Here is a 143,297-nt window from a genome sequence, read left to right on the forward strand (position 1 = left end):
AAGATCAGCCAATGACAATGGACCAATCAAGAATCGTTCATGGTAATGAGGATCCCCACCTACAGACGTGCGTTGTTGTGTCTGTATTACATGTGAAAGTTCTTTTTGATAGTGGGTATCATCTGGAAGTGTGAAAATCTTCCCAGCCATAACACATTCAATTTGTGCATTCTAAAAATTGGCCTCATTTAAACAATTTTACCGCAATTTATATTAATTTAAGATCTGCAGCATCTTGCATTTCCACTGAATTTTATGTACAATCTAACCATGTGGGCTTTTAAACTTTGAATGAAGACCATTGTCCAGTTGCCATTAAATTGCTCAAACTGAATCAATTTTTTCTTAATGCTAAACAAGTATATTTTCTTTTGCAGAAAAAAATTAACAACACCATGTGACAGGTCCACAGGTCCCCAGAATGTACCCAGCATGCAACACCTGCCTGATCTGTGGAAATATGTTTAATGAGACATACACAAATACGTGATACTTACCCAAACAAATACAGACAAATACAAAATACAGAAAACATCATTCTTATTTCATGTAATGTTGAAAGGTGGACAAGCTCAATTATAGTGTAAAACTCGGTGCAAAGACACGCGCATGCGCACACGTGACCGGGATGGCAGCACCACGCCACGCCCGACCACGCCCACCCCGGTCCGCAGCCGGGTTAACGTGGGGAGGGGCGGGGCCGCGGGGCCGCCATTGGATAATTACGCGTGACGCGGCCGGCGAGCGACTCCTAATAACAAGTTACGGGCGAGCGCCGCAAGTTCGGCGGCAGAGACGGGACCATGGTGCAGCGCGGCGCGGCCGAATCGGACTGGTGCAAAACCGCCACCGGCCACATCAAGCGGCCGATGAACGCCTTCATGGTGTGGTCGAAGATCGAGCGGCGCAAGATCATGGAGCAGGCGCCCGACATGCACAACGCGGAGATCTCCAAGCGCCTGGGCAAGCGCTGGAAGCTGCTGAAGGACGGCGAGAAGATCCCCTTCATCCGGGAGGCGGAGCGGCTGCGCCTCAAGCACATGGCCGACTACCCGGACTACAAGTACCGGCCCAAGAAGAAGCCGAAGCTGGACGGGCCGCCGCGGCCCACCACCGCCCCGTCCCCGGAGAAGAGCGCGGCCAGAGCCGCCAAGGCGCCCGGCAAGAAGGTGGCCAAGGCGAAGAGCAGCAGAGCCGCTCCGCCCCGAACCGCTCAGGAGTACCGGTACCAAACCGGGAGCCGGTCCGTAAAAAGGGAGCCGACCGACGACGAGGACGAAGACGACGACGACGACGACGACGAAGATGACTACGAGGACGAGGATGACGAGGATGAGGGCGACGAGGAGTTCGAGCGGCCGCTCAGCGTCGCCAAAGTCCCCGCCAGCCCCGAGCTGAGCTCCGCGCCGGAGCCCGAAGCCGCGAGTCTGTACGAGGAGTCGAGCAGGAGGAGCTCCGGCCCGGCGCGCCGCTTCTACAGCTTCAAGAACATCACCAAGCAGGGCGCCACCTGCCCGGCCCTCCCGGCCCCGGCGCCCGGCGAGGAGGACCTGCTGGTGGACTTCAGCCTGAACCTGGCGGCCGGCGGGCCCGCGCCGGAGCCCGGCAACCCGGGCAACGTGTGCCTGTCCTGGGTGGACAAGGACCTGGACTCGTTCAGCGAGGGCAGCGTGGGCTCGCACTTCGAGTTCCCGGATTACTGCACGCCGGAGCTGAGCGAGATGATCGCGGGGGACTGGCTGGAGGCGAACTTCTCCGACCTGGTCTTCACCTACTGACTCGGCTATGCACTAAACGAAACGGATTTTTCCTTTTTTCCTGCTTTGCTCCGATTCTGAACTCCCGTAAGAACACTTTTTGATACATAACCAACATACCTCATCTTTTTTTAAAGAAAAAAAAAAGGAAACTATTTTTCCAAGCATATTTTTGTACCATTAATTTAAACGAAATGTTCTTAAGGTGCAGTAGTTTTTTTTTTTTCCTTCAGGCACTTCATTGTTTTCATTATGTTTAAGCATGCAGGGATGGATAATATTAATAATGGCCCACCGCCGTCGTTTTAAACTAGACAGATGTACAGTTGTAGCTGTTACTGGATTGTGGGAATCTAGATCTCGTTGCTGGTGCTAGAGTTGATGTATGATGTGTAATATAGTTGTGCACCACCAGCAGTTTATGTATATTGGTGTGAATGGATCCCAGATTGGAGACGTGGACATGGATTTTTTTTTTAATGATTATTATTACTGTTATTGTGTGGCACGATTTTTTTTCTTTCATTGTTTTTGTGCAATATACAGTTTATGGACCATCTGCCTTCTACCAAATGGTTACCTGTTGTGATGCTGAAGTTTGTCTTGACCAAAAAAAAAAAAAAACTTAAAAAAGGTAATAAATCAGCTGGAACTGATCCTGTGGGTTGTGTGTGGTGGTGTGATGTTTGGTGAAATGTATTCATTTAATATTTTCCCTCCTGCACGTCATGCTGGACGCGGGCCCAGACACATCCCTCTTTCAAGCAGATGGACCTGCATTAATGTATTATTTATAATAATAATAATATCTTTAGTGGTGGTAGGCGTGACTCTGAATAAGTTGGTTTGGAGCTCCACCCAGCAGGGACCAGTCTACTTGCTGAGAGCTCAGACAAGTTTAGAACTAAAACCCTCTTGAAAGCCACTTTAATCTCGCAGCACAGGTCTGGCCTCCCTTGGTTTGTCTTGAAATGTTAAATGTGTATGAGGTCTAAGCAGCCCTTGTGCTCCTCTTCTGTACCCCTCTTTTCTTATCCAATATTTGAAGAACTTTTGGGGTGAGTTGGTGCTAATTGAGTGTAATTCAGTCTTGGCTCAGTTGCACCGGCCTACTTTTTCTGACTATTACTGCACATGATTAACTTTCTTGCCTTCTCCCACGACAATTTGCGTGGCTTCCCAGCTGTCCTGAAAAAGTTCTTATGGGGGACACTTGGTGGAAGATTCCATATATTTTATTCTTACCATCCATGGAGTAGGTGTGTTATTGTGACGTGTGTGTGTGGCTTGCCAGTCTACATGCTAGTTTTAGTTCCTAATCTTCAGGAAGTGGAGATGGCTGCTCTAGTCGCAACGTACAAGTCTGAGCTACAGTTTTTGACCAAATGATCGCTGATCGCTTTGATCAGACTGTTTTGCTTTCAGAACATGAAGCTGCGTAATTTCTGCTAGTTGACCAGGCTGCTCCATCTGACTGCTGTGGTGTTCTCCAGGGTCCTTTCAGCTCAGGGCATACATTATTCCAACCAATTCCCATCATTCCGTCTGGAGCGCTAATCTTAAAGGTGGTAAAGGTGCCCGAGGTGTTCACCATGATGTGTCGGTTTATGGTTTTGAACATTTCTCTTTCTGCTAATAAAGTTTGTCTATGCTGGAAACAAAAAGAGCTAGATTTGGTCCTTCCTTTGGCTCCTTCATCAAGTGGAGCTATTGACAGGAGGTGGGGTTTCTTCATAGGGTTCTAATAATGGCCAGTCAGTTTGATTAAATAACGTCCGATAAAGAAGTGGCACTAGTTTATAGGATGAAATGGGCTGGCACATTTAAAAAAAAATAAATAAATAAAAAATATGGATTTAATCATATCGGTCTTCCTCGGAGGCCTCCTGTGTGCACACAGTGGGCTGGAGATTTGGGATTTGTCCTCTCAGCTGGAGGCAGACCACCTCAGGAGATAAAAACAAATCCAGTTCACAGACAGGCGGCTTTAGCGCGGATTTTTACCGCCACTACTCTGTAGTGGGAACCAGTACACGACCCTACCGACACCTGGTTCTCACCTCTGTTTCACGTTGAGGTGTTTCAGGCTACAGAGACTGTATAGAGATTATAGAGACTGCACTGGATGCACACGCATGGATATAAAAAGGGTCACAAAGGTAATAATTGTGTCCTGCATTCATGTAGATGTTACTTTGACACAGCAGGATAATGAAGTGATTGTTGTTGTGAAACACTGCAGCACAGCATACTGTGACAACGTGTCCTCTGCTTTTAACCCTCATCCTTAGTGAGCAGCCATGACAGGCATCTGGGGAGCGGTGTGTGGGTACGGTGCTTTGCTTAGTGGCACTTCAGTAGCTCAGGAGTCGAAACAGCAACCTTCCAATTAAGGGTCCGCTACCTTACCCGTTAAGCCACCACTGGCAGAAATGGAATGTTTGAGGTATTGATTTGGTCTCCAAGTCATTCATGGACTCATGATCCATGATCCATCACACAACTTTCAGAACTCGCAGGATATTCTTCTGACAGCTTCATATCAGATCCCACTTTCAGAGGTCTAGAGGAGTCCATGCTCCCTGTGATACAGACAGAAGTTGTACTGGTCGGGTACTGGTTCCCACCACAGAGAAATGGAGGTAAAAATCCGTGTTAAAGCCTGCCTGTGAGCTGGATTTGTTTTTATCTCCCGAGGGGGTCTGGTACGACTGATGTGTAGTTTGACAGGTCACAAACTATGAGTTTTCTGTTTTCGTACAGTAAATCAAAAACATAGGAGACACCGAGACACTGATTACATCTAAAATCTATTAATTCGTTTTAGGTCTTGCAAATACTCTACTGATTAACCCAAGGAATTAAGTAACATTGAAGAACTGGCTGGGTTGCCATGTTTAGTCCTGGCCTGATTTTGGCATGTCAAAGATTTAAACAGATTTCCTGGTGTCTCCCAGAGTTCACGTCCCAGTTGGGTGCGTCCTGGTACAGCATCCCTGCCCCCACCCCACCCCTTTGTAAAACAGAACAGTTTCCCCAGCATTACCAAGGATATACAGTATATCCTCAGCAAAAAAGACATTTCAGGGATATCTACATATCTGCTCCGAATGCTTATGCATTGCTGGCTGGAGCACTGTGACAGACATGTCACATCAGGTATGTCTTATTTATGGAGGTAAACAGTTACCAACACGAAACGACATGAAAATCAAAACCACAATATTTCAAAACTTTCACCTATAATCTGTAAAATTCTATTTATAAAATACAGACAACATACACACCCTTATTGAAGCACTTTTGACCAGGTATCTATCAGAATTGCACATCTTGACCTGCCAATACTGACCAACTGTTCCAAATCTGTCTGATTTTGAGGACGCATCTAGTCCACAACTCTCTTCACGTCGCCCAACTGGTTTTAATGTGTTGCATTTAAGTCTGGGACAGTCCTAACATGCCTAACGTCCGGATTCTGGACTATTTAACACATACAAAACCAGCAAAACAGATAATTAGATAAATCTTCAATGTTGGTGAACAACAAAATTAAAAAAGCAGTTGGCTCATTTGTGAGGCAAAATATTGCCCACTAAATATTGCCTACTACATAATGCTATAGATATGTCACATATTACAGTATAGATATTGTATGGAAAAATTATGAGGCAAATTTATTTTGATGCCATGTTAGCTTTTGAATAAAAGCTACTTTAGATTGTTCTGGTTTTCATTGCCCTGTGTCTGATGGTAAAAGCAGGTAATGATGGTAATTTGTGTGTAAGTCGTGTCTTTTTGCACCATCAAGAAGTATATTTGATCCCGGATGGGGAGGCTACAGCCAATAGTTCCTTCCGCTGACTTGACTACCCAGAGGAAGTTCAGCCGCTGTACACACCCTCGATGGAACAGTCATCTGATAAGAAAATAACTTAAATAAGAACTGAGTTTCTCAATTTTAATTCCCTACCAGCAAATTTGACCAATTCAAAACCAACCCATTTGGCAACACAGTGTGCATGTTTTCTTCCCTTGTAATTTGTTCACGCGCCCTCAGCAGACATCACACATGTGATCTCCTGTGTATATCACAGCCCATCAGCATCCTTCCAACAATCCGAAGATGTTGAGATGGACTGGTTGCTGTTGTCTTCAACTCTCTTCTTTACTCGTAGTTTTCACCTTTTTGCGTTTTTTGTTTGCTATATGTCCACATGAACTAAATGGCCATATTCCCGGGATCACTGGAATCACTCTGTGCTGCAATCTTTCATTCAACAGCTCCACTGTGGAGGTCGACCAGAGCACAAAGAAAACACCCACGCACTGCTCCCCGGTCCCCTGTCATGGCTGCCCACTGCTCACCATGGGTGATGGTTAAAAGCAGAGCACACATTTCATTGTGTTATCGTGTGCTGTGCTGCAGTGCTTCACAACCACTTCACTTCCACTTTCTCAATGCAGTATTAATTTCTACTGATATTATTTTGTGTCTTCGTAGTAGCCAATGTCAATTACATTCAGTTTACCACGTTCATGCACTGTAAATCAAAAAGCAAGATTCTACAGTATGAGTTTGTACAGAAGTCGGGCAGTGAAAGGAAGGAAGGAGCAGGAAAAAGGATGTGAGGTCAGACTAGCGGGGTCACCGGTCACAGAGCCCAAAATACAGATCAATGTGTCAACTCTGTGCTTCCTGCTGATCCCGCATGCTGATAGGACGCTGCAGCTCTGAGAAAAAGAACAAGCAGAGACCCCGGCTTCAGAAATTTGAACCCTGACTCTGTGCACAGAGCCAGACCATTAAGAACCATGCATTGTGGCTTGTACTGTGGTATTTTCACTCCTCAGGGTGGGACAGATGACACGAAAATCACCTTTTCCACCGTCCCTGCATAAAATAATGCTTGTGAGTTCAAGTAGAAAAAAAAATCCAGTTCAGTTAAGCTACAGTCTAATGAGAAAAAGTGGACCTGGGCTTTCTTCTTCTTTCTTATTCTTATGTTTATTCCTATAGCTAAGTGAGAGAAAGAAAATCACAGTTATGTAATCCATATAAAGTGACAATAATGCTAATATACAGTACAGAAACTAGAATATAAGACATGTTTTAATGCACAAAGATGCAAGACATTTTCGTTTGTGGATCATTCATAATCTAAAATTAGGTTATGAATGATCTTGGTGCATTACATAAAAAAAAAAAACGCTTGTTATCACGGCTCTGCCCTCTGCTGAGTCTTTGTCCCACAACTATATTGCCCTGTTTTGCTCTGTTTTCAGCTGCGTTTATCTGTACATAAGTTGCCCATGTGTGTCAAATAAGCGAAACATCTTCTTTTGCTCCAAACATGACACTGCTTGACTACATGGTTGGTTTGAACCTGCAACCTTGCTTTTATCAGTCCAGAGTCTAATGGGCTAATTCAGGCCTCTGTGAGTCCCCTGCTCCCTTCTGTCTGTGAGTCATTCTGGGCTCGGAGTATTGATCCTATCGACCGGGAGCTGGAGCGCCGCCTTCCTCAGGCTTCCTGGAATAAGATTTGAATTTTGACTTGTTCACCCAACTTCCCGCATAAAATGATGATCGCAGCAGGCAATTTTAGCGTTTGTGTACAACTGACCCACAATGCAACACTTTTTTTCCAAATGGCTAATCGGTATTTGTCTAATAACTAATTACAGAGTGGTATTTTGTGTGTTTTGTGTGCTTCTGGTCATATTTGAATCATTTTCAAACCTGGTCAGGACCAGGTTATTATGAATATGTCCTGATAGACAAAAAAAAAGTTGGAATTTAAAGAGGGTGAACTTTCTTTTTACCATAACTACTCTCAACTTAGATCAAATGAGTTCCGGAATATATATATAAAAAATGAAGACTATATTATTCGAGCAGCATCAGAAGGTAGCAGAAGAACAGTCACTGCGTCTGCATCCATGGAACCGGAATGAATACCATGCCGTCCTGGATCACTCTTCTATCATAATTAGCACAGACAGGCAAAAGCTCGCACAGACATCCTTGTTTTGGCACAGAGCTTGTGCAGCGCTGATTATAGTTTATGTGCAAACACACACACACAAAGGCCAGACGCAGAGCTTCTATGAAAGCAACACAGAGCGCCTTCTCAGATTCGAACGTCAAATGGGGCAAGAGAAGAGCACAGCAGCTGTGGGAACACAGACTCCATCTGCCAATAAAAGAGTCTTCAGATCCCCAAAACAACTGCTGTGTCTTTCCTTCTATTGTATTTAGGCCAAAAGCAAGGATTTCAAAAATCAGGTGCCAAGTGAGCGAGCTGGTGTCATCACACACTTCTTTCAAATAAGGTTTTTCTCATGAGGCAGACACTGTGTAGTGTGTAGACCAAGACTCAAAGAAGGACAAGGTGACCACTAGGCACCTTGGATTTGTACTCGGTTTCTATCATTGTAATCGGGTCGGCTTGGCTCCGTCAGCAAACACAATAGTACCTATACTTTTTGTCTATAGTACCTATACTTTTTGTATGATTTGCTGCTTGTAAGTTTGTATCGGTGATTGGTAAAAGGGTTTTGCATGTTGTCGATTAGTTTTATTAAATGCGCATTTTTGTAATGAAATGTTAATTTGATTTGCAAATCTTGGCCACAGTCGTCAGTTGATGCATTTTATGTTTTAAACATGCTCATTTCCTTCCCCTTTTTGTCTATCGCTCGTAGCGCACGCAAAGAAAGACAGGCTTTTAGAAAGCTGCACTTGTCGTGTTGGATCCTGTCGGGGATTGCAGCTCTACCCTGGATACTACTCAGACCCGACACTTCCACGGTAAAACATGCGCTGACTACACTAGGGATAATGGGGCTCTCAGGGGCCTTGGGTGCTTCCAGGGGTGCTAATGATCAAGTGGGTGAAGGAAAGATACCAAAATTTGAAACATGAAGCGGTCTCTCGGCTTTCAAACACGCAACAGTTGAGTAAACACGGCGCACTCTGACCTCCGACCCTCAACCCTTGCCCCGCCTGGCAGACATCACTTCTGACCCAAGACCAGGGATCAAGTTCTGACCCAGTCAAAGCTAATCTAATGACCGTGAAGGACAGCGAGAAGTGGAGACAGATGGAGAAAATAGATACGTTAATAGATAAAGAGGGAGCGAAAAAGAATTATCATTAAAACGGGAAAGTTCTAGCAGTGCTGATTTAGGCACAAATTTATTCTGAGGGCTTTTCAGCATTTATGAAGTCTGAGATCCTGTCATGATGCAACAGAAAGGATGGTGTGTTTGGTTACACTGTTCTGGTCTTGGCTGGAGCTGAGCTGACTATAAGCCAAATCCCAGTTGTCAGGGGTGGCTGATGGGTACAGATGGCTGCAGGTTTTGTCGAGAAGAACACGGAGCCACTGTCTTGGCTCCTATGGACTAGATCTGGTGTGTATCACTCATTTGTCTTTCGTCGAAGGCATTATTAAAAAAACACATTATTAAAAGAAAATGGTTCGAAAAAAGCATAGATTTGTCAATACAGTCCAGGATAGCGGAATAATAGAACTTCAGTCTGTTAAATTGACCTATTCACTGCTGCTTCTGGTATTTTATCTGTAAAGCTCCTCCTGGGCCAGAAGGACCAAATGGGTTCAACATGAGATTCCATGTCAGCAACCTGTTTCCCAGTGTTATAACTAATTTCCAGGGTGTTACAGTTCCATTACCCTTCACCATTTCATTCAAATCGACTCCAAAATCCTTTTGAACTTTGAGAAAATGTTATATCTATTGTGTGATCACCTGTTTTTATGAAGCATACTAAAACCAGTATTTTATGGAAATTCAAATACATTAAGATAAATCAAATACAGATGCTGAGCAAGACTGATGTATCTTGTAGCATGGCTTAAAAGTATGGTTGGGTAAAGAGCATACCCAGCAAGAACCAGAGGGCTACTGTTACTGATTGGTTAGAAACAGAACATCACTCAGGGATTACTCCAAGTTTCTGCATCTACCCAACTTCCTTAGCAGTGCCCTGGAAGTCCCAGCAGAGCCTGTTACATGTTTGCCCCTGTAGGCATCCTGATGCGTGCTCCTGAAATTGGGTCAGGGGATGGGTTGAATGCAGAGGACACATTTCATTGTGTGCACTGGGTGCTGTGCTGTGATGTGTCAAACCACTTTTTTATGTGTCCCCAGTGGCTCAGTTAATGTTAAACATACAGTAATGTCTAACCAATAAAATATCCGATTAACAATAAACTAACAGAAAAATGCATGCATGACAATTTATCACATTCTTGTCTAACTGATGTCTAATATATCCTGAAAGTTCAGAAAGTTTCCATGTTTTCATATTGCTCATGGAAATCAGAAAACCAGCTTCTTAGCTTACCGTACAGTCAACACATCATTGAGGTTGAAGGGATGAAGGTTTACCCTTTTAATTAAATAAGCCTGATTATTCAAACTATGATGCTGTTCTTGTGTGAACAACACCCTGCATGGTAGGGATGATTGGCAAGATCTGTAGATTTTTTATTTTATTTTATTAAGTCAGGTTTAAAAGACTAGGTATCACAATCCCTGCTCGGTCAGCACTTGAAGAATCCACACAAATCCACAGCCTCTTGATGGGGTGGGTCTCACATGTCCATCCTGTTATTTACACCGGTGACATATCATCAGTTGTGTAACCAGACTTCAGTGGGTGATTTGGCATTTCATCACAACACACCCCAGCCATGGCAGGCCCACTTTGTGATTTTGATGGCATCTACTGCAACAGATGTGGACGTGTTTTAAGTTAGCCAGGACATGTAAGTAAGGACATGCATTAACAGAAATGTTCATACGTATACATGGCAGTGGCTACACACCAACTACCTCTGGGAGGTCATTATCTGCACCTTGTGAACCACCCTGGAAATCCAAGTTCCTTAACTAATATGCAAAGCCTTACATACAGGGAGTGCAGAATTATTAGAATTATTATCAAAGCTGAATGTTTTTGGAAGTAGTTTTTAGTTTGTTTTTATTTTTAGCTATTTTAGGGGGATATCTGTGTGTGCAGGTGACTATTACTGTGCATAATTATTAGGCAACTTAACAAAAAACAAATATATACCCATTTCAATTATTTATTTTTACCAGTGAAACCAATATAACATCTCCACATTCACAAATATACATTTCTGATATTCAAAAACAAAACAAAAACAAATCAGCAACCAATATAGCCACCTTTCTTTGCAAGGACACTCAAAAGCCTGCCATCCATGGATTCTGTCAGTGTTTTGATCTGTTCACCATCAACATTGCGTGCAGCAGCAACCACAGCCTCCCAGACACTGTTCAGAGAGGTGTACTGTTTTCCCTCCTTGTAAATTTGATGATGGACCACAGGTTCTCAATGGGGTTCAGATCAGGTGAACAAGGAGGCCATATCATTAGTTTTTCTTCTTTTATACCCTTTCTTGCCAGCCACGCTGTGGAGTACTTGGACGCGTGTGATGGAGCATTGTCCTGCATGAAAATCATGTTTTTCTTGAAGGATGCAGACTTCTTCCTGTACCACTGCTTTAAGAAGGTGTCTTCCAGAAACTGGCAGTAGGACTGGGAGTTGAGCTTGACTCCATCCTCAACCCGAAAAGGCCCCACAAGCTCATCTTTGATGATACCAGCCCAAACCAGTACTCCACCTCCACCTTGCTGGCGTCTGAGTTGGACTGGAGCTCTGCCCTTTACCAATCCAGCCACGGGCCCATCCATCTGGCCCATCAAGACTCACTCTCTTTTCATCAGTCCATAAAACCTTAGAAAAATCAGTCTTGAGATATTTCTTGGCCCAGTCTTGACGTTTCAGCTTGTGTGTCTTGTTCAGTGGTGGTCGTCTTTCAGCCTTTCTTACCTTGGCCATGTCTCTGAGTATTGCACACCTTGTGCTTTTGGGCACTCCAGTGATGTTGCAGCTCTGAAATTTGGCCAAACTGGTGGCAAGTGGCATCTTGGCAGCTGCACGCTTGACTTTTCTCAGTTCATGGGCAGTTATTTTGCACCTTGGTTTTTCCACACGCTTCTTGCGACCCGGTTGACTATTTTGAATGAAACGCTTGATTGTTTGATGATCACGCTTCAGAAGCTTTGCAATTTTAAGAGTGCTGCATCCCTCTGCAAGATATCTCACTGTTTTTGACTTTTCTGAGCCTGTCAAGTCCTTCTTTTAACCCATTTTGCCAAAGGAAAGGAAGTTGCCTAATAATTATGCACACCTGATATAGGGTGTTGATGTCATTAGACCACACCCCTTCTCATTACAGAGATGCACATCACCTAATATGCTTAATTGGTAATAGGCTTTCGAGCCTATACAGCTTGGAGTAAGACAATATGCATGAAGAGGATGATGTGGACAAAATACTCATTTGCCTAATAATTCTGCACTCACTGTAGTGTCCTTCTCTGGAAATTCACATTTCAATTAGTAATATTTTTTCTTTGATAAAGTTATTTCAATGGGCAGAGTAATGGAAACCCAGTGTACATCACACTCTCCTCAGGGACTATCCTCTCCTTTCTGACCCCTGCAGTGCATCCAGTTCTCCATGGGTCAGGAAGGGTCACTTTGGGAGCCACCGTGAGCCAAACCCAACATTGCTGTGTGAGGAGTCAAGACCATCTGCTTGTTTTTCTCGAAACAACCTCCAAATAGTAACCATCGCCCCAGTGCCACACGCCATCTAAATAGTTTTCAGTTCTTCAGAAAAAAACTTTTCCCTGTTTAACATGATGGCCAGATATTTGCCGTGTGGTTGTGAAAACAGTGACAACGCTGCCAGTTTCTGTAGGCAATCAGCGACTGACAGACACTCCAGGGCACCTCAGGTAAGCCCGTGATTTAAAGCCTCATTTATTGAAGTCTTGAATGGGTGCAACATTGTCAGAGCCAATAAAATGTTGTCACGGCCTGATGAACATTTTGAAATTGTCTGAATATCTGTGCAAATTGCTCCTAAAACACGATTTGATCTGCGTCATAAAAATTAGTAGTCTTGTCACACATGCGTGAACACATACGCATGTGTGTCTTTATAAGGGTGTTGTTTCACACTTTCAGATGATTTCCTTGTAGTTCAAAACCCATTGCCCCAGGCTATTTATTCAGAATGGCCTAATGCAGCATTTCTGAAACTATGGACAGGATTTCTGCCAAAACTTGCTCAGTTCAGGTCTGATATCAGTGGCACTCGTTTCAGCATTCTAGAATGTTCAGTGTTCCTGCCCATGTCTCATTCACACACACACACACACACACACACACACACACGTTATGAGAGCTTTCAAGAAATCTTGCAGTGTTCGAAGCAAGTGAATCTGGAAATTTTCCATTGGAAGCGTCCATTAAATGATGCCAAATTACGGGATGAGTTAGAGCTAAATTAGTTAAAATATCACGACATTTCATGCATCCACTTTATTTTTAGCAATAGCAAAATTATGTTTGGGTTTACAGAATTCATTTGTTCTTGATATTTAGCTATTTCAATCCTGAGATGCTAGCGAATGAGCCCCCAGACGTAAGAAGCAGTGCTGCAGTTGGTGCCAGGTTGAATACAATACATATTTCACATGGTCTCAGAAGAAGAGCTCCTGAAGACCTGTGGGGTTGTTGATAGTGGACCTCTAGGTATCAGCCCACCATTTATTACAATATTATTATTAAGCTTTTACTTTTTTTTAAAGATTAAACTTTCATGTTATATTTCAGATATTTCATCTTTGGATGCTCTTATTAAAGAAGTTCTGTCTTTGGCTGTCTCTGTATCTCTCTCTCACACTTTTTCTCTCCACCAAATGGAGAGCCCATCTGTTCTCCAGTGCAGACAGAATGAAAGGAAAGAGAGACGGCTCTGTCATTAACAGTATCACAGCCGCTCCAGAAAGAAGAGACCCTCCCATATGTGCTGTTGGAGTCCAGAAGCAGAGAACGTCTCTGATCACATGCAGCTCTGTGCTTCCTGACAGATGTGAACGGAGGTTTGAGTCCGTATGGCTGCAACCGCCTTGCTGGGAAACGGTGAAGTTTGCCGTGGTAAAAAAGGGGCGAAAATGTTGCTAAGCACAAAGCGCAACAAAGCACACCCCACTTGGCACTTTTCATGTTTTGTTGCATCACAACCCGGAATTAAAATAGATTGTGAGATTGCACCATTTCATTTACAGAACATGCCTACAACTTTGAAGATGAACATTTTTGGTTTGTAAAGCAAACAACAAATAGGACAAAATAACAGAAAACGTCAGCTTGCATAACTGTTCACCACTCCTAAAGTCAGTACTTTTTACAGCCACCTTCAATTACAGCTGCAAGTCACTTTGGATCAATCTCCATAAGCTTGACACATTTTGCCAGTGGAATTTCTGCTGCTCCAGCTCCTTCTTGTTGGATGGCTTTCACTTGTGAACAGCAATCTTCAAGGTTGACCACAGAATCTGATCTGTACGCTGCTCAAGTGTTCCTTTAGCAGCGCGCCTCAGGTCATTGTCCTGCTGTAATGTGAACGTCCGTCCCAGCCTCAAATCACAGCCAGACTGACAGACTTTGCTTGTCCCTCATTTCCCTGTATTTAACACCATCCATCCTTCCCTAGACCAGTTTCTGAAAAACATCCTGATGCATGATGCTGACACCGCCATGTTTCACTGCAGCGATGGTATTTTTGGGGTGATGGGATGTGTTGGGTTTGCACCAGACAGCATTTTCCTTGGTTGCTGAAAAGTTCAATCTCACCAGAGCACCTTCCTCCATACATTTGGGGAGTGCCTTTTGGCTAAGCCCAGAAGACCCGGGTTCGAATCCCACTTACTACCATTGTGTCCCTGAGCAAGACACTTAACCCTAAAATTGCTCCAGGGAGACTGTCCCTGTAATACTGATTGTAAGTCGCTCTGGATAAGGGTGTCTGATAAATGCTGTAAATGTAAATGTAAATGTAAGTATGGCTTATTGTGGTCCTGTGGACTGATACTCCAGTATTTACTGTGCAACAGTTTTGATGGGCAGCCCTCAGGTTTGTTGTGGTACCATGTTCTTTCCATTTGAAGATGATGGATTTGATGGTGCTCTGAGGATCATTTGTGATTTTGATATTTTTTTAATAACCCAGCCTTGACTTGAACTCCTCAACAACTTTGTCCCTGACTCTTTTGGAAAGCTCCTTGGTCTTCATGGTGTGCGTCCTCCAACTTACTAGGGGCTTTCAGAAAAGATGTGTTTATACCAATCATGTGACACTTTAGATTGCACTTAATTACACAGATTGTACTTAATTTAACTAACTATGTGACTTTTAAAGATAATTGGTTGCACCCAAATGTTTTAAGGGCTTCATAGCAAAGGCAGCAACTTTGACCACTTCAACTTTTTTTGCGCAGATCCATCACATAAAGTCAGATTAAAGGAACATTTCAGTTTCGGGTTGGACTGTAAAAAAATAATAAATAATGCCAAGGGGGCATACTTTTGTATAACAGCGGAACACACTTTGTGACAATGTGAAATGCCAATGGAAATTGAATTTTCTTGGTTGCTTTGCTTTTTACCCTTCTGTGAGGCTAATAACAAAAATGCTTCGTTGTTTCAAGGAAGTAGAAAGCAAGGTCATGTGATTTCACGAGTCCACATTTGCAGACTAGCTCACTCATCATTTTTATAGTGTGCTTACAGTTCACTGTTGCTGACAGCTCCAACCACACCGTCAAATTTACTGCTGAAACCGCGATGGTGCATCTAGTCAGTGGGAACGACAACGGGGCATACACAGAGGAGACAGAGTGACTTGCCTCTTTAACATGCATTAAATGACTTAAAGAGAGCTGAACAATCAACTCTATAGAACACAAAGTTTACATAACAGAGAACATCACACCAGTTCACACCAGTTCCAGAAAGTGAGCCCAGCAGCATCTTTTCTTCTTGCAGAGCTTGTGGATATCCCACCTCCACACCTCCACCCCATCCTCACCACCTCTGTTCAGGGTGACAGCGCTGGCAATGCTATTCCTGATCCTGAATGAAGGAGGTCCACATTGCTTTTTACCAGCTGCAAATGCGGTCTGTACTCTGGCAAACATTCCTTTTTCCTGACACCCTTCTTCTTCGACTCCCCCAGGCCTCTTCCTGCCCTCTGTCATCAACAACTGGCACTTCACGCTACTCTTGCTACATTAAGAAAAGACAGAACACGGGCCCAACCAACTGATATATTTGGGAGGGGAGCACCTATGCATGCTTTTTCTGAGTGTAAAATCTAGACAGGCATCTAGAGGATATTGTTCTGGAGATGGTCCACCATGGACCACCATGTCATACTCCTGTGCCTTTAGCCTCAGACAGGACGTGCTGCAGGATAAAGGTCAGTTCCAATAATGACAGTGAGGAGGTCAAGGAATCTCAAGGCCAAGTCTGTGCCAGACCCTCCATTCAGGCTGAATGTCCCATCTGTGGGTTAAATTAGATTACTGGGTCATCTTTGCAGTGACTGATGCCCCATGTCAGTCTGAAAGCTACTTATTAAGACAAATAAAGGCAAAATGCAGAAATTAGAGATGGATTTTTTTAGCTTGTCTTGTCTTCTCTCAGTATTTGTAGTAATAAATATTTAAATTATTTTGCATGATGTATTACCCCTGAAATATTGGAGCAAATGAATATAAATGTTCTCTTGTGGAAATGCAGATGAAAGCAATACTGTATTTGTTACTGATGCAGCGAACAGCAAAACACAAGACAGGCCCCGTGGCTGCAGCAAACATGTTGTTTTCACAGCTGTGTATGGGCAGCGAGCTCGCCATGATTATTGTCATTAACGTTATTTGTTCTGGCCTTCTTTTAGAAACCAAGAAACATATGGTTCACTCACCGACCCATTCCATTCAGCCCAGGTGGTTGCACATAAGCCGCTGGCTTCGCAGTCACCTTTCCAGCGAAGACTGTGGTTCGGTGCTGCTTTCCGTGATAACTTGCGTTTTTAGTAAATGTAACATGCATCCCAATTTTAATATCAACACTGAGTGTGTTAACTAGTGTGTTAAAACATGTTGGATAAAAGTAGATAAAATCATCAAAACAATGATGACTGTCAGGGGTGGACGAAGTACACAAACTATGTACTTCAGTACTTTTGTACCCCAGTAAAATCCTCCATTTAAACTTCTACTTGAGTAAAAGTACAAAAGTATTTACCTTCAAATGTACTTAAGTATCAGAAGTAAAGGTAAAGTGATTTATTGTGGCTCTAATATGTCGTTTTAATTTACTGGTTAAATCAATTCATTTTAGGTCAATTTTTGACATTTGTTTTTGTGGAATGCTATTAATTACTCTGGACTGTTTTTCATCTACTACTGTATTCACAGTATAATTTTTTGGAGGTCATTATATCTTATATTGGCTTGAATCGTATAATATTAGCAAATGTATTAGATATATTTGGTCTATGCACTTGAAAAGACTGTAAATACGACCACCTACATCTATTTTTGACTTGTTAAATGTCAACTCAGGAATCTGGGCAATTGGTGCAGCAAAATGAAAAAAGATGTCATGATACAGTAAGATTTTAAGTACAGTAACAATTTACATTTACTTTGTCACTATCCACCACTGATGACTGTGCATGTGACATATTTATGGGCAGGTTTAAATCATCCGGAATGTGAGAGCTCTCAGTCATCAGGTTCCTCCCATTTTAAACATTTTATGACAGGAATAATTTCACACTGTTGGGAAAAAATAATATGCGTTCATCCTAACTATTCCAGGAGTCTCGTGACACTTTTCATCTTGTAGAACAACCCCTTGGCGTTTTGCTAAGAGACTGCATTTATCACTTTTGTCAGAAGAGAAGGTTAAATAATAAGATAGAGGTATGCTTATTTGTTTTAACCAATGAGATGCAAGAAGCTTTGAACACATCAGTTTATGCAGCAGACAGAGTGACTTCATGTCAAGGTTACTGTAATCACAAAGTTACTCTTGCTTACGCAAAACAACAGTCATCTGATGCACAGCATTTAGAAAAGAAATTGACTTATGGTAGAATAGTAGAAATAAATATGATCACAACACATAAAAATGGTAGTTTCTCTCCTTTAAGATACCGATAACTACCAATACAGGTTTTAGCTCCTCTTTAAATCCTGATGTCATTCAGAACTGGTGGTAAGGCATGGAGCTGTAGGTTCTTGTGGCAACATTTTAACTGCAGATCTTTTATAATGTCAGAGGCAAGAGGCAATAATTCATAGATATATTTACATTTACAGCATTTATCAGATGGCCTTATCCAGAGTGACATACAATCAATATTTACAGGGACAGTCCCCCTGGAGACACTCAGGGTTAAGTTTCTTGCTCAGGGACACAATGGTAGTCAATTGAACCTGGCACTTTTTTGGAATTTATAGGTAAGTGTCTAACCATCCAGGCTACTACCACCCAGATATAAAAAATATCACGAGGGCAAAGCATAATTTCTTAATTCAAAAGGAGTGTGGGCTTATAAATTGGAGAGAAACAATGCATACTTCCTGCATCGAATGTGGTCATTGTCATTTCTCCTCCACGTGTGCCATCCTGGCTGGATTACAGTGTTTGGAGTAAAAAGACCATGTTTGGCCTGTCTGGAGGAACTGGCATTATTACAATCTCTGTGAAAAACATGCTTGGAGAATGAAAGGAAACAGTGAGACATTTATCAGTTTCTTAAAAACAAAACGTTACTTTAATATACTACACCCCCACAGACATTCCTTCACCATTTTTAACACGGGAAGCTTATTCCTCACATGTGACTCAGTGTGAGTGGGTTTGACAGACAACTGTGGACAATTTACCATGAGATCAGTTTTGAAGAAGACACGTTTTCTGGTGGCTTTTCTGGTCACGGTTCGTTGTTACTGAAGTCTTCTGTATCAGGTTGCTAGGTAACAGGTTGCCGACGGAGATGGCAGGATGTGGTGTGCCTTCGGTAATTGAGCTTCAGGGTCTAGTTAAAAGCCCAGACATATAGGATTTTACCAAACCTGCAGCCCACAGCAGTGTGTGAGAATGTGTGCTGATTAATGTAATTTTCCCAGCCAGCCAATGAGACGAGCTCAAATAAACAGAGAGCTTGTAATCTTGTTTTTCACTGATCTTTTGAAGCGTTTCATCAGAAAAATGGCTCCGACAGCACACTCCATGCCAATTCAGCGGGTATCTATGAAGGCTATTCCTATAAAAAGTAAAAAAGTTAATGCAATACATGTAATAAAAGCTTTTTTAATTTTTCATTTTTAGTATATAAATGTATGTGTATCTTATTTCCCATATGCTAGAGATTGTAAGCATTGCCCTATAATTCTATACAGCCTCTCTATCTGCCAAATCACCATCGTCTCGGTTAAGAAAGGCCAGAGATCCTCTTGGTTTTTAGTCATGTATTCATGTATACAACCGAATATGTTGAAAAAATAACTGTGAAATACACTGGTCATATACTTGCCTAAGTTCTATATTTCAGAAAACTGAACATGATGAGTACCACCTCTGAAAGTATTTGGCTTTCCAAGTACCACCATTATGACCAATATTGTGGGTGTATTTAACTATGTTATACAGGAGGCATTTGTTAGGATTAACTGTCATCCACTGTCAATACTGCAGTAAACCCAGAGCCAAAGAGGACATTAACTGTACTGAACAGAGAATATTAAGAAGAGCCCAGACTGACAGCCATGGTTGTTCATAAGTGTACCAGATCTTGTATATGTTTAGAACTGACAGCCATGGTTGTTCATAAGTGTACCAGATGTGTAGAAGGCACAGTATTTATGAGGTACATCCTATTATTCCAGTATATTCAATTGAGATTATGTTGAGCCAGGCTCAGTTCTCACAGTACCACATGCCCCTATATTAAACCATTTGGAACCACACTGAAGTGATAAGATATTAATATACAATAGGATTATGGACAGATTACAACACAAATATGATGCATTATGTATTGTAAAAATAATTATTTATTTTATCTCAAGCCATAATGAAGTTTATTATCTAAATACTGAGATAATAAAGACCATTAATAATTTTTCATAATATCTTAATAAAATATAATGAATAAAAGGAGTAAATCTATTATGAAAAAACTCAATCAAAAAGAAGAACAGCAATCTGCTAGCATTAAATAACTATGTGCTTAGTCCATGCACTGCATGTGTGGTGTGAGATATATAGAGCTACTGGAGGTCTTTGCCATATTCCTCTGTTCCTGTTACCATGAAGGGGTGCAGGAGCTTCCTGTGGTGTACACTTTGACTCCTATATACACACCATGTCTGACACCTTTCCACCATTAGGTTGCATGTTCTATGTTTTCCAAGTTTTGAACTCTTGGTATGTAACAACCATGACGCACCAGGATCTGATGTCTCAGAAATGCCTGCTGACACAGTCATTTAACGTTCTGTTTTATGTGGGATGGAATTTTTTACTTATTTTATAAAATGCAGAGGCCAAAACACCAGTGGACAGTGAATTTATTTCAGTATACATCAAACAGCACACAGGGAATAAAAACGTATTCTATTCTCTACCACCCGGCCTATTTTACATCAGGTGATCAGTCCAAAAGGGCTTCTTTGTGGTTCCAGTGAAGCCTCCCGTGTCTCACAACGTTCTTCATCCCCAAAGGCCCACGATTTGATGAGTGCCAAAGATCCCCCCTAACATTCTTTACCTGTGATATACTAGTGATGGGTTTGACCGGTCCAATGTTTAGCCATCTTCAGCTCTTATCAGTGGTACACTGATGTTATATGGCAGACCTGGGGACCCCCACTGCATTTCAACCGTGTTCACATTTTACTTTATCATCATCTACCCTCAGCACCAACTCTTGGCTTTCATTTTTAAATCAGACAAAAGAGAATGAACTCGTTACTTCTTTGGGTTGCAATTTTTTTTTTCTCTTTCTTCTCAGTTCATTTAATAAAATGCGATCTTAACTTGTCATGGTCCTGACTTTTTGGGATCCTCCGGTTCCATGTTCTAGGAGTTTCTTGTTCAGTATGCGTCTCCCTCAGTGCCTGATTGTGTTCACTGTTTGTGTTCAGTATAAATGTCCCAGCTTGGTCATAGCGTGGCCACAGTGTACGGTTGTGAGCTCCATGTGCTTTTGTGGTGTAATAAATCCCCTGGTTTGTAAGTCCTTTTCACTGCCATGCACTGATCCCTGACAGAATGACTGGGCCACTAGTGGATGCTGGCGACTTGCGAAGCTCTCGCGGGCTTTTAATGCCGGTGATTGCCAGGTCCCCTTCCCAGACCAAGTACTGGTTTTGTTTTTAACTGTCCCTGGCATGTTCGTGCACGCTCTACAGGACGGTGGAGTTGCAGACGGCAGAATGATACGGCAAGACCTTGATGGCTCTTTAAGTCTACCATGGGGGCGAGGTGAATCGATGACAGGTTCATGTGGCAGGACTTCGATGGCACACAAACTCCGGACCGGAGTTTGCATTGTGTATATTTCTTCTCCTGATTACCGGATCATGTTCCCTGTTTCCATCCTGTCACTGTATGTACCTCTGTGTCCGTGTTGATGTGTTTTGCCATGCATTGTCTTAAATGCATGTAAATCCCCTGTCGTGTGAATGTGTCCTTCCATCTCGGCCATGTAGTCCGCGCCGTGGCATAATTATGTACTGTTATGTAGTAAACATCTGCCTCCACCTGCACCTACCACATTCATTTAGCAGACATTTCAATAAAAGAAGTAAAAACCGCATTCTAGCTTTATTTTTTCAAGCTGTGATTAAAACTGATCCAGTTCATAATTTGTTCTTCATCTATGAAAAGAAGCAGGAAGTAGACATTGCACCTAATCAGATTCGTTAGGTGATAGTTTAATTAATACAGTTAGAAATTATCGAGGAGAATTAAATTGAATTATCATCGTATTACTGCCAAATGAGACAAATAAGCAGCAGAATTCACCTGTTCAGACTTCAGGACACGTGAGTTCATTTTCAGCCCAGACTGCTGCCTGCCAATTAAATGCCGCCTGTTCATTCATGTTACCCATGAATCCACAGTTCAATTAGCTGCTTTAGGTTTTCTTCAGGAGGACCAATTTTAGATTGGACATGCAGAAAAATGACGGTCTAAATGTAGCTACATCCCAAAAAGAAAGAAAGGAACATGCGTCACAGATTCTGCTCAAACACCCAACCTGGAAATTTTCCCCTCAGGAAAGCAAAGACACTTCCAATCTGCAGCGTTTGCAGCCATGTCAGAAGGTGCAGCTGCAAATGTTGAAGAAGGTCAGGCAAAGGGAGAAAAGAAGGAGGAAGAAAGCAAATGGAGCAAGATTTTCCATTTTCTCCTGAAACATGGCATTCCGGAGATCCGGTCGCCCAGCAGAAAGTACTGCAAAAGCCATTCTGTGTGTGTGTGTGTCTTATACTCAGCATATACTCAGAGTATAATTCCATACTCTTCCCTCATTCACTGCATTTTCTGTAACAGAGGAATTTCAAAGCACCATGTGATGGCCGGAGCTGGCGGCATGAGTGCGAGGAGGCGCGTTTTCCACCAGCCCTGAGAAATGGCCCTGCCAAGCCCTGCAACAACAGACCTCAGCAGACCCTGCTGAGTTTTGCTTGTATCACTTTCCCTTTACTGCGCCTATTTGGGCTTCAAAAATATTTAGCATGTGGATATTAAAGCTGTGCATTACAGTGTGTTCTGAATAATTCTGTGTATATTGTGGTTCGAATATAAAATACACACTTTGTTCTGCTTGTTTGTTTTTAGTTAAAGGTGTTGTTAAGAGAGCTCCTAAAATATCGGTGCATTGTATTGCTGTATTATATTTTTAGGACTGCCAAAAGGAATGTGTTAATCACTGTGATTAATCTATAAATATTCAATGTGTTAATATTAATGAATGAATAACTTGTTTACATATGACCGCATACAGAGAAATGAACGCTGACGGAGTTTTGGTTACAACGGAGAAACGTGGCTGCCAAGGAGCTCAAACACAAGAACAACTGAATACTAAATACTTTCCCGATATATAAAATAATGGGTAAACGTATTTCTGGCTACTTAACTTAAAAATGAAAATCATTTTAAAGATTGATTTGTATTACACTAATTAAAATTCATTGTTTTAAGCTTCTGGTGTGAAACCAGCTTATTCAGAAATAAGCTGGTTGAGGGATTTAGTGGAGCCATATGGCCGTGATTTGGTATATATGAGCTGGGGTGAGCATTGCAGGCATTTATTTGTACTGTGGGTCTGGAGTTCGATGGCAAATGAAAGGAAATCACACAGAGCTGTTCTAGAACCATCTGTGTACACATGACATCATCTGTGGGCAGGCATCATGTGTCTGGGTCCGTGTGCAAGCAGAACTGTCTACTATCATCTATTTCTGCAAACCCAGCTTCCGGCTCATCAGTGGACTGACATTCAGGACTGAAACATTTGGACATGAGGAGCAATGAATATTGACGAATTCTATTCTTGTTCAGAGCTGTAATGAAGAGCTTTTTTCCTTATCTGTACTTTACATTTCTGTGAAGGTTTGTGAACTTTGTTCTGAAAAAACTTTTTTTGTTTCTGTAACATGTCCATTCGTATGAAAACCAGTCATCAAAGCAACAGAGATAGACTAGCCCTTTACTAAAGAAATTTTGAAGAAAGTCATACAGTGAGTACAGTCTCTTCCACAATCAAAAAACTTTCAAAGGTCCAGCAGACCCCAAGCCAACATAGCATCAGAAGACAAGTTTGTAAGAGTCACAGGACCACAGCTTCAAAATTTATAGTGGTAATAGTCTCAGCAAAGAGAAGAGCTGCAGGTTTGGCAGGTCGAGTTGCAGCAAGAAAGCTAGGATAAGACATCAGAATAACAGAAAGAGGGGCAAGCATCATGGCCTAGAGCCATTTTGCTGGATCCAGGGTCTGTGACTTGTACAGAGTGAGAAGCTTCCTGGGCTACCACAGCATTCTGCAGCCCTCTCGAATATGCATAGTTGCTCAGGGGTTCATCCTACAGCAAGATAATGACCCAAATCAAAAGTCCAAGCTATATCAGAACAACCTCATGGAAAAAGATGAGGGCGATAAGCTTGAAGAAACAGCCTCCAGACTTAAAGCCCATCAAGCTGGTTTGGGATGAACTGGAAGAATGAAATGAAAGTTTTTGACTCTGATGGGGTACACCAGCTCCTGAGTTGTCAATGTTATCATCCCGATTTTCTGATTTTGTGCAAATGGTGTATAAATACAGACTCATGGAATCTAGTCTGCCTTGAGTCATTAAATGTATGTATGTGTTTGCACCTTGTCCCTGAAGACCCTGGTTATTTAACACATAGACTCAATAAGGGTCACAATCTGACTTCCAGCTCTTCACCTGTGTCGCGAGACACTGTAAAACGTGTGGTATGGCGCACATGAGTAGGCTCCTTCTTCTAAGCTGCCAAACACCACCATTGTGCGCATTCATGTGAGCGTGTTGATGTGAAAGTGAAGTCATTGTCATTGTGAAACACATCACATAACAAAATGCATCCTCTGCTTTTAAGCCATCAGTGGGCAGCCATAAAAGGAGGTGTGTGGGGACCGTGCTTTGTTCAATGGCATGTTAGCGGCTCAAGATTTGAACCGGCAACCTCCTGATTACAGGTCCGTTTCCTTACCCACTAGGCCACCACTGCCCCTCTGCACTATAATGAAAGATCTCGAGGAACGAGAGGAGGTGGACAGGGAAATGGGATGAGGCTCACGTGGAGTTGAGATGAGAGCAGGAGTTGGGTAGGCAGTAAAATTGCTACAATGACCTATGCTACAATGAGTCCTAAGCACCTGACCAACGCTGATTAAATGGCAAAGTGCCACCCAGTTCCGTATTTGTGACAGTCATATTACCGGAGTCACGTGACATGACCCCCCCTTCAGGGTCAACCCTGGATGGTGATGAGCAATGGATCAAGGATGAACCTGCTAGTGATCCATGAACATCCTTCCAGGCCAAAGCCCACAAAATAGACAAGGTAGTGGATGCCGATGCCCCATCAAAAAGAGTCCAGGATCCGTTCCACGGTATAATCCATGCAGCTGGACCACATGTTGGAATAGCAATTTTGTGCTAGACAAGGCAGATGGCAGACCAGGTAAGGCGATGAGATGGATAGCCTTCGAAAACCGATTGACCACGGTCATGATGGTGTTTATGCCACCAGCGACAGGGAGTCCTAGCACAAGATAAAGTGCTATGTGAGTCCAGGGGTGCTGAGGAGTTGGAAATGGATGGAGAGGCCCGATGGCGAAGAGTTGGTGGGGTTGGCCCTACTGTACAAGCAGTAAGGTACAGTGGGTACGGAATGTATTCAGACCCCCTAAAATTTTTCACTATTTATTATATTGCAGCCAATTTCTAAAAAAATGTAAGTAATTTTTTTCCTCATTAATATACACACAGCACCCCATATTGACAGACAAACACAGAATTGTTGACATTTTTGCAGCTTTATTAACAAAATATCACATGGTCATAAGTATTCAGACCCTTTGCTGTGACACTCATATATTGAGTGTCATATCATCAGGTGCTGTCCATTTCTTCTGATCATCCTTGAGATGGTTCTACATCTTCATTTGAGTCTGGCTGTGTTTGATTATACTGATTGGACTTGATTAGGAAAGCCACACCCCTGTCTTGATAAGACCTTACAGATCACAATGCATGTCAGAGCAAATGAGAATCATGAGGTCAAAGGAATTACTTGAAGAGCTCAGAGACAGAATTGTGGCAAATCACAGATCTGGCCTAAGTAACAAAAAATTATGCTGCACTTAAGGTTACTAAATGCACAGTGGCCTCCAATAATCCTTAAATGGAAGATGTTTGGGACGACCAGAACCCTTCCTAGAGCTCGTAAGGGAGAAAGTAGTAGAACACCAACGGTCACTGCAGCCCTCCACCAGTCGAGGCTTATTGGTAGAGCGGCCAAACAGAAGCTTCTACTTGCATGGAGTTTGCTAAAAATCACCTGAAGGACTCAAATAAGATTCTCTGGTTTGATGAGATCATCACTTTTTGGCCTTAACTCTATGTGGTATGTGTGACAAAAACCAGGCATTGCTCATAACCTGTTCAAAATAGTCCCAACAGTGAAGCATGGTGGTGGCATCATCATGCTGTGGGGCTGTTTTGCAGCTTAAGGGACTGGACAACTGGTTGCAATCGAGGGAAAGATGAATATGGCCAAGTACAGGAATACCCTTGATCAAAACCTTCTCCAGAGAGCTCAGGACCTCAGATTGGGCTGAAGGTTTCAACAAGACAATGACCGTAAGCACACAGCTAAAATAATGATGGAGTGACTTCATGACTGTTCTTGAATGGCCCAGCCCTGACTCAGCTTCTCTGGAGAGACCTAAAAATTCGAACCTGCCAGAACTGGAGAGGATCTGCAAGAAGAAATGGTATATGATCCCCAAACTCGTTGCATTTTTCTTAAAAAAACTCATGGCTGTATTAGATCAAAAATGAGCTTCTACTAAACACTGAGCAAAGGGTCTGAATACTTAGAACCAGATGATATTTCAGTTTTTCTTTGTTAATAAATCTGCAAAAATGGCAACAATTCTGTGTTTGAGAATTGAGGTGTGTGTGTACATTAATGAGGAGAACAATTACATTGATTTTAATGATTTTAGAAAATGGCTGCAATATAACAAAGAGTAAAAAAATATAAGGCTACAATGACTGATCTTTGAGCACCTGCCCAATTCTGATTAAATGCCAAACGTCACCCAGTTTCACGCTTGTGACAGTTATGTTACCAGAGTCACATGACAGCACCCATCTAGCTCAACTCATAAAAAATAGCTTATGCTCGATCCTGACATCCATGCAAATTTTAATGTAATAGTTTGTACTTTATTACAACATATTCATGAAAGGAAAAAAATACATTAAATAGATGACTTTCACTTGCATGGACTGTTTATGTCAACTTATGGACATTGTCCAATAATAACCAGGTAACACATTCATATTAAATAAAAGATTATCTTGTTTCTAATAAACAGCATGTAAATTAATGGATTAGAATTTTAGCTGAAACAAAATTGCACCAAATGGGTACTATGGAAACATGAACCATAGATCCATCTGTAAGCATGACATAAGCTTCGAATAGCAGCTGACATCAGCTTTGGATACCAACTGTGTGTTTGTGTGACTGTGTGTCTATGCGTGTGTGTGTGTGTGTGTGTGTGTATGCTAATGAGCCAAATTCCCTCCTGCCAGAAAGAGTCCGGTATCGTATCTTCGAACCTGCTTTATTTTCAGCCAGCTGCTGTTGCTGGGAAAATAATGATGTCATTAAGGTGCATGGACTGGATTTTTTTCCTTTTCTGATGTATTGGTTAATAAAGTTCTGCAGCGAGAGATCCACGGTTCCTCTGTGTCAGGGGTTCCCCTGAGACAAACAGGAAGCAGATTGCAGGATTACTATGAGGCTGGAGAGGCACTGAACCTGCAGGCATCTGGCACAGGAAGAATCACAGCACATATGTCACCAGCATGACTCATTCATAAAATGCAGCATATGGGAGATGGGCCAGAGAAACACACAGTGGTGTCCATCAACAGAACCTCTCTCACGGACACACACACATTAACACACATTAACAGAGCCTGCATTAGACTAGCACTACATACAGTATATATTCTGTTAATTTGAATACAAATAGGTGCTGCAATATACTCAATATTATATATATATTCTCTATAATAATAATAATCTATTTATGCTGATATAAAAAATGAGGGCTCTTTTCCAGATTTGTGCAATGGTATTGTTTTGTCATGAACACTGTATTCTTGTGTCTCATAATAAAATGTTAAAAGTGCTTTCATAACACATGAATCACTCTGAAAGTTAAACAAATCTCAGAGTTTTTTTTTTTCATGCTAGTTGGTCCCCTAATAATGTATCTGAGGTCTCTTTCTAAATTCAGCTTTGGTGCAGAATTATAGCCACTTTGATTCAGTCCCACAATGAGATTTCTCCAGGACACACCATTTGGGTGTCTGTAGCTTTAAATGCTAATGAGGAGGAGAGAGGCGGGACAAGGCAGAGAGCAGCTTGTAGTTGAGGGGGTAACAGTGGAAATTACGTCATCAACTCCATTCACCCACCACAATGTTTGGCACAGACAGGAAGTAGTGTCAGCATTTTTCCAGAAAAAAAAATCCCGTTTGTGACGACATGAGGCGACAAATTTCAGATCCGACCATCTGAGCTGCCGCTCTCTGAACGGTGAAATAGAATGACCAAAGCACCCTTTACACCTATCGCCATTTCTAGCCACTGCAGGACCATAGACAGGCTAAGGGAACTCGTATTAATGTAAACAAATAATGTTAATACGTATTAATGTTAATACATCGGGCAGTGGTTGGCCTAGTCGGTAAGGAAACAGACATTTAACTCAATTAACAGAAATTCATTTTGTGAAGAATGCCAAAAATGACAAGTTGTAAAAAATGAGTCATGAGATAAAAAAAAAAGATTTTTCTGTTCTCATATGCATGCACACACACACAAATGCACACACAGAAGTATACCACATTTACATTTTACATTTACAGCATTTATCAGACGCCCTTATCCAGAGCGACTTACAATCAGTATTACAGGGACAGTCTCCCTGGAGCAATTTAGGGTTAAGTGTCTTGCTCAGGGACACAATGGTAGTAAGTGGGATTCGAACCCGGGTCTTCTGGTTTATAGGCGAGTGTGTTACCCACTAGGCTACTACCACCCATACAAAGTGTACAAACCTTGAACCAATGGATTAATAAGGCCAATACTCAGAGACAGAAGCACAAGAGCCTCAATATTTAATGCGCAAGGTGGCTAATGAGGCCATGTCAGGGCCGAAGACCCAGCCTTCTTCAAGTCTTTCACTCAGCGTTATGTAATGAAAGATATGTCCAGACGGGGAGTCACGGTATTTAAAAATTCATCAGCAGTCTGCGCTAAAGGCTGTGAGAGACTGTGACGCATTGATCTGGCTGTATTTGAACATCCCACTGCAGTGCTATATGTCTTGGGGTAATGCTGCCGAAAGTTTTGTTTTTTGCTTCAGCCAGTCCTGTATCAGGTAAGTAGGTATCTGTGACATTTTAATGATACATATATTTTGACATGATACTTGCTATTTATTTCAGAAATGTTGCAGTGAAATCTTTGAGATTTTTTTTTATTTGTTAGATGTCAGTTGTTGTACTTTTGCATTTTCAGACGCTGCTATCAGGGACGCTTTACAATGAATGGTTACAGGGACAGTACCCCCAGCAGACACTCAGGGTTAAGAGTCTTGCTCAGGGACACAACGGTAGTAAGTGATTTTGTGGTCATTTGGTTCCTTCTCTACAACATCAGGCGATTCCGCCCTTATTAGTGAACCCAGGCCACCCAACTACTTGTTCAGTCTTTAGTAATCTCAAGACTGGATTACTGTAACTCCCTTCTAGCTGGTCTACCACTGTGCACCATCCGATCTCTACAACTAATACAAAATGCAGCAGCACGACTGATCTTCAACCTTCCCAAATTCTCCCACACCGCCCCTCTGCTACGCTCCCTCCACTGGCTCCCAGTAGCTGCACACATCAGATTCAAAATACTGATGCTGGCCTACAAAGCCAAACATGGAGTAGCCCCATCCTACCTCACAGCCCTTATTACACCTCGCACTGCACCTCGTTTACTCCGAGCCTCCAGTACTGCTCGCCTGGTTCCTCCATCTCTGACCTCGAGGTCAGAACAGCTCAGTCACTGAGTATTTTTCAAATGACAGCTCAAGACCTTCCTCTTTAGAAAATATTTAGATTAAATTGTAACTTTCTTATTGTCTAACTTGTGTACAGAATCTACAACAGAGTGAATAAAAAGATTGTATTCATAGTTGGGGGTCCTAGTGAACCAGAATTGATATCTTCATCGATGGTAACTTGAAAGCACATCGTAAGTCGCTCTGGATAAGGGTGTCTGCCGAATGCCTTAAATGTAAATGTAAATCTGCAAGTGTGTCATAACTGTCACTTCACTTTCACTATTTTCACCAATGGGATACGACCAGATAGTTTTGTGCCATTGCAGATTGCTGAACAATCTGACAGAGGGAAAAATTCCTCTGGAAAAATGTCTGGTCAACTGGTCTGGGAAGGATTCAATGTATGAACAGCTTTTGCTTCATAGGTAGAACGATGATAATGATGATAGGAGACTGCTCAATCAGCACAACTCAGTTATAACCAGTAAATAATGTTCTTTGAATCTCGTCCTGCCCCAGTTCTCCCTGACACCTCGCACTGGGGCTGCAGATGGTGCTGCTCTGGTTTTTGAAGAACTGTCATTTGAAGAACTGGTTGTATGATAACAGCTTCACGCTTGTCCTGATCCTCAAATTACTTGAGTCCCTTGCAGCCACTGAAGGATCGATAGATGGGCCAATAAAAGAGAGAAAGAAAGAGAGTGTGCGTCTACACTCTTTTTAATCCTCTTGACTGACTTGACTGTTTTTTTGCCGTCTTTCACTCTGTCTCACACATACAGATTTAACAAATCAAACAGACGTACATACACACTAACTAGAGGGCAACTAGAGTAGTGAGACAGTAGACTAGAGTGGTCTCTATTCTACTACCTATTACAATTTTACCCATTATTATAAATAAGAATAGGTGCCTGTGGTGGTCAGTGATGTATAACCCACACAATAACAGAGAATACATTATATAAGTGTGAGACTTTGAATTTGGAATAAAAGGCAGACATGCTTTTTCCTCATCCGCCATGGGTGAGCATGGACAATCCAGAGAAACATGTGACAAAATATATTTTAAAATCCAAATTTTCCCATTGAAAATTAATAAAGTATCTATTTGTTTGTCTATTTATTTAATATCTCTCTTACTCTCGCATGCTCTCTCTCTCTCTCTGTGTCCTGGCCTATCCTGATATGTGCACATTTTTTATTTCTCTTAGAAATATACCTCGCATACAAGTATATTTTAACAAAGCATACCAATTCTGTGAGATCATTTTGGTCACAAATATGAACAGTCTGTTACATTCTGGTTGTGGATTTGATCTGGTTCTCAGACTGTGCGCCACACAGCACAGGCAGAAAATGCAAAAGGTTTATTTATCGTCCTCTGCTGTTCAAGTTTGCACATTGCAACTGCTGACATGATCAGTTCTCATGGACATGATCGTCCGCAGACGGGTGATCAGTTCTGCCTAACCACACATCCTCACAGAACCGGGTCATCAGTACCTCAACTCACAAATGCTCTCCCAGAACTTTAGACAAACATTAATTTACATTTACAGCATTTATCAGACGCCCTTATCCAGAGTGACTTACAATCAGTAGTTACAGGGACAGTCCCCTTGGAGCAACTTATGGTAGTAGGGTGGTAGTAGTCTAGTGGGTAACACACTCGCCTATGAACCAGAAGACCCAGGTTCAAATTCCACTTACTACCATTGTGCCCCTGAGCAAGACACTTAACCCTGAGTGTCTCCAGGAGGGGACTGTCCATGTAATTACAGATTGTAAGTCGCTCTGGATAAGGGTGTCTGATACTGTAAATGTAAATGTTATGGTTAAGTGTCTTGTTCAGGGACAACAGTCACTTTATACAGGCAGACTATCAGGAAAATTAATAACACAGGACAAACATGAAACTGAGTAGCCCCTTCAGGCCGGATCCTGACAAGGTCCTCTGCTGACAGAGAAGAACCTTCTAGAAGGAGGTTTGGAGGAAACCAGGCACCGTGCATCACCAGGCCAATACCATCCTTACATTACCTATAATCTCACAGTTAGAAAAGTCAATAAAGTGAATCTATAACACATCACAAACATCACCTGAAATCCTGGCTTTAAATAATTTGAAACTAGCTATTATGTAATTTATAAAAGTGATAATAATAAAGTGAAGTGATTGTCACATGTGATACACAGGAGTACAGCACACAATGCACACAGTGAAATTTGTCCTCTGCATTTAACCCATCACCCTGAGTGAGCAGTGGGCAGCCATGACAGGCGCCCGGGGAGCAGTGTGTGGGGACGGTGCTTTGCTCAGTGGAACCTCAGTGGCACCTTGGCGGATCGGGATTCGAACCGGCAACCCTCCGATAACGGGGCCGCTTCCTTAACCGCTAGGCCACCACTGCCCCATTATTATTCTGGCCCATTATTATTCTCTGTCACAGCTTGATTTCCAGGAGGTATGTACTCGATCTGAGAGCAGCCGGACTCTTGCGTATTGTAAGGTTGGTAGTAGCCTAGTGGGTAACACACTCGCCTATGAACCAGAAGACCCAGGTTCAAATCCCGCTTACTGCCATTGTGTCCCTGAGCAAGACAATTAACCCTAAGTTGTCCCTGTAAATACTGATTGTAAGTCGCTCTGGATAAGGGCATCTGATAAATGACATAAATGTAAATGTATACTCATGTTGAAATTTGATAGATCACCAAATGGGCGAATGAATGATCATACATTCGTTTTTCTGCCATACGTGTGTTTGATAAACTAGACCCTTAGTCTGTAGTGCTGCACTTAGACCCAGTTCAAACACAGCTTCTTTAACTCATATAAAAATGTGTCTTCAGTCTGTGGTTAGACTGTTCTTACACTCCACTTGTATGTTAGACTATGTGGACTTCACACACTACAGTTCGTCTAAACAAGACAACACAATATTGACTGAATATAGATAACACAAGTATAGACTGACAGTAAATAGTTTTAACACAAGTATTATGACTCTAGTATTATGAATGTACCCCAAATACTGATGTTGTGTGACTCACAGTAACTTTCCTGAAGGACCCATTCAAGGAAGTTCCAGACGTATCACAGTGTGTGCTGACAACTGAGGGATCTTCATGCCATGTCGCTAGATTACAGACCGGATGTCTCCGCCATGACAGACAGGCCCAGAATGGCTCATCGTGAGGACCGGGATAATTCCCTGTGGGCCGGTCTGATGGTCGAGCTGCAAAGGCCTGTGTTCATTAATGGCACTGGGTTGATCGTCAATGCTACCGTCAGTGCACTCGGTCGGTTATTTGAAAATGGAAGGATGGTGTGGAGAAGGCTCTGGAAATAGATGCAGCTAAATTTGCGAAAGCTGGCAACTTACACAATTGTCTCCACTTTTTTTCTGTCATGAATGGAGTCAACATAATTCCTGTATGTTTTTTTTCTCTGTACACATGCTTGAACAGAATATAGACTTTGATAAATGTTGTAAAGAATAATATTGGAGATGTACCACATGTTGAAATAAATCTACTTTGTGAAGTAACCCTTAGTTGCACTGAATTACAAATATTTTAGAAAATTACACTGAATTACAAGGCTTTACAGAACAGTGCATCATTGTAGACTTAACATGTAACTTTGTAATTACATGATTTTAATGATAATAGCTTGTGATCTAAAGTGGACTGTCTTAAGGCATGAAACTCGAGGGCTGAAAATAAGTCCCACTTTGGCCCTGGTAACAGATTATTTATATCTGATTCTGGGAAGTCATTCTTTTGATCCTTGATGAGATCCTTTTTCAGTCCAAAAGGGACTAATGTTGGGTATCCTGTCCTGTAGCAACATGGGAATGTTCTGAGTTGGAACCCAGTGCTCTCTACCATATCGGGCCGCAAGACCCTACAGCGGATAGTGAGGACAGCTGAGAAAATCATTGGGGTCTCTGTTCCCTCCATAATGGACGTTTACCACATGCTGCATCTGAAAAGCCACCAGCATCGCCACTCTACACACCCCTCACATGCACTCACTGGCAGATTGTGCAACAGCTTCCTTCCACAGGCCATTTAAACGCCTGAGCATCCAGGGACTGGACTGACACACACACACACACACACACACACGCAATGTACCTCTTTTATGTTTAGGACGCATCATCTATTTTATTACTTGTCACCTTCATTATTCATTTCACTGGTTTAGTGCAGTCTGCCCTTTTTGTTGTCTACATGTTTTGTTGACCTTTAATTTTACTCTTGCACTTTATGTAGCCTGGTTTGTCGATCTCGCACATGTGCACTTTATGTCAGTCCGTAAATTACCGTAAATGTTATATACAGCATCTGCTGCTGGAGAGGTATTGTTTCGTCTTACTATGTACTGTCTAGCTTTTATGCAGCTTAAATGGGTCAGTAGCCACTCAAACAAATGAATATTTATTACAAAATCACATTTCTTTCTGTGCCCTGAGAGTGCCCTAAAGTAAAGTGAAGTGATTGTCACATGTGATACACAGCAGCACAGCACACAGTGCACACAGTGAAATTTGTCCTCTGCATTTATCCCATCACCCTGAGTGAGCAGTGGGCAGCCATGACCGGCGCCCGGGGAGCAGTGTGTGGGGACGGTGCTTTGCTCAGTGGCACCTCAGTGGTACCTTGGCGGATCGGGATTCGAACCGGCAACCTTCTGATTACGGGGCCACTTCCTTAACCGCTAGGCCACCACTGCCCCTAAAATCTGTTCTCAAAGTGGGGTCCGGGGAACCCTGGGTATGGGGTACACTTTACATATCTTCAGGTTTATCACACACATCCCTATTGTGCTATATTGTTACATTTAACTAATGTGGATTGTAAATGTATTGAATTTGTTATGCAGTTATTTGGTTATATATTATAACAGGCAATTCTATAGGTCTTTAAAAATCATCTCAACACATAAAACCCTATAACCTTGTAGTGGTAGCATTCTCTATGAATCCCCACACTCATAGGGCAACTACTGGGATTGTTTTTGATGGGGATGTTTTCACGATAGCAGCGTTATTAATACGTTTAAAATGACGCGAGGTTTCATTGGTAATGTGCGTCCAGTGAACGATGCCGTTCTTGACCAGCAGGGGGCGCGCCGACGCCTCCCGGTCCCCGGACTGGATCTCGGTCGGTCGCGTCTCCGGAGCCGCTGCTGCGTGCCGTGGTGCCGCTTCTAGCCGCCGTGCAGCGCCCGCGTTGTGGAGGGAAGGCGACGCCTGTTTGTCGCACTCATCTCCGGGTAAGAGTCTGTGTTTACATTTTGCGTCGATTTATTGATTTATGCCGCGTTTTGAATATTTCTATCATCGTAAAAACAGGCAGTAATGATTCCTATTGTCTAATAGGAATAACGGCCATAACGTGGACATTATCACTGACAGGTCGAACGAATGACGCTGTCACAGTGCCAGCTGGCAGGAGGTCGGCATGTAAGGCAGCAAGTGAACATTTTGTCCTTGAAGTTCTTGTGTTGGATAGCGTGTGTAAGGATGGTGATGACTGGAGTCCAAGGAAGGCGAACTGGAGAACCAGCGATGAGGTGAATGTTCACTGATGCTGACGCTCTGCCTGACTACTACTGAAAAAGTTAACGCTGGTTCTGATAGAAAGGGTAAAAATGGACGGGGTAGAGCAGTTTGTTGGCTCTGGTGCAGGAGTCATATCAGAACTGGACCAGAGATGAAGGAACATGTCTTGGTTGGATGATTTTTACATCATGTGAATGTGTCTTTGCCCACCTGGGGAAGAAATGGCCCTCTGGTGCATTATGGGAACAAGGCAAATGCATATTTACATTTACATTTACAGCATTTATGAGACGCCCTTATCCAGAGCGACTTACAATCAGTATTACAGGGACAGTTTCCCTGGAGCAACTTAAGGTTAAGTGTCTTGCTCAGGGACACAATGGTAGTAAGTGGGATTCGAACCCGGGTCTTCTGGTTCACAGGCGAGTGTGTTACCCACTAGGCTACTACCACCCGCAGAGGGAGCGTTATGCTTTGCCCGATGATCTGCTGGGGAAGGCCACATTAATTTGGATGTTGTTTTCAACAAACAATTGACCGACCACACCGCTTTGTGCTCATCTCACAACTTACAGGTTGTAAATGATGTACCAGATATCCCATCATACCTTCTGAGGTCTAGTGGAGTCAACATTTTGGGTCTGTCTGTGATGATGGATGCCTGTTGTACTCTCACCTGTCATCTCTTAGCATGACTCTAATGGACAGTAATTTTATTGACACATTAGGTAGGTTTTCTGGATAAAACCTTATTTGGATAAAATTACCTATACCTGTTTTCCCTCCTTTAAAGGTCCCCTTGTGGCTACCCGATTTGGACTGCATGACCAACGGTTGGGGTTGGGGTCAGGGTTTGGGTGTAGGAGTAGGGTTAGGATTAGGCCGAACCATGGTGGCATTCGCAGTACGCATTAGGGGTGTTGAAATTAATCGTATAATCGATGCATCGCGATGCTGACGTGGATGATATTGCATCGATGCAGTGCAGAGCATAATCGATTATCATAATGATGTTGCTTGGTGATTTTCTGTTGGTGAATCTCGTTAAAAAGTAGTGCAGGTAGTGACTGTGGCGGCCTGTTCTACAGAATACAGTGCCGTTCCGTGTCGGAGTTTTACACTGCGTGGCATGGCGACCATGACGTTTTTTTTTTTTTTGCGGGCGACCAATAGAATCCAAGCAGAGGTGTCTTCTTTCCGCCACTTTGAAACAGACACACAAAGCGGGAATGGAGGAAAAGCTGATCTTTCTCTGAGTGTTCAGAGAGCTACAACACAACAATATCATCTTCGCGGGATTTACGAAAACACGCATATTTTTCGTGCAGTGAGCATTCAGTTGAATTAAAAAAAAATGTATTCTGTAATGAATACTATTTGGAACTAAGGTGTCAGAATAATTTGGACATTACACGTACCAAATATTGCTGCTTTTATGTAATACAAAATGAAATAATACAAGGACCACAGGGACAAGGACCACAGAGCTTGGACCAGTCTGCTCGGTTCCTCTGCTTGTTGATCTGCATCAGGACCGGGGCAGACGATTAACTCCGCCCACAACATAGTGCCGTGTGCATTTAAAGGAGAACTACCAGTATATACAACTGTTACAAGGTGAGTGCGGACGTAACAAGTTTTTCTGCTCTGATGCAAATCAGAGCGTCCACACAGGCGAATGAGACCTTAACATCATGTGACCATGTAGAAAATGTCTGGGATGCATCGCGATGCATCGATATCAAGGCACTGATAATCGTAATCGAATCGAATCGTGAGACCAGTGAAGGTTCACACCTCTAGTACGCATGCGCACTTTCCAGTCCAAATCAGGTAGCGACACCCCTGACACAAAAATTTCACTTTGTGTGATTTATGCTTTCTGTTTCCGGAACTGCACTGTTTGGCATGAGCTGTTCTCATTTTAAAAGTCTTAAAGGATTACCTTTAATCATAAAAAAAAATAATAATAATTCACTCATCCCCTGTGCAGTTTGTGAAATGTGCAGTTTTTCAAAGAATTAACAAATGACCGCATTCGAAAATTACATTTGATTAGGAAGTCAGAAGATTTCCTAGATTCATTGAGCACCACAAACCACCGGCTTAGAGTCATTGGTGACTCAATAGTTAGGAACGTGAGGATAGTGGCACCAGCGAATAAAATCTTGCGTTTTCCTGCAGTCAGGAGCTCTTTGTTATGTTTCGAATCTTAATTCTGTTCATAACAATAATATTGTTGCTAGTATGAACATTTTGATTGTCGATCTTATTCCTGGTTAGTTTGGGATCTGGGATTGTTTTTTGTTCTTGTCTATTAGGGTGGAGAAATACATTGATCGAGCCGAGCTAAGCACTTTCCTATAGTTAAGGAGGCCCTCCTTCCATGCTATTCAGAAGACAATCAATTTACTTCATTGCCCTTTACGTTCTTTCCAAGCGGTCTGCATTAGCGAGCATGTGTGATCGTTTTACCAAGGTATTACATTTTTATCTCTGACTATTTTCATTTTTAGGGGAGAAACATTATCTAACGTAGGTTATGTTTGCATAGAGAATCTCTAAGAATTAAATCTATATCCAGGTTTATGTGCGATACTGAGGTGGTTATTCTAAATTACTGCGAGGTTGGTGTCCATAGCTGTATCCAGGAGGGCAGGACTCAAATTAATTTTGTTTTAACCAATTTTCGGTCAGGCACAGTACATCAAACCCCTGATCAGTAATAATTTAATTAACAATGGGTGCATTAGATGTTACAGATCTAACATTTATTAATCCTGTTCTTATATCGGAGGTGTTGGTGGCATGTTCAGTAGGAATGATAGTAACAGGGTAGTACGTTTCTGAAAAAGACAGTAGTAGCTCGGGGTGTAGACACAGTGTCAATAGTGTTCAAGGTGGGTGGTGGCTCTATGCAAATGGAAGACTATAGTGGCGCATTCTCAGTTGGTGAGGATGCCATCTTGCCTTAAAAGACCATGCCTCCCATCATAATACTGAGACAATGCTGGTTAAAGTGGTTAATGACTTGCTGTTGGCCTCTGATTAGGGCCACATCTCGCTGCTTGTCCCGCTTGACTTTAGCGCCGCGTTTCATTGTTCCAGTACTTCCAGACATGGACAGATGCTCCGTACTGCACTTTGGATTTATCTACCACTACACCTATTGTGCACCTATTTCTTTCCCTTGGACAAATCATTACACCAATTGCAGGCTCACTCTATCTTGGAAGGTGTGCCCTCTCTGTTTTACAGGGTCAACTGTAGGGTCTGTCAAAGCCCATTCAGACATGATATAAAGCTACAGACACCGAAACGGCGCGTCCTGGGGAAATCTCACTGTGGGACTGGATCAAAGTGGCTGTAATTTTGCACCAAGGCTGAATTTCAGAAAGAGACTTCAGATACAGTACTAGTGGACCACCAAGACCTGTATGAAAACAAAAAAAAATCATTCAGGGGACCTTTAAAGGAGTACCTGCTGTGTGAGCGTGTGGTGTATGGTGTGTGTGTGTTTGTTGGGCGTTTTAAAGGGATGTCAATGCATTGGTGTGGCTGCGGGCTTACCTGTGAATTCCTGCCACAGTGGCTACACCAACCAGTCCAATAAGAGTTTATCAGACTCAGGAGTCTTAGTGTGTGTTAATGGTGTTGTATTGAATTTTTCAGGTGAAGTGCGTGTGCGGAATGATTTCCTTTCCCTGTTTCCACATCTCCTTCCCCATATGTTTGATGGTCCCATATTATAATACAGTGTTTTTTTGTTCAAGCAACTTAGGTCTCCCGCTTCCTCGGTGTTATATAATGTTATGTCTACATTTTTTTTTCAGCATTAGAGACAGATCAGATACAGATACACTGCAACATAAAAGTAGGGTTTAAATATAGCAAATTGTGTATTTTATAAATTATGCCCATAGTATTCTAGTAATTATAAGCAAAAACAATACGAGTAATGACTGTGCTTAATGGCATTTTGATTTGGCGTCTTGATCGTCTGGGTACTGACTTTGTCATCATGTCAATATAACCAGTAACTACTCAAACTAAATGGACGTTTTAAAAATTGAATTAAGAGAAAGCTCTGCAAACATGATAAAGATGTTTAATGATCTTTTATTGGACAACAACATTTGTTTACGTAACATGATAATGTAAACAAGAAAATGAATAATAAATTAATTTTTACAGTCTATTATAATCAGCACCCTTCATTAGAGGTTAAATATATCCATCACTTCATTTCTTACATTTGCATTTTTACGGCATTTATCAGATGCCATTATCCAGAGGTTATACCACCCTTTTAAGGTAGTGACTCATGAAATATAAGAAAAAAAAACTATGGTTAAACCATGATTAAATCCTCCTTATGGAGGACAAGCCACAAGCTGAAAATTGTACATACAACTAAAGCTCAATAAGCAAATATTACGTTTGCATAAAACAATACCACATGATTTTCATATGGTTTAATTTCTTTTAATCACAGTCTTATAGCAAATTATTCCATTGTCTGCTGCATGCTACTGTTCTCTTTTATTTCAAGATTGTTCTGTGTTCCTGGCACCTTCCTGGCAGGACACATAATGGGGTTGTCTTAATAAAATTCTACCTACATTTACATTTACAGCATTTATCAGACGCCCTTATCCAGAGCGACTTACAATCAGTAGTTACAGGGACAGTCTCCCTGGAGCAATTTTAGGGTTAAGTGTCTTGCTCAGGGACACAATGGTAGTAAGTGGGATTCGAACCCGGGTCTTCTGGTTCATAGGCGAGTGTGTTACCCACTAGGCTACTACCCCTGATCTACCTCAGATCACACTTATAGCAAGATGGCTAAAAATGCCTAACAATTTTTGGCTAACAATGCATTGCAATAAGTAGCAAAAGAACATCTGGTCACATCTGTCTAGCAGTCACAACAATTCTCACAAATCTATCCAACCCCGAAGAATTCAGTGCGACCTTGCAAATTTGTTGAGTTTCTGCAAGTTTGCCGAATGATCATTTTCTCATCAAAGACCACAGCGGATGTCACGACTGGACAGTGTATCTGTATCTGATCTGTCTCTAATGCTGAAAAAAGGGGTGTGTGCAACAAAAACTGTGCATCCAGAGTCCACACGCTCACTGTTTACCATCAGGATAAAGTAAATCGCGTTGGCAACGTGTGAGCATAGCTATGCACAGTTAGCACACACAAGTTAATCATCTCATGCGTTCCTAATTTACTTCTTTACCGAAATGTGTGTTTTAGGCCGCCATGCCTGTTTTCTGTTCTGTTATGTTCATTCACAAATTTTGCTTCACTTCCAGTGGAAAGCATTTCACTGTAGCGCAGCCCTGCTGTCCTTGACCTCTCAATCCTGTATATTACCGGAAAGTTCAATAGTCATGATACATGACTCCATATCACAATCGATATTCACTGGCAGTCATTTTCCAGGATGCAATCATACAATTGGTAAAACTCGAAGCTCTCAAGGACAAGAAGTTTCATGTGTAACAAGAAAGAACGGGATTTTACAAAGCAATAAATGTCAGCTCATGTCTAATGTCATGTGATGAAAGTCACCTATAACGTGTGAGAGGATCAGCAGTGCTTGTGTCCTTTTATCCAGTTTGCATACATTTTCATATTCCTCTTGTAGTGCAGGGTGAAAGCGGCGGTGCGATGGCCGCTCACTATCGGCTGACGTCAGAATTGGCCCCTGATCCCCTGCAGTCATGTAAACTGTGCCTGGGAGAGTTCGCCCTGGAGCAGATGACGACCATCGCACATTGCCAGTGTGTCTTCTGCACGCAGGTGACACATCAGTCCTGGGTTACACTCAGTTGGGATGTAACAGAAAACTACAAAAATGTATTTCTATGTCATGTTTTAGTTTTTAAGGCAGTATTTAAGATACTTTGCGCTCTCCTATGTGGATGTGGAAGAAATGTTGATATTTTATTCATGTAAACGCTGAGAGGTTGGTTGTCAAGTGTATTAGCAGGGACGTCCTGTAATCTGGGTTTAATGAGCTAATCCCATACAGGACCTCCCTTGTTGTGTAGTTTGACTGTAATTCATATCATATCATGTACGCACTAACCACTGTGGATATGGATGACAGAAAATAATAAATCATTTCTGATATGCAAAAGGTTAATTTACAATCTCACCACCCAGAGGTATTAGTAAAATAAATAGTATAGCATTTCAATCTTGTTTTATAAGGTATTTTATTTTGTAACAGAGTACATTGCTAAATGCATTTATGGCAGGAATTAGTATTCACTTTCCAACCCTGTGTCACGTCCATGCGGGCATGACGCGGCGGGTGAACGGAGAGGAGGACGAGGAGTGACGAGGAACAAAGAATGAAGGACTCTTTCACCTGACATCACGAAACCGGGGTTTAATTTGTGAAGCACAAGACAGAGGAGACATCCGAGACGTAGACACTGGTGAACATGGAACATAACGTTAAAGACCTGACAGCGAACAGAAACGAACAGGGCAGCTTTATACAATTAACACAGGTGAAAACGATTAGGGAACATTACACAGGACAACAATGAAACCCCAATTCGGACCGGATCATGACAGAATCCCCCCTCCTATGGCACGACGCCTGGCGGGCCAGACGAAGCAGTCCATGAAGGAGGAAGGAAAGTCCAAACACAGTCTTAAATGGTCCGAGTGGACAGGAGGAATCAAATGGAATCGATTCGAGTGAACCAGGATAGAAAAGATGAGCAGAGATGAATGATTAATGAATGAATGAATGAATGGTCCGGTATTCATGATGACACGGGACTGAGAGGCAGGGGTCGGGACCCTGCTGAACATGAAGCCATGGAAGGCCAGGGACAAGGAAGCTGGCGGCGTCCTCCCGGCGAGTCGCGGCTCCCCCGATCTCAGCGGGGCTGCGTCAGGTGCCGTCCAAATGTGGGTCAGGTCTTTCTGTCACGTCCATGCGGGCATGACGCGGCGGGTGAACGGAGAGGAGGACGAAGAGTGACGAGGAATGACGAGGAATGAAGGACGCTTTCACCTGACATCACGGAACAGGGGTTTAATGGACAGGGGAGACATCCGAGACGTAGACACTGGTGAACATGGAACATAACTTTAAAGACCTGACAGCGAACAGAAACGAACAGGGCAGCTTTATACAATTAAACACAGGTGAAAACGATTAGGGAACATTACACAGGACAACAATGAAACTAACCCCCATTTCGGACCGGACCGTGACACCCTGTAAATGCATGTACATTTTAATAAACACGTCATACCTTCATAACCTATATGTCATTTAACTCCTCTTCGCACATTCTGCAAAAGAAGCCATGTTGAATGTGAAATATGTCCATGCGTAACGTTGTTTTCTCTGTTGACATGAATTTAGTTGTTGCCATTATTCTATTTCATTTTCTATTAATTTATTTATTTGCATGTTGGATTGGATTGGTTGTGTGTGAGTGTTTTTGATTTTTCTAATTTTTTTCAGTGCCTGAAACAGTATACGCAGCTTCTGATCATGGAGGGGCTTGAGACGGCGGTCAGCTGCCCGGACTCTGCCTGTCAAAAAAAGGGTCACCTGCAGGACGATGAGGTACCCATGGGTAACAGAATCCCACTTCAGACTGTCATTGCGGTAATGCAGCCAGAGGAACTGGCATGTTCTGACATTTAAGCTGGCAGGAGGTCATGATCTCTTTGGCACGCTGACCACACAGTCAGCAGGACTGCAGCCGCCAGGTTCTTCCAGTAGGCCGAGCAGTGGACATTAAATTATTTTATCAGTTTTGTTCATTCATTTTCTTGGTGGCATAGTCAGGATATGATAGACATCATTCTCTAAATATCTAAAGTTAGTCTACTAGCAAAATGATTTTGAAGATAATGCTTAAGGTCTAAATCCTACCATAGTGCTGCTTGAAGAGTTGCTAAGACAAGGACAACAGGAATATTCAGTATACGGTGGCGTATTTTTCTGTTGATTCCTCCGGAACATAATGCTGGTGTTTCGTGTATGTCTGTGGTTGTAGCTGACTTGTGGTTGCTGCTGTGGTCTGCAGATTGAGCGGCTGGTGTCCACAGAGACGCTGCAGCGCTACAGGAGACTCTGCCACGAGAAAGGTGAGGAAGCACTGCGCTATATCATCCTACTGCAGCCTTTTCATGAAGAAAAGAACAAGATCTGTGCTTTTAGGCTAAATATTATCTTTTTTGAGTTCTATCATTGTACAATACTGTATTTAGTACAATATTTACTGACTTTGTTTATTCCTCTATAATGAAGTCTTTATTTTGCTCATGAACTGAATGAAAACTCTGTTAAATTAGTATTTGCATATAAATATTTAGACCCCTGACCACACCAGGTTCATTCTAGGACTGGCCGTACAACAGTTAACAATATCAGGGTTGTGATTACGTAATGCATTCTGTTACCGTGCATAAAAAGGTCATGTATTTGGGATATTTTTTGAGCACATATTTGAAATGCATGAGTAAATGCATTAATTATTATTTGTGATTAATTTGTCAATGACTTACATTTACATTTATGACATTTATCAGACGCCCTTATCCAGAGAGACTTACAATGGAGACACAATGGAGATTTGAACCTGGGACTTTGTGGTCTTCTGGTTCATAGGCAGGTGTGTTACCCACTAGGCGACTAACAACCTATAATTACTGTATGCTAATATAATAATATCAAGATACGTGTTATTTATTGTTGACTGTCTTTTACATTTTTTGTATCACAGGTGATCTTATTTTTAAGTAGGTGTATACTAAATATTGTAATGTGGACTATTGTAATATAATGTGGACTTCATTTTTGTGTTCTGAAACTGTAAACAAATATTTTTGTTGTCAATTCATATATATGGTCCATATGTGTGTTTGTGATGTTGTGGTGCTGAGAAAGGCTGCAGGATGTAAGTGTAAACGTCTCGCAGAGAAATAAAAAGCAGAGACATCTGGCTCATGAATAATCGCTGGATGTCTGCACGCTGAACTCTAATTTTAGCCTGGGCTTCAGCCGTGCTGCATCTCGTTGTGTCTCTCATTTCGCCAGGCTTTAAAGTAAATGCCCTCATTGTATTATGCCCCCATCATGGCGTAGCATTAATAATAATTCATAAATGTAAGGAGAAGTTTCACCGAAGCTGGTTACAAAGTATGCTATAGAGTTGGCAAGAGCTGCTTTTTTGACAGCTTTTAAAGCAATTAATTTGGGGATTTGGGGATATGAACCACTGGTAACAAGGGATTTTTTCTCACAAAATGGGACACTGTTTTAATCCAGTTTGATTCAAAACCGTTTTCATGCAGATTTCCTACATTTCTGTTCAGTGGATGATTTTTGGCTGATACTGTTACATATCTGGCAACACTGCTTTCACTGTGCATGCGTGATATAATGAAGGGGGCATGTTTAAATTGTACAGAATGAGGAAGCCATCACTTATAACGTTTTTTTACACCAACAAAATGGGCTGGATGGGTAGTTACTTCCTCATCTCCAAGATACAGACTGCCACACCCTGAAACCTTTACAGTAAACTAGCAAACCCCCTTGACCTATATCTATAGAACTACCTTAAATAGAATGGACTGACAGTCAGTTTGGTTTGAAATCAAATCGTGGTACCGATTTTTACCATATTTTTGTTTTGAAACAGATTTTAGATTTGTATAACAGGCACAATTTAAATGTTCTTGATGTTTTGTTGATGCTTTTGATTGTGTAAATCTCGAGAAGTTACAATTCAGTGGTGTTCCCAAGTGGTTCATCAGGATTCTGTCCTTTTGGAGTTACTGTGTGTCCGTCAATTTTAAGGTCTGGAATGGGGTTAGACAAGGTAGCATCCTGCCTTCTCTTCTTTTTGATGTCTACATTGGACAATCTGTCATATTGGCTGAGTGACTGTGGAACAGGTTGTGTAGTGGGTGGAAATATACTCAATCACCTGGTGTATGTAGATGATTTTGTGATCTTCTGTCCATACAGCGCTGGTCTGCAGCAATTACTGGTGGTTTGACATCACTATTAATGCCAAGTAGAGTAATTGTAAGAAGTAAGGAGTACAGGAAACTTGTATTTCCTGACTTCTTTCTATTGGGTGCTGTTATTAAAGAAGAGTTGAGTATTTGGGACAGTTTATGATCATCAGACTGATGTGGACAGTTACAGACAGTGCCACTTATTGTATGCACAGTCTAACATGCTGCTATGTAAGTTTAGTATGTGTTCTGTATCTTTGAAAACTGCATATTGTACCTCTAGGTACACTGCCCATCTATCTAAACTTACTGTGGTATATGCTGATGGAATGAGGTTGATATTTAAAATGTCAACATGGTGTAGTGCAAGCTCTCTGTGTGTTAATGTTGGTATGGTCGCAAGTCCTGCAGTATTGTGGAATGTCCTGTACAATTGTACATGGACTCTAAAAACAGCTTTATCTTGTCAGGTTTTGATATGTAGAACTACTGGCGTTTTAGCCATAATTTGTCTTTAATAAGGTTAACTAACTGTTATAACTGTTATTTTTTTGTCACACAGAGGTGCTGCTGGACCCCTGCCAGACCTGGTGCCCATCCCAGTCATGCCAGTCAGTGTGTCAGCTGAATGCAGTGGAGGTAGCCCTGCCCCAAAAGGTCTTGTGCCCAGTGTGTCACCTGGAGTTCTGCTCTGCATGTCGGGTGGACTGGCACAGAGGTCAATTGTGCCAGGAGAAGGCAATGGCCACTGCTAAAGTCCTACCAATCAGGTACTATGCATGACTGTTGGCATGAAAACAGACAATTACCCCGTTTCTTACAGCCTCTGTAATGATACGAGAATACGTCATTTAAAGTGGGGCAAAAAAAGTATGTGGCAGCTACCAACTGTTCAAGTTGTCCCACTTAAAAAGATGAGAGAGGTTAGTCATTTTCATCGTAGGTAGACTTCAACTGTGACAGGCAGACAATGTAAAAATCACATTGTACAGTCCCTGACAAGTCTTGTCGCTTATCTATTTTGTAGAAACAACTGCCATTAACCTGACTTTTAATTAATGTTAGAAAATGAATGTTAGAAATAGCTCATATGAAAAGCTAAAACCCTACTAAATGATGTTTAATGCATTGAAATGAATTAGTTTCACTGAAAAAATATGTATCATTTAATCATAAAAGACAGAAAGGTCAAATTTTGGCAAGACAAAAGTTTTGTCGCCTATACAGAAATTGAACTAATTTACTGCAAATACAGAAATATGTCAGCAAATTAAGTAGTGGTGCTGTGAGATCCAAATTTAATATCTTGTATGACTTCCATTAGCTTGAAGGACTGCACCCATGCGGTTTGGCAAGGATTCATATAATTTATTAATGAAGTCATCATGAATAGCAAAGAAAGCAGTCTTGCATGCCTCCCAAAGTTCATCAATATTCTTTGGTTTCGTCTTCCATGCTTCCTCTTGGCCTTGGCTTTTCAAGTCAACAAACAGTCCTCTCAAGCAGTTGTCTCGCGGGGTCTACCTGACCTGGGCTTGTCAAAAATGTCTCCAGTTGCTTCAAATGTTTTTTTATCCTCTGTACTTGACGCTGAGCCACATTGAAGGTGTCGGCCTTCAATGTGGCTCAGCGTCAAGTACAGAGGATAAAAAAACGTGATAATCAACACTTTAGTCTCAGGGATGTTTTAGGCATGTCTGCAGAGGTCTAGTTGCAGTTGATGTGAAGGTCTAGTGTACTGGGGTTCTTTTATACACACCTGAGACCTAATTAATCCTTTATTAGTCAAAGTTGAAGCTCAAATTGTGAATTTTTCAAACTGTATGCAGTTCGAACAAAGGGATTACACGGTAACTAGAACCCGTGCGCTCATGTGCCGACAAGCATGCTCACCATGTTGTGGTAAAGTTTTTACTTAGCATAAACGCAAAAAACAATATATGCAGTGTTATCTTCATTTCACAAGTCCAAAAGCCTTTGTGGCTCCCGGTGCTTAAAAGATTGCCGACCCCGCCCATAGACAGATCCTATCCATTATTGGAAAACCACATTTTATTAATACTAACACAAGTACAAAGGCATGGAACCTTGGAATGGTGGAACCAGTCTGTCTGCCAACAGTCAACCTGTCACGATTGGCACCAATCTGCTCGACATCAGGGCTCCAGCCATGGAACAGGCGTGGTTAATTAGCTAGACATGGCTGTAGCCTGGTTATAAGGACTTGTTGAGCGGCCCATCGAGGCTGCGATATTTTACGTGGGCCATGCAACTTACCTGTGTGTGTTGTTTTCAGTTCTGGTAGTGGCCACACACCTGCAGGTTTGTTTATGTTCTCCCCTTTGTTTCCCCTGTTTTTGGCCCTCACGCTAGTTTGGTTTTTGTGTTAAATCATTGTGTGCAGTATGTCCCGCCTCTGTGCTTCATTCTCCCGTCAGCTCACGGACGTGACACAACCCCATAAATATGTGGCTGACTGATACTTGAAATACAACTCTGGAGAGCAGCATCAAGTGATTTTCTATGCTGCCCCTTTCTAAGAAACGAGTATAGATTGTGATGGCTAAATTGTTTGTATAGTCCGCTAATTTTAATATGTTTTAGAAGTGTTTTTTTCTGACTGTGCATATCTCTTCTCTCTGTTATCGCCCAGCATGTCGAAGACTGATGCCGGCGATGTTCCCATCAAGTGCTGTCCCAAATGTAAGATCTGCATAGAGAGGGATGAGGGCTGTGCCCAAATGGTGTGCAAGAACTGCAAGCACGCCTTCTGCTGGTACTGCCTGGAGTCTCTGGACGTGAGTGTACGCTGTGTGATGCCAGCTGTTCTGTTAAGCCTTTTTGCTGGGTGTATTGCAGAATGTACTGTTTATTTTGTGGATCAGTGGTCTAGATGCATTTCAAAATGCTCTTTGTGTTCCAGGACGACTTTCTGTTGATGCACTATGACAAAGGGCCGTGCCGAAATAAACTTGGCCACTCAAGAGCTTCAGTTATATGGCATCGAATTCAGGTATATTCCTTTTCTCATTCTGTCTCACACACACACAGGCGTGCATATTCTCCTCCACACAAACACAATTTGTGAAATCAGTTTCAACCCAGATGAAGCTCTATGCTGAATGTCACTGTGCCAGCAACATTATATCAAGGCATGAAAGTCACACACATGTAATTGGTCCAACTGTACATGTATTTAGCTCTTTAAATGCTAATAAAAGAGAGCTCAGCACTCTTGATAATTACATGGACCTGGCAAATCAGTGAATCCTCCACTAAAATTGGGAGCTTGTAAAAACTGCCTGTCTGTCCCCAGTTTAAAAAAAACTCAATTAACAACTATGTCCTTGTCAAACCTTATCAAACCAATTCACTCTGGATAAAGGCATCTGATAAATGTCATAAAGGTGGAAACACAACCGTAATACATAAGTTTTGCAGAACCAAACAAATCCTTTTAGATCCACATAGGCTTTGTGGCTGCATGTTTGTCTGCACATTTGTGTTCAGGTTGATGGTAAATGTCTTTTCCTGGTTTGACAGTCCAGCCGCATTTGAGCAGCTGCTGCCCCCTGGTGGAAGTCAGGAGATTATTGACTAAATGATCAATGGTGAAGTTGTCCAAAACAATTGAGCATAAAAAAAATAACATTAATAATTATAACATGATAATATGAGGAATAAGGACCAATGCAATAGTGAGGTTGCTCTCCAACACCAACACATTTTGGAATGAGATTAAAAAGCAAACATGTAGCATTGAGGTTTCTTGGGGGAAAATATGAACATATTTAATCAAATTTAAATTCAAATTTTATTTGTAATGTACACAGTGATACACAGTGCAACCAATATGTAAATATTGCAAACATAACCAAATATTACAATGTTATTTTTTTAAACAGGTAGGGTGAAGTAAAGTAAAGTGAAAGTAAACAGAAATTGTTTGCAAAATTCTGGGGGGATTGAGTCCAGAAGTGATTGAAAGTGCTGGAGTGTATTAGAGTTCTGTCTTATGTAGTGTTGTAATTGGCAAGTTTTTTGGCAAGACATAAGAACATTCAGTAGAATTTGAAAATCTCTGTCTCTCTCTCCCTCTCTAGGTTGTAGGCATCTTTGCTGGCTTCAGTCTGCTGTTGTTAGTCGCTTCTCCTTTCCTCCTCTTGGCCATTCCTTTTGTTCTGTGCTTTAAATATAAATGCAGCAAAGGAGATGATGACCCACTTCCCACTTGAGACCCAAGATGTGAAGAGTTCAAAGGTCATTCTGATGGACTGTCATATTGCCCTTCAGGACACATGCTGCAAAGTTGGAAAGGGGCAAGTCTGTCTGGTTTTTGAAGACAGGAGAGAGGCCAGGAACTGTATCTGACCCTCATTCACTCAGGGAACTGTGTGCTCTTCCTGCTTCTTCTGCTCTTTTTCTACCTCCTATACAGATGTACCAGCAGCACGTCTCTTTTTACTGTTAGCAGTAAAATATATTAAGATGTTGTCCAGTGTGTTAGTTAGATAACATGCACAGTGATAACTCATGTATCATTTCAATGTCTAGTTATGGACTTTTATAGCTTTTACTGAATGACAACTTTATATCAGCTAAAATGTAGTCATAAAGGGCTCTGGAACTCCCATCTGTGGTAGCCTGAAGTCCTCAGTAGCTAAAACATATGTACTAAATAATCAGTCCCTCCATGATTTGTTGTGGAGTAAAATGTCTGATTTCATGGTAAATGCAAAGCATGCTGCAATGTTTGGGGCATTTCTTCCAGTCAGAATAAAAATGGCACCGACTTTATTGGTTATTTTTATTGGTCAGTGAGAGACATATGGCTGATCTGTGATGGCTGCTTGACTTTGTGTAGATGTGTCACCATTGCGATAACCAAAGTGGTTCATAATATTGCTTTTTTTAGAGTGAACCATCACAGCCATCACAGCATTATAGATTCACATGCATTTTTGTATTTTGAAGCTTGTGTTTTGATAATCACTGCAGCAAAAATTAAGCACAAATGGTTACTTAAATGCAGTATTACCAGTACATAACATTTTGAAATGTTGGACCAGGTTATAGGACGCTGCATGATAATGGATAACTTGCATAGGAACAGTGGGTCTATGTCCCTTCCACTTATTTTATTATATACAATTGCCGCCACCACCAATATTTTGTTTTTTTTTTTACCTTTTTTATTGTTTAAATGTGTGTGGTGTAGAATATCTGGAAATGCATTGTTGTTTTTTCTTGAGAAATGATCATTAAAAAGTACAGCTTTTAGTGTGAAAAAAAAAATGCATATTTTTAAGTGCTTAACAACACTGTACCTCGACAGTGTTAACCCTCTTACCAGAACTGACAAACCACTCTGACACTGAGGGTCACATCTATTTAAAAAAATGATGAACCCTTAAGAGTTCCTATAATATCCTGACTCAATGTCACCTTCCAAAGTCAAATTTGAATCATTTTTGGAATTCTTAACCCTTTAAAAGCCCCGTAATAAGAGGGTTGTCGGTTCAAATCCCAACCCGTTAAGGTGCCACTGAGCAAACTCCCACACACTGCTCCCCGATCGCGTTTCATGGCTGCCCACTGCTCACTAAGGGTAATGGGTGAAATGCAGAGGACACATTTCAGCACAGCTGCTGTGGTGTCACATGTGACAACTCCTGAGGATCTGCAAGGAGGAATGTCAGAGGATCCCCAAAGCCAGGTGTGGAAAAACTTGTTGCATCTCTCCTGAAAAGACTCATAACTGTATCAGATCAAAAGGGAGCTTCTACTAAAACTGAGCAAAGGATCTGAATACTGAGGACCATGTGATATTTCAGCTTTTCTTAATAAGTCTGCAAAAATTTCAACAATTCTGTGTTTGTCTGTCAATGTGGGGTGCTGTGTGAAAAAAATAGATCTAGTAAAATGGACCCATAATCATTCAAATGGCTTAAAGATAAAAAGCTGAATGGCACAAAATGTCCCTAGACATTTACAATACAATAAATGTTGACAAACATTATTTACATTTCTCAAAAAATTGAGATTTTTATTGCATAATACAACAAATATTGCAAGTACACATTTCTTTTGAAACACTGTAGAAGGCATCTACAAAAAAATGCACAACTGTTCCCTCTCAATGTGTTTTCCTCTTGAATCTCTCCAGGATTGGGCAGATGGTTTGAAAAGCTTTGTTGACTTGGTCTTTGCTTTTTGCGCCTACAAATACAACTTTGCCCGATATAAAGACCAGGAGTGTAAGTTTCTGTTCAGACAGCCTGAATTTTAATCCCGGGAACAATTCCGGCATATAGCAGCACTCCTGTGGGTAGTTCTGAGCAAGATCTTCAATCTGAATAGTGAAGTTAACATTGCAGCTTGCCACCACGTTTTGGATTTTAAATCCTTGGAATTTTGCAGGGTATCCCATCTTCTGGATCAGCCTCCCATACTTTCTGGCTGCATTTTGGGACTCAATTTCGTTTTGTGCTCCTGCGCAAACGATTTTCCCCGACTCGAAGATGAGTGCAGATGTTCTGGGTTTCCGCATCTTCATTGAAACAGCGTTGAAACGCCTTGGGTTGTACTCGACATTTCGACCACGCCTTGCAATGTTGTTCAGGTCCAGTTTACATCCAATATTAAATGTAGACACAACATTTGACAGGTGTGGACCAACAGATAATTTTTCTGACCCGAGACTAGTCTGTGCAGTCAAGGGTTTGGCCACTGAAGTCTTGGTGGCCATGGAGTTGTCGAGCTGCGGGGTTTGTCCAGCGTGAAACTGGACTCCACCGTTGCTCGACACCCAAGCTTGTTGCTGCTGTTGGGTCTGCAAGATTGGCAGACTGTTGGTGTTCTGCTCTGGTTTCATGGTGTACGGTGTGCAGAAGCCCAATGCAGGATTGTAAGTGCCAAACTGCTGCCACGGGTTTGCAAGCGTAGTAAGAATCACTGGTCTGCTCAAAGGGACCTGGGCGTGGTGGAGCTGAGAGGTTGGTCCCAGGCACCACAGAACCCCTCTCAGTGGCGCTGTAGTCTGCTGCTGCTGCGCAGGTATCATCTCGTCGTCTGTTCAGTACGATCTCCTTTCAATACGATCTTCGATCAATAATGATCTCTGCTCAACTAAGAAGCGGCCAGACGTGTTCGCCTTTATATAGCGTTAGGTTTAGTGACGTCATTAAAACAAACAAGCGTGATTGGTCCTTAACCACCCAATCAGGTTATTTCTTAATTCAACCAATCACGTTGTCCCTCGTTGTCAATTGACCAATCACGTCGCATCACTACAGTAACTGATTTTTTTTGCTGTCCAGCGCAGTTTTGTATTTGGGACGCGCCAAACAGGCGGTAAGGACACGCTTTCCCAGAGATTCTCGATTACAGCGACAGCCTTTGCTAGCAAAGTTTAACTCGTATGTGCACCGAAAGCCACTAACGTATACAATTTATACGAAGCAACTAAAAACTACACCATGGTCCGTGCTGCTGTCTTGTTATTTGACATTTGATTGGTCACTGATTTGTTGTTTGTGTCACGTGGTAGTGAGCGCGGTTGCCGGTTTGAAATGCCAGACTCCAAATTAATCCATGAATCTTAATTTCAATGATGCTGATTCATCATTTTTTTAAATGTGATGGACCAATAATCTCTCAGACAAATAAGACAAACAAATCTAAACTATTATTTATTAAATCTATAAATTTTATTATATTTAAAAGTGGACGTTTGGTTATAACTACTGAAGATTTCTTGTAGTTGAAGTTCTTTGGATAATAAAGCCTTTATTAGTTTCGTCTGTGTTCTCAAGCTCCCTTGCACTGCAAACACGATACCTGGCCCCACACGACCTTTCACATTATGTGAAATAATCAGAATCTGGGAGCAAACACAAGCAATTTGATTCCAGTCGATGGTGACTCTCAAGAACAATAGTATAAGACATCAAACATCAATATGCAATATAGTCTAAATCGTATACATACATCTTATAAATACAAATATTACAGACCTAACTTCACACTTTTATCACAATAATTAAATATAGTTTGATTCAACAGCGTCTTTTCCCTGAATCCTGTCTTTCTACACCGTAGACAATGTGCGACGAACAGCAGCTCACTACCCCCCGCCCCCATCTCCAAACCAAAACACGGGAACATGTGCAAAGCTGCCCGTCACGTGTACAACGACGGCCGGACCAAGCACTGCGGCTCAAGCCGCCGGTGAGCGGCAGCAGCGACAGCCAATCAGCGGCGGGATTCCGGGTAGCAACAAGATAAATAAAAACAAAGGCACCAATCGCCAGCGGCGGGGCGGGGCGTAACATCCCACTTTACTTACTGTTTACTTCCGTCAATATTCTGGCCAAAGCTCACATTTTAATGCAACAAAAGAGGCGCCTGTAGGTCCGTTCGCCTTCACTGGATTGCCGTCGCTCGGCCGGCAGAGACACAAAGACGGAGCGAGCACCGCGTCGGCCACCTCCACCAAAGTGTTCAGGTACGGACCTCTGGCCATTTCTTTTTGTTGCATTTCAAGCAGAGAACGTAAGAACGAAACGCTTACTTCAAAAGCACACGAATAATTGCATCTAAAGAGCGAACGAATTCAGTTGTCAGGATTATCAGCCTTCTTTTTCTTTTTTATAAAAGTGTTCCCATATGTAAATTTTCCTTTATGGTCGCCACATATCTGACAGGGGGTCTCCCATCTCCTCCCTCCGCAGGGTGAGGATGCCGTTCCTAGGTCAGGACTGGAGGTCCCCAGGATGGAGCTGGATCAAGACTGAGGACGGCTGGAAGCGCTTCCAGTTCTTCGGCTGCGATCTGGGAGAGGACAACAACCGCGACATCAACCTGGAGAAGTAATCATGAATCATTTAATCTGCATCTCATTAACCTAAAAAAGATTCTTTATCCCTGTATGGTGCCAATGGCAGAGTTGTGGCTTCAATCTGTGTCTTTTAATCTGCACCCACAGCACAACTTCAGAAAAAAAAAGGGAAGTATTTACACCTTCCTGAGGTATCCAGTGTGGCTTTGCTTTTGACGTATCCCCAGAATGAATAGCATGATGTGTTGTGTTTAATGGCAGTAGATAGAACCTGCATCTCCACACTGATTGCATGCAGGGTGGTAGTAGCCTAGTAGCCAGAAGACCCAGGTTGAAACCCCACTTACTACCATTGTGTCTCTGAGCAAGACACTTAATCCTAAGTGTCTCCATGGGGAGGTACTGTCCCTGTAACTTCTTATTGTAAGTCGCTCTGGATAAATGCCGTAAATGTAAATGCTGAATGCGCCACTGACCTGAGAAGGAAGTAGGTGCGAGATGAGAGTTAAAACAGGAAGTTTGTGTGAGTGGGTACAGGAAGAGCCACTGAGTCGGGCTGTAGAGGCACGGAGGAGTCCTTCAGTGTGAGCACACCCCAATAATTACAGCTTGCCGATGGCTGTGGCGTCATGGAAACAGAAGATTGGGGCGAAGGGATGACGGACAAATGGATGTTTTTGAGGCCGGGATGAAGGCCAAACTAAAGGTCTGCAGCGTTGCTGAGGTCCTGTTTATCCTGGAGGTAATGGCCTGTGACAGTGACACCAACACATGCATAAAGGCTGTCTTTACACTCATAACCACTCGCACAAACCACAACATCGTGTTTTAATATAGTCTTATTGCTTATAACACTAAAATTTTAATGTACTTATTATATCCACTACATAAAAACCAACTGACTGAATTTGGAGCCCACCACAGCACCTAGAATTGTCACGTTTCTCCCACCATTCCAGAAGCTGCCTTATCTTTCTGTCGCCAGATGAAAGCAGGGTTCATCAGACAAGGTCACCTTCTTGCTTTGTGGTACTGTTCTGATTTTCATGCGGCCATTGTAGAAGCTTTTGGTGTTGGACACAGCTTTCTGTCAGAACCAGCATGAACCAGCATTTTTTCATGGATTTCAGCTCTATAGACACTCTTCTCAGATTTATTTCTTCTTCACACTCATCAGGTTTTGGTTTTGATTGACTTTTGTCTCTCCTTGGACCACTTTGCTACTGATACATCAAGATCTGGTCCCTGATCCTTACACTTTAACATTTTTCTAACATGCTTCCAATACTTGCAGACCTGACTTTTCACTTGCTGTTTTCATACTCATAATCAGTATAATACAGTATGTTATCTTAGTCGCTCCTAATCTAAACTCTTATTGGATAGCCTGCTAAAATAGAGAAGGTGAAATAGTGATCAGAAAATGTGCCTTTTAGCCTTATAAAGAAGTTTATGAAGCAGACACGTTTCCTTCAGGAAGAACAAGAAGCTCATGCTCTCTAATACTTTGAATTCCTCATGCCCATATCTGTACATAAGGACTGCTCTCCTGGTCTGTGCTCTTTAGTCATGTGTGGTTAATCTGTGGAAGATTTATGAAGGGGCTATTAAATAACTGACTTGTAGATGAAGACAAAAGAAATAAAGTTTTTATGAACCGAAGGCCAACAACTCAAAGGTCACTGACATTGTATTTAAAGATTTGCCCTTTGGGTTAAGCTTTCACAGGCACTCACCACTGAGCCAGTCGGCATCAGAAAATGCATTATTATTAAGAGGAAGCAGTCATTGTTTCAGTGCGTGTGATGGTGAGGTGGACTGGGCTGGTTCTGGAATTTTCCATTTAGGATTTTCCCACTGCAGCCAAGCAATGTGGGTAAATTTAGACCAGCTAGATGGAAAAAAAACACATACACATTGCAAAAAGGCTTCATTTGAATTCATAAATGCTGTGATCTGAATTCTTGGATGATGGCTGGACCAGCGTGATCAGCAGCAATGAAGCATATCGTTCAAGTGACATCACTGTCAGTCATCACAAATTGCTTCATACACTAATCTGCACAGAGACTTATATGGCTAGTTCTTACTGCTGCTGGAAGTGAAAATGGCTTCATTGCTGAGTGTGTCCACAAACAATCATTGTCTGGTGTAAGAAAAACAAAGACCACTGTTTTCACTTGGCCATAGGGTGCAGTACTACATTTACAAAATGTACATTTACAAAGTTTTATTTATTTGCTGGAATCTTCCTGCCTGCACAATTTTTTACTCCACTATTCCCTGGGCGTACTGTTGTCCATGGCGTTGAGCCTTGAGGAATAATTTCAATCCGTGCTGATGCAGTGACATGTCAAACACTCTCATCTATTTGAATTCTGTTTAGTCTCTGGTTCTGTTTGTGGAGTGCTCTTTTCATGCCAGAGGAGTGTGTGGTTTTTAATAATTCTTATTTCTTCATTGTTTTTGTTGAAATGCAATATTTTTTATTTCATTTCAGTTGATGAAACTGAATTTGTGCAATCCACAAATGTGTAATTTGCAAGGGGGTTAAAATCTGAAAAAAATCTGATCCAGCCAATACCGTCCTCCAATATAATCATTCAAATTAATTAATTCCAATTATTAATTATTTTTCATTAATAACTAATAGCATGTTCAGTCATCTGGTAATGTATTTGACCGGATGAAACATTCATCACATTGTGCACGCCTGATTGCACCAGTGTTTTTTGTTTTTTTTTTTACAATAAAACGCCGTAAAAGCAGCCATATTTTTATGCCACTGTTTTTAAAAATGCTCTTGAAATGGCAAATTGTCGTTCCATCCTGACTGCACTGATCAATAACAGCTTGCAATATTTATATATGTTTACTTAACTCTCCTCACGTCACACCATCTTTTCTCCTCAGCCTGTGCGATGAAAACAAGGAGAACGTTTACATGGGAGATGTCTGCGAAGTGGCTGCCAAGAAGAGGAAGAAGGACTACTTCAACAACAACACTAAGACACAGTGTAAGTGCAGGAACCAGGACTCTTGCCTGCTGCCTCACTGATACGTCAACTCTGAACTGAACGTTTTTACTCTGTGTCTCTGTGCCGTGCAGTTTTCTACCAGGAGAAGTGGATCTATGTTCAGAAAGAGAGCACGCGAGAGGTGAGCGCTTTTATATGGCTTTTTGCGCTCATTTATTGTGTAAATGAACAAATAAATGAGTGGATGCTTTGTAAACCGCTCATGTGATCAAGGTAACTTAACATAAAAGGCCTATAGATTTTATATATCATCTCCCTGTGGCCTACAAGTGCTGTGTTCCATGTGCTTGCTACGGCTGCACATATACTAAAATTGGTGGTGGCCTAGCGGTTAAGGAAGCGGCCCCGTAATCAGAAGGTTGCCGGTTCGAATCCCGACCTGCCAAGGTGCCACTGAGGTGCCACTGAGGTGCCACTGAGCAAAGCACCGTCCCCACACACTGCTCCCCGGGTGCCTGTCATGGCCCACTGCTCACTCAGGGTGATGGGTTCAACGCAGAGGACAAATTTCACTGTGTGCAGCGTATGCTGTGCTGCCGTTTATGTGACAAGCACTTCACTTAAGATTAAGACATTGAGCAAAATCATCTTGATTAATCGGATCATGGATCCGATGGATTAAGCCCCAGTCCTAGAATAAAAGAGAGACTCAGTGAAGTTCTCCATTCAGCAATGGTTTTTGAGAAGGACTAGGCATAATCCTTGAACAATACATGTAGTAGTATAAATAAAAAGAGTTGTTAACATCAATCATTGTAAATGTGGTGTAGTCTGGATAAAAAAGAAATATGTGAGATGTGAGATTTTGTTGTCTGTGTGTTTCCAGAGACATGGTTACTGCACTCTAGGAGAGGCGTTTAACCGGTTAGACTTTTCCAGCGCCATTCAAGATGTGCGCAGGTTTAATTATGTGGTGAAGGTAAGTTGTCAGCTCCCCACCTTAGTCCCGATTCCTCGATTTGGCTCGTGATGTTTATGGGACTGAATGAGTGGAAAAAAACTACAGACTAAAAGGCTTATACACTGTTTGAGCAAATGCAGTGTCCTAAATGCACTGGCTGATTAAATTACTGAACCTTAAGACTTCCTGTCTGTCTCAGCTCCTGCAGCTGATTGCCAGGTCTCAGCTCACATCTCTGAGTGGAGCTGCTCAGAAGAACTACTTCAATGTACTGGAGAAGATCGTCAAAAAGGGTGAGGTGGCTCATGTTAACAGCGCACACAGAATAGTGGATTTGTGGTTCAGTCTGGTGCTGGTTCAAGTTACGTCTGGGTCCTTTCTGCTGGCTTCATTCCCCCTGCCTGCCCTGGACGGGAACCAAGCCTCTCATACACACACACACACACATAGATACAAACACAGAAGTTCTGTTGTAAATTTTAGTTCCTTCAGTTGTGCTCAGCCACATCTCACTCTTTCGAGGTTTTATTATAATAGTTATTGGTTCTTATTGTCTTTGTACATTCCGTTGATGATTATAAAATAGCATTTTATGGCACTGTATGAGTATTTATTAGCCCTGATTGATTGTTTGCTTGTATTGATTAGCTGTATTATTAACTAAAACTGCCACAATCTCACGAACAACATTATTGCGTAATGCATAAACTGTATAGCTGGCATATTATTGGGTCCTTTCATCTTCATTATAAGATGCAATGTATATGCTGACAGACATCAGCACGTGCAGAATATATGTGGCCAGAACCGGGGCCTGAAAAGCCCAGAGATATTGATCTTGTCTGAGAATTCTGTGTTTAGGGTTTTTCAGTAGTTGGTGAAAATACCATATGGGCATCTGTTTTGGCTTCAGTGTTAGAAGACCAGCAGAACCCACGGCTCATTAAAGACCTCCTCCAGGACCTCAGCTCCACCCTCTCCATCCTCATCAGGGAGGTGGGCAGGTCCGTGCTAGTGGGCAACATCAACATCTGGGTGTGTCGCCTGGAGACCATACTCAACTGGGAGCAGCAGCTCAACAACCTACAGATCCCCAAGGTAATACATCTTACTCCAACGCGTATCTGCTTCCTAGTTCCTGTACCATTTCTCTTTCACACTTGTCACAATATATACAGTAACTTTTTACTTTTTCCATGTTAATCACATTTAAATGTCTCAGATCATTAAATACTAAATATTTGTCAGACAACACAAAAAAAACAATATAGGTTTTGAAATATATGTAAAGGTTATTGATTAAATTGATATTGTTTGAGTTGAAAGCACTGCATCTCCAAATACAACAGATCCCTGTCAGCAGCTACCCGAATACAGCAACTGTGACACATGACATTAAAATTGATACGGACAGACATAGTGACGTCTGTACAGTCCGCCCACATGACTACAACATAACAGTTCACGTCAGAAGTCACCGTGGGCCCTATTATTATAATGATCTGAAACAGCAGCTACAGGTCAATTTAATACATTCCAGAAACGCCTCTTGGTGGAAAACAGATGTTGGTTAAGGATTGTACAGGTGCATCATGGGTGTGTTTTTGGGCGTGAACTGCTGTATGCCATATTAAACTGGAGATACAGAAGCATATCTGAAACAGATATTTTTATCAGATAATTTAAATCAGATATCACCACTTTATTGTGTATTTCCCTTTAGCAACTGTCCAGCGGGATGACCCTAAGTGACCTGCCATTGCACATGCAGAACAACATCCTGTACAAGTTCTCCGATGCCTGTGACATCATAAACCTGGGCCAGGCCACGCCCACGCTGCACATGCTCAGTGAGGACCGGCAGCTCTGGAAGAAACTGTGCCAGTTCCACTTTGCAGAGAAACAAGTATGAAGCATAAATCATTGAAACCTACAAGATCCCAACATGTTAGGATTTTGGACATTATATCTATAAAGAAAGGATAAAGTAAATCTTCTGTTATCAAAGTAAATCTTCTGTTATTACAAAATCACAAGTATGTAGTTATAAAATAGTCTATGAGGCACCGCACCTCCTCAACTACTCCAAGTCTGTCCGTGATTCATCTTACAGGATGTTGAGGAAGGAAATATCTACATTGATATAATTGAAAAACATCTTCAATTGAAATATCTACATTTTCCCATTATTCACTATTCTCAAATTGTGTGATTTTTCTAGCGTTTGGTACTATTTTGGTTTTTTACGCATTCTCACCAGGCAAACTGCACCAGAGTTCGATAATTGATTCAGATCTAGACCACATCCTGTCGAGCACATGTGCCGATGTGCTGACAAGTCTGAAAAACAAAGACTCACATGACATTCAGCTGATCTTCAAATAATGAGATCAAATACCTGTACTCTGACCTCGTTCTCCGGGCAACACTAGAGGGCAGCATAGAGACGCAGTGGGTTTCATGGTTCACTAAAGCTAATAACGCTCCTTTCCTGTTTCAGTTCTGCCGGCATTTAATTCTGTCAGAAAAGGGACAGGTGGATTGGAAGATGATGTATTTCACACTCCAGAAGTACTACCCCCAAAAGGAACAATATGGAGACACGCTGCACTTCTGCAAGCACTGCAGCATCCTTTTCTGGAAGGTCAGTCAGCATTCTTCTCCTCTTTTATGGCCGTCTCCATCCCAGCTTTTTCCAGTAAAGCCTTATACGTGCCTTCATTCCACTCAGTCCTGCTGTAAACTCTCTATTGCTAGCTGAACCAACTTGCCGGTCAGAATTACCGTCTCTGTGTGGCACTGTAGACACGCACTGTGGATTTAATCTCTTAATGCGTCAAGCTCATAAATATTTGCTAATAATCTCAAAGAAATTCCTGATACCCAGCCAAAGATTTTTGCGCTTAGTTTGGTAAAAACCCAGTAGGTCAGTAGGCTTGAAACAGGCAAGATGGCCTGTTCTGGAAAAGAAGACACACGCACACACACACACACGATATACTTTATCAAGTACAGAATATCACAATCTGCAGCGGGCTTCAAATGCTGACACCTGCTGCCCCTCTGCTTTTGTTAACCTTTGAATTCTGACCTCTGACACCCTGCTACTTCCGTCCTTCCTGTTCTTGTTCTAGCCTCCTCGATCCCTGGTGTCCCAACAGGACTGTCATCTGGCTTTGCTCTTTAAGGTAGTCAGCCTGTTTCCTCTCTGAGTGTCTGTCTGTCTTCTCCCTTTGTCTGTGTTGTTTTTACTTTAATACATCAGCCCAGATCCCTCTAGGAGGGAAGCAGTTCATCTTTCTACACACAAACACGCACACACACACACACACACACACACACCAGTGACTGATGTTGGCTGTTGGCATTGTCTAATGGCTTGTACAGAAATGTTTTTATTAACCTGCATCATGCAAGTGAGACTTGTTCTTTTACAAAAAGAGTTATTAGAAACGGCAGAGATTCTTTATCAGAACTTTCTACGTCAATACAAAATGATGCTTAAATTGGGGGGAAACAGTAACCACGTCCTCACCATAACATAAGTAAGATAAGTATGATATCATAAATCCAGTCTAAACCTTTACAGCAGTAGGTCCAGTGTGACTATATTCCTGAAAATCTGTATCTGTCCACTTCTTCCTCAGGACTCCGGTCATCCCTGCACAGCCAATGACCCGGACAACTGCCTCATGCCCGTCTCCCCGCAACACTTCATAGACCTCTTCAAGTTCTAGAACTATCCAGAAGTGTCTCCAGAAGCCCGTCCTTTTTTCCTGAACCCCTTTCTAGAACCTTGTCTCTCCTCCATTGCATCACTGTGCATGGGAAGGAGATAAAAGCCTTTTCTCTGCGCACACAGTGTACGTCTGATTTTGTGTGTGTGTTGATGTGTGTGTGTGTGTGTGTGTGTGTGTTTGAATGCAGATTGTTGTGTTTTTCTCAGATACTCAAGTTCTAAGGGCTCTTTCTGAAGGACATATTATGGTATCATTGGCTGGTTCTGTTTTCTGCACATGGGTACATGAAGAGGAAGTCATATACACAGTTTGGGAGATGCTAGACTGTTGAATTTTCTCTGACTGATGCGATATTGTCACTTTTCAAACATCATGTATACTGTTGTTCTTTTCCCTTGGTGACAAATGGCATGTCAAGAGTAGCTGTTCTCTGTTTATGTCACATTCCTGGTGTAAATTATGATGTGGAGTACAAATGTTCCATGTGTCTACACTAACTGCCCTGTCTTCATGTGCTGGCGCTGGTGTGTTGGTACCAAATTAAGCTGGCCGGTACTTTGGTGAGAGGTTTTGTGCTGACTGAGTGTTGGTGAGCATTGAGGCACACAATATCAACTTTCATCCGAAGTTTCTGCTGCCACCTTTAATAACATCTTCTAAATAAGTGATGTCATAGTGATCCTAATGTCATAGACTAGTCTTGTTCCTTCATTCCAACTGCTTTCAACCTACCACAATAATTGCCTAATTCTAATGAAGCAGCGATTGAAAGTTTCTGTAAGTGGGACCTACCTGACAGTGAAGGCATTAACCATTTTAACTTCTAACCTTTAACATCTACTTTGACTATGAGTTTGTGCCTCTTGGACCAGGACATCAGTCTGGTCTCGCCAGTCAACTCTTCTCACAGTGATACCAGCGAGTGGCAAGACGCACAAAAACGTGCCTGCGCCACCTTCCATGAAGATAGGGCCCTAAAATTTCTGGGTTTGTTTTGGGGTTTTTTTTTTTTTTTTGGTTCTTCAATTTGCCATACATTATGTCAGTGATGAAATTTTGATATAATTTTTTCAAAATCTGTTGAGCAGACAGAGGGACAAACGACTATTTATGAAAGACGTATTTTATATCCTTGCTGTTTTTTGTAATATACCTTTATCATTCCTATAATGATCTGTAACTGTATAAAATTGTTGGTACTCATTTATTTGAAAGAAATATGGTTCATTTATTAAAATTTCTGATATTGGTGATTGAACTACTGTTTACTGATCTGTTGTTTAATGAACACTTCACATGCACTTCTGTCCTAAACTCACTCTACAAGAATTCCTTATGCTATGTTTTTTATGTTATATTGTCAGGTTTTACTTTTGCATTTAGTTCAGCCTCAATCCTGAGCAGTGCAGTGTATTGATTGGCTTATTGAAACCAAACCTTCTTGTAGTGCAGGGCAATATGCTCCATTCACAATATCAATATTTATCATGATAATTCATATATAGAAAAGAGTAAAACATTAACGGGGGGTTTTCAGTTTGTAAACAACAATAGTTAGGAGCATGGGACTTATAATGACATGATTACGGCATAAACACTCATTAATACAAACAGTTAAATACAATTCAAATATTCTAACATACATTTACTAAAAGAATGATATTAATTTAACTTGAACTATATTCAGTATATTAACATTAGACTTTAAAAGTATATTTATTTTATTAACTTCATAGTCTTTTGACCTCTGGGTCAGCTGGGTCAGATAAATATATATACTACACTGAATATACTTTTAATGTATTCTGCTACATGACATTAGTATATAAAAAACACTTCAATATGTTTGAAAAATACTGATATAGCCTATTATAGATGGCCTCTGTATGTTAATAGTGTACTATTTTGTCAAAGTGGGTTTAGGTTTCAATGTTTGATGGAATATGACAATGGGAATATGATTATAGATTAAAACAATGAAGGCAGTTAATTAAAATCAGTGTCACACTTTATTTGGATACCAATGCCGCTTTTCTCAATGACATGCAATAATGTAACCACTCTTGTTCACAGAAAAGTCAAGTGCATTGATGTTAAAAAGGATTAAATCAGACAAACAAGTCACGTAACTAACAGAAATTTAATGCATGGTCATTCTCTTTTACACACAATTCAGATTCTAAGATCACCAACAATCACAAACAGAAAACATTTGTCTAAAAGAATGCCCTATTTCCCTCCAATATGCAGATAATTAACATATCAATACTAGAAATGTTTTCAGTGGCCTGCCAGACCAGCTGACACATACTGTCTCTTCATTATCAACTTTTCCATATCTACACCCCTTCATATAAACTTTGTGTTTGTTACTATATGCAGTAATGAAACAGCGTTGACACAGTATTCGTCTGTCATGTAGGTACCCTTTAAAATAAAGTGCTGCACGATTTTAAATAATGGCTCAGTGTGAACTGCCATCATCGACGCATCCTTTTATACCAAAAACCAGCCTGGCGATATGAAATTTAAAGCTATTTACTCTATCACAGTGTAAAGGTATTTTAAGGCCTCTGAGTTTTCAAGCTTTAATCTTTACTGTCGGTCCAGTTCAGTCCCATTCTGAACCTCATCGAAATACAGCAGCATATTTCTGGTCTAAGGCAGCCCTGAAGGCCCAGGCTTGACCAGACGCTCTGGTCTAAAAACTCTACGTGTCCATTCAAATATGGGCTGAACTGGTTGAAACAGGGTGATGATTATCATTGGATGGCCACCTTTCCTAAATGGGGGCAGGTGACTCTTCATTTAAGACCCTCCCATGATGCCTCGGACAAACTGCCATGGCCACGCCTCCTGATTCCAGCCAGCTTGCCTCGAGCGCGAGCGGCCCATGTGACTGTTGCCACGCCCTCCCGTTTGGGTGGGCAGTCTGCCAGGTTGGCATAACGCCAAGAATCCTCCATTGCCACACCCACCCTCCAAGATGGCAGAGAAAGGGACAACGGGGAGGACAGAGGTGAAGATAAAGACAGTGACGAAGAAGAAGAGGAGGAAGGGAAAGTGGAGTCTTCCCTCTTCTTGTCATCGTGCTCCCCCTCTCCTGTTGCATCACAAAGCCGAGGCGGCTCCCACCCCTCCATCTTATCCATCTTGCGGATGGGTGTGATCTGTCGCATCGTCATGGTGACACTGTCCCAGAAGTGACCCTTGTCCTTCTCTCGCTCTGGTTTGCTGTTACACACCTCTCCCTCGTCCTTTCTGCTTGAAAGTCCAGAAATAAAAAGCAAAGGAGGAGGCAAAACAAATCTTCAGAGAAAGCAAATTTAAAGCAGTTATGAACATTCAAAAGTCATTAAAATCACTGTATCATTAAAACAGGGTCAGACTATCCCCTCACATGGCTACATAGGTGATGCCGACCCTACCAGGTAATTCAAAAAACCCAGTGTGAATCTTGGCTTGTCTTTCAGACATGGATGAAGAGACTTCTTCAACTCCACCTCCACCTTACTTTTGTAACAGCAGCCAAACTCTCCAGCAATCACATCAACATCTGAACTTCATCCCCGATGCCTACCAAGCTACAAGAAACCTAGATGTTGTGATCGCGCAAGCACAGCACACAGTGCAACCAACAAGATGTGTCCTCTACAAATTTTGCCCAACATAATTTTGTCAGCAGCCATGAAAAGCACCCGGGGAGCAGTGTGACTCAAGGGGACCTCAGTGGCACCTTGGCGGTTCGAAATGTACTCGTGTGTCATGGTCCAGTGTTGTAGTCACAGGTCTCTGTGTTTTCAATTGTGTCCAAATATCCTTGCAAGTACAGAATATCCCAAAATGTCAGTCATCTGTGAGACAAAAGTATTTAATTTGGAAAATGATTTAAAGCGATGAGGATAATTATCATGAAATAGCTTTTCCTTGATAGGAAAAAAATTTAACTTTTGACTCCATGAGAAGCCAATAAAAACAGCGCTGTGTGGAATCAATCTTGTGTTTGGAAAAGAGATCAAGCTCATGTCAGTTAGTTAATGCACAAAGCGTAGCTGCTCACATGCTAACAGGAGTATTTGGAAGGTTGCCGGTTCGAAAGATGCTTTGAGAACAAAGAGAACAAAATGCTGAAAGAGAACAAAAAAGGAAGTCTGATCACCCTAGAATGTTTGTACAAAAATGGTAATACTAATGGTAATATAAACCAGTGCATTCCCTTGCAGGACTTTAAAATCCAAGAATTAATATTCTATTTTTTTAGACATCTGTGATTAGAGCCCTGTAAAAGGGAAGAGGTTGCAGCAGGACTACGCTGCTGCATTAATGTGGATACTCTTACCTTTTGCGTTTGCAAGTTTGGTTCCTGTCCTTTATGACCCATGCCTTCAGGTTAGTTTGAGTTTCCTTTTCTGTTCCTTTTGGCCCTCAAGCTGTGTTATTTTGTGTTTGAATAAAATCCTGAACCTTTATCATGTCCTGCTTCTGCACCTCCTTGCCCCCCACGACCCATAGACGTGACACAAATTATATGACCAGCAAAGAAAATTGCTGTTTATTACTGCCTGTACATTCATATTCACATAAACAATGTAGTAGCATCTAAACAGAACATAAGCGCAAATAGATCAAGTACAATTTACCCTCTTTTCTCTGAGAGTGAGACCCCCGTCAAAAGAAAATCTTCATCGTCCTTAGATGATGGTTTTCTGTCTTTCCATTCCTTCTTCAGCTTGATCTTTTTCACTTTTAGCTCCTAAACAATACAAGACACCATTGGTTAGAACATGCACCATAGTCATGTTAGTGAATGTAATCTCACTTTAAATAAATCAAATTGTGCCACAGATAATTCCACATGGATTTTAGATTGGCTGCGAGAAAATGGCATCGTATCTCTTCAAATATTGTTCAGCCATACTACATTGCTTACAGTCACATGAATTCAGGTTTTATCGTCACAATAGCTGTAATTCTAACATAAATGTGAAATTTTCCCCTGTATTCCTCAAAACAAGATTACTGAGCCAGATGTCTGTAACTATGGTAACAAGTTTTCCTCATCTCCTACTGTTCAACTCTCACTTTTTCCAGTGAACTTAGAAACCTGGCTTTCTGGAATACAATAGTAATACTTTATTACTATATAAACCCATTTATTTATAACTATATAAACCCATTTAGATTATTCGTGAAATACCAAGAGCTCTTAAAAATATTTACACATTGTGCAAGTACGTAAAATGGATTATGAATTACATACCAGCACTGCTGGCTCCTGTGAACTCCACATTCTTCACAAGACCCTCCCACAATGCTCTGGGAATGAGGAATTTAATAAGACAGCTACCAGCTTTTAGCCAAGCTTCAGGGCCAAATTTCTTTAGTAGAGGAGGAACCTCCTTCTCAAACTCCACTCGCGGTCCCACCTCCAAATACTGGGAAACAGGGCCGTATCCTAGACTGTGTTCCCTGGTGGCCAGTAAAAGCGAGTTAAAATGCCCCATGCCACTAAAATGCTTTACATAGAGGGGAATCATTCATTTGTGGTAAAAGAAAAAGAAATCACCCATTATGGGTTTACAGACTGATGTTAATGTGAATTTGACATCATTATTAGATTATCTACAAAAACCCAATTATAATTTGACCTGCATAGTAAATCTAGTCCTTAAAAAGTTCATTTCTGATCTGATTTGCGGCCTTTAAAAGATTACTGTATGCTAACTTGTTTAACCAGTCAAATTGTTTCCCAGGACACAATGTGATTGATCTGCAGTCTAAATGCCAAGAGCCAGTGCCATCCTGTCCCAAACAGGAAACAACGTTTACCAATGAGATTTTTTTCTGTATATAATGAATTAGCCCAATGACAGTGGGGCAAATTTACACTTGTGTCACTTTTCCCACATTTTGTTATGTCACGGCCTTATTCCTTATTTGTAATGGCGCAGTGGATTCAAAGGGATTCAAGTCTGAGGTCTGGCTGGGCCACTCAAGGACATTCACAGAGTTGATATCTTGGCTGTCTACATAGGGTCGTTGTCCTGCTGAAAGATGAACTGCAGCAATGTACAGAGACACCCTGGATAAAAAATTGCTCCAGAGCGCTCTTGAAAGCAGAAGAAATTTTGCTGTAACCTTTCATGAAATAATCCTGTCTCGGAGGTCTACAGACAATTCCTTTGACTTCTTGCTTGGTTTGTGCCCTGACATGAACTTCAGTGGACTTCAGTTAAGCTGCAGAAACCTCTAAAGGATGATCAGGGGAAACAGAATGCAACTTCATGGCAAAGGCTGACAATACTTATGTACATGTGATTTTTTTATTCTTTTTATTTTTAATACAATTTTAATAAATGCCATTATGGGGTGTTAAATTCAGAGGGAAAAAAAATAATCAATTTTGGAATAAGGCTGTAACGTAACAAAATGTGGAAAAGGTGATGCGCAGTTAATACTTTCCGGATGCACAACAAAAAGCTGAACATATCACTCAACGCTGTTAAATTAAATCCACACTGAACAAGTGGAAGTTGTGTTCCTTCATTCCAGTTTGCTGAAAATACATGTAAAATCAGATTACACTGGGACTATCCCTCACCATGCAGCTCCTTGGCATTCCACACACCACACACATATACTGTTCCAAACACACACCAAATATTACACTAGATTATCACACCAAGTCCGTGTTAGAATTTTTCGAGTCATTACATTTATATTTATAGTATTTATCAGATGCCCTTATCCAGAGCAACTTACAATCAGTAGTGACAGGGACAGTCCCCCTGGAGACACTCAGGGCTAAGTGTCTTGCTGAGGGACACAATTGTAGTAAGTGGGGTTTGAACCTGTGATTACACGGTTCTTGAGTCCTCAGTATGACGGCATCATTCTAGGGCTGTTTACAGATGCAGGCAGCAGAAAGAGACCAAATAAAGGCAAAAATGGTGGCAGTTGAGCAATGAAGGACTGGAATACGCTGACCCAGAAAGTTCTGCACTAATCCTCTTTTACTCTTTCTTTCTGCCTTTCTTTCCTTCTTTCTTTCTTTCTTTCTGCCTTTCCTTCTTTCTTTCTTTTTCTTTCTTTCTTTCTTTCTTTCTGCCTTTCCTTCTTTCTTTCTTTCTTTCTTTCTTTCTTTTACAGAGTGCAATATGAATCCTGTTTAGATAAGAAGAAATTTAAAAAACTATTGTTAAATTTGAGGAAACAGCAAATAAATTCCAATTTCTATATGCCACATAATTATACTTATAGATTCATGCAAAGCAAGCCAAGTTATTATAAAACTTTTTTCAGACCTGCCCAGTCCTATAAAGCGGCATTGGCTGTATTTTAATACATATTTACAGAAATACATGGTAATTTAATTATTTATTTTTTTAGATTTTGAAAACCCTAAAGACAAACTCCCGTATTCTGAACAAATTTCACATTGTCATGTAAGTATGTAAATGCTGAGGTATAATGTTACATGTGACAGAAAACATTGGAAAGCTGCTTCATTCAGTTTCAAGTAATCATCAATCCCAAAAAATGTTCAAGTGAACGTGAGTGACAAGCAAACTGACGTACAAGCAAACTGAACCGTGGCCCACTCTTTTATCCAAGTGAAGTGATCATGTTCACCACTGTATTTTCAGTAAACAGTCGACCCCCACACAGCTCCAGGCGTGGATCAGTCTATTTCCAGCCAGTTGTTTTGGGTTTTGTTCTGTTTCATGTTGATTGTTCCTCATTCCCTACTAAGCCTCAACTATCCTACAGAAAGCAGTCACCTCATTCAAGGACAGCAAACTGCCTCACCCTTCAATATTTCACATAATGCATACGTTGAAGATAATTTTCTGAAAAATAATTATAAACTATACTGAGTGACATGAGCAGTAAACCTATATAATGACTAAATTCCATTGCACTAAAAGAAGCACATCATCCAGAAGATCTTTTACTATACAGGTGTCTTCCAGTCCAGCGCGGGACTTGGAATGTTGGTTCTGTTCTCTCCCAAACCGGCTGGGAACTCATGAACAAACGAACAAAGTGAAAACACAGCAATGTGCGGAATGTGACAAAAATAATACAAATAAATACAAGCATATGGGACTTCGGTGTAGGAAGGCCACAAGTGACCCAGCATATGCCTGACATGGGGAACTTAGACCTGCTTGAGCAGTTACAAGTAACTACTTTGATTACTATAAAAAAGTAATGTAATTAATTATATTTCATTACTTTTTGATGACTTTTCTAACTTATGAATGAATATTCTTGCTAATCAAATTCAAATTTCAAATTCAAATTTTATTTGTCACATACACAGTCATACACGGTATGATGTGCAGTGAAATGCTTTTTGCAACTGCTACAGACCACAGTATTGCAAATGTTGCAAGTAAACAATGAACCAATATGCAAATATTGCTAACATAACCAAATATTACACTTTTACGTCTTAACATAAAATATGTGTAACTGGTAGGGTGAAGGTGTGCAAATGAGTTACAGTTTTTTACAATGTTTAAAGAAAGGAGAAAAAGGGCCATAAACAATCGCAGAGTCATTTTGTGCAAAGTGGTTTTGTGCAAAGTGATTTTGTGCAAAAGAGTCCGGAGTGATTGGGGGTGAACGTGCATGAGTTCTATGTACTGTTGTTCTAAATCATTCTAAAATTTTGTAACCTGGCAGTGTTTACTTGTTGTTCTAAATCATTCTAAAATTTTGTAACCTGGCAGTGTTTACTTGTTGTTCTAAATCATTCTAAAATTTTGTAACCTGGCAGTGTTTACTTTATAACAGTACTAAATGCAAAATACTATCAATACATCATTATTCTAACTAATTGTTTTGATACAGATTATAGATGCAACAGTATAACAAATCAGAAAAATCGGAATAATATCAAACGATGTAGAGGGAAGTAGCAAAGGAGGATATTTTGCATAAAAAACATGCAAAGCAACAGAAAGCCTATTATAAAACATACCTGCAAGATGTAACTAAAATTGTAATCATGAATTAGTGAAAGTGAAGTGAAAGTGAAGTGATTGTCACACGTGATACACAGCAGCACAGCACACAGTGCACACAGTGAAATTTGTCCTCTGCATTTAACCCATCACCCTGAGTGAGCAGTGGGCAGCCATGACCAGCGCCCGGGGAGCAGTGTGTGGGGACGGTGCTTTGCTCAGTGGCACCTCAGTGGCACCTTGGCGGATCGGGATTCGAACCGGCAACCTTCTGATTACAGGGCCACTTCCTTAACCGCTAGGCCACCACTGCCACCACTAAACTGCAGATAGAATAACTATCTGCAGTTTAGTTATACCTTTTTCTCCAATTACTGTAATGGATTACAATTACAATTTTTTAAAATTAAGTAATTAAAAAACAGCTATTATGGTTAACCCCAAACATTGTATATGAGTGTCTATGTTTACCATGTGGGCAAAACTCTTGATATGGGGCCATGCATTATCCTGGGGGATATGCATTATCCTGTATCTGTCGTGATTTGTATTAAATCCCTTTTCTGTTAGTCATGCAATTGGTTCACTGTCCTGCCTTGTGATTGTGACACAAACATATTATATTTATTTCATCCATTTCACTGTGCATGGTTACATCCCTGAACAAGAGAAATCTTGGTCCATGCAAGACTTTCCCAGAAATGGCATTTTCAGCCATTAAATGGCAGGATGAATCTGTCAATTCATGATGACAGATGATGCTACAAAAAGATACTCCATCCTCCACTGTCAACCCTGTTCTGATGCTGTTGACTCAACATACTATTCATAACAAAATAGGTGTTCTACCTTGGATGAAAAATACAGAAGCCCAGATGGACCAAACTGCAAGGTAAGAAATACGTCTACTCTACAAATTGAAGAACACATGGCAACGCAAGTCAGTGCTTAGTGCCAGTTAGAAGGTGTTATGAATTTTAATTAAAGTCCTTTAGAAAACTTGCCTAAACAATCATTTGAGTAGTCAACGAATTAGTGATTTTTTTTTTTGTTTGTTTCAATTCTTAAGGGCCCTTCATTCCTCTAAACTGATTGACTTTGATTCACTGATTTACCTAAATAAAGTTAAAATCTTATTATTTTAATAAACCCAGCGGAACCAGCAGCAGAGATTTTCTCATATCATGTAAACATTTCCAAGTACTGGGCTCCCCAGTTCCCAGTCACCTGCTGCATTATGGGTGTTGTGTTGAATCCATGAAAGAGAGCGGAAGATAACAGCGAGTGTAAGCGCTGCTCTGGGATGAAGAAAACATGGCCGTGGCAACAGGAGGTTTGTGGTTTGTGGAGTAGAGGAAAGGAGGGAGAATTTACCTTTGGGGCAGTCATGACTTCCTCCAGTCCATCTTGTTCTTTGTCCTGAAAGTGGAACAGTACAAGCCAATGAATAACACAGAAAAACTGAAGGGGCCTGTGCGCAGTGTTTCCTGTAACACAGAAAAAAAGTATTTCTGGCACTATAACATAAACAGACTGAGTAGGTGGACAGAGGAAGGCAGGGATATGAAGCTGGAAAGAGGGGTGTGGTCTCAGAGAACACAAACGCATTTAAGAAAAAATAAGTTAGTTTAGTTATGCATTTTATTGTCATTGCACTGATTCAGGATGCTACATATACAAATTGTTGGGGCAACTTAAAGAGTGTAAACAGACAAATACAGGCAGTAAACAGTCCAGAAGGTAGTGCCATACAGACAGACACTATAGCAAACTATATACACAGTATACACGATATAATCCAGTATATCTGGAAGACACTAGACATAAAGTTATGGTCTAGAGTTTTTTTTTGTTTTATGATCCACTTTTGCAGATCGCTTTTGCAGAACCATGATAATGTTGTCTCGATATTTCATTCAAACTGTGTTCTAGAGGGGTACCTCGAGCTTCAATTTTAGGACAACTATTTTACATAAGCAATTGTAAAGTGTTGCTTGGTAATTATTATTCAAACTGCTTTCATTTAAAAATGTTTTGATGCTATTTTATGTATTGTGTTATTGTGTACAACCCAAATTCTGTTTTGAATAAAATAGGTGATTTGGAAGTCTTTTTGTTTTTGTTTAAATTTAAACGAAATCATAAAAAAAATACAGGAGGTTTATCCTCCTGAATCTGATATTCAGTATCAACGGAGCAGTCACGCTGCACCTCGTTTGCAGCACAAAACCCCAACTGTTGCGAATGCGGGGAACCGATTGGGCAAAAGGTACGGATTCGCCACTGACAACCGCTCGTGCGCCATGCAAGCCATAGAAAATGTGTTTCAACGCAAGGTTCAGCACATGTGGCCTAAAGTGCCCAGAGAACTAAACATTTCCAGCGGCATTAACTACTGCATTAGCAAATGTTGGTAAAAGCCTGACTGTATGAGTGGGTTTTTAGAATATATTGAAATATTTAGTATAGATTTAAATATTGATTCATGAATATTCTTCGGAAGGTGGTTCCAAAGATATGGGGCTCTGTAAGCAAATGTTCTATTTCCAGCAGTGACTTTGCATTTTCGGGGGAGGGCAAGTAGGCCTTCTGCCAGAGAACAGAGGGATCGTGGTGGGTTATGAGGGTTACTAAGATATACTGGAGCATCACCATGAGCTTTATAATCCAGATTTATAGTCCAATCACATTGCGCTGATGTCCCTGTATGGTAGCCAATCATGCTCAACATCCTCAATCATGCTCAAGATGTGTCCCATGTTAAAGCCATGCCCACTTAAATGCAAGTAAGGACACTCACTCTCAACCAGCTACACCGTAGTATAGCACAGTTCATATTTCAATGTACGGTTATATTGCAGTTTTTAATACACATAGTAAAATGAATAATTGCAAATTACAATCACGATATTTGTAAAATAAATCGCGATCCAATCTTTTCTTAAAACCGTTCAGCCCTACCATTGGGGCATCAATTTTGTAGCAAAAACTGCATTAGCAGCAGCAATCTCAATTTAAATAATGACCAAGGAGTCTCCCTAAAGGCCAAGCACAACCACACCCTTAATTTTATTCGACCCAGGCTCTCAATCGACCTAATGGCCTCCTGTCATTTGTAACCTTCTTCCATTCATATTTAACCAATGATCAGGTTTTGGAAAACACCAAACTCGCCAATGTCAGTAATGCACAAAGTCAAACTGAGAATCTGAGTGAGTTCACAATCATGGACATGTCAAGTCTACAGCAGAGTTCAAAGGAGCAAAGCAAAGACAGCAGAAAGGACCCTTTAATAACCTGAATACCAGAAGCCCTAATGGCTCCAACTGTTCCCCTCTGTCTGGAGATAAGCCCTTCATATTACTTCAGTTTCTTCTGAAACTTGTTTAAAGCTTTTCTGATCTTTCATTAGCTGCAGTCTATGGGCCAAACCGAGCTGAGGAGCCGAACCCTTTGAATTGTTTCTAAATCTTTACATCTGACTTTTAAATAATTAAGGTATTATAGGCAACTTTCATCTCCATAATTTTCTCACCAGAAGCCTTAAGCTCTGATGAGTGCAGAGGATTGCTCTTTTAAACCCTTTAAAACATGTTTCAGTGTGCAGTAGACCTCTGAACACACACACACAACATGCTGTGGCAAAGCCCTTTTCGACCCCTACAGCTGTAGGGTGAAAAATTAAAATACGCTCCGTTCCAACCCCCCCACCCTTCTCTCTACAGTATTGGCGCTGATGAGTTCATGCTATGGCTGCCCTAAAGAACAGTCAGCAATGTTAATGACTGAGGGTGCTCAGTCTTATACATTGATAAATATGGATTTAACAACAAAAGAACAGGATGTTATGTTGGCCAGATAAGGCCGATGACCTTTCTGTTCAGACCCGGGGGGAATTGCACCAGACAAGTTTTTTTTTTTTTCCAACAGAGGGGGTTAACATTCGTTTTTCCACTTTCTTTTCATTCTTGTGAGTCTGTGCCCTGGGTACGCTTGAAAATGTTAGCAGATCTGGACTACATTCATTCATTAATGCAGGATTAGCAATAGCTATTGATTTATCTGATTTGACCCGAGGTCACTGCAGACTACATCAGCCTCACATAAAAGTTGATCTTTAGATCTTACTGTCACGATATTTACAACATCCACAAACTGTCCTAATTAAAGGCACACCATTCTGATTAAAACTGGCCCCTCCCCCAATCCCCAGGAAATGGCTGACGATGCTGGTCCGATCTCACTTTTCTCTGTTTCATGAGATTGCACGCCTCAGATTTTCTCCAGTTATGTAGAATTACATATGTTTGAATTACAGTGTGTCTTTCATCAAGAATCTTTTTTCAGCTCTGCACCACTCAACAAGTCACACAAATAAAAAGAGTTTTAGCTATAAACATATTACTGATATAATACTGACAGTACTGACTGCAGGCTGTAGTAGTAACTTCATATATATATCAAACTAAAATAATTAATGGAGACAGATGTGGTAAACATTTTTTTTTTTAAATATCTTTCTTCAAAAATCAAATCCAATGTGTAACAAAGAAGTGGACATTTCCTTAACTCCCCAGTAATTCAAAATATGAATGTGATGATGATTTTGGGCTGTGATAGAGACATGGAAGAGACGACGAGTCTGGAAACCTTGATTACTGAGTTCTTTTGCAAGCTGTATTTAGTTTAGTTAATGAAACGCATGTGTCATTATTCTCCTTTCTTCTTCTGTCTGTCCCCTGTCGTCTTGGCCAACCCCCTCCTCATATTTCATTAAAACCTACAGTACAACTGTGTGACCCCTCACCTGAGGGATGCTTTAAAATAATGGCGACATGGTCGTGGGGTGGGGGTTGTCAGGGCCTGATAGTCTGTCTGACAGCAGGAGCCTGCAGCTGTACCCAACAGCCTTCTGGGAAAAAAAACATCTTGTGACTTGCGAATGATGAGGTTCTAGCTGACTTACTGTTGAAGAACCATCAAGAGCCTGATACAAGAATGTCTGTAAAGTTTCAAAGTCACACACACACACACACACACACACACACACATATATATATAAGCAAATATAGTTCCAGCCTGACATCATTACTCTGACGCATTTCTTTATCATTCCAATTTACAGCGCTGTTCATTCCATTATTAGCCATAAACAAATTTCATTCAAACAGGCAGAGTTTGGGTTTGAATAAGTGAATTCCGGTATTCAATAGCCAGGACAACTACATGCTTCAACATTATATGTTCAGTTCCATTCTCTCTCTTTTCTATCCAGATTCACATAATACATCTATGGCTGAGTTTTTTATTTTTACCTAACAAATGTAGGAGACTGAAAGATTTTCCAACATCTGAGTAGACTAGTGGACAAAACTTAATGTTATTCAAATGAAAGAATGCAAATGTAAAAACGATTCAAATAATTGAAATTAATTATTTCCTTAAACAAACAAAATCTGATATCTAAGGGTATAGGTATTGAATGTTGCAATGAATGTTGTTCATCAATATTCTTTTCATTCATATATATATATATATCTTTAACTCCGACTTGATTTTTTAAAACGTTTGACATACATGCATGAAGCCTTCATACACATGGCCCGTTGACAGTACCACAGCCGTACTGTTTGCCCAGTCCATTCTGTACATTTGTGCTTGCACACTTGAACAATATCTGTAACTGATCAGCCATTGATCCAGAATGAGAATGAATCATGTGCTGATTTCAAGAAGCCAGTACAGATCATGCAATGACACCAGACACAAACAAATGCAGACCAAAAAGAAAAGCAGCTTTTTGATTTTTAACAAAAAAAAAAAATTCAGTTGTATGAACTGTACTTAATTTTCGTGAAATGGTTAACTTCTTTGTTACTATAAATATTAGAAATTGGGTGTGGACCTCCTGTCCAGAACAACAGGAGCTCAACCCCTGACAACTTCCTAATTTCCGAACTGTGACTTACTGTGAGACATACTGACACTAAACGCAGAGCAGAGTATAAACAGAATTCCGAAACGTCCTGGGACTTACTCACCCTGCACAAGCATGATAGGAAATGACATCACAGGACATCCTGGACATAACAAGGAGCTTTGTTAACCACCATCACAGCAGTCTCTACCACAAATACTATATATATATATATATATATATATATATATATATATACACACACACACACACACACACACACACACACACACACACACACACAGGGTCATGCAAGGGTCATGACCTTTTTCAGAAATTAAGTAAATTGAATAAGAATGAGTTCCTCAAGTGTATGGGTTGCAATTGAGAGTATCACTAAAAGAGTTAATAATGAACTCACCTCACAATAAATAATTACTGTAAGGCTATCCAAAAGAAGGCAGCTTTGTGTGTATGGAGTTTGCATGCCAGTGTTTGGGTGTGTCTTGCCTTGCGGTGGGCTGGTGTTCAATGTGCCAGGATGGACAACCTCAACCCTGCTTATTCGTGACAACTTCCATCTTAGATAAGAAACCAAAAAAATCCTGTACAATACTGAAGCTATGACGTACTCATAATAAATATGTTCATCTTTATGTACATATAGGAACAATATGAACATATATGAGTTAGTGTGTGTCTGTGTGTGTACAAGATGTGCGGGTACAAGATCATTCATAATCGTCTGTTGTAACCCTAAGGGCTGAGAGTACAGCAAGTTATGAGGATTGTGTGATTGCTTCATTCTTTTCACACTGTGTACTTGAGATAAGGCTCCAGCATGAAGCCAGGCTTCCTCCAGAACTCACTCCCCGTGTCCTCCTCCAACACCACCCTCCGTACCACACGAACCCACAAAGGAGTCAGAAACCTGTACCGATCTACACACAAACCAATCAGTTTTACAACGGACGCGGCCCGATGACACTCGTCTCATCTGGCTGTTTTCTGAGGAACATTGCGGTGGACCCGTAAACTGATTTATTCTGACTTGTCTCCAGCACCACCATGCACACGGGTCAGAGACCTGCTCTGTCCCGAAGCTGCGTTTAACAGCATGGAGCTATGCGTAGATTTCTTCTCCACAAGAGTTGGTGTTTAATGATTACATCACGTGATGGTTCATTGGGCAAGTAAACATGCAAAATTGAAGTAAAATGCCAGTTTAGATAACATTTTTGTCACTGTATGCAAACATCCATCAACGTCACATGATGCTGGTACACATGATGCAAGGGTGGTAGTAGTCTAGTGGGTAACACACTCGCCTATGAACCAGAAGACCCAGGATCAAATCCCACCGAGCAAGACACTTAACCCTGAGTGTCTCCAGGGGGACTGTCCCTGTAACTACTGATTGTAAGACGCTCTGGATAAGGGCGTCTGGTAAATGCTGTAAATGTAAATGGTACTGTGACAGTTCATGGGACAGGGACTTCACGGACAGATACGCGAAAAAAACAAGACGGAATGTTTTCTTTTTACAGTAAATCGATGAATCCCTTCGGCCATGACTCGTGACGGCGTCCAACGAAGTGTGATTCCCGGGGACTACAGAAGCACCTCCAGCGCTCAACTTTCCCCGCGTCCTTTCCTGCGCGTTATTCAAGATCGGCGACAAGATGGTGCTGGAGTAAGAATTCGAACCCTCACCGTGTGCGAGTTGCGGCTCCAGGTCGTGTCGTCCTCCTCCGAGCCGCAGTCCACCAGCATCTGGCTCTTGCTCCTCCGAAACATGTTCCTCAGCTCGTCTGGAGCGCTCGGCGGCGATGCCCGGGGTCACTGCGCGATGACGCGCCGAGCGAGGCACCTGGACCCGGCAGATGGCCCCGCCCCCCGGCCGGGGACTGGAGGATTGATCAGTGTTATCGATCACCTTTCGATAAGATGACTCGATCACGAGGGGGTCCTGACAGAGATGGGGGAGAGAGGCCAGACAGATGGCACCTGCATCACAATGTCTACACACACACACACACACACACACACGCTCTTGTTACCGGAACCTGCTTTTGTCAACACGATTTTTTTTATTCAAACTCCTACGTCAGTAGGATTGGTGTAATGCACGACGTTCACAATCCATAGGCCGTCTTTATCGATCTTGCCACCATGTCATGTAAATGTGGTTTTTATTCCCCATCTGATCACACTGGGATTTTTTTCCTCTCCCCTCCCTCCAACTTTCTGAACTCCACCACCTTGGTTACAATGCTCCCGTTTGTGCTGCTGTTTTCAAAACAGGCCTGTTAGCTGGGCTGCCCAGCTCGGTTGTTTGAAAGAGGCTTAGTGGAAAAGGAATGTATGACAAATTCTAATACTGCTCTCAGAGAGAGAGAGAGAGAGAGTGAGAGACCACACCCCAATGTTGTCTGTTCCAGACATTACATTGTTAACAAGCAGAACACTGTCTACTGAACAATGATCATAAATCATCAGTAATAATATTAATACAGTCAATCAAATACATGTTTCATCCAGTACAGTTTTATTCCTCACATCAGTGCAGGGTACAATACAGGGTACAGTTTGTAAGGGCAGTGAGAGGAACGGTGACTGCACGGTAGACTCGAATGAAGTGATGGTAGAAATTCTTACACCCAAGAAAACGCTGCTGGTGTTATGAGGCTATGAGGAATTATGAGGCTCTCATAGAGCACACATGGCCATCTTCAACTCATTGGATAAAACTCGGTGTCGATAAATGCAGAGATTCTTTCTTCGCGCTGACCTCAGGTCAGAACCATGGGAAAGGTCAACAGAGATGTAAGGGTCATGGTGGTGGTGAAGAGAGACTCGGCTATTTGCGCCATGCTGTTCAGCTGGGTGATGCGTTTCCTGGCCGCGGGGGGCAGATGGCCCGATGATGAGTGGAAGATGCACAATGCGCACATAGCCCCTCGCGTTATCTGCATTGCTGTTCTTGGTGTGTCAGGGTGGTCCTGCCAAGCTGCATGGGTTCTACTGGCACCTCAATGTCACGCAACCATATCACGCAGCATGGCAAACTCCGCTGAGTTTATATTTGGCTCAGTCATTCTGTTACGGCAGGGTCACGGAGCATAGCAAGAGAACGTTGTAGTAAAGTACGAAAGAGTGGGTATTTTGCCTTTTAATATATGACAGTATGCCAGCCAAAGCTTTACAAAGCTGCACTGATGATACCGGATTCAAACCGGCAACCTTCTGATCACGGGTTCGTTTCCCTATCTACTAGGCCACCACTGTCGCAGGCCACCACTGCCCCAACCATTGCCCATTAGTCACAGTGAATCTGTGATTTGGTGCATTTTTGGACAGTTGTGGGCTAATAATCATGTATTTTAAACATTATTTATAGATACATCATAAATAATATCTCTTAGTCAAAAGGGGCGTGGTGAATAGTTAAAGTTCCTGCACTCCAAGATATAATAATGAATAACTGTAAATGCTAAGAACAGACTTGATGTGACATTACCAAACATGCCCCATGTTTATAGCACTTGTTGGGTGACATGAGATTACTCAAAAACAGAACATCATGCTCAAATGCACTCAAATACGCAAAAAGCAGAGAGCAGGTAGGGGTGTAGCTCGGCTTCTGTTGCCTATCTCCTCTGCTGGGTCAGAGACATTCACCTCTTTGTTTCAGAGCACCGAGCCCTGAAACCAGAGCCCCTCTCATATACGCGCAGCGCTGAATAGAGACCAGTGTGTGAATGCATGTATTCCACACATGCATTTGTGTGTCTACTGAGATGAAAGCCACCCTGTGGAAAAATGTGATGTAGTTGCAGAAAGCACTCAATATCAGAATTTCATTTGTTGAATAATCATGCTTTAGGTCACTTTAGATCTTGAGTATGACCAGAAATGGGTTTGCTTTCCCTGGTCTACAAGTCTCAAGAGTCTACACACACTTATAGAAAATCATCACGTAGGCCAGACAATCTCCTTTAACAACAATCAGCCTTTCAAGATAATTTGCTTAATTAACTGATAGATGCTACTGTGCTCAAAGGTGACACAAGTACATTGTTGTATCATAATTGTGTAACCGGCAACAGGCTTTATCAAGAATTTCTTAAATTTGGTAAAGAACATTTGTTTGGACTCAAAGAGGACTATGTTCCTATATCCCTTAAAACAGCAGATGCAAAACCACTACTAAATAAACCTATGCTTAATCCTGGAGTTTTATCAAATTGCAAAACAATTTATAACCTCTGTTTATAACCTCCAAAATCCTTGAAAACGGTGGTCGCACAACGATTCTGTGCTTTTTTGAAAGCACACGTAAATGGACATCTCTGTCAAGTTCACCACCTTCCTAAGATGGAAAATGGTAAAGGACATCAGAGACTGGATGACCCAACCTATGCTTACCTCTGATAAAACTGAAGTGTTGGTGATTGGTCTTAAAAGCACTGGATTCTATGCTGTACATCAGGAAAAAAATTGGGTATGACCTATGACAGTCTGTTATTTGACTGTCAGATTCAAGACATTTCCAGGTGTACTTCTACCTAAGAATAATAGCTAAGAATAAGATAAGAATAAGACCCATCTTGTTCAAAACTCTGCAGCTTACATGCACAAGACGGTATAAACCAGTATTGTCTTCTCTGCGTTGGCTTCCAGTTAAGTACCATTGATTTCTGCTTCTCACTTACAAAGCATGGTCATGCTACAGTATATCTTTGTAACCTACTGGTCTCTCATAACCCACCATGATCCCTTCATTCTCTGCGTGAGGACCTACCTGCAGTCCCTGAGTACACAAAGTCACTGCTGGAAATAGAGCAGTTGCTTACAGAGCTCCAAATCTTCAGAACAACTTTCCAATGAATATTCATGAATCCAACACTGTTCCAATATTTAAATCCAGGCTAAAAATGTACTTACACAGTCAAGCTTTTATACCAACACTCTACTCACTATTACTAATGCTGCAGTAGTTGGTGCTGCTTTATTTCTCAGCTCACCTACTGTCATTCTTATTACTAACACAGCCTTCACTTTTCTTTAACCCCTTACTATGCACTCCCATGTAAATCTCAACTGGATAGCATTTATGTGCGGAGTGATGACGTGACATTGTTGACCTCCATGGATTTCCCTGCTTGGGGTGGTAGTAGCCTAGTGGGTAACACACTCGCCTATGAACCAGAAGACCCAGGTTCAAATCCCACTTACTACCATTGTGTCCCTGAGCAAGACACTTAACCCTAAGTTGCTCCAGGGAGACTGTCCCCTGAAACTACTGATTGTAAGTCGCTCTGGATAAGGGCGTCTGATAAATGCTGTAAATGTAAATGTAAATGTAAATGTAAATGCTTGGACCTTATTGCCTGGCCCTTGCAAGCCATCTGCTGACCCCACCTAATCTGATTAAACTCAGATATACAACCTCAATATTATATCATAATACATAACTGGACTCCAATAACCTCTATATGCCATATTTCCTGGATAAATCTCACTGATGATCCCAGGCTAAACCAGTGCTGACCAGAGGAGGATGGCTTCCCTTTGCTGAGCTTTGGTTTCCTCTCAAGGTTTCTTCCTTTTTCAGGGAGTTTTTCCTTACAACTGTCACCTTTGGTTGCTCACTAGGGGCCTTTAGAACTGTTCTATTGTTAGGTGCTTTGTTACTATGTATATTGTAAAAATGTACTGAAAAAATTGATTGATTGATTGTTTGATTGGAATTTTAAAACAAACTTTGATATATTGAAAAAAAACATGTGTATACTCACATGTATACTCCACAAAATAGCTTGCAGAGCATTCCAGTGTCGCCTTCTATTTGAAATAATGACATATTGTGCAGTGGTGGCAAAAGAAATTAACCTGCCAATATTGATAAGGTTCTGACCATGATTCTTGGAATGACTTTTGAAAAATAAATTTGTCTTTCATATATTAAAACACTGAATTACATCACTGTTTTGTCTGCATTTCTAAAATGTCACTTGTGTTCTGCGACACACTGTTCTGGCTGGTGATGCAGTGCAAACTGTTTAAATGTTGAGTTGCTGAGTTCATCTAAAGTCACCTTAGTCTTTTTCACATTGTGGTGTGAGGGGGCTGGAGAAACTGGCCAGAAACATGCGTTGTACATCTTTATTTATGCTTCAGACCCACTTGAGGGATAAATATAAAGCCATCAGCGTGTTACAACAACCCATTGCTGACAATCAGAGACATTCTCAAAATATTTTAGCTGCGATTGTGCAACTGTATTGGAATTCTGAGCAGCAGAATAGTGTTGGGCAGTCAGCAGCACAGCTTCCTGTCCCATGCACTGTCCAGAAAAGAGATTCAGGGGTTGGTTTTCTGTTGCACTTGCTTGGCCTGCAACGGTCTGTGTGGTTTTAAAAAAGTGGCAAAGTGGTTGCTGCCCTGTATTACATTACCAGCCATGAGGCTGCCTCAGAAAAAAAAACAGGAACGAAGAAGAGAAAAACTAACTTCTGTGATGTCCTTAGGGCTGTTGATGTGTGCTGTGCTGTTTAACCATTGAAGGTTTTTACAGGAATGGAAATATGATTCCCTGGATTACTTTATGCAAGTAACTGCATTTTTTCAATTAGTTCCACTGTGATTCGGCCCTTCACGCATCTGTACATTAAATGAGAAGAGTCGCATAGTCCCCTTCCCCTTGTGTGTCAGACCTGGGTACCAGTCAGGAGAAAGCAGTATACGGATCAGGTGAACTCCACCTCTCTGCCCTCAGCTCCAGTTTGGCAGAACAGGAGCTGCCTTTCAGTCAATAGCCAACACCAGTATTGGTGTGTGTGCTTGCAGAGTTTGTTTCTTCAGGGTGCTTAAGATGTACAGAACTGTTCTTAAAGTGTTGCTGTTTGTCATGATACTGATTGGATTTGCATTTTTAATATCATGCTCCACGTTTGTTGTGCTCAGCCTCAGATGAAACATTAATAAATAAATGATATTCTGCCCTTTCAAAATGTAATTACAGAAAAACATTAGAAATAGTTAAAAGAAATGTAAGTGACTGGTGGTTGAAGTCTAATTGGACTCAGTAGCTTTGTCTTGTTCAACAACCGATGGTTTAAGACTTTGTAGACAGATAAAGTGTTAATACAAACTATCACTAAAGTAGCGGTTTTTGGAATAAAAGACTGAGAAGGTAGCATATTATTTATTATTATATAAGTCTGAGGATGGGCCCAAACCTCTGGTCAGCATCTTGCATTTGACCTGTGAAGGAGGTTTAACCTGTGACACGATTTTCCATGTTAAATGCCAGCACTGCAACAGCATTAGGGCTCAAAACAGCTTGCAGACTGTTTATCCACGCTCCCTGCTGTTAAAGTCGAAGCTGGGGATTTTCTACGTACGATGAACTCACCAAAGCAAGAATTTTCTGAACTAAGCCCTTTTAGATTACCCAGAGGTTGCTATAGTGACCATAAGGCACAAGGACTGATTCAATTTTGAGGGAAGAAATGCATACAGTATATTTTGTTGCAACAGATTTGTTGATATGAAATATGTAACAGTACAGATTAAGAACTTTTCTCATTCGTAAATTTTAAAAGGCGGTATAAGAGGTGATCTGAAGATATTTAGTGGTTCTGCAGTATTGTATTGTATGGGGCATAGTTGGATATAGTTGGATTTGGGAGATCAGGTAGTGACCAATCAGTGATCTTGCAAAAGGATCAGAATAATTTGCAAAGATTTTGTACGTCAAGTTGAAAGCTTCATTTGGACTTTTACCAATTAGTTCAATACCTTTACAAAAATTTTGACTCTGGGCATGAATGTCAGAAAACAGAAAATACAGATATGAACATTTCTCAGTCGTATCCCTGGACGTCTTGTATTTTCAGTGGTGCTCTCTCAGTGCAGGAAGCGAGGAGACGGCTTGTGGTGGAGGGTGAGTTGTCGCGAGCTGTACCCCGACATGCCGATGCCCATCACTCCCAGCAGCATGGCCAAACGTGGCATCAGGATCTGGTCCTGACTGTGCAGCACTGTCTGAGCTGCCTGTGTCTAATAAGACCAAAGAACATGTGAACACCTCCACACAAGCCTGAAACTGCATTTATAAACACATACATCATCCATTTAAAAAATTGTCTAATGTGTTTGCACTTTACGTTTATTTGTGAAAGTGTGTGTGTGTGTGTGTGTGTGTGTATATATATATATATATATACACACACACACACACACACACACACACACACACACACTGTAAGATGGGATGTCGCAGGGCCATGACGTTTCTGTACCTTTATTTTGTGTAGAGGTTCATCACCTCTGTTTTCCATATCTTTGTCAAATGGCAAGAGGTGTGAAATGCCAGCCATGTGTTTTTGCGGTACCCCGCCCTGCCTTTATCTGCCCCAGATGGGAGACACCGGGGGCGGGACAAGACAGAAACAACAAATTCTGATTGATCTGTGACAACTTCCTGTGGGTCAAATGTATAAAAGAATGTTCACTTGTGGTCTCGGGACTTCCATCTTATTTTCCATTGGGAGCTGAAGGGAATCTTCCCATCAGTACCTGAGTCTTTTCTATTTACCTATTTTTCTCATGGCTTTTCTCTCTCTTTCTCTACCCTTTCTCCTTCTTTTCATTTTGGTTTTCTCTGTAACATTGGTACCTTTTTTAAATACAATATTCACATGTAACTGCAATAATAATTTACTGGTGTTAATAAATTATAAACTGTTCATTCTTTTAACCTCTATTGTGCCATGCCTCTTTCTGCCAGGTAACATCAGGTTGGAGTGGTTTTTAATACAGTGCTTTTGTGTGTAGAGAGAGAGTTTTTTATTCCATTCTCCCTAGTTTTACACAGACACACACACACACACACTACTCACAATAAGTGAGAGACTTAGTGGATGTCATACATACGGTGTTTGTTTCACTTCAGACATTTTTGGGATATGGAGGTAATTGTATTGGGTTGATAGACACACCTCATTTTGTGTTTTCTATGTAATGGTCTCAAAGTGTCATCAGCAGACTTGCATCAAGACACAGAACTACTGGCAGAGTTCATGACAGACACAGGAGTGGAGCCCCACGAGTGACAGGCTGCAATGATGAACAGTTCTTAAAGACCTATGCACTCAAGACATTGTTATTCAACTGCCACACAGCTGCAGGCCAGGGTACAAGATGCGAGGGTACAAGGGTTTCCAGACAAACCATTCGCAACCGACTCCACCGCTTTGGAATAAATGCCAGGCGACCGTTGCAGGTGACTCCACTGACACCAAGACACCGTCGTGAATGTTTGCAGTGAGCACAAGACCATGTGATCTACCGTCCTCTTCACTGAGTGTCAGGTCACCTTGCTGGCTGAGGTCAACATGGTCCCTAGAGTTTGCTTTGGTGCAGGTGCCATAGTCTGGGCAGGCAACACCTCTCAAAACAGATTTGGTTATTGTATATGACTGCACGTTCTTTGTGACATCATAGAACCCATCATCATCATCCCCCAATTCGGCCAGCAGACCCCCAACTGTTCATGAATGATAATGCTACACCATATTGTCACAGCTCGAATTCCAGACATTGGAGTGTAACAGGTCAATGTTGCCTGACCTGAACCCCATAGAGCAGGTCTGGGACCAGTTGAAGCAGAGACTGAACAATCGTACCCCACCCCCACATGACCTGGAAGAACTGCGTGTAGCACTTGTGGAAGATTGGAACGCATTGTCTCAGAACAACTTCATGAGGCTAGTGAGGAGCATGAGACGTCGCTGTCAAGCTGTCATTGTGGCAAATGGTGGATACACCCACTACTGACATTGTCAATTTTTGTTATTTGGGGTTCTCCCTGTAATTGTCCAAATTTTGGGGGTAATAAATATTAAACTAATGTTTCTTCTCATACATTATTAAGAAAGGAATGTGAACTTGTTTAATTTCATTTGAACAATGAATTGTTATTTTGTATAAACTGCTTTTCTCATAATCAAAATAAACATTTCCTAATTTAAATCTTTAAAATTTAACATAATGTGAAAACCAACTAGGTGAATTAGTAATTGAACAAACCAACAGGTGAATTAGTAATTGATGGATAGTAAATTGAAAGAAAAAAACACTGGCTAAAAAAAATCTGTCACAGCTAATATTTTAACATTGCCCAAATGTGGATAAACCAAACAAACCTGCTGTCAGTAGCATTACATCGTTAAGAAAAAACAAACAAACATGATCATAAATTACTGATAAATTAAACTAATATTTTTTAAATACTGTAATGAGAAAAAACACATTAATCAAATGACAGCTACGATTTACTTTTTACAGTGCATCCATACACTGTTAAAAGTGAACACTGGCTAAAGTTTCAAGTAATCTGTCACACCTAATATTTTAGCTTTGACAATGAAAAAAAAATAATCAAACCTACTGTAACCTGCTTATTTACATTAAGTCACTTCTAAAATATTAGGTGTGACAGATTGCTTGAATTTTTAGACAGTGCTCCCTTTTTTTCAGAGTAATTAGTAATTTATGTAAATTTAACACATGCATTTTTGTCTACTTTTTGAATTTTTACCCCTGGGGGCTGTTCAATAGAACCCTTAAATAGTGTTAGGTTTCCCGATTTAGTCTCTGAAAGGTGTAAACCAGACAAAACAGTAAGAGGGCGTCTTAATCCAGACGCATTGGTGCCAAAATATAACTTAGGGTCAGATTAGGAGATCTCATGCCATTTGACCACTGATCCAATTAAAGGGCATTAACTTGACCCTGACCCCACAGTCCTCCATTCACAGCTGCATGCACAGATTAGGTCTCCCATAATCCTACTCACTGACAGGTGAGTGTCTGTCTACAGACTGTCTACAGTCTGTTGACCTGCATGAACACAACTGAACACATCTGAAGCCATTCCATTGTCAATAGCAACAATAATGGTAGAACAGTGAACATACAGGTTACTCTATCTAACATGCAAAGTAGAATTTGAGGGACCCACCTGTAGATATCGGATATATCCAGGGGTCAGACGAGGAATGCGAAAAAACATCCTGATGTTGTGTAGCCCAGCCTCTCTCCCCTAAATAAGCATTGTTTGAAAATGGACGCTGGCTCCGGACCTCTTCGCCCCCTCTACACCCTGCTCACACCTCACACAGACCCCACAGGCACTCTAGGCTTTGATGTGACTGTGATGGACTCTCAGTGCAGGTGGAATTTAAAGCAGGACAGGTTGTGCAACAGGGTCACATGGATGTGAGGTGTCTGCCTGTGCGCGTGTCTGTGTAAGGAAGATTATTTTGATGGCAGTCTGCTTAAGCTTGAGATAGCAATTGATGAAGAACTTAGTGGCATCAACCGTTAAACAAATACAGACTGTGTTTCTATTCAGTATTTAATTACATATGTGCATGAACATGAATGTATATCTTTAAATAATAGTGCATCAAAATAAATTCGACTATGGTGAATTTGATCATTTGTTTTAGCTATTTTTCTCAACTCTTCATTTCCAACAAAGTAATGAACACATTTGTCAGAGGTTGCAGACGCCCTATTATATACATACAGTTTTTAGAGCAATTTTGCATTTTTGTTTATTGCTTGCCTGAGGGTGGGCGTGTCTGCCATACATGGAGCACACGAGTCATAACCAATGGTTATTTCTCACTTAGACCCACATTAACCCAAATGATGGGCCAATGCATTCAAGAAAAATGGATTTGATTGACTTGCTTTGCACTTGCTCCAAATTTACAATAATTTACTTGCTCCACACAAGCAATATTATAGCAATTATGGCAAGTCCCATTTTTTTGTTATTCATGTATTATTAATTTTTATTGTCCTTTTTACAAACCTTATTTGGTTAAGAACGTAAGAATGTAAGCAATGTAAGAATACCCTTTTCCAGGTCTTATAGTTCTAATTTAAATTTACAATAATTTACCATTTAAAATTAACCTCACTTGTGCCACACTGACCATATGACCTTTGCAATGTGTGTGTGTGTGTGTGTGTGTGTGTGTGTGTGTGTGTGTGTGTGCTTTAGCACACTTTATTTAATGATGAAGCACTTATGAATATGTTTAGCACTGCGACATCTGCTGGACAGAATGTGAACTTTCCATTTCCATCTCTCCATCTTCGAGAGATGGAAAAACCTGGTTGTGAGGAATCACCTCTTTTCAAAGGACCGTCTAGTGTTTACTGAAAAAAATTGATTTGTGGCTTGTAAAGAGGCACAGCGTTTTGGAACCACCCTGTTTTTCTTGTACTTGCCACAGTATTTTTTCCAAATGGCTCCCAACTATTGTCTTCAAAAAAAAAAAAGCTGTCTGCCAGCATTCAGAATGAATAAAATATTTTGTTAATTTGAAAAAACTCTATATAGACTTTATAATATTGAAATAATATATTTTACCAAGGTTGCATACATGTATCCACCCTAGCATAGAAGTAAAAATGATCTTTCGTCATTATGCCAATCTTGTGAGCCTTGCTCAAGTGCACCTCACAAAGCACTTTGACCACTGCTGGATTTGAACCTGCGACAATGAGTCTCTTTCTTAGCTGCTTGGTCACCATTGCCCAAGAATGATGCTTCTGACCAATTCAGAAAAAAACACCCAGTTTATTTAATGTTGTGCCATGAAAAAAGACAGAATATGTCATATTTGATAGAGCAATCATCCGGGTTCTTCAGTAGTAATCTTGGCCTTTCAGACAGATTGCCCCAGACAGTTCTTTTCTAATCTAACAATGTTTTATACTTCAGTTCATCAATTATCTTTTCACAGACAATGAACACTGCATTTTATAATGTACATACATTGCACAAATTATAAGAAGAACCTTTTTTACGGTTTCTATATTTCATTTTCCCTGATTTCATTCATATCAAGATAAAAAAAATCCTCTTGGTTTCACCAAAACTGTTGAGAGTTGCTGAGCATGCACGGGAAAAGGTTTACAGCAGGGAAGAAAGGAACAATGTGTTGCAGGCTACAGGTTGGTGTCAGTGAACATTGTGTGCTCCTTCCTTACTGTGCTGAATCCCTTGACAGTGTCGGCAAATGACTCATTGTCCATGAACTGTTGAGACGAAATTGTAGACAGTTAGTTGCGTATGCTCCTTGCGCATCAAAAGAGCTTTGTCGTCAGACTCTGTTTTCAACAATGACTGTAAATGTGATATCAGGCAACCATGCCCAGCCAGAACCCGGAAAAACAATCTGTGAAGGATCTTAGGAGGTGGGGCAGAGCTATGAGTACTGGACACCGGCGGTGACAGCCGTAGGACAGGGCCTGTTCCGTGTTTCGTTTGTATTGAATGGATGAATATTGCATTTCTAAAATCATTCTAGCAAATCATCCTTGTAATTAAAGTTCCATTTAAGTTCCGCTTAGATGAATAAAGCAACATGAAAGTGGATTTATAAATGCCTGTTGTAATTGAACATCGATCGCTCACCAGTCCGCTGTCATGACTCCGTACATGGTGATCCCATATGCTGTCATCTCCATCCATAGACTTTTTGTCGATCAGCTGGCTCACACTGCGGTGCAGCGAACTCTGGTGGTGTCCAAGGGTGGAAATGTGCAGCGTTGACACAGTGACTGTACCAGCTTCAAGTGGCACGTCACCTTCCAAAACCTTTTTATCTGCCATCCCCTGATGGCCGGAGGCAAAAGAAGGAAGTCGATCAGATTTTGCATTAGGACATTTTGGTCCTGACTTTTCCCCCTTATGGCTTCATTGAAACTACAACTGTTCTTCAGAAAAAAAGTCTTAATGTTTTTAAGCATGACATGAAAAGGCTCTAGGTCATTTTTTACATTATAGAACAAAACTGAAGCCAGGTTATGTAATAATTAAAAATTACAAACAAGGCAAAATGTTGAGCATTTGCATCTTTCCAAATCAGTTAGTGTGACCAACAGACACCACTTTTCACGACAATAAGGCAGAACAGTGAGATATTGGATAACCCCAGTGCAGAGAGGCACAAGGAGGCTGGCAAATTTCTACCGCTTTGATCTGCAAACATGAACATTTTCACGTTCTAGTTAAAGTTCAGATTTTTAAAAAATATATAAAATAAAAATGTACTACTGTATTAAATATACTAACACAAGCATATTTCAATCACAGTTGTACATAAATATATTTAATGTACCAACACAAATATATTCTAATACAAATAGACATTTAAATAGACTCGCCAGTGGTGGACTGTGGATAATCCCAGGTGAGAAAAAAAATCAACACAGATCAATTGAAAATCTAAAGCCACTTTCAGACTGAACATGCTATAAAATCCATTTTAATTAATCCTAAATGCCGTTTTATGTTTTTTCCATTTTAATTATTTTAATTTATTCACCTAAAAACTATGTGAATATGGAGTGGGTAGGGAAAAAATAACCTGCATGACAAATATATATTTAATCACTGTTCAACAAAGTGCTTGGTCATTTACGCTTTGCATTTGTAAACCATTTACATGCAAATAATATGTGCATTTCATGCAAGGAATTATTTCAAAATATTGCATTCTTCCATTTGTGAAATAAAAGTGCTTCACGTTTGACCTCAACATAAAAAATGTATTAAATAGATAAACATTGGGGAGAAAAAAAGTTGTGTCCACTTGCATAATTAACTGGAACCATAAATAAAAACCACGTTTTGAACCAGCTGATTTGTTCCATGACTGGCTCGTGCTAGTTTGCTTCTATTCCTTGTTTCTGACACGAGTTATTGACTGTAAGTGGTCGTCACGTATGTTCTAACAAAAGCGTTGTTCTTCCGATTCATAAAACAATAATGTTGGCATTGTATTGTTCCGCGCTACACTCAACACTTAAGAACCGAATTCCGTCTGTACACGTTGCGTGTGAACGCGCGCATGCGCGGAACCTGCTGGGTGAGTGATCCGGATTCAAAACAGACGCTGACGTCACTGACCGCGCGTTCACGTCGCGTCCCGCCTCACCCGGAAATAGCGGCCGCTAATTCTGCGTTTTATAGCGGATTCCGTCCCGATAAGATCAGCTTTTATACATCTGTAAGACTATTATGTGTTGTATATCTGTAGCTGAGTTGTAATTTTTCGCCTGTATCCAGAAAAATCAGCAACTGATCTTATTGCAACCATGAATACGGCTCCACCTGGAATCGGGAGTGGTAGAATAAGCACAGATTCATCTAGTCCTGCTCCAGAAAGGGTATGTATTATGTGTCTGCTTGGTAAAATACATATTACAGTTAACATTTCACCAAATTTGTTTAAATAACATTGTTTCAGCATTAACATTTCAAATATTTCACTAATAATTTACAGTCTTTAGTAATCTTGGGAATGAATGGTTGTTCATGAATGTTCCCAATGATTATCAACACTCTGATGTATTTCAGAGTGTCTATATTCATTTTATTAATCACCACTAGATTGCCTATATGTGCTAATGAACAATCAATATACTCTGATGTAGGAAAAGGTAGGACGCGTTGGCCTCTTCAAGTCAGACAGGAAAGTCAGTGGCTAGTGGAGCACCGAAAGATCATAATTTTATTAATTGATTTACATTTTTTAATTGTGAAGTGATTGTCACATGTGTCCTCTGCATTTAACCCATCACCCTGAGTGAGCAGTGGGCAGCCATGACAGGCACCCGGGGAGCAGTGTGTGGGGACGGTGCTTTGCTCAGTGGCACCTCAGTGTCAGTGTTTACAAGAGGTCCTAAGAATAGTTTAAATCAGTAAAATAATTAATATTCAACAGTAGGAAAAGGTACAATATCTTAAGACATTTATTTGAATTCTAACCAGTTATGTCTACCCCACCATTTTGTATTTCGCATGGCAATAGTGATTAACCGTATGTATGAGAAATAACGTGACCCAGAAATTGTGTTGAACATGAAATTAACTTTACAACCATGTCTAGTCCTTGATTTACTGTTGTGGTAATAATTGTGAAACAGTTTATCTATGTATTAAATGTTATATTTTTTGGTTTCTCTCTTGTAGATATCTACATGCATAAAATTTAAACCGATAGAGTAATTGCTGAGTTCCTGGGAACAAGTGTGTCTCATGTGAGAGCAGTGTTTATACAAAAATAAAGTTTAATGGTGATGAAACTTATATAGTGCTGTTTGCTGTATTTATTTGTGCTATATGTTGGTGCCCCGCCCTGGGTGAGTCCCTGCCCTGTGTCCATGTCCCAGGGTCAAACAGCTACAACCCTGAATAGCAAGACTAGCAAGAGATTATGTAAAGTGAGTGAGTGATATATATGATATATATTTAGCACACTTAAGTACTAAATAAGTGTGTAAAAATAATACACTTTTAGTTTTATCATCATGAGTACATTAAAATATACTAAGTACACTTAAAATTGTACTTTAGCATACTTATTTTTTTATATAGGACAAAAATCAACTCAATCAAAACAGATTCATCAAACATATTTCACTGTCTCTTTATACAACAAATACTAAATATATTTATTGCGTTTGATTCTTCAAAATGGCTCAATCTCAGACGCCATAATTGCCACAGAGTAAACTTTTGACTGGTAGTGTATGAATCATTAGGAATGAAGCTGAAATTTTCTAAATAAAAGTCTTGACAAAGAAGACAATTGATGATATTTCTTGTCAAAAAGAAACATGCATTAAGTTTCCTATAACTTAACTAGGAACTGGTAATATGTTTTGTATCAGGGCATGTGTGTTTGTCATTTACACATCTCAAAAATCTTAAGCATGAATAAAACAATACAATATATTTCTCACCTCAAGGTGCCTGGTAAAGCCTTTTAGGGTCACCGAGTTGGAGAAGGCCGTGGTGTCTGGCACTGTATCAAACTGAAATAAAAACATGTGAAAGATTTTTATTGTGCTTAATTCTGCTATAAAATGATGGTCAACAGTATGTGACATGAATGCAGAATGCACGTTCACCCAGCAGAACATTGGCTTAAAGTGAAGTGATTATCACTGTTTTAGACAGCAAGTACAGCACACTGTGACACACAATAAAGTGTGTCCTCTGCATTTATCTCATCAGCCTTAGTGAGCAATGGGCAGCCATGAAGGGTGCCCAGAGAGCAGTGTGTGTGGACAGTGCTTTGATGATGGGGACCTTATTGGCACCTTGGCGGTTCAGGATTTCCTTGGCTTTGACCCAGTGCATTGTGGTCACATGTCTTCACATGTCTATGGCTACAAAACCTGACACTAAGGGCTTGAACTTTGCACTGCTACATAAGACATACTGCACAGGGATTACTCGTTAATGATAAAGAAAAGTGAAAGTGAAGTGATTGTGAAACACTGCAGCACAGCACATGGTGCACACAACAAAATTGTCCTCTGCATTTGTCCCATCACCCTTGGTGAGTGGTGGGCAGCCATGACAGGCACCCGGGGAGCAGCACCTTAGTGATTCGAACCAGCAACCTTCTTATTACGGGGCCGCTTCCTTAACCGCTAGGCCACCTCTGCCCCTCAAGCTTACAGCACCTGGTAATCGCCGGCAGTCTTCCATCCAAACAGATAGAAACAAAAAGTCCCTGTTTGCCGTGGTGCTGGTATGCATTTATTTCTGACACTTCATAATTCCTTATAATACTTTAGGTACGTGAGGCGCAGTATTTCTATTGGCACGTTTACTTTCAGTTGGAACGTGGTACAGGAATAAAAGAGCAAAAATATTGATATCATTGTGCTATTGATCCAATACTGATACCAACTTGGAATCGATAGTATTTTTTTTTAGGATCAATCCGCACATCATTAGTAGTTTGTCCGGTTTTCAGGATATGAGCATCACGCCTGTTATCTCCTCTTGTGCCAGAATGTAACAGGAACTGCACCCCTGTGTGAGGAAGATGATATTCCAACCGATAAACTGAACCCAGGAGCTCCTCCATTACACAATGGCCTACAGGAATGTTAGTGGAAGAGATTCACTTCAGCATTTCTACACTTCTAACCTCCGCAGCGTTTTATTGACTCCATGGTATGTGCAAGCATGTAATGTACTTGGCCATATGTGACTCATTAAACGCTCTAGAGACCTGAGTCTCTTACCAGGTACGAGTTGCTGGGTGGGTACACAGCCATGGGTCCCCTCTTCTGCAGGGGCAGTGGAACCAGGGGTGGTCTCTCCCGGGTGAAAGGAGGCTTGTTGAACGCTTTGTGAAGAAGCAGTCCCAAAAAGATGGCAAGGAGGACCAGGGCCACACCAGCCATCAGCACAATGAACCACAGCTCTTGGTAGAAGGCTGGCCCAACACCCCGTGTGCCTGCCCGGCCCCCATCAGGAGTGGGCAACACAGTGTCTGAGAAGGATAGAAGAAGTGACATCATCAGAATCGTGCAGGAACCCCGCGCATGCAGTTTCGAGAAGACAGAAGAAAGCAGGTTTCAGACTCACCAGCGTGTGTGTCCGTGGTGCAGTGGCTTTCCTGGGGTGTCGGGACCCCTCGAATGAGAACTACATCTGCCCCAGCCACTGCTCTTCGGGGCGAAGTTGACGGGCACTTCTGGGTCGCGAGGAAGGCTCCTGCCTGTTAGGCCATCAATATTTCACTCGGCTACTTACTCTGGGTGAGGTGACCTCCTCCACGTTCTGGCAGAAGCACCGTTGTGGTGGACTACCGGTGGCCTTCCAGGAGAAGACTCGGACCGTTCCCGATCAATTCATACCCAGGCCGCAGTTCCGTTCAGTAGAGTTATGCACAGCAGGAGCTGCACAGGCTTCTCCTCCGCTCCAGATCCTGTCCCCTGCGGCGCTATGGCAACAGAGAGCGCTGCGGTGACAGCGGATCGGTTTACCCCATCTCTTAATGACAGGAAGCAGCAGAGTGTGACACACAGAACGCACCGCGGCAGCGCGTACCTCCACACCGGCCTTCCTCTTCACAACCATCTCCGTGGCCTCAGAGGCCAAAACATCTCAAAACCACCAACTGCACAGAAACCGCCGACAACAGTATAGGAGTTCATGCGGATTTTTCCGTTTGGCGTTATGGAAATTGCAATATTCTACATTTCAGGATGAATGCAGTACGTGGGAAACGTGAAACCAGTAAGCCGGTGGCAACTGAGATACGGAGCCGATGTTCCCATAATTCACCTACAAGCTGTAGCTTCAGGAACGTTCGGGAACAACACGTGCAAGCGCGTTTCAACCGTCCAGTGTAGAAAGTGCACATTCCGTAAAAAGCTACAAAAGATCCATGGACGAGAAGAGACTCGTCCAGCGTAGGGGTACATCTGTGGTTCCGAGCCCGGTGACGTCACCGAGGTATTTACGTGTATGAGCCCAATTCAGGAAAGGTTTTCAGAAAGCTGCTCTAGTCATTTCTTGGTTCAACCATCTAATCATTATTTGCACTGAGAAATATTTAACCTTCCGCAAACACCAGCTGTAAGAATATTTCATGGGTTATAAACACTATACCACATGTACAACAGGCCAGTGGTGGCCTAGCGTGTAAGGAAGCAGACCCGTAATCGGAAGGTTGCCAGTTCGAATCACGGGCCACTGAGGTCCCACTGAGCAACGTACCTGCCACTGTGTGCTGTGCTTCACAATGACAATCACTTCACTTTCACATTTTTTTACTGCCTTAAGAGGGATTCTGTGACCTTGTGAGCATCAAGTCAAAGAAATGAATTTCTCTGATGTTCACAGGTTTTTAAAATGTTATTAATGACTCAAAGGAAGAAAATTACAGAGAGAGAGACGTGCATGTGCAAACATAATAGAGAAGGCATTGAATTTCATGAACCCCACCCGAAGATGTCAATTGTGTTCAGGACACATTCCGCCAAGGTGCTCAGAACAGACTATGGAAAAAAATGTATACTTAATATAATTTATTATTTTCCAATACTGAATAATTATGTTCAGCACATTTCACATTGAAAGTGATACACTGCAACACAGCACACACTGAGTAGTGACAAAATGAATATTATTTACAAAAGATGTTAAGGATGTCCAAAGCGCCTTACCATCAGTAGTGGCAGGGACAGTCCCCCTGGAGACACTCGGGGTTACGTGTCTTGCTGAGGGACACGGTGGTGGTAAGTGTGAGTAGAAAGTAAAAACAAAATACACGTTTAAACTACCAGCATTATCCTAATAGCAGCAACTTTATTCTGGAACTTGGAACTTCCAAAGGGGGAACACTGTGTTCCGGTATTTCAAATAATGTCAACATAGTGAACAAATTATGACAACGTTTCCAAATCTACAAATATGCAATATTTCTGCAACTAGTTCTGGCATGTTTTTTTCAGCGTGTTGTTTAAATGGCATCAAGATTTTAAGAACAGGAGAAAATGTAACAATGTTCATCCTGCTATGGGTACCAAGACTGAAAATGAACTGGATTGACGGGTTCTGGACCAAGTGTGCAGTCCATTTCTGCTTATTATTCGATCCCAGGGGATCTATCTGTAGACTGGATGTGACTGGAAAACTTTATATTTTTACTAACTCTCACACTGCCCTTCACTTCCACTCGATTCATTACGGCTTATTCTTAAGCAGGGCCCGTTCTGGGACACTGTGTGCAGGGCGGGGCACACACACAATCACACACACACACCCACACACACACACAGGGAGAAGAATCACAAGTCAGAACTCCCGACCTTGGAGGTGGGAGGCCACGACGCTCACCGCCGCGCCATCGTGCGGCCAATCCAGGGTCCCAAAGGACACAAGGCAGCCTTACACCAAACTTAAACCACGATAAGCCACCTGCCATGTCACATGGGCGTGTCTTGCAAGGACGCCATCACAGGGTCTAGAGAAGGAACAGGGATTTTAAGGCGGGCAGCTTCACAGCATCCTGGATGCGTGTCTGGACTGTGGAATGTCATAATTGACTCATTGTTAATATCGCGCGTTATGAAAATCCCTTTGTGTCCTCAGTCCAGGTCGCGCAGAACCTTCCCAGACTCCGCCGCGTTCCTGCAGCTGTACAGCCACTTGATGACCCGGGCGTTGCGCTCCACGGCGGACGTGGGGTTCGCCTTGGGGACCTCGTCCTCGTGGAGCCCGCCGCTGTCCCCGCTGCTCCGCGAGAACTGGTCCTCGGACGCGGCCACGCTCACGCTCCGGACCTTCGCGTCCGTGGTGTCCGTGGAGTGCGCGGAGAAGTTCTCCCTGCCCAGCGTGTCCACCACCTCGCCGTCCAGGCCGCAGAACTTGAAGAAGGCGTCGAAGTCGGCGAAGTTCTTGGAGTACCTGGAGCTGATGTCGGAGTGGGACCTCCCCACGCCCCTCCGGCCCGTGGGCTCGAGTTCCTCCAGGCGCCTGTGCTGGGGTCTCCTGAGGACCTCCTCGGCCGGTGGACCTGCTTCTCCGTTCTCCTGGTCCTCCTGGTCCTTGTTCTTCGGGGCTCTGAGCAGCGGTTCCCGGCGCTGAATCCGCCTGTTGTCCCCGCCGGCGGGGCTTCTCAGCAGGTCGCATTTCTGCCGGTACAGCAGCAGCGAGTCGGGCCGCTTCTTGGAGCTGTTGCGCTTCACGGCGCCGGTCGCTTCTGCCGCGTCCTCCGGCGCCTCGTCCTCCGGGTCCGCGCTGCCGAACGAAGCCGAGAAGGAGGAGGAGGAGGCGGCGTCGGCGGCGGCGGCGGCGGGTCCCTGCGCGGAGCTCTTCAGGTACCGGGGTCTGCTGGCCGCCAGCCTCTCCGCCGCGCTCAGGCCCGTCTTGGTCTCGGTCCCCAGCTGCCGGCGCAGATGCTCCGGCCCCTTCACCCGGATCCGCGGGGGAGGCTGCATTTCCAGCACAACGGCGCGTTTAACGGAGAAAGCTGCGGGTTTTAAAGTTGCTGGGAAGACACGACGTGCCCGGACACGCAGGACGCGCATGTGGAAGGCCGGTCAAGAAAAAAGCAGGAGATAAAAAAAGCGCCTTTTTATCGCCCCTCCATACACACGAAGAAACGGCGTTAAATATTTTTCTGCTCTTTCAGGATTTCAGCCAACGTGTAACAATTAACTAATCACAGTCATGAGATGATGGTGGTGATGATGATGATGATGGGCTCTTAGCTGAATTATAATTTACATCTTCAACAAACAACCAAAAAAAAAACACTGAATGTCAGTAACGGAGAAGCCAGCCAGTGAAGATAAACAGTCAGACCTGAAAAGGGTCTAAAGGAGTAAAACAGGCTTTTTACATCCTGGCATGATGTGACATCACACAGATACGCTGCGGTTCAGTTTAGCCTCACTCTTTGGATGGGAAACAATTATTTAATTTATTAAAAGGACGTCAAATGGGTGACATCACCAAACAAGGACCCAATGGAGAACAGACACAAACAGGGCAGCTTTATACAGGCAGACATAGGTGTGAACAATCGGGGAACTTAGCAACACAGGACAAACACAAAACTCTGGTCCGAACGCCGGACCCGGAGTATCCCCTTCCAGACCCGGATCCGGACATTCTTCAATTACATTAATATTTACATTTACGGAATTTATCAGATGCCCTTATCCAGAGCGACTTACAATCAGTAGTTACAGGGACAGTCCCCATGTAGACTCAGGATTAAGTGACTTGCTCAGGGACATAATGTGGCGCTCAAAAGTGGGGTTTGAACCTGGGTCTTACCCGGTAGCCTACTTCCATATTGTTCTATATAACCTACTATACTGGTAGCTGGAAATGGCTGTTAATGATGGAATATCTGCATAAATGTAGAGAGACAGATTATCTGTTCCAGTGGAATTCTGCGTTTATTAACCCATGTCTGCCGCTCTAAAAGTTTCATTGATTATTAGAAACCCATTTCAGTTAAAAAAAATTCAAATTCTAATTTTATTTGTCACATACTTAGTCATACACGGTATGATATGCAGTGAAATACTTTTTTGCGATGTGAAAACATGAAAACATTCACATACATGTGAAAACATGGCCTTCTTTCAGTATCTAGTGCCTCAGTACATGCGGCTTATTATTTCAAACTTTACATTTACATTTAAGGCATTTGGCAGAATTTTGAAGTGGCCCTAAACCTTTGAACGGTCGTGTTTCTTTTACTCCTGTTTTAGTCCTTCCAGCCTTCCATACACACACACCTTTCTTCCTGGGCATGCCAGCACCCAGGTGAAGCACACCTTGAGCGTATCCTGCTCTGACATCACAGGTAGTGGAGAGTAAAGGTCAATGTGTCTTGCACACTCTCATTCTGCCACTACTTTCTTATCTTATAGCTGCACTGAATATTTTCTCCTTTTTAAAAAGTCAGCTTTTCTTCTCCCAGAAGGAAACAAGATATGTTTGATTAGGGGGGGTAGTAGCCCAGCGGGTAACACATTCGCCTATGAACCAGAAGACCCAGGTTCAAATCCCACTTACTACCATTGTGTCCCTTAGCAAGACACTGAGTGTCTCCAGGGGGACTGTCCCTGTAACTACTGATTGTAAGTCACTCTGAATAAGAGCGTCTGATAAATGCTGTAAATGTAAATGCTGTAAATGATTAATCAGAGTCTCATCTCTTGATCTTCTTGCAAGCTTCATGACATGATCATTAGTTAATGAATGAAGGAAAACACACACAGTTGTGCATTTGGTCAAACTGCAGCCCCTAAACTCCAAGGTTGGGGTTTTTATTCCTTCCTAGAGCATGTCAGAACATGTCAACAATATTGTGAAATATGCTGTGGGATCAGGGCCAGTTCTAGACAGGAAATAATGAGGGGGCAGAAAGAAATATGAAGAAGCACATGATGGTAATGGGGGTGGGAAATGGGTGGGGTGCTTTGGATAACTGTTTTTGTCCTGTAACTGGATTGCACTTTGTCAGGCCTCTACTCTAAGACCTGTCCAACTTGGGTGTCCCACCTGAGGCCTGATCTTAGGGTCACTGAAGCACACAAACCCCCTGAACACAGCAAGGTGTTCAACAAAATAACATATTCTTCATTAGATTATAACATTACATTTTCCTTAACTGGATGGCCTATAGCAAATATATCAAACCCAACAATAACTCTTCTCACTTGCCAATATGAGGTTGGCATAGTTGAAAAAAGGATGCATCTCACAGCATTAACTTTCTTTGTGGGAGCTGCTGGGGTGGGAAGTGAAAAAGCTTTGTGTCCTGGCCTTCCAGTCGGCTGACAGGCTTACAGTGGTGCTTGTGGGATTGAGAAAGTAACACTTTGTGATTTTTCCTGGTCGTTTCCTGTCATGGGATAAAACCCAGATAAAATAAATCACATGCAAAAAAAAGCTCACAATTTATGTGTGCACACTGTATAGTCCGATTCTCTGATGCGACCTGATTACTCACACTACAGTCCCTGACAAAAGTCTTGTCACTTGTGTACAAATTGACCACAAGTGCCGCTGAAATATATTTCGAATCAATATTTTTTTTACAAGAAATGGCTCATTTTATTCCCAACAGCTTTTGTAATAATGTTTCAGTGCAAAACGAAACTGTCAAAAAGTATTCTAATATTCAAAGCTCGGTAAAGCCTATTGAGTCAATTTTTGCAAAGACATAAGTGTTGTCGTCTTGACACCTTCAATGTTTCTCAGCATCAAGTACAGAGAATAAAAAAAAGATCTGAAGAGACTGGAGACATTTTTGACAAGCCCAGGTCAGGCAGGCCCTACAAGACAACTGGTCCAGAGGACCGTTTGTTGGCTCGAAAATCCAAGACCAGCCCATTTTCAACTGCAGCAGAGTTCCACGAGACCTGGTCACCTGAAGTCACTGTGTCAACCACATGTTGGATTCTGTCTTGAAATGGCCTCCATGGTCGAATCAGTGCCCAGAAGCCAGTACTAAACAAAAGACAATTGAAAAATAAAAGAGGAAGCAGTACATATGGCTGCACTATAGAAAGGGGGGCTAACAAAAATGTATTTGATTTACCACTATAAATAACTTTTCTTCCTGTTGCTCCAGTCATGATAAGTAGGCGAGATCATGTTAAAATGGTTTGTTTGTTTCTGCCACAGCTAAACGACCCGATTGTGGGTCCTGGCCGGGTCAGGAGGGTGAATCGATGATTGTATATCATGTACACTGTACAATGCACAACGTGGTTATTCTGTTATTTTCTTGCCCCAGCGTAGCACCGGCCCCATCTGGGATGATTTGCCAGGAAGAAATATTTAAATACAAACACAAATAGGCAAGCTAAGTTAATGTATTAGCTTTCGCTATCGTTATTGTTGTCAATCGGCGTCAGTTTCACCCGAACTAGGTACACGCCCACTCTTGCGTAGTCGTGAAACAGGTTATAGTCAACTCCACTACCTGTGGACCGCACCTGTAGCCACTCACAATTTGACCTGTACTTCTGGTACTACTCTCACGCTGCCGCGTCAGCCCTTGTGTGAAGACCCACTTGGATAAAGACCTGCGACTCGTCCTGCGCGACTCAACCGAGCAGTAAAACCAAAATACAGGTAAATTCCCTCATGTTCTTCTCCTACTTCTTTTTGCTGATCATGTCCTTCCAGAACATTCCGCTCATTCACTCCAGGCGCCCTCCTCAATTCAATATACACAGAACATGCAACACACATAACCTGCACACACTCGCCCAGGCCACGTCTTGCCACCCTGAGTACTTGTTCGGACTGTGGAACTGTCAGTCGGCAGGCAACAAAGCCGACTTCATTCCTGCTTTTGCAACAGAACGAAACCTCCAAGTACTCGCACTGACTGAGACCTGGATCCGCCCCCAAGACTCCGCTACACCTGCAGCCCTTTCTACAGACTTCTACTTCTCTCATACCCCCCGCCCCACTGGCAGTGGAGGGGACACAGGCTTGCTCATTTCCAAGGACTGGAAATTCACTCCCGTTTCTGCTATTCAAACAACCAGTTTTGAGTTCCATGCAGTAACTATTACACACCCAGTAAAATTGTCCATAGTTGCTGTATATCGTCCTCCAGGTCCGCTGGGGAACTTTGTAGAGGAACTAAACTCTCTCCACCATTATAGATGAGGAACTGCCCCTTGTGCTACTAGGAGACTTCAACCTTGATCTCCTCAAGCCACAAACAACTTGACTTCCAACACTTCATCTCTGCTTCCAACTTCACACTTCTCTGCACGCCCGCAACGCACAGAGCTGGAAAACAACTAGATCTCGTACTCACACGCAAATGCTCCACAGCCAACACATCTGTCAATTCTCTACATCTATCCTATCACTCTTTTATTCACTTCAGACTATTCCCCCTGGCACGCACCACACCCACCTCACACTTAACACAATTTCGCCGTAATCTCCGCACCCTCTGCCCTACTCGACTGTCTTCTGCTGTTTCCTCTGAGCTCTCCCCCCTAGACATCCTCTCTATTCAGGACCCTAACTGTGCCACAGACATCCTCTGCTCCACACTAACATCTTGCCTCGAGAGACTCTGCCCTCTAACCTCAAAACCAACACGTGCGACTCCACCCTCGCCGTGGATCTCTGACGAGGTTCGTCGCCACAGGACCCATCTTAGAGCAGCTGAAAGGCAGTGGAGGAAATCCAAGTGCCCGCTTCAACTTAATAAGTATCAATCTCTCCTGAAATCCTTCTCTGCTGCTGTCACTACAGCAAAGACCAGATACTTCCAGGACAAAGTAAGCAACTGCAATGACTCTCGAAAACTTTTCTCGACTTTCAACCGTCTCCTGAATCCTCCACCCCCTCCACTTCTCATCTGAAGACATTGGTACCTTCTTCACAGAGAAGGTGGCTGACATTAGCAAACAATTCTCACCGCCTAACCCCAGACTCCGTCCTGCTGTTACCTCTGAAACCAGGACACTGTCTTCCTTTACTCCCCTCTCTGAATCGGACGTGTCTAAACTTCTCCAGTCTAGTCACCCCACCACCTGCTCCCTGGATCCAATCCCCTCACACCTCCTTCAGTCCATACAGCCCACCATATTATCTGCTCTGACACACGTCTTAAATTCTTCACTCACAACATGAACATTTCCCACTGCTTTCAAACAGGCTGTCATTGCTCCCCTGCTCAAAAAACCCACATTAAACCCGTCTCTATTGGATAGCTACCGCCCAGTCTCCAACCTTCCTTTTTCTTTCAAAAATTCTTGAAAGAGCAGTCCTGGCTCAACTTTCCTCATTTCTCCACGAGCATGATCTTCTCGACCCTTTTCAGTCTGGTTTCAGGAAAGGGCATTCAACTGAAACCTCCCTCCTGGCAATGATGGATGACCTTCGTGCTGCAAGAGCTGCCCGCAGATCATCTGTCCTTGTCCTACTTGATCTATCTGCTGCCTTCGACACAGTTAACCATGAAATTCTTCTCACCACACTCTCTGATTTAGGAGTTACAGGAACCGTACTAGATTGGTTCACCTCTTATCTTCACGACAGGTCCTTCAAGTTATCATGGGGAGGTGAGACATCTGTCCTCTCTAGGGTAACCACAAGGGGTCCACAAGGCTCTGTCCTTAGCCCCCTTCTATTCTCAATATACACTCGCTCACTTGGTCACATCATCCAATCACATGGCTTCTCCTATCACTCTTATGCTGATGACACCCAGCTCTATCTGTCATTCCCACCAGAAGATGCTACTATAGCAACAAAAATTTCGGCCTGCCTCTCAGACATTTCGGCATAGATGTCTGAGCGACACCTCCAACTTAATCTATCAAAAACCGAGATTCTGATCTTTCCAGGCAACAATTCCCCTCAGCAAAACCTTTCAATTCAAATTGGCTCGCTACTGTTAACACCCATTGCATCTGCAAAAAGCCTTGGAGTTTGGACAGATGACAAACTGAGTTTGAACCATCATGTTGCTGCGATCTCCAGATCCTGCAGGTTCACTCTCTACAACATTCGCAAGATTCGGCCTTTTCTCTCGCAACAGGCTACTCGTCCAGGCAATGGTCATCTCCAAACTTGACTATTGTAACTCTGCAGTCACCATAAAACCACTCCAGATAATACATTATAATTATTTGTTTCGTCTAGCACTTAACAATCTCTGAGCATGCTCTTCACTGACAAGTTTGAGCCTTATCAGGGCTCTTAGTTTGTAAACTCAATATTCTATAGAAATCGAACAAGAATTGCTGGTGTCTTCCTCTTGTAAGTCGCTTTGGATAAAAGCGTCTGCTAAATAAAGTAAAGTAAAGGTCAAAATAAGGGCAGGGCATGTGTGTTCGCATGGATTCATGAAACTACCATGACTACCAAGATATTTCAATTTAATTTCTAGTTTGAATTAAAATTTAAATTCATTTTAAATTCAAAATTTAAATGACATTCATAGAGGTTCTTGAGAACCACCTGGGGTCTGGGCTATGCAGTAATTTTTAATAATAACCTCAGTATCGCACATAAACCCAGACATAGATTTAATTCTTTTTTTCAGATTTTCTATACAAACATAACCTATGAAGTCTCACTAAATAAAAATTTACAGACTTTGTTTCCAACCTGGTTGTATCTGTGGATAAAGCCGTAATTGTCGGTGACTTTAACATCCACTGTGACAGATTAGAAGACTCTCTGAGAACAACATTAATAAAATATAACCTACTCATGATAGTGATCACATGCTCAATTTTGTATTGACCTTCGGTTTCGAAAAATAGAAGACAGAGTCACTCTACAGCAATCTCCAGATAATCTCATTGTTACGTCCTTTAAGACATAGAATGGCTTGGAGGCTCTGTGTTGTGCGTGTTTCTCTTTTAGGCTGTCTGCTGGGTGGAGACCAATTCCCTCGTCAACTGGCAGCCAATCAATGCACAGGACAGAGAACTACATAAGGACCATTCCAGCCACCATTCAGGGCTCATTGTTGTGGAGCCAGAGGAGGAGGGAGCAAGAGGAGAGTTTTGGAGTTGGAGTTTTGGATTGTGTTAGAGTTGGATAAGCCTTTGTTGTGTGTTAGTGTGGTTAGTTGTGGCTTTGTTGTGTATTTGTTTTGTCTCTCCTTTCATGGTGTGTTGTCCTCCTGTGAATTGTGTAGTTGTTGTATATAGCACTTTTGGTTTGGTTGGTTGTTCATTACTCACTGTAAATAAAAGCACAATATTTCACTTGGGTCTGGTATCTGTGTCTTCCCACTGCACATATTCCCCTCATTTGTTATGTTTCCTGACCCCCAGACAGGGACGTGACACTCATATCAGTTCCTTAATGCTTTTAAAATGCAACAAAATTAATTTGCCGTGCTATAGAGACAGACAATTACATCAAATACGGCACAGAAGTTTATTAATATCCTACCAGATTTATCAACGCTGATCAACTCGCCGTCAGACCCCACTGAACTCTACCAAGCGACCAAATGTCTAGAATTAACACTGCTTAGTACGTTAGACAATGTTTCTCCCCTCAAAAGGAAACAAATTGGAGCTAAAAATTTAATTCTGTGGTATAATGATCACACGCATTCACTAAAGTAGAACACCCCAGAAATTATAACGTAAAGGACGTAGAAGTAAATTGAACGTATTCCGAAAAGCATGGAAGGAGAGCATCCTCAACTATAGTAAGGTTCTTATCACAGCTCGATCAACGTATCTCTCCTCGTTAGACAAGAACACAAATAATCCCAGATTCCAGTTTAATACTGTAGCAAAACTAACCAGGAATAAGACAGACACAAATACTATCACTCGATATTGTCATAGTAGTGACGATTTTATGAAATTCTTTCATACGCAAATTGTTACGAATGAGATTGAGATTAAATGCATAATAGCTCTGTCTATATTATTATGGAAAATAACATTCCAATAGCTGACCACCGTTTAGAATGCTTCGAACTTCCTAAAGATTTTAATTAATTAAACTAATCTCATCATCAAATCAATGTACTTGCACATTGTATCCGGTTCCAACAGGTTTCCTTAAACAAGTAGCACACGATGTTATAAATTCTATCCTCAAAATTATTAACTTGTTGCTTAGCACCGGTCACATACCAAGTTCATTCAAGGTAGCAGTCATTAGACCCCTGATTAAAAAACCTGATCATGATCTGATCTTGTAGTCAGCTTCTGAAATTAAGACCAATATCCAACCTCCTGTTCATATTGAACATTTTAGAAAAAGTCGCAGCCCAGTAGCTGTGCACCTACCTAGACAGCAACAACATTCATGAAGTATATCAATCAGAATTTAGACCTCATTATAGCACTGACACAGCACTGGTTAAAGTGGTTAATGACCTGCTGTTGACCTCTGATCAGGGTCACATCTCGCTGCTTGTCCTGCTTGACCTTAGTGCAGCGTTTGACACTATTGATCACGCTATTCTCCTTGACAGGTTACAAAATGTTGTTGAAATTAAGAGAATAGCCCTTGTATGGTTCATCTCTGACTGATTGGTATCAGTTTGTGGACATTAATGGTGATTCATCTTCACATGGTAAAATGGAGTTTGGTGTTCCACAAGGTTCCGTATTAGGTCAGTTGCTATTTTCCTTATACATGTTACCTTTAGGTCACATCATTCGTAAACACGGTATGCTAACGATACACAGTTGTATTTATCAGCATGCCAGACGAGAAGCAGCAGAGAATTGTCTGAAGGACATTAGACAGGGTGCTGCTGGATGCTCAGCAACTTTCTTCTGTTAAACCCTGATAAGGCAGAAGCTCTTGTACTTGGGCTTCAGGCAGCCAGACGTGTGCTGCCTGACTACATCATAGCTCGGGATAGTACAGAAGTTAAGGATCTAGGTGTTCTGATTGACACAGCATGTAGATAATATCACTAGGATAGCATTCTTTCACCTTAGAAATTGTGCAAAGATAAGAAATATGATCTCAATGCACAATGCAGAAAAGTTAGTCCATGCCTTTATTACATCAGAGTTAGATTACTGTAGCTCATTACTGTCTAGATGTTCTAGAGGGTGCATGAGTAAACTCCAGCTAGTTCAGAATGCCACAACTACAAAATTCAACCACATCACACCGGTCTTACAATCACTGCACTGGCTACCCATCAAATTTAGGGTTGCCTACAAACTCCTACTTTTGACCTTTAAAACTCTTAATGGTCTCTCCCCGCAATACCTGAGCAGTTATTTGTGATCTACCACTCTGCTATTCGAAAGGTGGACCACTACTGGTACCCAAAGTACAGAAGATAACAGCTTCACTGGGAACAAATCTTTCTCTTATAGAGCTCTGCAGTTGTGGAACGGCTTGCTGGTCAGTGTTCGGAACTCAGACACAGTCTCAGTGTTTAAATCTAAACTGAAAACACATCTGTTCACTTTGGCTTTCTGTTAAAATCCCAGACACTAAACCTGCTCACTGTACCCTGGAAGGGGGTCCCTCTCTGTATCACTCTTTCCCAAGGTTTCTTCCTTTCTTTTTTTCCTCTCTCCTAGAGTTTTTCCTTGTGTGCTGAAGGGTCAAGTGTGGGGGTGTTAATGGCTGGGCCTTTCAATTGAGGCATTCCCATTGAGACATACTGTAAATGATTATGGGCTATATGTTTCATGGACCCAGTTTTATATTATGATTTTTGCTTGTTTAAGTTGAACCTTTCATAATATCATCCAGTGCATACAAGACACTTGTTAAAAAAAAAAAACTTCACATGCTCAAACTAGTAACAACAATTTGTCTGAAAGTCTAGTAACTGACCTTCTTAATGGTTTTTTTTTCAGGTCACTGGAAGAAGGTTTAAAAATTAATGCCTGTATCTGAATCATGTGTACTGTTGTGATCTCTTTTAATAGGTCTAGCTTTTTTGTTCTCTTTGTTAAAGCTCTTTTGCTTTCTTGTCTGATTTAGCTGATTTTAACTGATGGTCTTGTATGTTTCTACCGATTGTTTTCTTCCCGTATGTTTTATACTGCTTATACGTCAATGCACGAAAAAAGACCGAATGAAATAATGAAAGTGAGAACCGTTGCAGCCAATTGTGGCGTTTCTGTTCCAGACCACGGGGGGGCAGCACTTTCCTCAGTGCTTCAGGTCGCCACCCACCCGGCAGCAGAAGGAGCTTCTGTACCGGGATCATGGCGGGATCGTCACGGAAGTCCGTGTTATTCGTGTGTCTGGGTAAGACGCGATTAAATGAGCTCCCGGCACGGTGTAACCGTTTCTTTATTTCTAGTTAAATTAATTACTGAACAACAGAAGGATGTCGTGGGTCCAGAATGTGGAATGGCGACCCGACGCTGTCCGTAGGAACTACTGGGCATGACGTCACATTGCACACGCGTTTATTCACAAGCAGATGATGCTTGTGATGTCCTACCGATTATGATTATATTAATCAGAACTTCTGTGCCTGATTAAGGTGGGATTAGAATGACTTGCTGGTAGAGTTTTTGTGGTTTTAAAAATATTTTTTAGGACCTAAATGACTTCCCGCCAACGGGATCCTCCGTTCTAGACTACATGTTGGATTAAGTAATATATAATCTGCCACAACATTAAAACCCCAGCAGCAGGTGCTGTAAATTGCCAGATCAGACTTGTATCTCCAGCACATGGGAGTGAAGGCACCCCACACATACACATTATGAAAGTGAAAGTGGGGCAGTGGTGGCCTGGCAGTTAAGGAAGTTTACCCATAATCAGAAATTTGCCGGTTCGAATCCCGAACCGCCAAGGTGCCACTGAGCAAAGCACTGTCACCCCACTGTTACCCCACTGTCACACACACACCAAGGGTGATGGTTAAAAGCAGCATTTTGTTGTGTCATGGTGTGCTGTGCTGTGTTTTACAATGACAATCACTTCATTTACATTTACAGCATTTATCAGACTTACAATCAGTAATTACAGGGACAGTCCCCCCTGGAGAAATTTAGGCTCAGGTACACAATGGTAGTAAGTGGGATTTGAACCTGGGTCTTCTGGTTCAAAGGCGAGTGTGTTACCCACTAGGCTACTACCACCCTGTTGTGGTAGTAGTGAAAGTGTCCTCTGTATTTAACCATGAACCTTAGTGAGCAGTGGGCAGCCATGACAGGGGTGTGTGGGCTCAGTGGCACCTTGGCGGTTCAGGGATTTGAACAGTCAACCTTCTGATTTTCTCCGTTTCTTACCTGCTGGGCCAACCACATCCCACCCCATGTTACCTGTTCACTTCCGCTCAATGGATTTAATATTGTGTGTGTGTGTGTGTGTGTGTGTGTGTGTGCGTGTGTGTGTGAATGAATTAAAAAAAAATCTGATTTGTGTTCATCACTTTGTTCCAGGAAATATCTGCAGGTCTCCGATTGCTGAAGCTGTCTTCAGGAAGATGGCAACTGATAGCGGAATTGTGGATAATGTATGTCGTTATTTACTTTCACCTGAATATTTCCTATCAGATCGATGGTACTTGTATTAATTGTTAACTTCTTACATACACTGCCTTGCGAAAAAAAAAAATCATTGTCGTATGGATTTGCATGAGCAAAATGATTCATTATTGTCATTATATAATATTTATGATATTCTCATTTCTTAAACAACTGTGTCAGAAGATACATCCAATGGCCTTTAAAATTTTTGGTCAAAGATATGAATTATTTTTTTGCTTTTAAATTGGTCTTAGTTAATACTACTAATACTGTATCTGAATGTCTCATCCTGAAATTAAGCCTTGGTGCTGTCCGACTGTCTGAGCTGCGAAGCAGAATGGCCAAAGCACTCTTTACACCTATCACCATTTTCTAGCCACTGCAGGACCATAGACAGGCTAGGAGAACTCGTATTAATCTTAATTAATCTCAGAGTCAAAATATCATAATTGGGGACCATTTAATTTGATAGTTAAAGAAATACAGTTGAATATGTAAACGAGTAAAGTATAATGTAAAATGAAATGACCTAACAATGGCAGAGAGGCTAATTGTTAAAAGGTAAGAGTCAGCGGACTACCTGAATTTACTGATTTTATGATCACAACATCATATTTCAAGATAACAACAGCAGAATTCATCATAGACGACACTTTTGCTCCCACAGAGATTCATTGGAATGTACTGGACAGGATTTTACACAGTTGTTCCACACAAAATCACAAAAGACAAAATCTTGGTGAAAGATTAACGCAACTTGGATAGTTAACTAACTTTTTGATGGGACCGTGTCCCATGTCTTTTGCCTTCTGTGGTTGGTTGGCTGGAAAATGGTCCCTACAGCTTTCTTACAGACCTCAGCCCGTCAGCCTTGACCCAACATGTGTTGGTTTGTTCTGTTCTCATGCACGCGTGTGACCCAGTGGAGGATAGACAGTGCCGCCACGTCCACGTACGAGATCGGGAACCCGCCAGATTACCGGGGTCAGGCCTGCATGAAGAGGCACGGGGTTCATATGCAGCACACGGCGAGGCAGGTACGGCCCGGTGCAGCACACGCTCGCTAGCGCCTCTCTTTTTTTTTTTTCCCTCTTTCTGTGTTGCAGTGGCGAATCGATAGCGCCGCCACATCTGACTGGAATACAGGGAGCACCCCGGACACCCGAGGTGTGGCGTGCCTGAGGAAACATGGCACTGAGACTGACCACAGGGCCAGACAGGTATACCAGTGCCGCAAGGTCACGGGGTCACGGATCCAAGTGGCATTCAACAAGTCTGACTTGTCAAACCTCTAGCATGCAAGGGTTATCATAAAATCTTTGTACTGATTATTGACTGGCATGATTTATTAATTGTTCTTGTATGCTGCGGCCGATGTATTAAAGCTGGATGGTTATTACAGCGTGGATCCAAATATAAATATATTTTTTCCAAGACATCAAAGAACCAAAGAAATAAGACGTCATTTTTGCAGACATATTTTGAGCAGAAGAAAAATAATGTTATATAAATTACTGTTATATTCAGGCTAGTTCAGTAGACACACCACCACACCATCGAATTTACTGAGCATTTAATACTTTTTGAAAACCAAAACAGAATACTGTCTTGTGAAAAACATCAGCCATTTTCTACATCATTTGTCAAAAAATGGATCACGTGTATCTCGGCGAGCCGATGATATCAGCTCAACAACGTTCTCCTCACACCGTTGGTAGAATGTTAACCATGCCAGATATAGTGAAGAAATGGAATAGTATTCCATTCTAACAGTATGTCCTCAGGTCAGTGAGAAATGTCCATAAACCAGCCAGCCATGACATTCGGACCACCCGCTTAATACTTAATACTATAACAAACCCATTAATTAATTCCGTACAGGCCTCCTGTAATCTCCTGCTCTGGCTTGGTGTTCATATCGCACTGCTGTCAGGCAGCAAGGACACCCACACAAAGGTTGGCATTCAGGGTGATTAATGCAGAGAGACCGTGAGGGACATTCAAACCTAGATGAATCATTTGTTGGGAATTTTTTTTGTTGAATGTAAAAACCTCAGGCCACGTCCCCTTGCAGTGTTGTATGGGGCGGTTCGTAAATGTACATGATCACTGTCCTTTATTTGTATCTGCCCAGTTCGTAGATGCAGAACTTTTTCTTTTCCGTCGTCATGTTAACCAGCATTTGGTCAGATGCGCTTTTTAGCCTCTTTTCAGTATGCTTGTTTGCGATGTATGTGAGTAATTTCCATCAGAAAAGGACACAGTAATGGAAAAAGTGGAAAAATCCAGGTTTTAAACAATACAAACACACACACAGGTAAAAAGTATGCGAAGGGAATGCAGTGCTGATTGAATCGGGAAGTGCCTCAAACACACAGACACTTAGCCCCACCCCAGTTGCAAACTTTACAATTTTAACACAAAATGAAAGACACATAGAATTGGATTTTTATTTCAAGAAATTTGTACTACCAGATTAGGGTATTAATTGTCAATCCCGGAATAAATTTGTTGTTGAATGGTCCTCAGATCTGTAATAACCGCATATTATGCAATCTGATGTTACGTTTGTGTGCATTTATGTCATTCTCACTGAATATAAGGGCAGGATCTGTGATTCATTTACTATAAAGGATGCTGCAAAGATCACTGGCCATTCACTAAACACTGAACTGCAGTTTATTTGCGCCTGTCTTGGACAGTGATGGATCGTGTTGGATACGTGGTTGTCCACCGCCGTGGAGCTACGGCCGTGTGGCGTTTAAACCAGATCTCTCGGTAATGAGGTGTGTCTTTCTGTTTGACTGCGATTAAAGGAAGGAATGCGGCAGTTTTTCCCAAAGGTCTCAAGAACTTTCCACACCACTCCAGTGTCCTTTCATGACCCTCATATGCCACCAGCACAGCCGAGCCTTTCTCCTGTCAGACACACTCTGGGTCACTTGGACTAGTCGTCTTAATCTCCATCAAATGCAGCCATTAGTGTCGTGGCTTTAATCACCCACAAGGTTCAAATGCAGTTTATGTGATTCCACATGTGGAATCTTACTCTTATCTTCTGAACCCCAACTCCTGCTGGTGGCTGAATAGGAAGTGTGCTGCGTTCTTGCCTGATTTTGCTGTAGCAAGTTTCTGAACCAGAGTAGATGCTGTGTTCAGGTGTAACCATGGTACGCTTGTCTTTAAGCAAAACATGAATTTTCAGATTTTTTTCAGCTCCTCTATTAAATGGTCTTATACGTGAAAACCTAAAATATTGAGCTAAGAATAGATATTTTTAAAACTTCAACAAAATCAACCGATTATTCAAGTATACAAACAATTGTTGCAGTTGGTGCAAACTGAATCAACTTAGATAAGAACTATATTATTTACTGTAAATTCCAACAAATATGCCACTACTTATTTCACAGACTTTGCAAACTGTGGCTTTTACAACAATGCGGTTAATTTATGGATTTTTATAGGCTAACTACCTTCCTGCCACCAACACATTTAACCTCATCATATCAGACAAATGAAATTACCCAACAGGTCACAGTGGACCAATGTGACTGTTTTGGCAAACTCACACTGAGAATTTTCAGATCAGCCATTTTGCGTTTCATGCACAGGCCCTCATCATGGAAACACAGAAATGCATATGGTGCGACTTTCAAGATAAAAGCGATCAGTCTGGCTGTCGAAGAAGGAAATAGAGCTGCTGGACAATGGCGATAATGATCAATGACTTTTGCTTTTTCTGTATTTTTGCCAAGAAAGTGTGTGATTTAAGTAATTGCATTCATTCAGGCCGTTCAATTCCGATACTGAAGAATGTGATTGTACTTGTATACAAATGTGGTTGTACTTATGTACTTATGTACTTATATTTATATACTTTATGTACTTATATTTATGTACTTATTAAGTACTTATTTATGTACTTATGTACTTATGTACTTATATTTATATGTATTATCAACGTTTAAGTAATTTTTTTCATCTTTCTTGTAATATCTTGCTCTGTTAATATCTCATGTTTTACCTGCATCTTATAGACATCTTATTTATGTACAATTTTTTTTTTTTTTTTTTGGTTTAAAAATTAGTAGATAAGCTTATATTTAGGTGCATTCTATAGTCCAGTACATTTACGGTACATCTTCTGAATGTAATTAATATATACTATATTGCTTCTGGGGCTGATAATTTGACCCTTACACTCATAATTCCCAGAATAGAGGTGTGAAAAATTATAAGTTATAAGTTTTAACTTGCAACTGTGTACATTTAATAAGAAGCTGTATGTTTTTAAAAAATTGCAGGGTACAATATAGGTTTAAGATTGTGGAAGCAAAGTCAGTGTAATTTGTTTTTTGTCCACTATTGAGCTTCCTTTGGCAAATCTTAATTTTTTTAAATCTGTCTTTTAGGTGACAAAGGATGACTTCCTGAGTTTTGATTTTATCCTGTGCATGGATGAAAGCAACTTGAGGTAAGTGACAGAACTATTGTCTTACAATATTAAAATAAAAGTGTAAGGATCAAAATGAATGCCTCATAGTTGAATATTGTGTAGAGGATTTGTGGGTTTTTCTTTTTGTTGTTTTGTGTGTGTGGGTTTCTGATTTCACCATATATGGTGTTCTGACTTTATTAAAAATGTTATAAGAGTATATAAAATAGTTTAGAGTATCAAGTGCCTTTCTTGAATTCAACATTGTATTCAATGTTACTGTTTTTTTTCTATTTAATGTTACTTGTATGGGTCTGAGAGTAACGTAATGTCAATTCTCTGCATGTCCTGTACATGTGGCAGAATTGACAATAAAGCTGACTTTGACTTTGACTTGAAATTTTGGTATCATGACTAGGTACTAGGGTTAAAGACCTTTTTTTTTGCTACTTCGGCCCATTTGAGGACCATTTCCAAATCACATGCATCCAGTAAGCTGCTTAGCGAGTTCTTTGGATGCCACTATTCCAGTTAAAACTACAGCTGCGACAGAACCCATTTGAGGGTCGTTTTTTTCTATTAGTTTAAATCATGTGTGCCTCCAATGTTGCACCGCTACCGTGACCACCTTTTCCTTTTTTCAATTATGAAAAATCATGACCAGGTTACTTGCCAGTCATTGTTGTTGTTTGGACCTTGGGCAGCTTCATGAAGGATCTGAAATACAGCTAGACCGCAGCATGTATAGTTGTATTTGGCAACCTGTTTTAATAATTAGTTTTTGCATCAAGGTATCATTTTAGCTTTTATCAGTCTTATTCACGTTTATACTAATTTCATTCTAGTCAAGTTTCAGTTGACTAAAAGTCTTATTTTAGCCAGAATTATTCATGACTTTTTCAGTCAGTGAATTTGCGGGGTGAATTCTACAATTAAAAGCCACATCAGAGTTTATTTAAGCCAACTTAGGGAATGTGAAACATTTCAATTAACTCACAATTACTCTTTTTAAAAGTTTTTCCTTTTATGCTCACAGGGATCTGAATAAAAAAGCCAACACAGTGAAGAACTTCAAGGCTAAAGTTGAGCTCCTTGGGACCTACGATCCCGAGAAACAGCTGATTATAAAAGACCCGTACTATGTGAGTAGTGTGTAATTGAGTGTTAAGTGTGGCCTAACATTGGTTTTGCAGTGAAGTGTCACTTTGTTTCACTTTTATAAGAAATCATGACATTCAGCAGCAAAGGTATGTTTTTCTCCAGTTTGATTATTATACAGAAGTTCACTACCATCCAAATTCAGGGTTAAATGTCTTGCTTAGGGACACCTAGTTATGAAGAAAGATTTGTTATGCAGTATGTTACTCTCAGCTATGTAATACAGGGACATCTCACTATAAACAATATCTACTATTCATCTTTTTGTTTTGTTATATCCTCTATGGCTCTATGAATTTAAAATGATCTAATAAGGAGTAACTGTCTACATATTTCTACACATTTACAGGCTACTACAGAAAATAAATGATAATAAATGTTCTCAGGGTGGCAGCTGTCAGCATGTGTTTCTGGGGTTGGGTTCATGCTGTTGTTGTATATGTTGGTTGGTAAAATGAAAATTTTCAGGAATGCTGCTGCACTGACAAACAGCATGTTTGGTTTCTTCTCTGCTGTGACAAAAACGCAGAAGCGGCCTAAATCACGTCCCCCGTCCCGGAGAGAGAGAGAGTGTGTGTGTGTGTGTGTGTGTGTGTGTGTGTGTGTGTGTGTGTGTGTGTGTGTCAGTCAATGACATCTTGAAATATGTTGTCCCATTTATGTCAGGCTAGAGAAAGATGGATATTAGTAGTTGTGTGATTAGGGTTTTCCTACTGGAATTTTAGTTCCATTCAGACATAATCTTGGTTTTGCAAGATCTCAAAGCCTCATGAAGAAAAGTATGTTTGTGTGTGTTAGTTTTTACACACACGCAGGGTTTGGTTGGTTAAGGAGTTTCTGTGCATTGTAAAAAAATAAATAATAGTTGTGCCAACTTTAATTAATAAGGCAAATTATTTCACAAGCAGTTTTAACAATAGTAACAAACTCAATGTATTGAGTTCTCACGATTAAGGTCATTGACCTTAACTTAAATTTTTCATTTAACTAAATTTACCAAGTTTGACCCATAAACTGTCACAACTCCAGAACTGAGAACTCAGGCAACTTCACCATCAGAACAGCCCCTGTTGCAATCTGGGAAGCTTGACCCCCCTACAATCTTCTACCTTGTTATCTTTTGCAAAGTGTACAAAATGGCTTTAAAATGGCTCCCTATATATCTTGGCTTTTAAACATTAAAAAAAATGCCTTTTGATAACCATTCAACCTGTTTTGCTGAATGAACGAATTTTTCTTCATGGATTTCTGAAATGTACATTTCATTTCACTCAATAACAATAATAATTAACTACCCTTTTACAAGTTTGCTTTTTGCAGTGTGTTTTCCAGGGCAGTAAATTTAGTTACATTAAGTTAGATTTTGTTTTTTTGCTTTGGAAAATTCAGCATGTGCCTTATTCACACTGGGAAATTGGCAAATTCTTGATCTAGATTATTCTTTCAACCCAGATGCAGTGTCCGTTTCTGAACTCCATATATTTTATGTCAGATGAGAAAAACAAAAGGTAGAATAATCTTCTAACTATTCACACAAACCAGAAAAAATAGCGGTATTTTTGAGTTATTAAAAAATAGCGTGTGTATGTATTAATTTTTTTTTTTCAAAACGTCTTGTTTGTAGAAGGTTTATACGGGTCTCTACATGCCCTTGGAAAGTGTACAGATAAGCATGGCCGATTCTGACTGCGCTAAAAGTCAAAGCACACAGGAATTTTACCCTGTTTTTGTATTTGTTTTGTTCATTTTCATTTCTTTTCACCTCCCTCTCTCCTCCCTCAGGGCAGCGATGAAGACTTTGAATCCGTGTATGAACAGTGTGTCAGGTGCTGCAAAGCCTTCCTGGAACGCAACTCCTGAGTAGCGCTGATCCCTGTTGAGTGACACCCAGCCCAGTTCACCCCACCCAGCTCAGGACCACGTCTTCAATGTCAAATCCACACCCCTTCCATGCACCCTGATATCAGAAGCCTGCTGACAATAGTGGCAGATCCTTGTTTGATGTGAAATAAATTCTGGAATATGGCAAACCTCTCAAGGAAGCTTGATTCTGTGCAAACACACACAAAATAACAATCATACAGTAAAGTTTCACCAAAATGTGTTTGTGGTTTACCGTGAATGTTTCAGAGACCCAAATCTGACCAGGATCCGCCGGGGATCACAGACTATGCCAGCACTTCTCAAATTTACTCATTTACCTGGGTAAAGTGAGTTCTGTATTTGACAGAAATTAATAGAACTATAAAGTATATCCACTTTCCCAAAGTCATGTATGTCTGTGGACTTACACACACAATGGGTTTTCAATCACTGCAGCCAATAAATTGTAAAAATACTTAATAAAACAGCCACTCTTCCACTCGCTGCACTTTTGACTTAGGAAAGGAAAGAATGATATAGGGGGAATGAAATAAAATACATTACAACTTGGGGTCAAACTACATCCAAGCACTATCACACTTGGGAAAACCGTAGATACTCGGGTTAGGTTTGGGGTCATTTTGAAATGTTCCAGCAAATGTTTGACCCGAACCCTCGGAGCACTGGAGTTGAGTAATGGAACCGAACAGGCTGATTATATTCATTCCATTTAACTAGGGTCCTTAGGGAAGGAACTTCTGAACTGTGTCTGTTCAGATGTGGAAAAAATAGCAACCAGAACATTTAATAAAATACAGCTCTTTAACTTTAATCAGCTGATGTCATTTTAATTAAAAATGATAATAATTATTTAATTTTACAATATTTACATGCTGGAATATGGTTAAGAAATATGCTATTTTTTTAAACATCCAACAACAATCGATAAACTTTTTTAAAACACCACCAAATGTCCCGTTAAACGTTTTTTTAAAAAATGCCCAGTCTTGGTTTTTCTGGAAAACATTTTCTTTTAAAAACTGTTGAGGTCTTTTTGGCTTGAGCATAATTTTTCTGAACCATTTCCCTTGTGGCCAGCTGATTTGTGGCCAGTTTGCATCCCAGCCAAATTAGAAAAGAACTCAAAAACTTCCCATGTGCATCGTGTGCAAATGTCACGAAACTACGTTCCAGTTCTGATAAAGAAGGCACGTTCTTGTTTTGTAGGACCAAAAAAAAGGTTCCTAGGTTCCTTAGCTTAGAAACTGTGGAACCCTCGGAAGAAGCATCTCTGTCTCAGTCCGTCTGACTTCTTTTTGCATCTGCGGAGGAGTGAATTGCCAATGCGGCCTGCGAGTATTCGCAGTTGCAGCACGTTAATCATCACTGAAAAGAAGATGGGTCCCTGCGGCCTGCTCACCCGACGCACTGTCACGTCTCCGTACAGCGCGGACTCCCTGCCAGTCGAGTCAAAAGTCGCGCACACCTTCTGTAATCTGGAATGATGAAGAGAATAAGGTCAAAGGCCTGGGGACGATTAGTTCACCGTTTCCATAACGACCTGACCCAGAGTGACATTTCGCTAAACGTTACAGAACTATCACCACAAAAACTCACCGTAACCTGATTTCATTTTCTAAATGAATATTTTTGTCAGTAGGGGGATATTTTCCTTCCTGCTGGACATGACGTCTGGGACTGTCATGGGACAGCAGGGAATGTTTGGTTTGTGGAATGTTTTGGTGGAACCTGGTGATCAGGGTTGCCAGGTGTGAATTTGACCTTCTGGTAAAACATGCTTCTCGCAATTGAGAAACCCTGATTCCTTTTTTTAAGCATGTTAAGCAGTCGGGTTCGTTTTGCCAGGTTTTTCCGAATTGTTTGACCATCACACACGTGGAAACGCTGGAGTTTAAATAGTCCAGAACTGTTTTAAACAGGGTTCATTTGGCCTGATGGCTCATGAAGATGAAGAGACTCACGTGAAGGCATGCTGCAGTCTCTGCTGTTGTTGTAGAGTCTGTAGAGCAGCTTCCTGCACTTCGGGCTGAAGTACAGTGGACCTGGTGACGAGGGGACATTGAAAAGTCGGCAACGCACCCTGACCTGTCACCATCTTCACGGACCCTCACCTGTTAGATGCTTCAGGAACTTCTCCTTCTTCCTCACATCTCTGCGGAACACCTCTGGAAGAGAAAAGGACATTTGAATCTGCAGCGAAGCCCTGGACGCCCCGGAGGTGCCAGATGCTGACGAACGCCGACCTGTCGCCCTGCTGTCGCCCGGATCCGCGCTCCGCGCCGGGCTCCGCGCCGCCTCCGGCCCGCGGCCGCCGGAGCTCCGGTCCTCGCCGCCGGCGGCGTGCAGGGCGCGGGACAGGAGCGTCAGCGCGAGTCCTGCGACGAGCAGCGCCCGCGGTGCGCACATCGCCGCCCGCGCGTCCCCGCGTCCCCGAGTCCGCGAGTCCCCGCGTCGAGATCCGGGCGGAGCTCCTGTGCGGACTTACCGGGAGGGTGTGGCGCCTTCTAGTCCCGTTAAACTTAATTACACAACTTCTCTCAGAGATCGTTCCATCGAATCCATTTTAAAACGCATCGAATTATAATAAATAAAGAGATGAATTAAAATGAAACATTTCTATCGATGAATACGTCAGCCATTAGATAGAATTTCTGTTCAAAGACAAAAACCACAGAACAAATTTCCAATTTCCTTAAACTAAAGGGGGGATCAAATAATGAAGCAAAATAAAATGGCATATCTATTTGCAAATTCGTTTACCACCCGGAACACCTCGTGTTTATAGAAAGATAAAGACTGAAGTCACTGCCATTGTTGGCCACACCATATTATAAATTCTCCAAATGACAAAAATGTCATGAAAATCATTATTCATTATTGTATATTGTATTATTGTATTTCTTTTGTGCCTGTGGACATAAACGCATCCTTCTCATAAAATATTCCAAGCTTATAATGTCCCTTATTAAGGGACGGATATACAAGCAAAAAGCCTAAAGTGGTGGCAGAAGTAGTCCTGTGCTTAAGGAGGTGGACTTGTATCCCCCAGAAACTGAACACCACCGCACACAAAGTAAAAAGGGAAAGTGATTGTCGTTGTGAAGCACAGCACACGGTGACACAACAAAATGTGTCCTCTGCTTTTAACCATCACCCTTGGTGACCAGGGGGCATTTACATTTACAGCATTTATCAGGCACACTTATCCAGAGCGACTTACGATCAGTAGTTACAGGGACAGTCCCCCCCTGGAGACACTCAGGGTTAAGTGTCTTGCTCAGGGACACAATGGTAGTAAGTGGTTCATAGGCAAGTGTGTTACCCACTGCTCAGTGGCACCTCAGAAGCACCTTGGAGGTTCGGGATTTGAACCGGCAACCTTCTGATAACGGGTCCGCTGGCCCATAGCAGGCACATACCTCCACCAAACCATTTCAGGTTCTCTCCAAGTGGTCTGATTCTGTTTTGGGTGGGATAAGACACTGTCTTACCAACCGAAAGATCACAAAATCACAGGTCCAAACCCCACTTACTACCATTGTAACCCTGAGTGGGGACTGTAACAGTAACTACTGAATGTAAGTCACTCTGAATAAGGGCGTCTGCTGAATGTCGTAAATGTCCATGAAATTCGCTGATTGATTCATTTAATCCCTGTTTTTACGAGGTACATTTTCTTGGCCAGCAAGATAAGTGGAATTCAATGAAATCCTCAGTGTATCCAGTCAGTCCATGACAGGAGCCTCGCAGTATAAAATCCCTCCAAAAATGTGTGGTTGCCGATGTCATCAACTGTCAACACATTCCACTGTGTAATCGGTGGCTGCAGCACAGACTCGCCAGATGTCAACAGCTGCCGACCACCTTCATCTGGCGCAGGATCGCAAGGGGACATCCGGCACCGTCCCAGACCACCGTTTTCACGCACTCTAGAAACACCACCACTGCTGGTTTTTGAATGGCCAGCTCTATTGGTTGATGTTAGGTACCAAACTAGTAATAAATGGAGCTACCATGTTCTGGACCATCTTCAGCTTCGCAGACACCGAGGCATTGTTTCAATAGAACGTGCCACAACATTTATTGCACTTCAGAGACATTTTGTGTTGAGGACTGAAGATTCCCGCGAGTCTTCTTCAGCACACCTCAGAGATCTACAGCTTGGGACACATGGTGTGTTCTGATATGAAATGTCATAGATGTTTACAGTGTGGAGACTCTGATCTCTCTGTGTTTTCATATTCATCTTTTGATCTCATACACAAATGTCATTAATTGTCATGATCCAGTCCGAAAGGGGTTAATGTTCCCTAATCGTTTTCACCTGTGTCAATTGCATAAAGCTGCCCTGTTCGTTTCTGTCCGCTGTCGGGTCTTTCAAGTTATGTTCCATGTTCACCAGCGTCTCGGATGTCTCCCCTGTTTTGTGCTTCACCTATTAAACCCTGGTTTCGTGATGTCAGCGATTGCATCTTTCCGTGCACCTGCCTCGTCATGCCAGCATGGTTGTGACATTAATCAATAAAAAAGTTCCTATTTTGGACATTAGAATTGTTATTAAAATCCGAATACTTGTCATTATTCTGGTTTTATGCAGGTTTCAGTGAATGTTTAAGCATACGTTGTTGGAATGTTACTCTGACATATGGAATAACCAGTCAAATAGTGACCAGACCATAAAAGTTCGTAAAAGGTTGTTCACTTTCTGTCTCTCTAATAAAATAAAGTCATATTAAACTGGCCAGATGCAGGCATTGAGTTCTGCTGATGTTGTTACAGCTGTTTCGTTTGTTTTGCATATGTTCAATAAAGTATTTTACAGATCAGCTTTATTAATTGTCTGCTTGATTTGCCTCCACAGCGTCCTTGATCAAATTGATTAATACACAATTACGTATGTGTTACTTTACAAGAAAAACGTTTTTCTCCATTGGTCCAAAAATGTAATTGTGGCATTATGTTACATCAGAAACTTTACATCTACCTTTGGGTAAATCCTGATTTAAAACAGAACGTTTATGGGCAGTACACGCCACTCTCATCAGCTCCTGCCTCCAAGCATCCCCTTTTTCCCCTTTTCTAAAACGTGCATTCGGTAGAACAGTGAATGGCAAATAAATAGTTCTCCTCTACTCCCAAGCACCTTCCGAAAACTCAATTTTTCTTTATTTCAAATATCTGAATATCATCAATACCATTTTACCACAGTTACATCTCTGTAGTGTACATTTACATGATACACTACAAGCAACGAAATGATCCTTTAAAATTTGCTTGTGATGTACATATAAAAATAGACTTCTTTTCAGCAGCTGTCAAATTTAAAGCTATCAACTAGCTGCCCTGAAAAATACAGTCCTGAGGTTCCTGCTGTCGACAGAACAATAAAATGAAAAGGTTTCCCTTTGGTTAACTTAGTCGCATTAACGTTAAAAGTTTGTCTTAAAACCCATTATGTGCAGAAACATATGAAAAAAAATCCATGGAAATCCTGAATTGCACATTAAGCATGAATGTAAAATGTTAAATGACCTTAAACCTCACTTTTTGATCTATTTCCTACAGACACTTGTCTAATTTGTTTCAAGCATTGCATAATTCTGCATTAAATAAAATATCTATATAAAGTAAGTAGTACCCCCTTTTGGCAATTTGGATAGTATTTCTGGAAGATCTCTTTAGAGCGGTTCTCTGTGAGCGGTTCTACCCGGAACCACCACCCACCCACTCTTATGATGGTATTTAATATGCTTGTGGCGGTTTGGTTCCTTGTTCGCAGTCCGATGCAGTTTTGTTTTGTGGTGAACTCGTATCCAGCTTGGCTCCATCCTGGGAAGAAGCGGAAAAAAACATTTCCATTATTTTTTTCTCCTTGATAATCAATTCAGATTTAGCTACTTAACAGCATGCCATTTTACATACACAATATGGTAATGTAAGAAATCTGATTCTGTAACACTTCTTATGTGTATTTTACATCCACATCATATCCAGATTTCTGAAAAACATCAATACCTGCAGCTTTTGTTCTTTGATAATTGGGATAGAAGTCTTGCACACCTTCTTAAATCTGAAAATAAGATTGAAGTTCAGCTCAGATCTAGTCCAGCATCTCCCATATTGTAAGAAGTGGCCCATGGGGCTGGTTGTTCAAAACATAATCCAGTAGGGTGTCAGATAAATTATTGGATAAAAAAAAAATGAAATTATGGATTCTGAAATCAGATTAAATGACCTGAATCAAATCTTCACTTATGAGAGTCTGGCTGTATGAGAATGAATGTTTGCTTCATGTGGTGTTTCCTTTCTTCCAGACATGATGGATATATGAAGTGAAAGTGATTGGTTGTCACATGTTACACCCCTCAGCACAGTACAATGTGTCCTCTGCATTTAACATCACCCTTAGTGAGCACCATGAAAGGCACCCGGGGAGAAGTGTGTGGGGACAGAACAAGGGGACCTCAGTGGCACCTTGGCAGTCGGAATTTGAACCCGCAACCTTCTGATTATGAGTTCCCTTTCTTACTGCTAGACCACCACTGCCACATATATGTCTGCTGGTGTATTACTGGTCTGCCAGTTGTCCTTCACATAGCCAGTAGGCTACATTGTGGGTTCCATTTAAAGCACCAGTTAACCGGATTTGGTAAAAACCACCATAAAACTTGATTGAATTACCAGATCTTGAATAGTAAAACAAGGGATTTCAGTTCAAACTGTTTTAACAACTGGTGCCTGTCCCACGTTAATATTGCATATGAAAGGTCAAAGGTGGCTTCAGCCACTGGGGCACCAGGAGACACTATTTGAGTAGCAAGTGTGTGAAGGGACTTACAGTCAGAATTAGTACAGTCCCTGCTGTAGTAAACTCTGTAGAGCAGCTTCTTGCACTTTGCACTGAAGTACAGAGGACCTGGGTATAACAGATTGGCCATTATTTCATATAATACTTCATATAATTCAGACGTCTGTGCAGAAATAAACACGTTGAGGACAGTGTCACTCACCTGTTAACATTTTCAGAAATTTATGTTTCCTGAGATCGTCTGTGAATAATTCTGCAAACAAATAAAGTAAGATCGTGAAAAATAGGGATGGGCAAGTAAATTGATGCAGATATCTTTTATATTTATCAATAGTTATTAATTGTCTCCAGCAGAACATGCAGGTCATTTTTAAAGGCACAACTTGTAAGAATGTTGGTTTAAAACTAAAAGCATGTGAATAAAAAGTTTCTTGCATGATGCTAACTTGTCCCATCATATGTTCTGTGTAAAAACATTTAACCAACTGTCCTCAGAAGCATGTGATCTGGTGCAAAGAGATGCGGCACAAGAGATGCTTCAAAACGAAACTCAAATGGCATCTGTAGCATATTCTTATTAATAAAGAAGTGACTCGGCCGTCAAATGATTGCAAAGCCAAATATTAATTTCACAAGCAAAAGAAATCTCAATGACATTATAAACATAATCGTTGCTCTGTGGTTTTCACTCTTATTATAAAATCATTAAAATGTCGTTTATTAAGAAACATTTTTCTGAGACAGTTGCTATGGGCGTGTTATGATGCATTATAAGGAGAATCCTTGTGAAACGTCCTACCGTTTATTTCTTCTCCGCCCTTGAAGCTGTTGGCTTCGTTGAGCTCCAGCTGCTTCCAGCGGTAGAAGCTGCGCTCCGCGTCCCCGCGCTCGCCACCGCCGCCGCGGGAGCGCGCCTGGGAGCGCGCAGAGGAGACGCTCGGCAGCAGCAGCAGCAGCAGCAGCAGCGTGAGGAGGAGCAGGAGGAATCCGTCCATAGCGCCCTCACACGGACACTCTCACACTCGCACCCCGATGCAGGACCTTGTTAAAAGACAGAATTTCACAAAACGTTCCAACGTTGAAGGTCTGAATGTGAATATGAAAATGAAGAAGAAGTTTGGTGGACAGAGGTCTGTTCGCTGTGCTGCTCTGCTCGGATGGTGGGACATTTATAGTCTGGCGCGTCTTATGACGGGATGAATTATTAAAGCTACGCAGTATTTCCCTTTCCTGAAACAGGCCGGGAATTCACTGTCACCGGTTTGCCGGGAAGCGCCGGCTCGTGTCAGAGGCGGCGGGGCCGCGCGCAGGTGCACGCGCGCGCGCGCCCGCGGTTTCACGTTACAGCTTCTCTGGATTCGCGGCTCGCGTTACAGTTCTCAGTGCTGGGAAGATTCGAGTCAGAGTCGGGCCAGTGTGGCGCTGAGGAAGCTCGAGTGAGATCATCTGATGTCCCTGTGGTGGACATGGACAAAGAGGACAATCATTGTCAACACTGATGCATACAGGAAAAATGATAAAATAAAACCTGATCGATGTATGCAACTCACGTTCTGGTTTGCTAATGTGTCACTTTTGTCTTTTGACTTATTGTTGGACGTGGGATGTACAAAAGGTTTGTGCCAGGACAATCTGTGGTAGTGGGAAACACAACTGGCATTGAACCAGAGGACCCCACTTTCAAAGCCCACATACTACCCTTGTGTCCCTCTGCAAGGGAGATGGTCACTGTAACGTCACTGGCTGGCGTTTGCAGGGAAATTTGTATAAATGTATTTGATTGGCTGGTGCTTGATCTGTGATTGAAAAGTTCCATATTTTTTACTTTCTGCCACAAAAACACCACAAGCATTGTGATGCGATAGACAATTGTAGTAGCTGCCTAGCAGGTTCAAACCCCACTTACTACCATTGTGTCCCTGAGCAGGACACTTATCCCTGAGTGTCTTCCGGAGGACTTTCCCGTGGTAAGTCGCTCTGGATGATGTAAACCTAACTGACCAGCAATTCAGCAGTGCATAATGTCACCCCTTTGCTGATACCGTCAGGTATGTAAAGTGTAGTGATTGTCACATGTGATACACAGCAGCACAGCACACGGTGCACACAGTGAAATTTGTCCTCTGCATTTAACCCATCACCCTGAGTGAGCAGTGGGCAGCCATGACAGGCGCCCGGGGAGCAGTGCGTGGGGATGGTGCTTTGCTCAGTGGCACCTCAGTGGCACCTTGGCAGATCAGGATTTGAACTGCTAGGCCACCACTGCCCCACTGGTCACTGTGTGACCATACCTGTGACCTGAGCCAATTTCCCATAGCACAGCAGGCACAGCAGAGCACTCCACTGCAGATCCAAAGTCAGGTTCAAAGTCAAAGTCAAAGTCCACATTATTATCATCTCACTATATACAAGTACACAGAGAGATGAGATTACGAAGCATTGGTGTGCAAAAAGACAAATGAAATAATACACAACACAAAAACATTGGGGTGGTAGTAGCCTAGTGGGTAACACACTCGCCTATGAACCAGGAGACCCAGGTTCAAATCCCACTTACTACCATTGTGTCCCTGAGCTAGACACTTAACCCCAAGTTGCTCCAATGATCACTGTCCCTGTAACTACTGATTGTAAGTCGCTCTGGATAAGGGTGTCTGATAAATGCTGCAAATGTAACAATATTAACATGACAAAGGACATTGAGGACCAACCCATAAAATAGTGCAGGTCGAGACAAACTATACAAACCAGGCAGACAAGTAGCAGCAATATGACAATATATCAGTGTATTGATGTATTTAGTATATAGTGTATGTGGTATATGATATGCTATGAAAACAATGGCAGTAGTAGTGATATGACATGATATGATGACCATAATGACCATAACACAGCAGCACAGTGTGAGGTAGTGAGAGAATACAGTGCAGAGTGCAGTACTGGTGTTCAGTTTGTAATGTGCAATTTGGGAGAGAGAAAAGGCTTCAGATGTGGTTGAGGTGATGTGGATGCTCCTGCTGGCAACATGTCGAGGAACCCGGGGGTAAAAGCTGTTTCTCAGCCTCTCAGATCTGACTCTAATACTGCAGTATCATCTTTGGGAGGGCAGGAGTGTGAAATGTCTATGTGAGGGGTATCAAGAATTGACTGTAATATTTCTTTAATAAATCCTCCATAAACTCTATACAAAAAAAAAAAAAAACTTTAAATGTTTTCATGATATTTAGAAGCTCTCATCACTGGCATATTCTAAATAAGCACAGACTCCAGGGTTATAATGTTCTCATGACAGACCACAGAACACATTTACACCCCTCCATGGCCCTTATTTATCATTATTTTTACGGCCATTTCAGGATGTTTCAGGATATTACGATGTGCTTAGATCCACACCAGCTCTCAGAATGCGTACGCACTTCCTGTGTGTGCAGACTGCCGCTGCAGCAGAGGAAATCAAGCTGTGACAGAGAATAAATGACATCATAGTTAGTTTGAAATTATGTCAAGCAGTCAGGATTTCAGGCCCTGATTATTATATATGATTTATATATTATATATATTATATACGACTTGTCTAACTGAATTACAGACTGCAATAATTAATGGTTTTCTTTCGCACCTAAATCGGACCCAGACGCGGATTAGTGCCACAAATACTTTTATTTTAAACTTATTTTAAACACAGGAAAGTCACCATTCACATGGGGAGACTCCACACATGCACATCATCTGAAAAGCCAACACAGACTATTACATATACTATGACACACATTCACAAGACCCCGGCCTGAACAAACACCAAGACTTTTTCAAAACGCACCAAGAAACTACAAAAGTCAAATATGAAACACTGCAGTGCAGCACACGGTGAAACAAACTAAATGTGTCCTCTGTATTTAACCATCACCCTTGGTGAGCAGTGGGCAGCCATGACAGGTGCCCGGGGAGCAGTGAGTGGGGACGGTGCCCCGCTCAGTGGCACCTCAGTGACCCTCTAGGCCACCACAAATGCATCTCTCTTCACTTGCAATACCGGAACCCAGAGCACCGATGCAGGCAAACTTAATTAGAGAGGATGTCCGGTGTGGAGAATCAAGGGGGCGTATTCTACACTCGTATTAATAAACGAGGGCCTACGTGCCTCGGCACTTGGGGACCCAGACGAGTTTCATTTCTCCTGATGGCTGTCACAGTTCAGTGTGGAACATCTGACAGAGAAGAAATTTCAGAAGGTGAAATCCTGACAACCAAGCCTGTCTTCGGCGTTTGGCCACGTTTTGGATATGGCACAACGATGAAATTCTTTCCATGTCCTTCCTGTGGCTTGTTTTTTTTTTCTGCAGAACTCTCTTGAACCCATCTATAATTAATGACAGGGCTACAGCACACCCACACATTTAGTTTGACCAACATGTTTTCCTTTCTTACCCATGAATCTCAGCAGGAAATCATCCATGACGCCAAACTGACGCAAAGAACAACTTACCAAGGGAGTAGAAAACTCACTGATAGACATGACATATAAAAAAATAATGAAAGCAATTAAAGAGTTATGAACCGTATTTGTTGTTTGTGGCCTATTAACACAAACACAAAAATATACACTTTCCATAATAAGCCAAGGGTCCATGGAGGAAAAACTTCCTCACAAGGTCTCATGGATTTTATACTGGGAGGCTAGACAGGAAAATGAATTTCATGTACTGTGTTTGCTTTGAATCACATTTCCTAATAATTCCTCACATAAACTGTGCACATGCAGCTTGGCCGTCGGCAGCATCTAAAAGAAAACAAACTGGACACTTTATTACAGCTTTCTTCGAGTTTCAGATCTGATCTTCATGTGTCCTTTGTAAGAGTTTTTGGTGGCAGACGAGGTCCGGCATGGTCCCGCTGACGGGTCTGCAGTGACACCACCCCGTCCATATCAAACTGTGCCACACTGTGTGTCCTGACATCGTTCTGGCATGACCAGCATGCAAGGTTGCTGTTCCCACCTAATTTGTCCACCAGATCATCCACGTTATTCTCCTCACTTGTGGTTTTAATGTTATGGCTGATCAGGCGTGAGACGTCTATTGTGCCGCGTACAGCACCTCTGATCAGAAACCTGTGTAGCCAACTGAATAATGATGCGACTGTAATGCACTGTACACTATTCTTGGTGTTTCCTTATGGGACTAAGTTGACAAAAACCTACGCATATTAATAATTTATTATCAGAAATGCACGAGCACAGCACTGCGTAAGATGTTGCATTTGTTTTGATGGCTATACAGTATTTGGCTAGTTGGGTTAAAAATGGTTTCTTGCCCCCACAGCCTCATGTTTTGTGGGGAAATATTATTGCACATTGTTCTTACCGGAGGTGAGTCACAGTAGTGTTCATAGTTGGGTTTACCCTTGAGAGCGTCCCTGAGGGTCTTTACTCCTGTTTCAAAATGCTCTAAAGATGAGCAACAAAATCTTACCTTGGTATCGCTGTATTCATCCTTTCAATACAATTTCCTGCAGTTCTTCTTTTATTTTCAGATTTAAGTGACATGAAGGACAGTTAAAAGAGGTTTGAATTGTAAAATGATCCTGGAAATGACTGGCTGTCCTTTTTAGATTCAGAATAAATTGTTTGCAAATGGAAGTGAAATGTTGACTTTGCGTACCAGAAATTACCAGTGGAAATGGTATTTGGAAATTATGCTACCTGTGCTGCCACACTGTAAAATGACTGATGGACTACTCCAACAAGGAAATCTGGATGCTGGAATGAAGATCGACTGGCTGCTCACTGCAATCTAACACATGGCTTTAAAAGAGGTTACAAATGAAATTAATGTAATGACACCTGATGTAGAACATTCCTAAACTTACAATTACAGTTGTTTTTACGGCATTTATCAGATGCCCTTATCCAGAGCGACTTACAATCAGCATTTACAGGGACACTCAGGGGTACGTGTCTTGCTCAGATACACAATGGTAGTAAGTGGGGTTTGAACCTGTGATAGTTCATGTTACATTATTACCACCTGTAAGGAATTCCAACATGCTATTGCAACCAGATAATTATTTCACCTGCAAGTGGTTTCATTTTAAAGCAAAGTGAAGTGAAAGATTAAGCACACTGTAATACACCCTTGTCACCCTTGGTGAGCAGCGGGGAGCAGTGTGTGGGGACGGTGCTTTGCTCAGTGGCACTTAGTGGCACCTTCTGATTATGGGACCTCTTCCTTACCACTGCCCCATTTTGTGCCTACATTTAGATTTTTTGGTGATTGTTCATACATATTTATACATATCTTGCCAGTGTGATTTGAATATTATATCGCCTGCTAAACAAGTGCTGCTGCATGCTTCTTCTCAATCACTTGAACAATTTTTGTACTTTTTAGTTGTTACTTTGACTTCACTCATTTTCACACCTTCACCCTACCTTATGTTATATGTTAAAAACATACAAGTGTAATATTTGGTTGTTTGCAATATTTGCATATTGGTTCATTGTATATTTACAATATTTGCAATACTGTGGTCAGTAGCACTCTCTAAAGCATTTCACTGCATATCATACTGTGTAGGACTGTGTATGTGACAAATAAAATTTTAATTTATGCACAAACAGCCTGTTTCTATTTGAAATTAGTCAATAATTTAACTTGCCAACGTGCCATAAGTTACTATGCTTTCTTGAAATGTAGGAAACAGACCATGATTCTCATAATCATCAGAACAATGGTACATAGTGTGTGCGGATATAATGTTCAGAAATGAGAGATGCTAATGCATGGAAGTGCTTTACGACAAAGCGCAGTTCTCAGATAACACCATTAGCACACTGGTTTTGGTGCACTGTGCTCTAGGAACCCAGCTTCTCGGGATTCCTGTGCATGTGTCAGGAAGAATGATCCTGTTTCCCAGATGATGTCATTATTATGGGAAAACCACAAATCTACATCACGTGCCTTAAAGGAAAATCCATGTTTCTAACGTATTTAAAAAACTATCAGCAATAATGGTGTAATATTGATGAATAAAATGAATCCTGTCCTGAGGTCACTCTACAACACTGCAGCGCAGCACACGGTGAAACAACTAAATGCAACTTCTGCATTTAACAATCACCCATAGTGAGCCAGGAAAGGCATCCGGGGAGCAGTGTGTGGGGACAGGGCTTTGCTAAATGACACCTTGACATTTCGAGATTCGACCCAGCAACCTTCTGAAAACAGATTCGTTTTTCCTTACTGATTTCTGCATTTAATCCATATACACATGGAAAAGTGAGTAGCTACTTACAGTAGCTGGGAAGCAGTGTTTGGGGAGTGTACCTTGCTCAAGTGTAAAGTAATAATATTGAACAGTAATAAATCCATGACATGCAAATAACTACTTTATTTGGTAAAAAAAAAAAAAAAAAAAAAAAAACAGATACCCTTCAGCTACACATTTCATGAATAAAATACACAATCCATTAAACCTTATTATACAACATCCCTAGACCTCATTCATTTAAAGCAAATGAACTCCACTGCAAAAGCCATACATTTCCGCTCATTTCGAGCTTTTCCCTTCATGCATTACAAATATTGACATGTTGCATTTATGGGTCTCAGCCAGGAGTGAGAAGGAGATGCGTCTGATTCTACTGGAATGATGCTGTGTTAAGCTCTGGTTTCACGTGTCCACATCCCACATGCTACAATAAGCACAACGCAAGAGTTAAAACATCATTCGGTCTTCTTTAATCTCTGTCTGGCAGCCTTTTTCTTCAGCTGAAGGGTTTTCAGCTCTGACATGGTAGTGAAGGCACGATAGACCCACACAGCCTACAAAACAAGCAAAGAGAAAAGATGAGCAGCTCTACGATTACTAGATTTCCCAATCAACTGAACAGCTTGAAAACGAATCATTATCCCTGACATCACTATACGGTGTGATTTATTAGTTCTGAAACTACTGTACTTTCCTCAAATCAACAAAGCAGGAGGAAAAAAATGACAATGAGGATGCTGAGGGACTCACCACAATAATCATTGTGTTACAAAGAATTGGAACAGAGTAAACCAATGATATAAACATTCCTCTAGAGTCAAAATACTGGAACTGTGCAAATGACCTGCAAAAGAAAAAAAAAAAAAAAGTTAAGTTCACCTGTTACATTTAGCAGAAGAAAAGCACAAATACTTCATACTCACCTCCAGTTCCGCGCAGCCACTTCATTCAGGTTCTCTGCACTATACACCATGGCAACTGGGAATAATCAAAACTGCAGATGAGGCGATCATTTAAAGTAGTCTTTTCAATAGTGCCTGTTGTCTCAGCAACAGTGAGGCATTAAAAAGCATTCAAATGATTAATGATATTGTGACTGAAGAAACATGAGCAATGTGTCCAGTGAATTTATGGAAACTTGTATCCAACTTTGTGATGCACTATTCCATTCAGAGGAGCACTAAACACACAGAATATTAACTTTTCTATCAGATTTTAGTTATGACCACAGTCTAAAAATAAGTGAAATCCATCCACTGAGCAATGATGACTTGGGTAAGGAAGCGGACTCGTAACCCAAAGGTTGCCGGTTCAAGTCCAGAGCAAAGGTGCTGAATTTTAAAGCTGAATGTGAAGTGATTGCCATTGTAATACACTGCAGCACAGCATGGTGCACACAACAAAATGTGTCCTCTGCATTTACCCATCACCCTTGGTGAGCAATGGCAGCCATGAGAGGCTCCCGGGCAGCAGTGTGTGGGGATGATGCTTTGATCGAGGGGACCTCAGTGGCACTTTTGGATTTGAACCGGCAACCTTCCAATTATGGGTCTGTTTCTTTACCCGCTAGGCCACCACTGTCTCAGGTCTTCTTATCATTGTTATTTGCTTTTATATCAGTCTTAGTGTCCCCTAACACTGTATCTGAAGCTTTAGTGCAGAATTACAGGCACTTTGATCCAGTCCCACAATGAGATTTTCCAGGACGTGCAGTTTTGGTGTCTGTAGCTTTAAATGCTAATGAGGAGGAGAGAGGCAAGACAAGGAGAAGAGAGACCTATAGAAATGAGATGGCATTCGCGGAATTGACGTCAACAACACCATTCGGCACAAACAGTAAGTTGTTGTGTCGCCATTTTTTGTGTTACATCCAATCACAAAGCAACTGCAATGTTTCGCATGTTTGGAAGCCATGACGGTCGGTGAAGATAATATTTAATGAAATTCTCAGGGCGGAAACAGCATGAGAAACGGGAGGTAACCTTTCCACTTATTATGTCATAAGGGGACGAATTCTGAAGGGCAAAGCAGAATGACCAAAGCACTCTTTATACCTATCGCCATTTCTAGCCACTGCAGGACCATGGAGAGTCTAGGGGACCTTTAAAGTTTCCATTGCTTTGGGCTGGTTTGTGAGGATGACCATCAGTATTGCTGTCTAACTCAATGGACACCAATGCAGGACCAGGGTTGGTGACGCTGGACTAACAGGTGATATGTAGAATAAATACAGAATACAATGTTCCGGTGGTAGTAGCCTAGCGGGTAACACACTCGCCTTTGAACCAGAACACCCAGGTTCAAATCCCACTTACTACCATTGTGTCCCTGAGCAAGACACTTAACCCAAAGTTGCTCATGGGGGACTGTCCCAGTAACTACTGATTGTAAGTCACTTTAGATAAGGGCGTCTGATAAATGCTGTAAATGTAAAATGTAAACTTACCCATCATCAGAAAATGAAATATCTGAAGTCTGTAGTGCTTGCAGGTCAGGACAGTGACGACCAGGCAAACTCCGTGAAACGCCAGCAGGCCTGTCAGCCACGGTTCCGACCACTGGACCTGGCGAGCAGAGTGTGTTGTGGTCAGGGCTCCATGTCCTGCTGACTAAACGCTGATGGCGGAACACGGAACTTACCGACTGGAGGAAAGACCAGACAGAAGTGACGCGCAGGTTGCTGAAGGCGTCGATTGGAATGGAGCTCAGATTTTGTGCTTTTGCCCCCGTCATGTTGGGGAAAAATCGCAGCTGTTGAACTTCCTCCCTCCGCTTCTTCGTCTTCGTCTATTTGTAGAATTTTTATTACTAGCGCCGCCTACAGGACTGGGGTCAGGAGTGCGGATACGGGCAGGATGGCAATTACCGACAGTTCCAGAGGATTGTAAACCTTATATGAGTTTATATTATCCAATCCTATCCATCTTAATTTGAGAAATTTCACAACGACTCTCGACAAAACTAAACGAAAAGAAGTAAGTGGGATTTGAACCTGGTTCAAAGGCGGGTGTCTTACCCACTAGGCTACTACCAAAACCATTTAAAGTTACACAAATACTTTTCAGACTTAATATGGTCTCAAAATTATCATTTTTTCAGAATTTTAATACTTACAACAGAAAAATGTTGATGCTAAGATTTAAAACAAAAAACTGACATTTTAACTGACCCAGCCAAGATAATTAATATAGACATACTAGGGTCCATGCCATGTGATGCAGCAGATCTTCAAGTTTTTTGTTCATAGTATCAATTGATGAGAGGTTCTTGTACTGTTCTTTTTTCTCCTGGTATTTACATTTCATCTAATCCAAGCTCTTAAAGAGAATACACAGAATTATCATATTAAAATCATTTTTTTAATTAGTAGAACAAATCACATCAAATCACACAGCCTTGCCTCTTCATGCACCTCCACAGCAGTCTTGGTGTAAGCCCTTGTCTTCATGAGCTTGTAGTCCTCCTTCATTTGCTCCAACTGGGTGGATTTCATGAAGAACTTCAAAAGTAAAACATACTGTCACAAATCTCTCAGTATTTTATTATAATATTTATATAAACGAATGTAAGCAACAGTAAAACACAATGAGCCTTTTTGTTGGCTAAATTTTGTTTGTTGGCAAAAGTGGCCACTGTTAACTACCTGTACCTAGTTATTTTAAGTCGTTCTGGATCCCTGATAAATGTCATGAAAGTGACAGTGAAGTGATTGTCATTGTGAAGCACTGCAGCACAGCACACTGCTTTTAACCTTGGTGAACAGTGGGCAGCTATGTCAGGCGCCCGGGGAGCAGTGTGCTTCGCTCAGTGACTGGAAATATAAAAAAAAGGGACAAGAAGCAAAGAAACCCGACACAGAAAACACACACTGTGTTCTTCTTTCTACTAAAAGACTTGCAGGACATTATGCACCACGGCCTCTGTCGCCACCTATTGGCGAACGTAAAGAACACAGCATAATACCAGAGATCTAAAAACACTAGATGGCGCTTTCAGCCTCTCATCAAGCGTCAATACGGCCGTCATATCTGGACGGGGTTCCAAGCTTATTCAGCCGCGCTTCTCGAACGGTACGAGCGAACATGTGGGACTTTTAATAACGAAGGATCAAGGCAAAACATTTCATAAGTTGGATTTTATTTTATCATCTTGTATGTTACGAAATTTTGTGTTCGACAAATAACGTTATTTATGTTACAGAGCAGAGCATCTATCTTCCCACCCCATAGGAAAGGCACAGCTGTTCTGACACCTGTATACCTGTATATTGTATAGTTATTTAGATATAGTTCTTGACAAATGGCTCTGTGTATGAACCTGCCCTGTCTATTTTTTTTTTTTTCAAAATAAGCAGGAAAATGGTGTTCATCTTTCGTATTAGATAGAAAAAAATAATTATATTAATTTTTAATTGTGTTAAGTTCATTGTCTGTAGTTCCTTATAAATCCATACAAATGCATGTTGCTTTGGATGAAAGCGTAAAAAAAATACCAGGGTCTTTCAGCTAACATTGTTGGTTTTTTGTGGTCTTTGTATTTGCATTGTTCTGCAGGTAGTAAGAGTGTAGTTTAGGTTTGTTTCGAATGAAAAAATACCTATATGCAGATTACATTTTGAACATAAAACTATGCTATATTGAAATATGGTATATTTTCAAAAAACGCTTCTCTATGAATTTATTCACGGCTCGGTCGTAAATACTGACGAACCAAGGCAATAAAAATTGCTTCACAAATTCATTCAATTCATTCATTCCTGTAAAAGTCGCGCCACCCCGTCCCAAGAATGTTGACGCATTCGCTTCCATGCAACCCATGCATCATGGCATCCAGTGTAAATATCTATGATATAATACTACTAATAATATCGCCTTAGCTTAAAGCCTGTTTGACGCGTCATCTGTCCCAAATACAAAACTGTGCTGCATAGCAAAAAAAAAACTCCGTTACTGTAGCGTAGCGACGTGATTGGTCAATTGACAACAAGGGACAACGTGATTTGTTGAATTAAAGAAAACGTGATTGGTTGGATTAGGACCAATCACGTTTGTTCTGATGACGTTGTTACATATGCACATGGGCAGTGTGCGTTTTGTGTGTGTTGCTGTAAGGGATTCTGGGTATACGGAAATAAAAGAGAAAAGAAGAAGACCGCGTGTCGAGAGTCCGCGTGGTTATTCGCAAATAGCATAACATTACATTAACATAACATTTGGCGACGAGGATGGAGTTTTTTCTACCTCCTCCACCTCCTTTTCTGGCTTTGCCCGGCGAGCCGCCGGTGCCCTGGGACCGCTGGTTTGAATCCTTTTCGGCTTATCTCACGGCCGTCGGCCTCGCGGATTCTCCAGACCAGCGTCTGCGAGCCTTGCTGCTCCATAACCTGGGCACGGAAGGGCAGCGGATCTTCAGGACCCTGGGAGCCGACACAACGTACGCGGACGGCGTCGCAAATTGGCCGCGCATTTCGCCGCCCCACAGAGCGTTATCCTGCGCCGCGTAGTTTTTCGCCAGAGGAGGCAGCAACCGGGCGAGTCGGTTCATCATTACATGACGGACCTGCGGGGGCTGGCGAGTTTCTGTAAGTTCGGAACAATGGAAGACGAGTTCATTCGGGATCAATTGGCAGAGCATACAAACAATCCCAGAATCCGCGAAAAGTTAATTATGTCCTCGGACGACCTCACGCTCGCCAAAGCTGTGGAACTGGCTTTTCAGATGGAGTCAGCAGCCGAATTAGCATCTCGCCTGGCGCCGGTACCCTCTCTTCAGCCCGCAGTGCCCACACTTACTGTCCAGCCGCCTGCGCTCCGGGACGACACACCTGACCACGGCCTCCCCGTAAACTATGCCGCTCGCCGCGGCGCGTCCACCCGCCGCCCGTGTGGAAACTGCGGATCCTCCACGCATAACACCAGGGCGCCGAACTGCCCGGCTAATGGCCAAACCTGCTCACAATGCGGGAAAGTTAACCATTTCGCCCGTGTTTGCTGTTCAGCCGCATCCGGCCGCCCTCAGAGGCCATCTTCTCCAGCGCCACCTACTACTATTCACTCTGTTACTGCAGCATCTCCCCCATTTAAAACGTGTGTGGTGCGGCTGGACGGTGTTCCACTGCCACTGCTGCTGGATACAGGGGCTTCACGCTCCTTGCTGAACCTGGCCACTGTCAAGCAGTTTTTTTCCCATCATACCCTCCACCCTGACTGTGAGCTCCTGAGTGGGTATGGGAATTCCAAAATAGACATAGTAGGCACAGTTTCCCTACCACTTCAGTATCAGAGTGTAACTTTACCGTCTTTTACTTTTCACGTCTCGCGCCACGGGGCTAACCTAATGGGTCTGGACTTGTTCAGCAGTCTGGGCTTTTTACTGCTGGATGTGGATGGTGCCACCATTCTCACGGTGGGCTCACCCTGGCAGCAACGCTGGCCCTCTCTGTTCACTGGCCTGGGCTGCCTCACCGCATTTAACCACCAGCCCTTGCTCAAACCAGACGTGCGACCGGTCATTCAGCCATTGCGCCGCCTTCCTCGGGCTCTTTGTGATGAAGTCACTGCGGAACTCAACAACCTGCTCGAGCTGGCCATAATTGAGCGGATTGATGCTTCACCCTGGGTCTCCAACCTGGTGCTGGCACGGAAGAAGTCCGGGACTCTCCGGCCGTGCGTGGATCTAAGGTCGGTCAACACAGCTGTTGTCCCTGACAAGTACCCGCTGCCTACCGTGGAGGAGCTGGCCGCTAATTTCCATGATTCTACTGTCTTCTCCAAACTAGACCTTCGACAGGGTTATCTCCAAGTTCCGCTGCATCCCGAGAGCCGCAACCTGACCGCTTTTGTCACACACATGGGCGTCTTCCGCTATACTAGGATGCCTTTCGGTCTCAGCTCTGCCCCTAGCTGCTTCCAGAAAATCATGTCCACCATCTTTGCTGCAGTTTCGGGGGTAGTGATTTATCTGGATGACATTGTGGTGCATGGTCCAACCCTCGCATCACATGATGAGCACCTGGACCGCGTCTTCAAGATCCTGGCAGGTCACAATCTTACGCTGAATGGGGACAAATGTGTCTTCACTGTGCCAGCGGTCGATTTTGTGGGCTTTCGCCTGTCTGGAGAGGGCATCACACCCTTAAATTCTAACGTGGAGGCTGTTCTACGTCTCCCTGAGCCCTCCAGCCCAGCCCAGCTCACATCCTTTCTTGGAATGACTGCATACTACTTGCGTTTTCTCCCTCTGCCACTACAGCCCCTTTGCGTGCGCTTCTGAAAACCGGAGCCCCATGGGCCTGGTCCTCAGCCTGTTCCTCAGCCATCCGTCAGCTAAAGGCCCAGCTTACCTCACCACCGGTGCTTGCTCACTTTGACCTGTCATGCCCTACTTTTCTGACCTGTGATGCGTCTGGTGTAGCGCTAGGTGCCGTCCTTTCTCAGTGCCAACATGGTTCTGAGCGCCCCATTGCATTTGCCTCCCGGTCTCTGACTCCGGCCAAGCAGAAGTATTCAGTTGGGGAGCGGGAGGCACTGGCCTGTGTCTGGGCGTGTGAGCGGTGGCATATATACTTGTATGGCCGACATTTCACCCTCCGCATGGACCATCAGGCCCTAACGACCCTACTCTCATCTTCAGGCACGGGGCACAGACCGCTCCGGCTCCACCGCTGGTCGGAGAGGCTCCTCCAATATAATTTCACTCCGCTGTTTACCCCCGGCCGGGACAATGTTGTGACAATGTTGTGGGGACTCAGGGCCGTCATCCCTGGCAGCCTACAACCTCGCATCCTGGCCATGGCTCATGGGGGACACCTAGCCATTGTAAAAGTCAAGCAGCGCTGCCGTGACAGGGTGTGGTGGCCTGGGATCGACAGGGATATTGAATTTGCGGTGAAGGACTGCTCAGCCTGTCTCGTCAGTGGAAAGACGGGCCCTCCCACACCTCCGCCACTGCAACCTGCAAGGGACAACGTGGGGGGGGGGGGATGTTACATATGCACATGGGCAGTGTGCGTTTTGTGTGTGTTCCAAGTTGTGGGTGTTGCTGTAAGGGATTCTGGGTATACGGAAATAAAAGAGAAAAGAAGAAGACCGCGTGTCGAGAGTCCGCATGGTTATTCGCAAATAGCATAACATTACATTAACATAACAGACGTTATAAAAATAAACCTTAAAAAGGCGAACAAGCCTGGACGTTTCATAGTTGAGCAGACATCGAGTTGAATGGATGACGAACAGATACCTGCGCCGCAGCAGCAGATTACAGCGCCACTGAGAGGGGTTCTGTGGTGCCTGGGACCAACCTCTCAGCTCCACCACTCTCAGGTCCCTTTGGGCAGACCATTGATTCTTACTACGCTTGCAAACCAGTGGCAGCAGTTTGGCACTTACAATCCTGCATTGGGCTTCTGCACACCGTACACCATGAAACCAGAGCAGAACACCAACAGTCTGCCAATCCTGCAGACCCAACAGCAGCAACAAGCTTGGGTGTCGAGCAACGGTGGAGTCCAGTTTCACGCTGGACAAACCCCGCAGCTCGACAACTCCATGGCCACCAAGACTTCAGTGGCCAAACCCTTGACTGCACAGACTAGTCTCGGGTCAGAAAAATTATCTGTTGGTCCACACCTGTCAAATGTTGTGTCTACATTTAATATTGGATGTAAACTGGACCTGAACAACATAGCAAGGCGTGGTCGAAATGTCGAGTACAACCCAAGGCGTTTCAACGCTGTTTCAATGAAGATGCGGAAACCCAGAACATCTGCAACCATCTTCAAGTCGGGGAAAGTCGTTTGCGCAGGAGCACAAAATGAAATTGAGTCCCGAAATGCAGCCAGAAAGTATGGGAGGCTGATCCAGAAGATGGGATACCCTGCAAAATTCCACGGATTTAAAATCCAAAACGTGGTGGCACGTGGTGGCAAGCTGCAATGTTAACTTCACTATTCAGATTGAAGATATTGCTCGGAACTACCCACAGGAGTGCTGCTATATGCCGGAATTGTTCCGGATTAAAATTCAGGCTGTCTGAACAGAAACTTACACTCCTGGTCTTTATATCGGGCAAAGTTGTATTTGTAGGCGCAAAAAGCAAAGACCAAGTCAACAAAGCTTTTCAAACCATCTGCCCAATCCTGGAGAGATTCAAGAGGAAAACGAACAGCTGTGGAGCCTTAAACAGCTAAAGTGAAGTGAAGTGATACACAGCAGCACAACACACGGTGCACACAGTGAAATTTGTCCTCTGCATTTAACCCATCACCCTGAGTGAGCAGTGGGCAGCCATGACAGGCGCCCGGGGAGCAGTGTGTGGGGATGGTGCTTTGCTCAGTGGCATCTCAGTGGCACCTTGGCGGATCGGGATTCGAACCAACAACCTTCTGATTACGGGGCCGCTTCCTTAACTGCTAGGCCACCACTGCCCCCAAAAAGCTGGGCTGGCAGCGGCGTTACAAGAAACTGATTTATTTAATCCCTGTAACACAAAATATCCCATTGAAAACCATTATAAATTAAAATTTTAACCCCTTCACAAAATGTGTGCATATTTTCTTGTGTTTAAGGTTGTTTGTACCTACTCCTGTAGGAGAACAAATCTGTGGCCACTGGCCCTCTTCCACAACCTGGTTGACACGTCCCTCTACAATGCCTGTGTCCTGTGGACTTCAATCGAGCTGCCATCCTGGCAGCAGCAGAAACCATTCAGGAGAAGGCTCGACATTGAAGACATGGGAGAAATGCTGGTGACCCCACACATATCCATAAAATAGGGTGCCTTCCCCCCTCATCCTCCGCTGCAGAAATAGTTGCAAATCTGCAGGGTGCTGCTGCAGGCCCATCTCTCGTCAGGAAATGTAAAGGCAGGAGGCGGGGCCACTTTTGCATGGACAAAAAGGGAAGAGTTGGGGGCACCTGTTGCAAATGTATGAAATTCACATGCAAGGACCAGAGTCTGTCCTTTTGCAGCCACATGAGCTGGATTCTCACTCCCAGACAAATATGATCTCTTTTTAAATAATGTTCAACTTTCTAAAATAAAGTTTGTCTTGTCAAACTGATCTTTTATTCTTTATGTATTTTTAAAACACAACAAGGTAATAAGCATTTAGTGGGGGGAAAGCATTATACTTATTGTTGGACAAGGCCTAGTAACAATCAGCATATAGAAGAATAGGTTAAGAATATTAACTTTAATTTGCCACTGTAGGAATGGTAATTATAAATCAATGTTGCTGCCAATCGCAGCAACATCTCTGTGTCAAATCACCCATTTACAGCATTTAAGGGCATTTAAATAGATAAAAACATCAATAATTAAATAATAAAACCTCAAACATGAACCATAAAAACATTCAAATTAAATGTAATTTTTAATTCATTTGGGAACATTCATGTCAACAGAGTGTAAAATCTGATTGTGTCACAGCAGCACAGGCAGAAAGGACGCAAGAAACAGACAGGGATTTAATATGACACGACATGATACATACAGAGCACAGAATCAAGTGACGCAGACATTGCACACATCGACTAGAAATACGCAGGAACATAACATAACAGGTCATAACATAACATTTACATTTACAGCATTTATCAGACGCCCTCATCCGGAGCGACTTACAATCAGTAGTTACAGGGACAGTCCCCCCTGGAGCAACTTAGGGTTAAGTGTCTTGTCAGGGACACAAAGGTAGTAAGTAGGATTTGAACCTGGGTCTTCTAGTTCATAGGCGAGTGTGTTACCCACTAGGCTACCCACTAGGCTACTACCACCATAACACGAAAGCCAGATTATTAAGTAAACAAGAACCGACCTCTCATCAACTGCTTAAGTAAGGTAAAATGTTTGAATCTTGAATGTTTTTTTTTATTTCTAACAAACTTCTAGTCCTGCACAGTCTCAGAGTATAATCCATCTGTTAAAGAAGCTCCTGGAAATGGCAAAATTCTTCATCTGTGAGCTCCCAGGACAGATGCTGCGTTTGAGGCTGACTGCTGACTGTGAAGCCTGTTACAGTAAATTCTTTGGTCACCTGAGTGTAGGACAATCTTTATGAACTAGAAACCAAAATTCCATTTTGATGGACTTCTCCAGGCGTTTTTCGCAGGAACAAGCATGGCCTCGTTTATAGCATGTTGAAAAATTAGCATGTTAACATGGTAAAGCTAGCACGCTAACCTCAAAAATGCTAAAAGGGTGTGGCCAAGATGCGTCACGTGAAATTTGTTGACGTTTGGAGCATGTTACAAATGCTAAAATTAGCATTCAATGCATATCATTTTTTATATACAGCATGCCGGTGTGCGTACTTTTGTACGACCCACATTAAGTGCCAAAAAAAGTCTGAAATAAGTCTGAAAAAAGGTGTCAATTTCACCCATTGACACCTTTTTGTTTTTTCCAAAATTGTGCGTGATTCATAAATTAGACAGAGATGTCGGTCTTGGCGAGGTCTACGAGACAACATCAACAACTTTTTTGTATGTCAAACCATCTGGAAACAAAGTCCAAAAAAGTCCAATTTTGGACTAGGATAATAAACGCGTTCCGAAATTTGTTTTTGGGGAATTGCGCACAGACCGCAAACTCTACCGAGCCAAGCCATATGTCACACCGTGCGGAACAAACAGCCGCACGACCTGACATGAAATTCGTGTGTGTGCGATAAACAGTGTTATTGCAAATTCTAAGAAACCATTTTTTTCCACACTTTTAATAGTTTGGCC

The 143,297-nt window shown here is 41.9% G+C and overlaps 10 protein-coding genes, 1 long non-coding RNA gene and 1 pseudogene across 17 annotated transcripts; 6 read left to right on the forward strand and 6 right to left on the reverse strand.

Annotated features, from left to right (window-relative positions):
* The first annotated feature begins 764 nt into the window (after window positions 1-764).
* Window positions 765-3,299, forward strand: LOC114803334 (transcription factor SOX-11-like). The gene has a single exon (XM_029002833.1). The coding sequence runs from the start codon at window positions 804-806 to the stop codon at window positions 1,776-1,778; it is 975 nt and encodes a 324-aa protein (XP_028858666.1). The 5' UTR covers window positions 765-803; the 3' UTR covers window positions 1,779-3,299.
* A 31,518-nt stretch (window positions 3,300-34,817) lies between these two features.
* On the forward strand, window positions 34,818-50,044 carry LOC114763764 (probable E3 ubiquitin-protein ligase RNF144A-A). 2 transcript variants are annotated; one of them, XM_028953523.1, is made up of 8 exons: window positions 34,818-34,937; window positions 40,887-41,041; window positions 42,735-42,839; window positions 43,306-43,366; window positions 45,810-46,017; window positions 47,901-48,045; window positions 48,171-48,260; window positions 49,351-50,044. In XM_028953523.1, exons 2-8 carry the CDS (start codon window positions 40,910-40,912, stop codon window positions 49,480-49,482), a joined length of 873 nt encoding a protein of 290 aa, XP_028809356.1. In that variant the 5' UTR covers window positions 34,818-34,937; window positions 40,887-40,909; the 3' UTR covers window positions 49,483-50,044. The 2 variants fall into 2 exon arrangements, with proteins under 2 accessions (XP_028809356.1, XP_028809357.1); XM_028953524.1 differs by lacking the exons at window positions 34,818-34,937; window positions 40,887-41,041 and having other exon boundaries at window positions 42,399-42,839; window positions 43,276-43,366.
* A 1,096-nt stretch (window positions 50,045-51,140) lies between these two features.
* LOC114803075 (TATA-box-binding protein-like) lies at window positions 51,141-52,828 on the reverse strand. Its single transcript, XM_029002365.1, has one exon. It carries the CDS (start codon window positions 52,308-52,310, stop codon window positions 51,384-51,386), a length of 927 nt encoding a protein of 308 aa, XP_028858198.1. The 5' UTR covers window positions 52,311-52,828; the 3' UTR covers window positions 51,141-51,383.
* fbxo25 (F-box protein 25) lies at window positions 52,578-61,880 on the forward strand. 3 transcript variants are annotated; one of them, XM_029002362.1, is made up of 12 exons: window positions 52,582-52,600; window positions 53,348-53,753; window positions 53,980-54,117; window positions 57,000-57,103; window positions 57,196-57,245; window positions 57,951-58,043; window positions 58,225-58,318; window positions 58,939-59,123; window positions 59,749-59,931; window positions 60,526-60,669; window positions 61,160-61,213; window positions 61,673-61,880. In XM_029002362.1, the coding sequence occupies exons 3-12, from the start codon at window positions 53,987-53,989 to the stop codon at window positions 61,760-61,762; spliced, it is 1,128 nt and encodes a 375-aa protein (XP_028858195.1). In that variant the 5' UTR covers window positions 52,582-52,600; window positions 53,348-53,753; window positions 53,980-53,986; the 3' UTR covers window positions 61,763-61,880. The 3 variants fall into 3 exon arrangements, with proteins under 3 accessions (XP_028858196.1, XP_028858195.1, XP_028858197.1); XM_029002363.1 differs by lacking the exon at window positions 61,160-61,213 and having other exon boundaries at window positions 52,578-52,600; XM_029002364.1 differs by lacking the exons at window positions 52,582-52,600; window positions 53,348-53,753; window positions 53,980-54,117 and adding an exon at window positions 54,274-54,828.
* Window positions 61,881-63,751: 1,871 nt separating this feature from the next.
* LOC114803411 (testis development-related protein) lies at window positions 63,752-81,623 on the reverse strand. 2 transcript variants are annotated; one of them, XM_029002934.1, is made up of 6 exons: window positions 81,602-81,623; window positions 81,459-81,487; window positions 78,368-78,623; window positions 72,112-72,156; window positions 66,406-66,518; window positions 63,752-65,029 (listed from the first exon to the last, which is right to left on the reverse strand). In XM_029002934.1, the coding sequence occupies exons 3-6, from the start codon at window positions 78,449-78,451 to the stop codon at window positions 64,570-64,572; spliced, it is 702 nt and encodes a 233-aa protein (XP_028858767.1). In that variant the 5' UTR covers window positions 78,452-78,623; window positions 81,459-81,487; window positions 81,602-81,623; the 3' UTR covers window positions 63,752-64,569. The 2 variants fall into 2 exon arrangements, with proteins under 2 accessions (XP_028858767.1, XP_028858768.1); XM_029002935.1 differs by lacking the exon at window positions 81,602-81,623 and having other exon boundaries at window positions 63,752-65,026.
* A 7,678-nt stretch (window positions 81,624-89,301) lies between these two features.
* LOC114803385 (usherin-like) lies at window positions 89,302-96,162 on the reverse strand. The gene is made up of 5 exons (XM_029002914.1): window positions 95,142-96,162; window positions 94,796-95,046; window positions 93,497-93,568; window positions 90,162-90,362; window positions 89,302-89,782 (listed from the first exon to the last, which is right to left on the reverse strand). Exons 2-5 carry the CDS (start codon window positions 94,955-94,957, stop codon window positions 89,693-89,695), a joined length of 525 nt encoding a protein of 174 aa, XP_028858747.1. The 5' UTR covers window positions 94,958-95,046; window positions 95,142-96,162; the 3' UTR covers window positions 89,302-89,692.
* Window positions 91,655-92,840, forward strand: LOC114803386 (uncharacterized). Its single transcript, XR_003751909.1, has 2 exons — window positions 91,655-91,918; window positions 92,724-92,840. It is a non-coding gene; the product is annotated as an uncharacterized LOC114803386 (long non-coding RNA).
* Window positions 96,163-96,574: 412 nt separating the features above from the next.
* fam110c (family with sequence similarity 110 member C) lies at window positions 96,575-98,917 on the reverse strand. The gene has a single exon (XM_029002913.1). It carries the CDS (start codon window positions 98,591-98,593, stop codon window positions 97,652-97,654), a length of 942 nt encoding a protein of 313 aa, XP_028858746.1. The 5' UTR covers window positions 98,594-98,917; the 3' UTR covers window positions 96,575-97,651.
* A 9,780-nt stretch (window positions 98,918-108,697) lies between these two features.
* acp1 (acid phosphatase 1) lies at window positions 108,698-117,637 on the forward strand. Of its 2 annotated transcripts, none has more exons than XM_029002739.1 (6): window positions 108,698-108,776; window positions 109,925-109,998; window positions 110,935-111,048; window positions 114,427-114,488; window positions 115,486-115,591; window positions 117,390-117,637. In XM_029002739.1, exons 1-6 carry the CDS (start codon window positions 108,734-108,736, stop codon window positions 117,465-117,467), a joined length of 477 nt encoding a protein of 158 aa, XP_028858572.1. In that variant the 5' UTR covers window positions 108,698-108,733; the 3' UTR covers window positions 117,468-117,637. The 2 variants fall into 2 exon arrangements, with proteins under 2 accessions (XP_028858572.1, XP_028858573.1); XM_029002740.1 differs by lacking the exon at window positions 110,935-111,048 and adding an exon at window positions 111,118-111,231.
* Window positions 117,638-118,448: 811 nt separating this feature from the next.
* LOC114763734 (ALK and LTK ligand 2-like) lies at window positions 118,449-119,910 on the reverse strand. 2 transcript variants are annotated; one of them, XM_028953486.1, is made up of 4 exons: window positions 119,735-119,910; window positions 119,603-119,656; window positions 119,453-119,533; window positions 118,449-118,966 (listed from the first exon to the last, which is right to left on the reverse strand). In XM_028953486.1, exons 1-4 carry the CDS (start codon window positions 119,895-119,897, stop codon window positions 118,902-118,904), a joined length of 363 nt encoding a protein of 120 aa, XP_028809319.1. In that variant the 5' UTR covers window positions 119,898-119,910; the 3' UTR covers window positions 118,449-118,901. The 2 variants fall into 2 exon arrangements, with proteins under 2 accessions (XP_028809319.1, XP_028809318.1); XM_028953485.1 differs by having other exon boundaries at window positions 119,603-119,910.
* Window positions 119,911-131,732: 11,822 nt separating this feature from the next.
* On the reverse strand, window positions 131,733-134,346 carry tmem18 (transmembrane protein 18). The gene is made up of 5 exons (XM_028953318.1): window positions 134,209-134,346; window positions 134,015-134,132; window positions 132,492-132,546; window positions 132,319-132,412; window positions 131,733-132,122 (listed from the first exon to the last, which is right to left on the reverse strand). The coding sequence occupies exons 1-5, from the start codon at window positions 134,299-134,301 to the stop codon at window positions 132,024-132,026; spliced, it is 459 nt and encodes a 152-aa protein (XP_028809151.1). The 5' UTR covers window positions 134,302-134,346; the 3' UTR covers window positions 131,733-132,023.
* A 4,563-nt stretch (window positions 134,347-138,909) lies between these two features.
* Window positions 138,910-140,863, forward strand: LOC114803170 (TATA-box-binding protein-like; annotated as a pseudogene).
* The last annotated feature ends 2,434 nt before the right edge of the window (window positions 140,864-143,297 follow it).

This window comes from Denticeps clupeoides, chromosome 14 (assembly GCF_900700375.1).
Source record: "Denticeps clupeoides chromosome 14, fDenClu1.1, whole genome shotgun sequence".
Lineage (NCBI taxonomy): Eukaryota > Metazoa > Chordata > Actinopteri > Clupeiformes > Denticipitidae > Denticeps > Denticeps clupeoides.

Bases quoted from the DNA above. Each gene is read 5' to 3' on its own strand.
- acp1 (XM_029002739.1), top strand. From the start codon at position 108,734: ATGGCGGGATCGTCACGGAAGTCCGTGTTATTCGTGTGTCTGG. The intron at 111,049-114,426 runs GTACGGCCCGGT...TCTGTCTTTTAG, and splicing joins TGCAGCACACGGCGAGGCAG to GTGACAAAGGATGACTTCCT. The intron at 115,592-117,389 runs GTGAGTAGTGTG...CTCCTCCCTCAG, and splicing joins TTATAAAAGACCCGTACTAT to GGCAGCGATGAAGACTTTGA.
- LOC114803334 (XM_029002833.1), top strand. From the start codon at position 804: ATGGTGCAGCGCGGCGCGGCCGAATCGGACTGGTGCAAAACCGCCACC.
- tmem18 (XM_028953318.1), bottom strand. From the start codon at position 134,301: ATGACGGGGGCAAAAGCACAAAATCTGAGCTCCATTCCAATCGACGCC. The intron at 134,133-134,208 runs GTAAGTTCCGTG...TCTGCTCGCCAG, and splicing joins TCTGGTCTTTCCTCCAGTCG to GTCCAGTGGTCGGAACCGTG. The intron at 132,413-132,491 runs GTGAGTATGAAG...TTTCTTTTGCAG, and splicing joins GTGGCTGCGCGGAACTGGAG to GTCATTTGCACAGTTCCAGT.
- LOC114803385 (XM_029002914.1), bottom strand. From the start codon at position 94,957: ATGGCTGGTGTGGCCCTGGTCCTCCTTGCCATCTTTTTGGGACTGCTT. The intron at 93,569-94,795 runs GTAAGAGACTCA...TTTTTATTTCAG, and splicing joins CACCCAGCAACTCGTACCTG to TTTGATACAGTGCCAGACAC. The intron at 89,783-90,161 runs GTGAGCGATCGA...TCGTCTCAACAG, and splicing joins GGAGTCATGACAGCGGACTG to TTCATGGACAATGAGTCATT.
- LOC114763764 (XM_028953523.1), top strand. From the start codon at position 40,910: ATGGCCGCTCACTATCGGCTGACGTCAGAATTGGCCCCTGATCCCCTG. The intron at 43,367-45,809 runs GTGAGGAAGCAC...TTTGTCACACAG, and splicing joins GAGACTCTGCCACGAGAAAG to AGGTGCTGCTGGACCCCTGC. The intron at 48,046-48,170 runs GTGAGTGTACGC...TTTGTGTTCCAG, and splicing joins ACTGCCTGGAGTCTCTGGAC to GACGACTTTCTGTTGATGCA.
- LOC114763734 (XM_028953485.1), bottom strand. From the start codon at position 119,897: ATGTGCGCACCGCGGGCGCTGCTCGTCGCAGGACTCGCGCTGACGCTC. The intron at 119,534-119,602 runs GTGAGGGTCCGT...CCTCGTCACCAG, and splicing joins GTTCCTGAAGCATCTAACAG to GTCCACTGTACTTCAGCCCG. The intron at 118,967-119,452 runs GTGAGTCTCTTC...TCATCATTCCAG, and splicing joins AGACTGCAGCATGCCTTCAC to ATTACAGAAGGTGTGCGCGA.
- LOC114803411 (XM_029002934.1), bottom strand. From the start codon at position 78,451: ATGTTTCGGAGGAGCAAGAGCCAGATGCTGGTGGACTGCGGCTCGGAG. The intron at 72,157-78,367 runs GTGAGGGTTCGA...TTCCACTTTCAG, and splicing joins GGAGCCGCAACTCGCACACG to GACAAAGAACAAGATGGACT. The intron at 66,519-72,111 runs GTAAATTCTCCC...TGTATTGTTTAG, and splicing joins AAGTCATGACTGCCCCAAAG to GAGCTAAAAGTGAAAAAGAT.
- fbxo25 (XM_029002362.1), top strand. From the start codon at position 53,987: ATGCCGTTCCTAGGTCAGGACTGGAGGTCCCCAGGATGGAGCTGGATC. The intron at 54,118-56,999 runs GTAATCATGAAT...TTTTCTCCTCAG, and splicing joins CGCGACATCAACCTGGAGAA to CCTGTGCGATGAAAACAAGG. The intron at 60,670-61,159 runs GTCAGTCAGCAT...TTCTTGTTCTAG, and splicing joins GCAGCATCCTTTTCTGGAAG to CCTCCTCGATCCCTGGTGTC.
- LOC114803075 (XM_029002365.1), bottom strand. From the start codon at position 52,310: ATGATACCTGCGCAGCAGCAGCAGACTACAGCGCCACTGAGAGGGGTT.
- fam110c (XM_029002913.1), bottom strand. From the start codon at position 98,593: ATGCGCGTCCTGCGTGTCCGGGCACGTCGTGTCTTCCCAGCAACTTTA.